General features: G+C 40.9%; 5 protein-coding genes across 6 annotated transcripts in view; 1 reads left to right on the plus strand and 4 right to left on the minus strand.

Moving 5' to 3' along the window:
• magi2a (membrane associated guanylate kinase, WW and PDZ domain containing 2a) overlaps positions 1-18,634 on the minus strand; it is a 174,445-nt gene extending 155,811 nt beyond the window's left edge. For both annotated transcript variants that reach the window (XM_072455161.1, XM_072455160.1), the window contains exon 1: positions 18,296-18,634. In XM_072455161.1, the coding sequence (XP_072311262.1) occupies positions 18,296-18,596 (301 nt within the window). In that variant the 5' untranslated portion in view covers positions 18,597-18,634. The remainder of the gene's footprint in view (positions 1-18,295) is intronic.
• Positions 18,635-57,845: 39,211 nt separating this feature from the next.
• Positions 57,846-69,354, minus strand: gnai1 (guanine nucleotide binding protein (G protein), alpha inhibiting activity polypeptide 1). Its single transcript, XM_072455150.1, has 8 exons — positions 69,214-69,354; positions 61,908-61,950; positions 61,473-61,614; positions 60,936-61,093; positions 59,309-59,437; positions 58,564-58,693; positions 58,232-58,385; positions 57,846-58,052 (listed from the first exon to the last, which is right to left on the minus strand). Exons 1-8 carry the CDS (start codon positions 69,329-69,331, stop codon positions 57,862-57,864), a joined length of 1,065 nt encoding a protein of 354 aa, XP_072311251.1. The 5' UTR covers positions 69,332-69,354; the 3' UTR covers positions 57,846-57,861.
• A 1,969-nt stretch (positions 69,355-71,323) lies between these two features.
• cd36 (CD36 molecule (CD36 blood group)) lies at positions 71,324-75,697 on the plus strand. The gene is made up of 12 exons (XM_072455151.1): positions 71,324-71,441; positions 71,740-71,900; positions 72,642-72,786; positions 73,061-73,213; positions 73,290-73,378; positions 73,444-73,493; positions 73,558-73,627; positions 73,766-73,953; positions 74,322-74,440; positions 74,526-74,599; positions 74,668-74,722; positions 75,268-75,697. The coding sequence occupies exons 1-12, from the start codon at positions 71,325-71,327 to the stop codon at positions 75,442-75,444; spliced, it is 1,398 nt and encodes a 465-aa protein (XP_072311252.1). The 5' UTR covers position 71,324; the 3' UTR covers positions 75,445-75,697.
• Positions 75,698-78,786: 3,089 nt separating this feature from the next.
• sema3c (sema domain, immunoglobulin domain (Ig), short basic domain, secreted, (semaphorin) 3C) lies at positions 78,787-113,485 on the minus strand. Its single transcript, XM_072455152.1, has 18 exons — positions 113,355-113,485; positions 109,990-110,136; positions 100,808-100,968; positions 100,223-100,285; positions 98,649-98,768; positions 97,670-97,760; positions 95,536-95,655; positions 95,317-95,459; positions 94,002-94,116; positions 93,544-93,613; positions 90,895-91,039; positions 90,208-90,430; positions 88,658-88,746; positions 87,834-87,875; positions 87,478-87,635; positions 86,117-86,184; positions 84,275-84,405; positions 78,787-80,944 (listed from the first exon to the last, which is right to left on the minus strand). The coding sequence occupies exons 2-18, from the start codon at positions 110,105-110,107 to the stop codon at positions 80,525-80,527; spliced, it is 2,277 nt and encodes a 758-aa protein (XP_072311253.1). The 5' UTR covers positions 110,108-110,136; positions 113,355-113,485; the 3' UTR covers positions 78,787-80,524.
• Positions 113,486-134,743: 21,258 nt separating this feature from the next.
• Positions 134,744-144,179, minus strand: part of fam180a (family with sequence similarity 180 member A) — a 9,946-nt gene continuing 510 nt past the window's right edge. Inside the window, exons 2-3 of the mRNA XM_072454364.1 lie at positions 136,118-136,215; positions 134,744-135,153 (exon numbers count right to left, since the gene is read on the minus strand). Of these exons, the coding sequence (XP_072310465.1) occupies positions 134,809-135,153; positions 136,118-136,215 (443 nt within the window). The 3' untranslated portion in view covers positions 134,744-134,808. The remainder of the gene's footprint in view (positions 135,154-136,117; positions 136,216-144,179) is intronic.

Below are 144,179 nucleotides of genomic sequence, written 5' to 3' on the forward strand. Positions count from 1 at the left end.
ACTCTCATTATAGATGCACTGCAAACATACATTCTTACATTCACATTTTATTTTTTATTTTTTTTAATGTATATACTGTATTTTATAGGTCTTGAAAACAATGTCATTGTCATGTATTGATTGATCATGGTTTTCTATTATTACTAAATCAGAATCAGATTCAGAAAGGGATTTATTGCCAAATGGTCTTTATAGTTTAGAAAACAAAAACAAAAGCATGCCTCTTCAAAAGCCATTGTATATATTTATGAATATACAATGTAGATAAACTGTGAAAGTCCCATTTCCATCCCATATTTCTGCCTGTGGAGCGTCATGTGTGAAGCAAAGACAGTGATGAAGAGGACGAGGGAGGACGAGGCCAATTTGCATTCTTTCATTAAAGCCTGTGTTTGCAACTGCCGTCACCCGGGCCGCAGTAATTAAAGCAACAGAGTCGTATGGCGTTGAGAAGCAGATCATAACAAGTGGCAGCGCGCTAACATGACGCCAGGAGAAGAGGGAGTGAAGTCTGAAGCTTCTGTTAATTGAAGGAGTGAGTTACAAGGCAAAAAGAAGCTTCTTTAGGGTTTTTGTGTTTGGATGGAAGCTACACAGGGCAAATACTCCCTTGACCTGAGTCTAATTACTGCATACCTATGGATGAAGAATGAGGAGTTGATGTTGCTGCAGACAGTAGCCTAGTCCCCTCTGCACCTCCTAGTGGTTCAAAAGCAGCTCAGCGTGGCTCCATTGCCTCAGGCCAAACCTTGTAAGCGACTCGCTCTACATTACATCTCACTTTCTCTATACACACAATGGAGAAAGTTGTTCGTTTGAATTAAAAGGTAATAGAGCACTATGGCCTTGAGCAGCTCAACTTCTGAGTTTTACTTTGAGCTTCAAAAGGCAAAGGCTGAATATACGACTCGTGCACTTTCAGACTCAAGTCAAGAGGTCACAATTTGACCCATCTGTCAGAAGCTCCTGAAGTTCAAAGTCAATGTTTAAAAGAACAAAATCCAGGGGAGAAGAGACTATGGAATAATCCCAGGTAACATCCCTTAAGGAAAAATGAAATATTGTGCCATATTTCTTACACATTTCTCACTCAGAAGAATACACTTTACTAAAGCCATAGAAATGTACAGTCCAGGGACTTGTACTGTAGGGCTGAGTGATATGGTCAAGGGAAGCAAGCAAGTGACAATTCCAATCTTAATTTCATGAACAAATACAAAGCTTTTAATCAGTGCCATTTCACACTTCAAATAATACAATTTCTTCTTCCAAATTCGACTCACTCCTCCGCATTCTTTTACTTTACAGAGGATTGGCAGTAGACTGGTTGATCAAAAAGACGCAAGCTGAACACTGACAATTGCCAACAATTGAATCTCGGTTAAAATTCCATCAACTGCACAGCCAGACATAAATGTTAAGAGAAGCATAAAACACACATTTCTATTCTCAGGGTATTACAGGTAAAGGGAAAACTGGTTGAGCATATACTGACATTTCTACCCCTCATTGGAACAAAAGCAGACGCGGCTCTGGTGGTCAGTTAAATTCACTCCAAAATTCAGTCCCTCACAGTTCTCACACTGACAGCAGCAGAGACGCATGAATAATATGACAGAGGGTTGGGACAGTGATGGGACGGACCACACCACTCGTCTTCTACCTCCCAAACACCTCAGCGCCTCCTTTGGATCCCCGGAGCTGAAACGGATGAAATGACTGAGTGAGCAAAAGGTGGGAAGTGAGACGGTGTGGCACGTGTAAAAAGCTCCCAGGAGTGATGATGATGAGGCGGCTTCGAGCAGCTCCGGGTCACCTCGCTGACGGAAAAACGAGAGAAAGGAGCGCCAAAGCGAAGGGACTGGACAGGCATCGCAAAGAGTCAAACGCACACACACACACACACACACACACACACAGGCGATATTATGAAATGTTATTTGACAGGGCAGCGCAGCGTGAAATGTGGATGAGACTGGGAAAGACACGCAGCAAAATGTTAAGTGCTAGATCCAAGCTCGCTCCTCATGGCCGGCATATGTGTAATGTCCACTCGACCACGACCGGCACCTGATATTGTTTTCAATCTATAAACAGGACTGTATATAACTAATATGCAGTGGTGGAAAGTAAAATATTTATGTATCTGTACTTTTTGCGTGTAATAAAGTATAATCTGTTTTGCCCCAGTACAGATCTATTGTAAAAGCATCTACTTGGCTTCTAAACTCATCTCAAATATTTAGGATGCTCAGACGGTATAGATAGATACAACACATGTGGACTTGAGGAGAGTTTAAAATTAACTGGTTCTGTTTTTCACATTTTCAGACATTATAAATCAGCTACAGTGCCTTCAAATACATTTTACAGTGGGTACGTTTTCTCTTGGTTTGATACATTTGAGGGATTGTTTTTAACATATTCATAGTGATATTCTGCCGTAAGTTTGGCTTAAACAATCTACAAACACTGAGCGGCACAATTATTTATCAAGATCACAACTTTACACATTACTCTTTAACAGTTATCAAAAATCTGCATGAAATATTTTCCCTTTTTACTCTAATAGTAACATTTTAAACATGTACCGTATTTCTCGCACGATAAGGCGCACTTAAAAGCCTTTAATTTTCTCAAAAAATCACAGTGGGCTTTATAATCGAGTGCGCCTTATATATGGATGAATTCTGGTTGTGATTACTGACCTTGAAGCGATTTTTTGTGGTACACGTCTTGTTTTGCTTAATGCGCCTTATATATGAAAAAAGATTGAAAATAGACCATTCATTGACAGTGCATTTTTTTTGCTCCAGTATCTGTACTTTCCTACTTCTTCCACCACTGCCAATATATGTAACAAGCTTGCACCCTTTTGTTTTCTATTCACTCAAGATAAAATGCAATATCAGACTGAGTTCTGCCTTGGTTATTTCATTATTCACCTCAGTCCCCTCTAACTACTATTTAGTTTTGCCAATCTTACACACTAGTACAAGCAAACAAGAAAACATCCCTGAAGATAGTGGAGCTGGAGCCACCATCGCCCACAGAACGGCTTTTATCGCTCCGTATCGATTGTTCTCTCTTTTGGAGACTCAGCAGCACAACCAGCGTGGGCCGTGGTGTTTTCCTTAATATTGGCTTCTGTCTGTGAGCAGGTCAGCCAATTTAATCCTCCCCTGTGCTTCTCCTCTGAAATATCCCATTTAGATCTCATTTATATTCATACTATTGCCAGGCAGAGGGTGTAAAAAATTAAATTCTCCCAACGTCAAATACAAACTTCTGCATTATCTGCCTCGCAAAAAACCATAAGCTCTCCACCGGGTGCAACTCCACATTTTTAGCGAGGTTAGTTGATTCTCGCGGCCGCTGGGTCTACACTTTTCTTATTTGAGTTCAAGATGAGTCTCTACGATAAAGACCGAACGAGGAGAAAGAGAACCCTTTACATGCAGAAGACCCACTGCAGATGACAGCGTTGATTTGGTTCCACTGAAGATTGTGCTTATCTTCAGGTCAAAAGTGTGTTATTGAGAGCGCTACACAAACAACTGAGAGACAAAAGAGGTCAAGAGCCCTCTATATGAACTCTTTTAAACTGTTCACTTCTACATGAGCTGAAAACACATTCAAATAATCCTATGAAAGAATGCATGCCACACAAATTGCAGCGAAATGTACTGTATGTAGAACCAAAATTATGCTACGGAATCATTTTCTTTATGCTAACTATGTCAGTTTTCTATGAATGACAAAAGCCTGCAATATATTTACATATTTATTTGAGTGCATAGCCATAAACAAGATGAGAGCGTTTTCATCCTTTATGTCAGATGTCTGTCAGATCAAACCTCTGTTCTTCTCTTAACTCTAGAGCAGAGGCCGATTATCAACGCTCACGCTGGGTCGGCAGAACATACCATAAAAAATAAAACTACAAAAATGAAATAGCCTAGTAATAGTTCTATGTGGACACAGTTGCACAAATCTGCAGCAGGTGAAAGACTTTTGAGTCCATATTCATGCATCAGCAGCAGGAACAGGAATAAGGACTTATGATATGATTTCTGATATGAAATGTTGATATCACAGACCTGTTGCTGCTCAAACTCAATATGAGCTAACTATTGTTGATAGTCTAAGTGTAGTGAGAATAAACGCTTCATGTAGTGAATCAAATGAGTGCATTCTGATTGTATTCACAGAGTTGCATTAGTGAGGACACAGTCAGAGCTCACAGCAGCTTCACTCTTGTCATGTTAATGCATTTATTTATTAGGCCCGAGCGCCACAAGCTGGCGAGAGGCCTATTAATCTCGTAAGGCCGTGCGAAGCACGGCTGCGAAAGTGCGCACGTAGTGCGCACGAAATCGAGCGCGAAGCGCTCGCCCACTTCCAAACACTCACTAACGCACTCCTCCACTCATGCACGCCCCGTGCATACTAATTAGTTGTAGGAAAATGGAACATTACCGTTGTAAACGGGCGAAGCCCGTGCAAAAGTTCGCACTAAACGAGCACTTTACATTGGGATGACGACCGCTTGCGGTCGTCATCCCCATATAAAGCACTCATTTGCGCTAAGTAGCTCACGAATACGTTCCCCATCTCTTGCATGTTCCGTGCATATAAGCATGTAATGCAAAAATTGAACATTATTACTGTATAGAGGGCCAAAAACACAAAGTGGGCGGAGCCCACTCAAAATTATCGAAAGTACCCGTCAGTGACCAGGGACCCACACCATGAGGTAGGAAAGCGCGAGCGCTTTCCGAAAATGTATAGTTTATGATATTTGAAAAATGGGAAACATTGTTTTCGCATCGGAATATTATTCTTTCTTTCTTTCTTTCTTTCTTTCTTCTCTTCCGGGACCAACCCCCCTATTTTTCACCCAGTGAACATTGACGAAAAGTCACAAAAATTTGCACACCTCTAAAAATCGTGCCTCTCTACATTCTGGCTATTTCCCTTTTCTAAAATAAAAAAAATTGGCGCGTCAGCGCCACCAAATGTACCAAAAATGCATTGAGAGATGGGAAATGACCCAAAAAAAATCTGATCGTAGAATCATGAAATTTGGCGCAGAGGTAGATGGTGACAAGAGAAGTAAAAAATATTATTACGGCAATGCCGTCCGCCCAACCAAATGTCGGCCATATTGCTTCAAAAATGGCTAAACATGACTTCGGAGTTTTTCCAAACGTCGTACTTTTACGAACTCCTCCCAGGGCGTTGGCCCTAAAAAGCTGAAATTTGGTGAAAATGCTACTGAGGAGTGGGACATCAAAAGTTATCCAAATTACATTGATACCTCTCACGGTCTCTGAGCGGCGAAGCCGCAAACTGTAGCTAGAATTTCAGAAATCTCCCATATTTAAAATTTCTGCCGTTTGCGCAGATAAAGTCCGAATTGCGTCAAATTAGAATCAGTTGTTAAACTCTTTGCCCTAAACCTACTTGAAGTGAAATAAATTCATTTGGCGCCACAGCGCCCCCTACAGATTTTATATGGAGGTTAAATGTTTAGTTTTGCGAAATTATATGAAATTTGACACACAACTCAATTTTAGCATCCCCATCAAAAAAGTCAATGAGACCCATGTCATAATTGTTATGGCGTTGCCGTAACGATGACCGAAACCTTTCATGTTATTCCAATGGGGAAATCGCCAGAACATGTTTACACTTTAGACTTTCACAAACTCCTCCCAGGGCGTCAGCCCTATTAACCTGAAATTTGGTGAGACTCATCTTCATGACCATCAAAAGTTATCCACATTTTCATTCAAAGAGTCACGGTGTCTGTGCGGCAAAGCTGCACATTTTGCCAAGAATTCAAAATAAAATAGCTTTTTGATGGTAAAACAAAGGGGAGAAGATGTGACAGCGTCACAGATTCAGCAGTAGGCGTAATAAAAGGACAATTGGGGCGCGTTAGCGCCCCCTCCTCTTGCGGCGTGGCGGCGGTGTGGCGGCGGCGTGGCGAGGGCCGATCATTGCCGCTTGCGGCTATATTTTTTATTACTTCATATACTTTATTAGGGATATATATGTTCCATAGCTCGGAAAAAAAAGAAAACTGGAAGTTATAATAGTATTTACAGAATATTTTTACACTCTGACCTGTGTTTATACCTGTGGCTCCAGATCTGTCCAGGTTTGCACTGGTTTGGATGTTTTCCTCACAGAGCATCAGAAGTTTATTTTCTTGTTGTTAGCTCCACATTAGCGTCACTTTTAGCACAGCTCTAACATCCACAAAACGTTCCCCTTTCCTTCTTCAACGTGTTTCCCAAAGCCACTCGTCTCTTTCCCCGCTCAAGTCAAATATGTAAAGTGTACTTTGGTGCAGTTGGCACTCGGCACTGCACAAGACGCTGCAGCAGCGCTGAGCAGTGCAGGTGAGGGGCGGGCGCTGCAAAGAGTTGTAGGACATGAAGTTCTATCAATCAGAAATGAATACATATAAATTAGAAATGTTTTGCGGGCCGGATTAAAACATTAAAACATCACATGTTCGACACCTCTTCTCTAGATAAAGTGATTGACTCATATATCCACAAAAAAGAAGAGAAAGGTTGTGTCCAAAGTCAAAGCAGGTTCAGCGATGGCCCGATTGCCTGCGCTTCACACAAGCTGATGTTGTCTTCACAATAGAATCAAAATCGAACTAAAAGACAAGAAGAAGAAAAGCTATCAACATAAGGCGACACAATGAATCTGATGTTAATTGAGATCAAGAGTCAATCCACAGTCCACGGTCCACAGTCATTCAGCAGAAAACATGAGGTTTGGAGCAGAGTTCACACTTTGGAGGGGAAGTGTAATTTTTTCCTGTAAAAATGGAACGGATTAAAATCTTTGTTTATTTTCAGGAAAGAAATATTGAGAGCATTTTTTTTTTTTAAATAAGATGAAATCAAATTTATAAAAAAAAATGAAGTCCTTGCATTTTTTGTTATATCGCCCAGCTCTACACTGACATGTGGTCGTATTAGCCCTGCGGGAACGTACTGCCTTTAGGCGCAAATAGTGATGCAAACACTGTTAGCAACAAGGAAACTGTGTAAAGTTCAGATGTTTTAATAGAGAGAGACAATACCACACATCAATAACACGCATTACAACAGAAGTAAGCACCTGCCAGTAATGTACCAGCAATACTGCAGTTTTGAGGGAATGTGTATTTTTAATAAAAGTCAATCTGTGACACAAATTGCAATACAAACTGATTCCTGTGAAAATTTATACTAATTCTGAATTCCTATTGTTTAATGCGTGTATCCCAACTCCATCACACAAAGTTAGATGGCTTGTGTTGACAGGAGAATCCACCGTATGTTTGAGTGTGTATGTGTGTGTGTGTGTGTGTGCATGTGTGTGTGTGTGTGCATGTGTGCGTGTGTGTGTGTGTGTGTGTGTGCATGTGTGTGCGTGTGTGTGTGCATGTGTGCGTGTGTGTGTGCATGTGTGCGTGTGTGTGTGCATGTGTGCGTGTGTGCGTGTGTGCATGTGTGCGTGTGCGTGTGCGTGTGCGTGTGTGCCTGGGCAGATATTCATGCCTTATCATTACCTGTCCCTGGAGGTGAGCCTGGTCGTCAGACAAGAGTAACACGGCAATGTCAACAGGCTGTCTCTGCAAACCCCCTGTCAGGCATCATCGAACAGCAGCATGTGGTAAGTGGTGCGGGCCCCGGGGACACTGTTCCAGACTCGAGTACACAAGCTTTATAGTACCACTACATATACATACGTGTGTCTTTGAGGAGGGCACACTTGCTACATTGCACTTGCCGCTGTTCGAACAGTCGCAATGGGACCTTGACAGGCAGAAGACTGACGGGTGACTTTGCAGAGGATCATTACAGTACTCCCGCGTGGCAACACATCGTCTGACTCAACAACAACAACAACAACAACATCCTAGCAGCGCTCACACAAACACTGACCGCTCTACTGTCATCAGGCTGTACATCACTCATGCTATTAATAGGACATGAGCGATAGCAAATCTGATGGGACGAATATAATGTGGACGTGGTGTATTTACAATAATTAAGCCATTGGGAACAGTTTGTTAAAGCAAAACACTGCATATTAGTATTGTTAATGAAAAAAGCAATTTCTTGTAAACACACTCTATGAATAGGTTCTCAAGTGGCATTTCTTTAGCTTCATTTTGGTAAAATGTTATAGAAATCTCATATTCACAGTTCTGCCCTGAACTGAACAACTAATTGCTTAATCAAAGGAAATAAGCAACAAACGAAACGATTACTAAAATAATCGTTAGTTACAACTTGAATGGGACTACAGATGAAAATTAGCCCGCATGGCTAACTCTGGCACATTTACATGTTGGCCTGAACACATGTTAGTTAATGTGCACGGTCCCATGTTAAATAATCATAAACATAGACATACATTTGCAGCAATTAGCTTTACTGACATTGTGCAGCATCTTGACTCACTCCCACAGCTCTTGGACCTGTAACCCAGACGTTGGATGGTAAATTGTGATTATAGCTCTGTTTTAGATTGCTCATTGATTGTTTGCAAAAACTTTTGTACTGAGGGTTATCAAAAAAATCTGACTCAAACTAATTAAACTTTTCGTACAAGAACTGTCCTTCAAATGTCCTAAACCAAATGTGAACAATTTGAAAGCATTTATAGATGTTTGTTTTGATGCTTTAAAAGTGGTAGTTGTGATTGAAGAAAATATTGAGGCTCTTTTGAAATGGTACAAAGAACTAAAGGCCTAGAACAAAGAAGTCGTAGAACTAGACGTAATTTCTATCCAAAAATGTGAAGTGTTTTCTATTATTTTATCTCCGAAAACAGAATCAAAGTCTACTGTCCTGACTTTACAAAGCATATTTACTCTAACATTAAACTCCCTGTGAGTCGAGACGCTCAGATGCTCATGCTACGGCATAAATAAAACAACACGTTTAAAGAGGACACCGGGCCAAGGTCGGGACTCAGAGAAGAGAGAACTAAACGGACAAACTTAAAAAGAGTATTTCCCTAAATATTCATTTTTCAGTTTCCTGTTACAGTATAAAAAAGGAAAAACGTGCACATGCTACAGTGGGGCAGCTGCGTAAGAGGGTGCACGCACAGCTGGCCACACTTCAGAAGTCTCTAGCACTCGGCCTTCCTCACTGATTTTACTTACAAATTTGTAACATTTTAGCCCATAGCCTAAAATTGTAGCATAAAGTACACATACATAATCCTTTACCTGACAAAAGCCATTGGCCGAAACGTTACAATTTTGTAAATAAACTCAAAGAAGAAAGTGTGTGTTTCCTGTTATATGCAATATTTTGCAGACTTTTTCCAATTAAAAAATATTATATATATCTTATTGTTAATCACTGGCAATAGGATCATTGCCATAGTTATTATTCAAATATATAGCATTTGTAAATGTTGTAATTTCCATCCATCCATCCATCTTCTTCCGCCTATCCGGGGCCGAGTCGCGGGGGTAGCAGTCTAAGCAGGGACTCCCAGACCTCCTACTCCCCAGACACTTCCTCCAACTCCTCCGGGGGGATACCGGGGCGTTCCCAGGCCAGCCGAGAGTCATAGTCCCACCCAAGTGTCCCGGGTCTTCCTCAGGGCCTCTTCCCGGTGGGACATGCCTGAAACACCTCCCGAGGGAGGCGCGCAGGAGCAGGAACAGATGCCCGAGCCACCTCAGCTGGCTCCTCTCGACGTGGAGGAGCAGCGGCTCTACTCCGAGCTCACCTGTGTGGCCGAGCTCCTCACCTTATCTCTAAGGGAGCGCCCAGCCACACGGCGGAGGAAACTCATTTCGACCGCTTGTATCCGCAATCTTGTTCTTTCGGTCACTACCCAAAGCTCATGACCATAGGTGAGGGTAGGAACGTGGATTGAGCGTTAAATCGAGAGCTTTGCCTTTCGACTCAGCTCCTTCTTTACCACCAATCTCACGCTCCATCCTTTCCTCACTCGTGAACAAGACCCCGAGATACTTGAACTCCTCCACTTGGGGCAAGGACTCCCCACCCACCTGAAGAGGGCAAGCCACCTTTTTCCGGTCGAGAACCATGGCCGCTTCACACTCGGCTGCAAACCGTCCCAGTGCATGTTGCAGGTCCGGGTTTTATGGAGCCATCAGGACAACATCGTCTGCAAACAGCAGAGATGGAATCCTGTGGTCCCCAAACCGGACACCCTCCGACCCTTGACTGTGCCTATGTTGTAATTTATGCTCATTAATAACAGGTTACAATCAAATATATAGAACCAATATGCAGTAAGTTGTGATGCTGCTGAAACACCCAGGCTCCTGCTGCAATGTGTCTTTGATACAAGGACAGGAACATCCTGCAGAGATTCTGTTTAGTTAGATGTCTTCTTCTTACATTATGTGTTTCATTGTGCAAATTCTCCAAAATAAAGCATGCGACTTTTTATGTCACAAATATATAATTATGTTTCAATGCTTGGGACTGAATAACAAACTGTTGGCATAACCAGCATTGGCAGGCGCTGCACACACGTCTTTGCAGCTCTGATGTAGACTTGGAACAGTAGGGAACAGGTGGATAATGTCATCTTATTAAGCTGTGTATTGCGCCCTGATTGTCGAGTCATATTTACACAAAGTCCTTAAGCAAACTCCCACAATCAGTTCGGCATGAAATGTCAATGCAAGTCTAAATCTTAGAGCCTGTCTAAATCCCTTAATCATACGTTAATACCAGTGTGTAGGTGCAGCTCTAAATCCACCCAGAAGAATAGTGCCACATAAATCAACAAAATGAAGCCAAGCATGTGCTCTCAAACGAAAACAATGTGCGCTTTGCCTCAGAGATAATGACTGCTCTGTGCACAGGCCATCCACAGGATGTCATGTCAGGGGCGGCACTTCATTCACCACACTGTTGTGCAAACCCATTTCGCCCAAAAATAGAATGGTGTTAACAGCTATGGGATATTACATTTCTATAGAAAGGGTATTATTATCTTTTTATGTTAAAAGGTTGTGGCATGGATTATTCTGACGCTGTCTCCAGAGCCGGGCTGTCAGTTAAACAGAACCTTTTAAAAGCAAAGGGAGAGTGCAATCACACTTTTCTGCCATGCCATATGGACCAGGCCAAAGCTGCCTGCGATCCGTCTGTTGTAACAACTTTCCCCAACACCGGCCTGCTCTAAGTGGCCGTCCTGCACACACAGATTGCCTTGGGCTGACCTGGAAATGTCGGCTCTTACCTGCACACGCCACAATGCTCAGATGCTCAGCTGCACAGCACACCTCCGGTAAGAGCCTGTCACTGCGGTGCCACTGAGATATGACAACTACAACACTGGAGCACAAATGTTTTCAGCTTGTGATGCATCACTCAAGAGTAGGAGCGCTGCTCCGGGCTGCGGGTTTGACCGTCTCTACATGCACGTCTGCCTGGACCAAGTCTAACACTCTGATGAAACATACTGTGTCCAGGGCTGTAATCGCTCCCTTCTATACTTCCAACTTAATCTGTATTTGGTAAGATTATTTAAGTCATTAGCATACATCATCAATTTATGTTTTTGAAATGAGAAGGCACACTTGCTGTACTAATATGGGCTCACCTTTAAAAGTTGCAATACGGTATATTCACTTTAATTTGTATCTATTTATTAAGGCCGTGGCTGGAGAGCCGCGGCGCGGTCAAATGGCCGCGCAGTTTCAGGGACCGCGGCATTTCCCTTATAGCCCGTTAAAGCCTCATGGCTAACCCTAACCCTAACCTTAACCCTAACCTTAACCCTAACCTTAACCTTAACCCTAACCTTAACCCTAACCCTAACCTTAACCCTAACATTAACCCGGCGCGGTCTAAAACGGCGCTAAAACCCGGTCAAATAGCGGCGCAGTTTCCAGAGCCGGCACAAAAATAACATGGCAGTTTCAGCCGCGCGCCGCGGCACTGCAGACACTCCCATTTATTAAATATATTTTTGCCCGTAGGAAAGTACAGAGCGAAATGGGCGATGAGAGAGAAGGGAGGACATGCTGTAATTTGTTGGAGTTGGGAATCACACTTACGACACATGCACTTTGAGCCATTTCCTCCTGCCTTAACCACTCGACCACCAATAATATATTCACTTTTAATCAAACGATGTTCTGAGGATGTGCCCACTGCCCAGGTGAATGAACTTTTTGGAGCACGACGTACATTAGAAGTAACTTGGATATTAACTTTCTCCTGACAAAATTATGCTTTATTTCTATTGCAGTAATAACAGAACCCTCATATAACATAGATAAATAACATTAATGCAATCAGTCTCATCCAACAGTATTTGTGCCCATTATTCACATCTGTTATTGTAGACATAGAGATGGGCAAAATGATGAGACCCACTGACGATACTTATACGAACACATAACATCCATCTTTCCTCTAATAACTTAGTGACAAGCAGATTTAACTTCTAGAGGACTTATTGAACTAGTATCTAAAAGAAAAAAAGTTGATATTTAGCATTCTTAGATATTGATATTTAGTATTTAACAATGAATCCATATTAAGTGTTAAGTTACAGTATTATTATTCGTCCAGTAGTTTAAATCCAAGAAAGGAAAACAAATGATCAAGATTGCAAACAGCCACTGAAGGATTTACTGTACAAGTCCATCACCATCAGATCCATGAAGAACAGTTTTCACACAAACACAAACAGAGCAAAGGGAGAAAAATATCTCTCTCCAGCAAACAGAAGAGATAGATTAATCATGAAAAGTGAACACATAAGTTTGATATAAGCCACACCCACCTACACCCACGCACGCACGCGCGCGCACGCACGCACGCACGCACTAAATGTTTTAATTCTTTGGGATTTTAACATTTGGGTCGATGGCTCATCATGCCCTGCGAAGGATCTTTTAACCTTGACCGAAACATTTAACTTTGAGCAGCATGTTTCAGGTCCCACTCACCAAAAGGGACACACTTTAGACCTGGTGTTTTCACTTGGCCTGAGTGTTGCTAACCTCTGTGTGGAGGATATCCATATGAGCGATCATAGCTGTGTTTTATTTGAATTGAACTTTTCTCCTGAGCCTGTGCCCTCAAACATCAGGTCTCAGAGGCGCATTATCACTGCAAATACAGCCGTCCAATTTTCTGCTGTATTTGATCCTCATTTGTTTATGAATTGTCTTGATGTGGACAGTTTAATTAATTCCTTTAACAGCCACTGTGTATCCATTTTAGATCAGGTGGCACCTGTCAAATCCACCCTGTCATCACAGAAAAAAGCTTGTCCTTGGATAAATGAAGATATCCTAAACCTAAAGAGACTATGTCGGAAAACTGAGCGTCTGTGGAAAACCTCCAGTCTTGAGGTCCATAGGTTACACCTCAGAGATCTTGTGTAATCTTACAATGAAATGATGGAAAGTTCCAGATCTGATTACTTCCGTCAGCTAATAACATCCAACAAGAAAAACCCCAAAGTGTTGTTTGACACTATAAATTCTATTGTTTGTCCTACTGCAGCGGTTACTCCTGTTTTCTGCAAAGCTGACAGCAATGAATTCCTCAGGTTCTTTATCGATAAGATCAAGATGATCAAAGACCAAATCCCACTCCCATTGTCTGATAAACCTGTTTCTGTGGAGCATGTTTCCCAAAACTGGTCTTCTTTTAAGCCTGTCACTCTAGAAGACATCTCAGCTCTGGTGACCAAGATGAAACCCTCCTCTTGTTCATCAGATGCCCTTCCCTGCAGGCTCTTCCTCAAAGTGTTTGATGTTATTGGCCCCTGGGTTACCAAAATGGTAAATCTCTCTCTTTCTACTGGTGTGTTTCCTGGTCCATTTAAACATGCCATAGTTGAGCCTTTACTGAAAAAAAACAAACTTGGACCCGACAGACGCCAAAAGTTTCAGACCTATTTCAAAGCTCCCGTTCATGTCCAAGATCCTTGAGAAGGTGGTCTCTGAACAATTGTCAGATTTCCTTGATCAGTCAAACATTCACGACTCTTTTCAATCTGGTTTCCGCAAACATCATTCTACGGAAACCGCATTGCTGAAAGTGTCCAGTGACATTATGATGTCTGCTGATTCTGGGAAATGCACGGTTTTAGTTCTGTTGGATCTGTCTGCAGCCTTTGACACTGTCGACCATCATATCCTGTTGAACAGACTGAGGGACCTGATTGGACTATCGGGGTCAGTTCTTCATTGGTTTTACTCATATTTATCCGGTCGGAGCTTTAGTGTTGCTGCAAACCAAATAATGTCCGACTCAGCTGATCTGTTGTGTGGAGTTCCTCAGGGCTTCGTCTTGGGTCCTGTCCTATTTCTGCTTTATATAATTCCCCTGGGAATGATCATTAAAGAGTTTAGTGATGTGTCCTATCACCTGTTCGCTGACGATATTCAGCTCTATTGCTCTTTTAAACCTTCTGAGATCCAGAAGCTGAACTCCTTGGTCAGTTGTTTAGTGCAAATAAAACAATGGCTGAGTCAAAACTCCTTGCAGCTAAATGCTGACAAAACAGAAACTCTGATTATTGCCCCTGATGATGCCATTCCAGGGATAAACCAGTACTTGGGTGTTTTAGGCCAGACTGCTAAACCAAGTCTTAGAAACTTGGGTGTTGTCTTTGACAAAGACATGTCTTTAGAGCACCACTCCAAGCTGTTGACGAGGAACTGTTTCTTTCAGTTGAGGAAAATCTCTAAGCTCAGGAGAATGGTGTCTCAAAATGATCTGGAACTTATAATTCATGCATTTGTGTCTTCATGTTTAGACTATTGTAATAGCTTGTTTTCCTGTCTTAACAAGAAGGAACTCTCTCGTCTGCAGCTGGTCCAGAACTCTGCAGCGAGGATCTTAACCCACACAAATAGAAGGGCCCACATTTCACCCATTCTCAAAGCCCTTCACTGGCTGCCGGTCTCCTACCAGATACAGTTTAAAATTCTTGTTTTAACTTTTAGAGCTTTAAATGGTCAGGTCCCATCGTACATCAGCGATCTGATTAAACCGTACGCTCCCTCTCGCTCACTAAGGTCCTTGGATCAGAAACTGTTGTTGTTGCCTCGCACCCGTTTTCGGACCAGAGGAGACCGATCCTTCCAGGCTGTTGCCCCCAGACTCTGGAACGATCTTCCGTTCTCCCTACGGTCACTGGACTCAGTTACTGCTTTTAAGGGTCAGCTTAAAACCTTTTTATTTAGTCAAGCCTTTTAAATGCACTTGTTTTAAGTTTTTTGTGTTTTTATTGTTTTATTCTGTGTTTTGTGAAGCACTTTGTGACCTCTGTCTGTGAAAGGTGCTATATAAATAAAATTTACTTACTTACTTACTTACAAAGAAATTACAGAAACAGAAATACAATAAAATTAACTAAATAAAGAAATAAATAAAAAAAAAACATCTAGCCACAAAGGGTAATGTGTTTTCGGAGTCCAACTCCTTTTTAAATCAGTCCAATTGACACATACACATACCAACACACACATACACATACATACACCAACACACACATACACATACATACACCAACACACACATACACATACATACACCAACACACACATACACATACATACACCAACACACACATACACCAACACACACATACATACACCAACACACACATACACATACATACACCAACACACACATACACCAACACACACATACATACACCAACACACACATACACATACATACACCAACACACACATACACCAACACACACATACACATAATACACCAACACACACATACACATACATACACCAACACACACATACACATACATACACCAACACACACATACACATACATACACCAACACACACCTACACATACACGCACACACACACCTACACATACCAACACACACCTACATACACCAACACACACCTACACATACACACACACACATACACACCTACACATACACATACGCACATACACATACACACACCAACACACACCTACACATACACATACACGCACACACACACCAACACACACATACATACACACCTACACATACACATACGCACATACACATACACACACCAACACACACATACATACACCAACACACACACATACACGCACACACCTACACATACACATATGCACATACACACACCAACACACACCTACACACACACATGCACACACACCTACACACACACACATACGCACACACACACCAACACACACACACCTACACCTACACATTCACACACCAACACACACCTACATACACCAACACACACCTACACATACACACACACACACACACACACCTACACATACGCACATACACATACGCACACCAACACACACATACACATATGCACATACACACACCAACACACACCTACACACACACATGCACACACACATACGCACATACACACACCAACACACACACACCTACACCTACACATTCACACACCAACACACACCTACATACACCAACACACACCTACACATACACGCACACACACACACACACACCTACACATACGCACATACACATACGCACACCAACACACACATACACATATGCACATACACACACCAACACACACCTACATACACCAACACACACCTACACATACACGCACACACACACACACACACCTACACATACGCACATACACATACGCACACCAACACACACATACACATATGCACATTCACACACCAACACACACCTACATACACCAACACACACCTACACATACACACACACACACACACACACACACACCTACACATACGCACATACACATACGCACACCAACACACACATACACATATGCACATACACACACCAACACACACCTACACACACACATGCACACACACATACGCACATACACACACCAACACACACACACCTACACCTACACATTCACACACCAACACACACCTACATACACCAACACACACCTACACATACACGCACACACACACCTACACATACACATACGCACATACACACACCCCTACACATACACACACCAACACACACCTACACACCTACACATACACACACCAACACACACCTACACATACACATACACACACAGCTTGCTGTTATATGCAACATTTTGAGGACTTTTTCTCCACCAAAAGATGTTTTCCTATTCTTTTTTCCATCATTCTGAAACCCGTGAAAAGACCAATCAAACTCTATTGTCCAAACGCAGCCCTCGGGACAGTTTTTGTTGGCCCTCCAACTTCCTGCCAAGTAGGTCCAAACAAAAAAGTAGTATTTTTTAAGGTAAAATTGGAAACATTCAAGCATTTGATGTTATACCAATCTTATATTAATGTTCCAAGTCTTATGAAAGGTGTGGGGGCTCGTTGAAACAATGTCAAAAGCAACATTTTGAATGATTCACTTTGTCATTTGACACATTTGACATTGCCAGGTTGTTTGTGGCCCTCTGCCTGTGTAAGTTTCAAAATGCGGCCCTCAGAGACAGAAGTTTGGCCCCGCTGGTTACATGTTATCACTGAAGAGCTCAAAAACAACACGATTAAAGGTGGTATGGACGATTTTTTTCAGCAAATTTTTTATCATATTTCCTCGTGGCGTGGATAAATCATTAGTCCTGCCACGTATCAATCATAAAACGCACCTACCGCTCACCTGCAGCCGCGTCAGGCTCGTCCCCACGTTTCTGCGTGCCTAAGCGCATGGATCTATCATAATATAGTTCCCTCAGTGTACGGGGCAAAATGAAGACGGAGAAAGACAGTTCGAGCTGACGCAGAAGTGGACAGAAATCTACGGGAGACGAGCGATGCGATGCGCTAATAAACAAACACACGTGTGTGTTGTATCAGTCCGCACGGGGAGTGCGCATGCGCACTTCCGCCTGCGTTCTCAAATCGCCGAAAAATCGTCCATACCGCCTTTAACTCACTGAAAGTCAAATTGTAATTCCAATCACCAGAGTTGTGGATGCTACATTCAGGCTCAAACGTGTATACAGCATGGGGTCGCCTCAAAAGTAACAAACACACCCCCTAAAATCCATGGCAACTGGACTCCTTTTTACGCAATCAAAACACGCAGAAACGCACGAAAAGCGCAAAAAACGAAATGACGCAAGCACAACACAACAACCGTAAGTATTCTCCTGTGCAGAAAAGAACAATCCTCAACATATGCTCCCACTTTCACCCCGCGATGTCACAACAAAAGCGCGCCACCTCAAAGTCCCGTGCGGTGGGACAAAGTTGCACAAACTCTTTACCTTGTTTGACACACTTGAGCCGCACCGGGTCCTTGCAGTGCTGGACCACCGCGTGCACGTCCCGGGTCGTGAGTCCGGCCACGGGGATTTCGTTAACCTCCAAGAGCAGTTCATCCTGGAGGAGTTTACCGCTGTGTCTGGGCTGTCCGTGCGGGAGACGCGCGCCGATCATCGGGAAGTGCCCGTGCTCCGCGCCGCCCTCCAGCTGCAGCCCCAGGTTCCCCTCCTCATTCCTACAAAGGACGCTCTCGTGGACTTTGTGGGTCCAGTGGTTCTTCCTCCTCTTCAGGCTCTTGGACATGGCTCGCGCGAGAGGGAGGACTCACATGTGTGCGGCCGCGTGTGTGAAAGTTACTGCGCTCTCTGGAAGTGAAGCCCGCAGTAACAGTGTGATGTTTCCCAAACTTCAATAGCGCCGTTATAACCGCGTCCGCGCACGCACGCTCACGCACTCTCACGCACTCTCACGCACGCTGACGCACTCTCACGCACGCTCACGCACTCTCACGCACGCTCACGCACTCTCGCGCGCCGCAGCTGGATCCTCCGTCCGCCTTTTGCGCTGAAAGCTGCCCCAACTTGTGCCGCGTTCAAGTGCAACACGGGATCAGACATGCGCACGCTTTTCCCAAATGTCTCCAAAATGCACGCACGTCATAATCACGTGACAGTAATTTGGGGTTTTGATGATTTTTGGTTTTCGGTGAAAATTCGCAAAATTGCCGGGTATAGTTTCTTTTTTTCTTTTCTTTTTTTTTGCGTCGTTTTGGCCCTTTTCAGTTTCACCGCAGACGGTTTAAGCAGAAGCACTTGAACGTAGCATTCGCCTCCAGCAAAAGGAACCCGGATGTGGCGGCTTTGGGAAAGAGGAGGAGGCAACGCTTTTTCACCAAATCTGGTTTTCCATTTAAAAAAAAGGAAAAACGTGCAGTATTCAATCTGGACAGTAAGATAAAGTGAGTAGAAGGTGCAGTTTTATTTTATTTATTTTATTTATTTTATTTATTTTATTTATTTTATTTATTTTATTTATTTTGCGCATATGACTGAAAGGATTTTTCTTTGCACTCTTCTATTTTAGACCAGTGGTCCCCAAACTACGGCCCGCTGGCCACATCCGGCCCGCTGGGCCTTTCAATCCGGCCCGCCAAGCTTGTCCAAGTTATGTTAAAAAAAAAAAAACTCTTGTGGACAGTAGAAGACTCTTGTGGACATTGTGGACAGTAGAAGACTCTTGTGGACAGTAGAAGACTCTAGTGGACAGTAGAAGACTCTTGTGAGCAGTAGAAGACTCTTGTGGACAGTAGAAGACTCTTGTGGACAGTAGAAGACTCGTAGAAGACTCTTGTGAGCAGTAGAATACTCTAGTGGACAGTAGAAGACTCTTGTGGACAGTAGAAGACTCTTGTGGACAGTAGAAGACTCTTGTGGACAGTAGAAGACTCTTGTGGACAGTAGAAGACTCTAGTGGACAATAGAAGACTCTTGTGGACAGTAGAAGACTCTTGTGGACAGTAGAAGACTCTAGTGGACAGTAGAAGACTCTTGTGAGCAGTAGAAGACTCTAGTGGACAGTAGAAGACTCTTGTGGACAGTAGAAGACTCTTGTGGACAGTAGAAGACAGTAGATAATTAATAATTATTTTATGCATTTGGAAAACAATTTGTACATTGAGCCTTGCATTTGTTGCTTTGTTACAAGTTACAGGTCAAATCTTGCGTGTCATTTATAGTAATTCATTAGTTCACACAAACACACCATATTTTCCTGGCCCGGCCCCTCGACCAAATTTTAGAACCCAATGTGGCCCTCGAGTCAAAAAGTTTGGGGACCACTGGCAATCAGTTGGACTGAAGTATGTACAATCAGTTGGACTGATTTAAAAAGGATTTAAAAAGGAGTTGGACTCCAAAAACACCTTACCCTTTGTGGCTAGGTGTTTTTTTTTATTTTTATTTAGTCAATTTTATTGTATTTCTGTTTCTGTAATTTCTTTGTGATTTCAATGTATTTTTCCTGCTGTGTGAAGCACTTTGAATTGCCTTGTGTATGAAATGTGCTCTACAAATATTATTTTATTTTATTTATTTTATTTATTTTATTTATTTTATTTATTTTATTTATTTTATTTATTTTATTTATTTTATTTATTTTATTTATTTTATTTATTTTATTTTATTTATTTTATTTATTTTATTTATTTTATTTATTTGGTCGATTTGGTCGATTTGGCCGATTTGTTTTTTTCTTTGCACTTTAAGGTAATCAAATGTCGCATACCAAACTTGAATAACATGGCATAGGCCCTTCCACATGAAGTGTGAAGTGTGGCCAGTGTGGCCAGTGTGGCCCGTGTGGAGATGCTTCTGACACACACCATGCACCTGGAAGTCTTTAGTGTTTCCGATACGGCCGACCACAGCAGCTTTGTCCAGCACCAGAGGAACACAGCTATGAAAAGAAAGCGGGATGGAAAACAAGGAGGTAGTTTCTGGAGACGTACGTGTGAAAGCTTTGATCATTATTAAGCTGAATTTCCAACGATGATAGCGCTCCAGTCCTGTAATTGCATACTGTTCATACATCTTCACAATACGTGTTTTACTTCAATAGTTTTCTTCTGTTGTAACTTGTTCAGCTGTGTTTTTCTCACGGTAAATGGAAAGAATCCAGGGTAATTTTCGACATGAAAATGTTGTATAAAGTTCACAAAGGAAATGCTGACTCTTTATCAGTGTTATTCTACTCTATTCCTCCAAATATACATGAACATTCTTATACATTTACATCAGTGTTAAATAGATGATACATTTTAATTGCACACTATAGTGGACATTCACATTAAAATGAACCAAAACATGTATTGGATGTTAATAGAAGGATTTAAACTAGAAATATTCAACATAAATAAATGACACTGAGTGAAATATGAACTAAATCAACTCAAAACCAAAATACAGTACAGTATTATACATCTCAGCAGCCTTTCACCTCTATGTTGTTACAGTTGATAACCTAGCAAAGAAAATGAGATGAATTAGGGAGTATTTTATTTGAGCTGGGCCGGAATTCAGGAGTGTGTGTTGGAATAAGAGGAGGAATGCTCTGTGTATGGAAGAGTAAGTGCAGTACCTCGATAGTCCCCTCAGAGAAAAGACTAGGATAACAGTATAAACCAACATGGGGGGTACTTTTGGTAGACTTCTCAAGGCTAAAACGTTGATGTTTTTTAAATGTTTTGTTTTCTGGTGTATGGATCCAGATCATCAGCCTTCAAAATGTTTTCTCCTGTCGTGGGAGCTTGAATGACACTAACCTGCTCCGACTCTAATGAGTTACTATAAATATATACATATTTTTGTGTGGAATCCAATGTATTACACTGTCATAAAGCTAGACTATGTATAATTTCTCATTTATATTGTTTACAAAACAGAAAAAGGACTGATTTTATTTTAAATCAACGGATAATTAACTTTGTAGATTACATTCCAGATACAAACATGACATAATTGTTGAGTGTTTTCTTCACATTTATTCTATTGTTTAATCTTTTAAAGTTGAAAATGTCTCTGTTCTGGCAGATGAGTTGGATCAACACAGAGTACAATGGCTGATGCTGACACCGCCCCTGGGATCACTAAACTTCTCTGCCAGATGATGTCATTATGAAACAACAGTGACAGGCCTCATTTTGGGCATAATTTAAACGTGTTGGAAATTAAACAAAATTACCCAGTGATTGCTTCCCAAGGAAATGATTGTCCACCGAAAAGTAGCTCTACAGCTTCACCAGTGTCATTACAGATTTGGCAGCGTGCGTTACAATGTCACACTTAATAAAAAGTATGGTTATGACTGCTGGAAGTGTGATCAGCTTTAGTTATTCTGAAACATTTGGCCTGCTTTTTCCCAGCGCCATCTATTGGGCTGTGTTGTTATTGAAAAGTTTATTCCAAATCACATTCTCCTACTTTCCTCAGTTATGTGTAAGTAGCCTGTGGTCTTAATGGTTTTAAAAGTCAGTATAAGGACAGGCCATGGCCATGTTCATCTTCTTCTCTGATTCATGATTCATGATTGGTGCATGTGCTGGGCTTTATGTAGTGTCCAATCACACCAGAGAGAGGACAAAACACAGGTTGAAACTGGCAATGCAAATGAGAAACTCGTGTGAGGCTCATTCTGCTTTCTGATTGGATAATCGTCTTGGCCATCATGTCCAATGATCCGTCCATCTTCTTCCACTTATCCGGGGCCGTGTCGAGGGGGCGGCAGTCTAAGGAGGGACTCTCAGTCTTCATTCACCCGAGGCACTTCTTGCACCTTCTCCAAGGGGTTCCTGAGGTGTACCCAGCACAGCCGAGAGACATATTCCCTCCAGTGTGTCCTGGGTCTTCCCCGGGGCCTCTTCCCCATGGGACATATCCAGAACACCTCCCAAGGGACAGGAGGCTCCACACTCTATCTCTCATGGCTTCCCCCATCAACACAACACATGCACAATAGGTCAAATCCTGTAGTGAAGGTAGTCCTGACCAAGCCTCCTAGGAGAGGCCCCAGCGGTATTGAAGACTCAGTCATTGTTTTTTCAATTGCCTTTTCAGGAAGACAGATTTCCTGGAGCAGGTTCACATCTTTAAAGCCTGAGGTATAAAAACTCTCCTTCTCAACCTTATTCAATCTTAACATACACATACCACAAAAGAACATTACATTAAGATTACATTAAGGTTCTCCGGCAGGCTGTTCCATAGACAAGGGTCGTACTACTGGAAAGATCTTGAATGTAAGAATGACTAGGTTATTAACGTAAATGTATTTATTAACCTTTATCTGACAGGGTTAAAAATGCATTGTGGTCAAAACCTCATTTTCAAGGGTGACATGGGCCAAAGTGAAAGTGACTTGAACACACTTGAGCTTCATAATTTTTTCCAGCAAAAATGCTTGGGAAAAAAAAACATTTTTCTTTATTACAACAATTTTACAATAAACCATCTAGTGTAGGCACACAGTGAAAATTATGGTGTTTACCATCATAAAATGCATTCACTGATCTAGGGTGTACCCCATCTAAGGCCCAAAGTTGCCTTAAAACCCATAACAATGAAAGATTGGTTCAAATGAAACAATCATGTCTGCTGCTTTTCTGCCGCTTTTCATGAAATCCCAGGGCAGCAAGAACCGTGAAAAACGCCTTCCAAATCTCATCAATGCACCAGCAGGTCTCCATGTCAAACCTTCTGATTGGTTTATCCCACAATCTGCCAGCAAAATAAAAGATGTCTGCTCATGAATTTGCCTCAGTGCTGGCCATGACCCCATAAGACAGCCTCACGTTGTGTGTGCAGACTACAAGTGTACATAGTTAGAGGTCAGGTAGATGTTTATAACAGCAAAGTTTCATATCAGACTTGACCTTAATGGTTTATTGCATTACTTGTCTGGCAGGTTTGGTAGATTAGACAACAAAACGTATGAATTTAAAAGAGAGTTTGGAATAATATTTGTGTATCAAATGTATTAAATACAGCAACATGTATTAGTGAGTTACAACAAGCTGCCAGCAAAGAAACATTCAATTAGTAGATAATGTGGGTACTTAAATAAACATAGTGTAAATTACCCCTAAATTAGATCTATGCTTTTGATATTCTTTGAAGTTTTCCCTCAGCAGCCTCTTTACCTGTTTAAGATTCCGAGTTAGACTTTAAAAGATTATTCGGTAAATATTCTGTCACTGTTTCAATCTCACGAGAGCTCAACTTCACAGGTGCTGATTTTCCAATGTCCCCACACCCTCCCATCCTATCTGCTGAAAAAGATAAGTACATTTCCCCCTCTCTTTGAGCTTTGAACGGCCTACAAAGCCCGGAGATAGAGATTCACGGGCCCCTCCTGCAGACTGGTCTCAGACTTTCTTTTTGCACACACTTTCACACTATCACGTTCACTCATCCCACTGTCATTTCCACACACAGAGGGGAGGACACCATTTACTTGACAGCTTGATGCATAAGCTCTTCTATCCCATCACAACACACATCCGACAAAATGGCAGACAGAATAATTGCCATAGCGAGTTTATGATTTCTGTTTAATATACACTTTGCAGATGTACTTCCATTTCTGTTCCCATCATTACACATTTCTGTTCAGCCATTTTGTGCTTTTTCTTTTGACAGTCAGTTTCCCCGTATTGTGCTTTAAGAGCCCGTGGAGGTAAATATATAATGTGACTACAAATCGTTTTATTGTAGGTTTTAAAATGAGATTATTTTTTTTATATTCCTTCTATTGGGCACGATTTAATGAAAAGTGCGGGCCAGTCCGTTTTCAGGGGCTTGTAAATAGAATTAGTTCGCATTTTACTAGCTTCCACTGAACATCTGCAAACAGCGTTGTACTTTAGTCTCTTTTAATGGCTGAATAAAAGAAAAAACAACATTGCTCTGTAGCGTTTGTTATGTGGATATCACAGTTTTATAACATCATTACGCATTCATGAATTGTTTTTTTCCAATTGCCTTTTCAGAAAAACTGATTTCCTGGAGCAAGTTCACATCAAGCCTGAGATATTAAAACTCTCCTTCTCGACCTTATTCAGTCTTAACAGTTTACATAAGAGCCAGAAAAGATCTTGCAGTAGCCGACAGGAATAAGTGAGCAGAAGTGGGCGACATGTTTAAATGAGAGTGACTACACATGTTTATTTGCAGTATTATTATTATTATTGGTGTAAATGTTGATCTTAGGAAAAGCAAAACACTGTCAAAATATCAAAAGAAAATACATACAGATATGAACAATTAAATGAACTCAAGAGTTAAACAGGCAATTACTTTGGGCAGCACTAGAACGTGACTTTTTTATCCAAAATTGTGACGTTTCCTTGCCTGAGATTAATGAGGTTTTAAACACCGACATTCCCTCTGTCTTCAAAACTATGTATCTCGATTGTAAAACTCTAACAATAGAAACAATAGATGGATACCTGTGGATTGGTCAAGGACTGGACTGAAATAACACCAGACGTGTCGGTGTGATTCCTCATTCGTCCAGGAGTGTTCCATTGTAGAAGAATATTCAGTTGTTGTCATGTACTCGATCCGCAGCTTGAGAATGACTCTTGAATGAGAGTTGAAATGTCTTATTTTACTAAAAACAGTGTCCAGATGACTATAACTAAATATTTTAAATGGAATGAAGTTTAAAATGGACAAATTTGCCAGACATCGGGACAAATGAGACAGATCCAAAAGTGGACTTACACCAGACTGACTTTCCTGACAACCGGTGCTCCTTTTATTTTCTACATTTTCACTCTTGTGTCTTGTTCTGTCTTGTTAAAATGTATAAACAATAAAAAGGAAAACATTTTTAATCTTTAGTTTGATGTATATATAGTATCCTTCTTGTAGCTGCTAATAAATAGGGGCATTTGTTTTGGTAGTATATAGGTCAGAAGCAAACAAATAGCCAGTGGCACAGACATGACAATTCTAGGAGGTCAAAAGACAAAAGAAAGTGCTGATCTATAACCGCACAAGTTCAGGAAATATGTTGTTGTCCACAAAGTGCTTTTGGAGTGTGTTTATTCAGAGTGATGTTTAAAGACAGGCCATTTTCCAAAGACCAGTGTTTTCTCAGTATTTCTCAGCGTCCGTTCAGTATTCCGTCCACAAAGCCCAGTGTAAAGACCCTCATTGATCAGCGACTCGTTAGGATCCGCTCTTGTTGTTCTACTCGAGTAACTGTTACATCACTGTCACTGGAAATGGAGAAATGATCCCCTGATTAATGCGGTGCAAGATAAGCTTCGGTCACTCCATTACTACAGCTATGTGTGTTTGAGCGTTTCACACGACACGTCGCATGTGAAACAACTGGAGATACAATCACAAGGTCTTTAAATGATTTATGATCCGTTTTCCAATTAATACATGTAAAAATAGCACGTGTGGAGCCTTCAGGCACTGTATCATAATGGTATTTTGAGTATTAAAAAAAGAACTTTGTCATGTTTTGCTAAAATAAATGATTCTCAAATGTGATTTCGTGTGTGTGGATGTTTTTTCACAAATTACATGACAAATTACAAAATTACTTTCCCCATAATTCAAGCAGACATTTCCTTTTGTAAGACCAAAAAACACTGTTATGAAGTCTGTCTATCGTCCCATTTTTCAAGTTATTAAACGCTACATGGACTGCTTGTTTCACCTAATTACCACAAAAACAATGCACGCATCCACCTCACTTCAATTGACCATTTCATTATTATTTTGACTGATATTTGTTACATAAATGCTCTTATTTTTACTGCCAAGTAATTGCGCACCTTTTACAGTGACCTACAAAACACCTCCCCCATACTGTTCAAATCAGCCACATCAATCATGTCCCTCTCAGTTATTCAGTGCGTCCCTGATCTCCTTTGCCTTTATGATGGCTTCACTCACTGTAGGCACCTTCTCTATCATGACTTAATTATTCATCCCAAATCTGGCCATTAACAACAGCTTGCAGCCAAGTCACCCACCGCAGCATCAATAAATATTCTCTTTGGCATGATGAGAAGATTTTGCGTGACCTAGATATTAAATCAAGTTATTGTTCCTGTGCTGTCGTTCCACATTTGCCCTGACAGAGAAGCATAGAGAGGCAGATATTGTGGATGTGGTGTTAAACTCATGAGCGCACATGTTCCAGTTCAACAGTGACCCCTGGTGTAATGCAGCTTTTCCTACCTGCAGCGCTCCACAGTGAAGATACACAGTTTACTCCCAGGACAAATGAGGTAGAGCAGCCGAAAATGTGCAAAAGTAAAATGGTGTTACTTCATAATCACCGAAGCATTAAGAAGAAGTTCAAGAAATTAGAGTTATTATAATTGAAAACATGAAATTCTGCACAAAATCTGATATTTTCCAAAGATAGAAAAAGTCGTATCTGATGGAGAGAGAGAGTAATCACAATTGTCACGTATGAGCTTGTGCCTAATTAAAATTTCCTCCGTCAAGGCACTCAAAGCACTTTACCTCAAGGAACCAGTCACCCATTCACACACCGGTATTCGCAAGTATTTACTTTATTCTGGAAGTTGATTGGTCATCCGACATAATCTTTCTTTTGCTTGTATTACTTCATATAGAGCTGCCGATATCAACAGCAAATACTGCACACTACAATTCTACACAGACTAAAAAGCCATTCATTCAAGTGCATTGTTGACTTGTTAATGCCCATGAACATTGAATAATTTACACAAGTCAATCTACTATAGCATATTTTAGTGGTAAGACTTTTCCCTCTTTCTCACACACGTAAATTATTCAAAAATTCTACAATGTCATTTTTATGTAATGTTTTTTTCAGATTCTGTTTCTCACAATAGATATGCATCGACAATGAAAATGTCAGACCCTTCCATAATTTCCAAAAGAGAACTGGTGAGAGGGTAGATGATTAGGATGAGAGGGATGCAGAGGAGGAGGAGGGGAGGTGGTGGGTCGCAGTACGGTCTGAAGCAGTCGAGCCAACTGCATGAGGATTTAAATGAGACCGGCTGTGCGCTGATTGGGAGCAGAGGAGGTACAGAGGAGGTGCAGAGGAGGTGCAGAGGAGGTGCGACGTCCCACAGGGAGGAGTGACTTGGGTGCGTTGATTGAGGATGGGGAGCATGTGCGAGGGGCGATGTCCCGGGAGTCCCCTGTCCTTAGACCCTCCTTCTCGGCCGGATAAAAACCTCCATGGGAAAAGTAGAAACCTGGAAGAGTTCCGTGTGAAGGAGGAATCTGACTCTCACAGACGGACAAGCTGGGGAGAGGCGGCTCTGGCGTGGCCGTCGATGCAGATGGAGTTCGGTCTTCCAGGTGAACTTACGCAGGCTTCATGTGCCCTCTGGTTTAAGTGCATCTTAAATATATGTGTCTTTATTTCAAGAGATGTCTTTTGTTTCCTTTTTGTTCTCTCTCTTGTCATGTTCAGTTTTTGTGTGTCTGTGTTTTTTCTGTTCTGTTTTATATGTTTAAAAAAAATTGAAAAAAATATGCAAACTAATATAGAAATTTATGATCAAAACCCCTTTGTGTCTTTTATCTACTTCCTTGTTTTACTGCATAACTCTACAGCAGTTTCCTGAACAGCTGATGGTTGGTCTATATCAGTGATTATCCTTGTGTGTCAGCGTGCTCATGCATGCAGAATGTGAAGAATGCACCTCGCCTTCAGCCCTCTCATCCTTGACGTGTAATCCTGGCCCAGTCCTCACCTAGACCATGACTGAGTGACAAGTGGACTCAGTGGGTCACTGTGTACATAGAGGGGTCATGGTATCGGGCTCACAGCTGCAGCACTGAACGAGAAGAGTGCTTATTTCAGGAATGCACTGGTTTATTGTGCCTCAGTGACGTCTGCATGTGTGTGCTCTGTGGTAGAGGCCGCAAGACTGGTATTTATGACACACCGAGCTTCACGAAGGTTGACAAATTGCTGACGTGACATAAAAAGAACAAAACCCACGTAAAGACAACAGTGGAAGCATTACTTTTCCATTCGACAAACTGAAATTGAAGGGCACACAGCTCTCGCATGTAACGCTGCACATATGGATGCATAAGTGAACTGATAAGCTTGTTGGGGGCCTGGGGGGCTTTGGGTGCAGACGGGATTTGAAAGCAGGAGTGTTTAAGGGAGATTTGCCTATCTCCTGGAGGCTTGGGTATATTTAAGAATAATGCCTCAAAGCTGGAGAATTTAACATGAGCAGAGTGAAGAGCAGCCAATACATTATGGAGCAGCGGAGGCACAGGAGCTAACTTAAAACAGTTGATTTTCTTAGACATTTATATAATATTAATCTATAAAGTAATATCATTATTCATGTTTTGTGAAATATTATTAATATTATTTTCTTTACAATTCAACTTTTTCCATAATTCCTCTGGGGAATGAAAAGAGTAGACAGAGGTTTTCTAAGGACATCTCACCTGGATCACTGGCTGTGACATGTTTGAAGGATTGTATTTTAAAGCCTTCACTTGTTAGTTTGCCCTCCTGTGCTGTAATAAAGTTGTCAAAGTGTACAAATATAGTATGCAAGAGCGAGAGAGTGCAAGAGAGTGTCAGCTGTGCTCTCCATCTGATTCTGAACAGTGACAATCTATTTACAAATGAATGAGCTGTTTTAGGAAATCACTTAATTCAAGTCGAGGTAAGAAATGCAAGAATTCTGCCTCTGATGCAGTAGTTCTATAGTTTACAGACATTATGTTGACTAAGTTGATATTTCGGTATGATATAGGTGTAACCAGTTCATGTATTATTGTTTTATAATCACACAAAATCTTTATTATTTTTGTTTTATATTGTGTTCAACATGCCTGGTATTTGTTTTATTGTGTTGTCAGTGTCCTCCAGCCCCTTCTTCTTCGTGTGTTCCCCTTATAAATTTGATGGTCGTGACCTCCTCTTCCCTTTTAATATCTTCGTGCAGGGAAGAGGTCAGTCATCCCTCGTGTCATCCTTCATGTTTTATATGTTGTATATTGATTTAATTGTTGTTATGTCCCTTTTTAGTTTGGGCTGGATTTGCCTCGTGGCACATGTAAACTTATTTGATGTTTTTCTGTTTACCAGTGAATAAACGGATAAATCGTGTCTCGTGGCCACTCGATTGAACAACACAACGCAGGAACACTCCGGTCACATAGGGAGATACATTTATAAACATTTAAAGAAGACACATTATCCTTTTTCTCTGCTGCAATGAATCACACATCCAGCAACACAAAACATGCACAATAGGTAAAATCCTCCAGCGAAGGTAGTCCTGATCAAGCCTGGCACAAAGATCTGAAGATGGGTCCCAGCTGCTCCTGAATTGTTGCCCCAGAGGCATTGAAGGAGGACAAAAAAAGTGTACCTTAACCATAAAGGCCTGTGCAGGTTCACGTATCCGGTTCAAAACACTACTATCAACTATCAAAAAAGTAGGCTGGTGTTTGCCTTGTCCCAAATAATACTTGATTTCAGCTCAAATCAGAGCACTGCTGTACTGATGTGACCCAGAATATGAAGCTTAATGGAAAAATATTGAGTGTAATGTGCCAGGTGTTCCTGCACAGGCCTTACTGGCAGATGACAAACGGTTGAGTCATTTGGAGGGGCTTGAGAAGCCATGGATCAAATCTGTACTTACAACATTGAAAGAACTAATCACAAAATACAATCTAAACAAAGATATAACATTCTTAAACTGGTTGTGACCAAGGTTTTGCACCTAACAGCACAGAATAAAGATTTAAAGTGTAGATAACAAAACGTAGAAAAGATTCAACAGATTGTAAGAAAGAATGCTTTGGCCTGGAGATGTCACGAACGGCAGAACGGAGCCAATTACGGAGCTGGAAACAGGCGATGAATTAACAGTCTTTAACAAAATAAGACAGATAAATACAAAGTTCTTCCAGCAGTGGTCAGGTCCAGCATACAGCGGTGTCAGAGCGCAGGCGAGAGTCGTAGTCGTAAATCCTTTCCAGGTTCGGTACCCGGGCAAACGGCAACATCAGAGATCAGGCAGAAGGGAATCACAAGACGGTCCTAGGTCAATGACGGCAAACAGGAATCACGAGGAGCAGGCAGAAATCAGAGTCAGAGTTAAAAATAGGACTCAGAATCAAAACCGCTCAAATGCTGAGGCTAACAGGGCAACGCAGACAATCTCGCACTGAACAAAGGAAACGCAACACCTAAAATACTACACCCAGTGATTAACAATGAGATACTGCTGTGAGTGAGCAGAGAGACAAAAGGGGCGGTAACCAGAGGGAGAACAAGAAGGAAGGGGGGAAACGAAGAGAAGCAGAGATAGAAAACTGTGAGTGAAACATGACAAAACATATAACACCAGATCAGACAGTGACCATGACAGGAGAAAGAGGACGTTTATAGGAATTACAAATAAGGAGTTATTATAACCAAGAAATGTATCAAAGCAACAACCACCATAATGCTTTGATGGAATTATTTGTTAAAGCTTTTAAATCAGAGATTTCAATAATATCAAAATTATATAAATGTATTGATGATCCAGGCAGCCACTCTACTAATTATATTACAAATAAATTGGAAAGAGAGGGTCATTTTATCTTGTCTGACGAAGAATGTGAAAATACATGTACTTCTCAGTGGAGAACCCCAAAATCTCATGTTTGGGGGTAATTCTGTTGGAAACATGTATCACTATGTCAAAGTGAAATGAACAATGCACTAAAACGACTACTACGACTGTTTGACCTTGCCATCCCTCTCAAATCTGCCTGTTCCTGCCACACTTTACCCATCAGCCCATCGGGAAAATCCCTGTATGCCAGTCCACCCTTGCCTGTCACTCACTGAATCACATTGTATATGTTTTTATGTGTTTATTTTATTTTAAAGGTTGGATTTTGAATTTATGTGCAGTGAAAATGTTCTTTGTGCAGAGACCTTTGGAGCAGTGTGCAATTGCACATGAGCACAGTTTAGAGGGAACAGTGCTTCATGAAGCAGTTTTTCCTTTTTCTAAGACTGCAAAAACCCGGGAGGTTACAGCACTTTGATTGTAATAATGTACAATACAATACAAGTCTAGAGTGATGGGTCACCTCTGTTGTCATGGCTTCATACCTCAGGCTGCAATGGGGGTCACAGCTCTGATTATGCCCTGATCCAGCTCAGAACCAATTGCTGTAATTCCTGCAGCTTAGACAGAGTACCTTTGGAGGTCTTTGTGTCTTATCAGAGTGAGAGGCCCAGTATTTTGGAGACAGAGAGCCGAATTGTTCTGTTGAATAAAGAAAAGAATTACAGGCTAACTGGCCACAATTCACAGAGAAGCTATGGCTCCTTATCAGACGAGGGAAGGGCTTTACCTCTGCTCAGCCCTAATACAGAAGGTGAAGCTGCAAAATACAGATGTCAGAGGGAACTGTCAGTAGAAACTGATATATATAACTCTTCTTAAAACGTCTTAAAAACACAGCATATGATACCTGGAAAATATTACAAGTGTGATATACAGTTTATATTAGACTGCACGCACTCACACATCAGTCAATACTCTACATACAGCTAATAATACAAGGTTAATTCACATAAAAGGATATGAAGACACTGTAATCTAATCCACAACGTAAATAATATCAGTTGATGTTTTGTATTGGCCATGTTTTCATCATTTCATGTCAGGTCAGTATGGTTGACAAAGTCTAATAAATGTGCTTATTTTCTGTTGCCATCTCATTTTGAGGCGACCCAGATGCAGAAGCAAAGCTGTCAGCAGATAGAAAAGTGCAAGAATGTCTGTGTGAAGATCTGAGAGCTGGAACAAGTTTTCTTTTCTCATCCCTAGAAGCAATAACTGTCAGTATGCCAAATAATGTACAGTGGATTTTCTTGACTGTTGTATCTTTGCAGCTTGGTGTCATATTGACTCCTATACTCTATACTCACATATTGTAACAGATATGGACATTTGAGTGACTGATTTGAGCCTACCCTTGGGTTGATACTAAAGTAAACATTATGGATAAGAAAATGGGGACAGAACAAATAAAATCATGAAAAAAACAGGGGCAACATCAAAACGTTCACAAGTTAAAAAGTATGTGGAAAAACAAAGCCAAGAAAGAGTAGACAAGAGACTTTAATTGCATTAATAAAAGCCTTCAGATAGTATTTTTCCGGGAACCTGTTTATTGAAAATACAAGAGTCTATACATTACACAATACTTTGTCCGAGTATACAAACTCAAATAAAAAGGAGGTACAGTAAATCAGGGTTTTCATCTATGCAGAGGAGTGTGTGTGAGTTTTAGAGCTAATGGCATCATAAATGGGTTTCATACAAGAGTGAAAGATTTTAGGATGAACATTAACAAGAACTAATGCAGCAAACATTTCCTTTCATAATCAGCATATTATACAGTATCGGCTAATAATGTATGAAATGCAAATAGACACTTTTAACCCTTAATAGCTTGTGTATTTTCAGTCACAGAGGGCTGCAAGCGCTTTCTTATGTAATGTGCAAATAAGATTTAGCTTGGAAAAGTAGAAAAAACAAAAACTAAACACAGATATCTTGTTTTACTCTTGGAATTGAAAGATTAGAGTAATCGTTATGGATCCTTTTTTCTCCCTAGACGTTTGAACAGTAGCTTGGGCCACAATGGTCCGTTATCAAGATGTAGATAATATGTACATTTTGCAGCATTTCATATTTGTACAACCATGAGTGGCAAGGCCTGTGACAAACTTCATCTCACAAAAACAATTCCCTTATCTTACTCTGGCTGATGTCAATGAGCCATTTCAATAGACATGTCCATCCCACAGAATCAATTGAGCAAGTGATAATATAATGTGATGCTAAATTTACTCAAAAAGATTGACAAGTCGAAATATAGAACAAAAAAACATCATCATTAGTTTAGAGAGAGGCAGCAACATGAACGTCACCATGCAGTGCACCACAACCTTTTGGTGACACTTTATATAACTAAACTGGTAAAAGATGGTCTAATCCCTCATTCGTCCAAGAGTGAACTATTAACTTTGTGAAGAGCCCAGGCGGGGTCACAACAGGCTGAGAGGGCATTCCTGACATGTTTTTCCTCTTTCCTCTTGCCCGCTGAGCTGGTGGGCACCTCTGTGTTCTAATGTCCAGATCACGTCCAGCTTGCGCTTTAGTGGGTGGTTAGAGCCAATGAGTAGATACTGATCCGTGTGTGCAGGTTTCCTATACACTTCTATCTGGAGCTTCCCATCCTCTCCTCTGATAGAGGACCAATGAAGAAAGCCCAAGCGGTTCTTCTCTTGTAAACCTGATATTCTGGTCCACCGCATTGATGTGCTCTCAGAAGTCAAAAGAATGTGATCCGTTTTTTTACACCATGTCCAATACACCAAGAGTATTAGACACCAAGTGCTCATTATTCACAGAGAGGTGCTGAATGCTGGAGAATCTGTGGTTGCCAGGAGGAAAATTATTACTATTATGTCCTGTTGCACAGAAATATTAGGCACAAATTACAAGGCAATACAGACTATTTTTGATACCACCATCCTACTCAATTTTGGAACAATGTATTCGGCCTCAAACCCCTGCTGGCTGAAGCACAATACTTCAGCGTGTTGAATGTTGTACATTTGGGGTACCGGAACATTCAGCTGACACGTGAGTCATCACCGTTCACCACGTTCAACACATTATTTGTCAGATTCTGTTTTCTCCGTTGCTGTTCGGAATCATATCTGCTCAGGACATTTTCCAGAGGTAAATGGATTAAACGGACAGTGGGTTGAGTGGTGTTGTGGCTATTGTTGATGACATTTTGGTGTGTGGCAGGACTAGAGAGGAACACAATGCACACCTCCGGGCCATGGTGAAGCAGACAAGGGAACGTGGAGTACAGCTCAACCCAGAGAAACGTCATATGTGCAACTGAGGTGAGCTATTTTAGGCACAAGCTCATACGTGACAGAATCCAGCCAGACCCAAAGAAAATACAGGCAAAAAAAGACATGCCGCCACCTGAAAACACAAACTTGAGTCTTAGGCAAGGCAAACTATTTGTCCAAGTTGGCACCAGGCCTGTTTGAAGTCAATGCACCACTGCGCCAGAGAACAAGCGACACCCGATGAACACTTAAATCCACTCACCTCCAAATACCAGCGTGTGACCAACCAATAGCTTCACAGCTGGTTGATCCAGACCCAGCTGTTGAAGGCGCAGATGTGCCACATACTAATGCGAGCACAACTTAATCAGGTTGTGTCGATCTGTGAATTGTAAAGGATGTAGGAGCATCACTGCCCTCTCTCATGTGTCCCATGTGTTCTATGATGCCATATTCCTGTAAATAGATGTAAAAAACAAAACAAAAACACACTTGTAAGGGTTATCGTTTACCTTAGATATACTGTACATGTTCAAGCCAGGTGATGTAGCAAAATGTTGAGATGGTATTGTTCATACTGTTGCATTTTGCACTTTGCATTTGGTATTCTCGCCAGCATTTAAAAAATAAATAAAAGGGAGATGCATTGTTTATTGTATTGTATAATTCAGGTTTTGCGCTGCATAACTATTAACTTTTGTCAAGGGTTAGGGTCTTAGGGACTTAGAATACAAACTGGCATGAGGATTTGGCAGTGTAGATTCCATTTATTGTCTCATTGCTAGCGTTACAAAGATATTTTCAGCCTTTAATTGACCAGACTCACGCCACAACAGCCGGCTCCACCTCGTATCCTACACAAACAACAGGCCCATGTGTTGCAACAGAAGCTCACACGTTACCTTTAGTCAAGATGTCATCATTGTTATTTCAGGTGATCGCAAACCCAAAAGTACTGTACCTTTCAGTCCATAAAGAGTAGTACAAATACTTCTGTTCAGTGGTGGTCCAGGAGACGGACCGGGCAGTTGCCTGGGCAGTGCTCCTGTGACCCCGCAGTGAGTGTGTGACATGGAGTGCAACTGCCTCAGCCTCTTCAGTCCTCTTCAATCCTCGCCAACACAGCATCGTCCCGGCGTCCTTAAGTGTGGCTGCACTCTTTTCTGAAGCCACGAATTGCAAATACAGGGCTATGCATAAGAGATGAGACATAAAGCGTAGAGAAAGGGTTTTGAATGGGTGGATAAGTGCATTTCTGAGAGCACATGAATTTGTTTCTTTCTACGGATGATAGCTGTATTATAAAGTGTATGATTTTTATTCTCCTATCCGGCAAACAGCAAAACAAAGCATTTTAGTTCCTATTTTGTGTGTGTTTGTATCGGCAGTGGGTTGGCTCCAGTTTTCTTTAGCTCAGTTAAATTTTTTGCAGAGGGGAATTAAGGTGAATGTGTAGACAAGGTGAACCTGAGTGAGATATGGCTAACTCCAAAGAAATGAGAGAAGATTGTGCTGCATATGAACAATAATCCCCACACGCACGCTGAGAAAACTGCCCATGTGTGTCTACGAGTGTACACAAATGATTATTCATCTTGTACAAGACAAACGACGATGACAGATTCCTCTCTCCTTGACTGTGAACACTTCCAGTCTCTGTGTGGGCCGATAACACTGGAGCAGGCTAATTAATTACCTATTGATGTATTTATGGTGTGGAGTGCGTCGTCATATCAGTCAGACAGTCGTGGATGTGGGCGCTGCTGACGTACCCCATGGACTCTCAAAGCTGCTCCAGCAATGGGAGGATCAAGTTATCGTACTACAGCTTTAGCCATCTGTTTCAACCGCTGCAAAGGCAAAGCAATTATCATGCATCATTCTAAACGACCGTGAAGAGATTCCTGTCTGAGTAATCGTTGGAATATCAATAAAGGAGTAGGATTGGCCTAGCATTCATTTCATTGCAGTGTTTTATTGCTCAAAAACACCTTAAAATGCTTCTTATGCCGCTTTTATGTTGCTTGACCAGCCGAGACCACAGGTTTCAACAATACTTTACAAAGACGTTTTGGTCTGGAATGATATCCTGTCTCCCCGATTTCAAACGGCCGTGATTGACAAGAACATGAACCAATCAGAGATACACATGGTCCAGACCAACATGGCGGCTTATGAGTTCAAAAGGACATATAACACACAGAGTTAGAGTGTTTATTTTACCATTATCATTAGTATTATCTTGTCTTACGCTAGCTGTTTTTATTTTATTTTTATCTTTATTTATTTATTTTTCCCCTCCATTCCTTATTAGGAGATGAGAGGTTTTGTCTATAGGAGTTTTTGTTTATAAGAGTTTTGTTTGTAAGAGTTCTTCTATTAAGAGTGTTTTTTAAACTTCCTGTAAGTTATCTGTCCTTTTCCTCTGTATCTACTGCGTTGCAACAATGAAATTTCCACATGTGTGGACAATAAAGGATTATCTTATCTTATCTTATCTTAGAACCAAGAAAGGGCAAGGATTTCTGCAGAATCATTGAGTGAAACACTAAACTCTGTAAATCTGAAGTAAAAGTAGTTGTAGATTTTGTTCTGAACTATACTGAAATATTCAAGAGCTCTCCCTCATTTGAGAAATACAGTTTATCCAAAGAAAGGAGTTTTTCTTTTATGGTCCAGACACTTGAACAGACTATAGGTGAGACTGGCTGGTCAGGCAAGCTTTTACAGTATGTGCATGTCGGCAGGTTGAATGGGGGATTTATTTAATACCAATTACTTGGCATGCTTTGTCTCCATGGAGATAGATGAATTCATAGTTCATCTTTAACAATCCATCCCTGGCTTTACCTTGAAGTGCCAAGCCCCGTCGTCATTTAGATTTGATATAAAAGGCTGTAAAGGGAGAATTATTGCTTTAGGCGTGTCTTGTTTTCAGCTCTCCAGTGACATGTCCCATAAAGACACATTCTATACACACTCTATATCACTTCTTTCCAAAATCTGACTTTTGTTTTATTTAAAGGAGAATCTGGACCCATAGTGGCTTGCTAAAGTATTTGTACCTCGAAACTATTTCCACATTTTGTCACGTCATGACCACACACTTAAATAAATGTTATTGTCATTTTTTGATAAGGAACAACAACACAATGTTACACACAATTATGAAGCGGAAGGAAAATTATATACGATTTAGAGAAAAAAAATCATAAACTGAAAAGTGCAGTGTGCAAAATAATTCTTTCTCTGCAATTACAACTGAAAGTCTTTTGGAGAATTTTTTTGCCCATTTTTGCTCAAACTCAGTCTGAGTTGATGGAGAGAGTTTGTGAACAGCAGTTTTCTGATCTTGCCACAGATTCTCGACTGGACTTAGGTCTGGACTATTTTAACACATGTTTTGTTCAAACCTTTCCATTGTTGCTTTATGTTTATGGTCATTGTCCTTCTAAAGGTGATCCTCTGCCCCAGTCTCAAGTCAAATAGGTTTTGTTCCAAGATTGGCCTGTTTTTGGCTCCATCTTCCCATCCACTCTGAGCTTCCCTGTCCCTTCAGAAGAAAAGCAGCCCCACAGCCTGATGCTGCACCTCCATGTTTGACTGTGGGGACGTGTGTTCAGAGTCATGTTCCCTGTTGGTTTTCTGCCACACACTCTTTTTGCTTTTAGGCCATAAAGTTCAGTTTTGGTCTCATCAGACCAGAGCACCTTTTTCCACGTGTTTGTTGTGTCCGCCACATGTCTTCTGGCAAACTGCAAACCTTCTTATGGCTGTTTTCAACAATGGCTTCTCCTTGCCACTCTTCTATGAAGGCCAGATGTGGTGCATGGCTAATAGTTGTCCAGTTTCCCTGTCCACCTGAGCTGTGGCTCTCGGCAGCTCCTCCAGAGTTACCTCGGACTCTTGGCTGCATCTCTGATCAGAGCTCTGCTTGTTCGGCCTGTTTCTGTGGACGGCCATGTCTTGGTTTGTAGCTGTACCATTCTCTTTCCATTTCCAGATAATGGATTGAAAAGTGCTCCTTGAAATGTTCAAAGATTGGAGAATATTTTTATAAACTGACCTTGCTTTAAACTTTATCCCTGATGTGTCTGGTGTGTTCCTTGGACTTCATGATGCTGTTTTCTCCCAAAACCTGTGTCCTTCACAGAACAGATGCATTTATACTGAGATTAGATTACACACAGGACTCTATTGACTCATTAGGTCAAGATTCAATATTTCAGCAACAATCAGGACTCAGGGAAAAGAGGTTGAATACTTTTGCATGCAGCACTTTTCAGTTTTGCAATTTTCCTTCCTGAAAATTACTGAAAATATTCTGTCATTTTGTGTTTCTCTTTCACATAAAATGCTAATCAAATGTATTTGAACTTGACTTGACAAAATGTGGAAAAGTTCCAGGAGTAAAAATCATTTTTTCAAGCCACTGTATGTCATTACCTTTATTGCCTGATCCTCAGACCTCTGACCAGACTGATTTGCCATTTACTCATTACTTTCTCCTGTGAGATATGAAACCTTTGACATTATGCAGTAGATATGCATAATACCAACACTTTTTATGCTACTTTTATGTTGATAAAGTTTGTCATATTAGATGGATATGCTATTACTGTAATAATTTAGAACATTTAATACAAACACTATTATTACAATTTTAGCTGTTGTCTTGATGAAAATATCTGTCTTCATTTTAAAACCAGCCACTGCATTTTTCACTGCAACCAACTCTATGATGGTCGTGCCGGCCGACTTGATATTAATTGTCCATCAACATCTATGAATGATGGAAACATGGTAACAATAGCTCACATTCTGATCGACTGAAAGAGTGACACTAAGTGGAAATAATGTGTCTGTTACACTAAAGGCAGGAGTCTGTGCTCCTGTTGCTGTGGCACAAGGTGACGGCTCATTTGAATGAGTCTTGAAGCAGTAATCTAGTGAGATTACAGGACGTCAGGGAGGAATCAGCCTGTGAGCGGCGGCCATCTTTGGATTCAGAACAGATGGAGATGGATGAATGTGGTATTGAACTGGCTAAATTATTATTCAGTGCACACATCTTTACTTTAGATACTTATGGAACTGCTTCAATGTGTATGGACTAACTCATCTTTCTTTTTTGAGTTACACAGTGCAGTACTGTATTATTTATTTATTAACCTTCATTTAAGCAGGTAAGAACCCATTGAGATCAACAACTTTTTATTTAGTCAGGCCTTTTAATTGCATTTGCTTTAGGGACTGATTTGACTGTATATTGTTGTATTGCTCACTGTAAGTTTTTATGTGTTTTTATGGTTTTATTCTGTGTTTTTGTGAAGCACTTTATGACTCCTGTCTGTGAAAGGTGCTATACAAATAAAATGTACTTACTTACTTACTAGATCGAGACCTCTTTTTCAAGGGTGACATGGGACGAAGTAAAGACACCGTTTATATTGATTTTCACTATAAAAACAGCTATGAAACAATTTTAATTCATAAGCGTTACTCTAAACCGTTTTCCTTGCATGAATGTAACCTGTACTCTTCCATGTTTCTACCACAATATGTAGTTTAAAGCGAGGAACAGATGAACAATGTGTCATGTCCTGTAAGTGAGCTGAAGTGGTTTTCTCTGTGCATTGGGCCAAATCAACACTGAAGTGAGCAGCCTCATCCTGGTCCGGTATGCGCTCTATGCACTTCACATGATCTACTGAAGCGTAAAGGGCAGTTGTCAGGGCAACAGCCATCACAAAACACAGCATCCCACTAAGCAACGCAGATGAGCAACACCCAGCTACAAAACATTATAAAACTAATTAACTTTAAGTAATACAAAAAATAATGTTTGCTGCTTTTACAAGGGTTTTAATTTCACCACCCTGCTCCACAACTAAGGTAAGGTATTAAGTATAGGCAAACAAACAGGAATCAACATTTATGTGTTTTTGGAGGGTCACAAATGTTGTTATTATGGGGCTCATGACTGAAAAAAGGTTGAGTATCACTGGTTTAAGCAATAAAAGCTGGAACAACACTTTGAAAAACAGGATTTCTTGTGGACTTGCTTGTGGTCTGACCTGTAACTTGGGCTGGTGGCGTCTCCTTCTTGTGTCCATGGAGCCAAGTTTAATTGTATGCGCTGGAACATTTTAAGCAAAGCAATAACATTTCCATGGTGATAAGTAGGTGAAGCAGGTGACGGACCCTCTGCCTGGAAAGTCAGTGCACTCTTTGTGGATTAATTAAGCCGGGTATATCACTATATCACAGTGACAAAGGCTGTTGGAGGGTGTGTGTTGTCAAGTCCTCAGATTGAATGTAGTTTATTTTTTGTTCAGCTTCAGCACTTTATTCAGACAGAATATTCCAAATGAATTAATACTAGATTTGTCACATCTTGCAGAGTATAAGACAAAGGCTGAGACAACAAAATGACGTTTACAATAATCAATTTAAAAAGCGCAAACCTCATTGCAATAGTCACATCTTTGCTGCCATCTACTGGACAAAATGTGGCCCTTTTCACACTAATGTAGGTGAAAAATATTTCAATAACCATCAGGCGTACAATAATGAGAGAAGTGAAAACAAGAACAAGAGCTGTTTAACTTGTGCAATAGCCTCAACTTTTTGCTGATGCATATTTATTCATCCCTTGCCTCGCTCCATTATCTGAACCTCTGGTGTCTACACAAGTTTGGGCCCAACCACAGTCTCTGCTCACCAAATTCATCATTGCCACCGCAGAGGGCCTGCAGCAGAAGCTAAGTGACTGTCATATCGATTCTGAAGCTTTCCTTTACTGTGCCTTGTCTTTCGAGCCTTACTCAGTTTGTGCTATTGATTTGTGCTCTCGGAGACGAAGCAGCGGTGATCGACCTATCAGGAGGCTAATTGAAGACATATTTTAGAGTTGGATCACAGCCACACAGCCATCTGCAGTTCGTTTATTCGTTGTCAATGTTATCTCCGTTAACACTGTGTAAAATATGAAACACGTGCGAGAAAACAGCCTATGATCGATTATATATTGATGATTGATGAATATGATGAATTGTCAGTAACACATCTTAAGCAGGACTCAAAGTGAATATAATTGGATATGCATCAGTTGTTTATTTTTAACAAGTTCAGGATATAGCAGGGATTTATTGGTTTGATCCTCGTACAAGCATAATTTTATTTTTTCCTTTTTGTCACTTTTGGTCCTTGATTGTTAGATCAGCTTGTGATGACCTTCTTCCCCGCTGCCAAAAGTATGTTCCAAAGGTATCCATTTATTGTGTCCATGGCTGGAGTTTTGAGACCTAGATACATAGTTGGCTGAAGGTAACTGGGATGCCAATGTCAAAAACAATCTCCAGTGTTTTATTAATCTCAGTACAATATTTATGAGCAATAGGTCAGTCCCAAAACATATGATAATGGTTGGTCAACAAGTGACATATGCCATCTGAACTTGTGCATGCCCAATTACACTGCAAAATAGCGTTCAACTCCTATGCAATACTAATCTTGTAACTTTCACTGATGCTATTTATTTAACACTTAAAGCTTTGGTCAAGTTTTGTCTGAGAAAATTAGTTAACTAAATCTAGGGAGGGAGCAGGCGAGACTGGGTCCATCGTTAAAGATATCAAAGCGCCACACATAAGGTGGAGGCGTCGACGAGAGAGTTGTAGTAAAAGATATATACACACAGCACAGACTTGTGTGGAGGCAGATAGCGCGTTGACGACTAGGGACGGTCAAACATTGGAAAGAATCAATCTAAAAGCGATGTGCCCATCCCAGAGACACGTGTCACGCTGGCAATGTGAAATAAATATGGAAAAGTGTGTCTGGAGTATGCTAGGGTGGTCCAATAGATTTGGTTTTCCATCTGGCGGATCACAAAGCACGGACAAAATGTATGATTCATGTCGGCAAAACACTTAAATGTAATGAATAGAAATCCCTGTATGGATCCGGAACGGTCTTTGAACAGTCGAACACACCAATCCAACACTACAGCTCTATTTGGGGGGCTGTACCAGGTTAGTTGACTAAGCACAGAAGCCCCATCTCCCCATTGCTTCCTCTGGGCCAGCAGGAGAACTCGTGAGGCGACTCTCAATGAGCTTCTCTCTCTTTGAAAACAACTGGTACCATCTCTCCAATGGGCAGGCAGGTTTGATTGATATGCAGCAGCAGACATGATCCTGGCGCATGCAAACAATGAACTGTTATTTAGAGGCACGATCGTGGTGGCAGGGGGGCACAGGAGGATCTGGAACAAACACATACCCCATGGTACAAATCAATGATTGAACAGGGGCTTATCTGGTAACCACGCGCACAATAAGAGGGACCGGGACAGACTCCTGTTTTCACATTGCTTATTCAATCTGCAACCCAACTGTCCTTACCACAAATCAATTTTCTACGTGGCATACTGAAGATACTGGCTGATGACATTGATTTGAGAATACTAATTCAGTTTAACAGAAGTCTGTTTTCACTTGGACTTATAGTGAAGTTTAAACTATAGTGAGCCTGTTCTAAAGCTCCAGTAGTTTCTTCTGTAGGATGTCTGTGGTTCACATTTACTTCACAAGCACATCATTTTCAAAGCATTAGTAATTCATATAAAGGTCACAGAAAACAAAAAGACAAACTAGAAATGGTTGGACACACTCAGATATGTCCTTGGTTGATGTACTGTTTCCATGGTAACATAGGGTCTTCAGCATCAGCACACTGAGACGGGTGAGGCCAGCGCATGACACGTGCTTTATCGGTGATTAAGTAAGTTAACATCTACGATCTGTCAAAAGTACTTAACCCTTGTAATCTTTCAGGGGTTTTTGGACATTTTTTTTACTTTGACCTTAATTTATTTATTTATTTCCCCCCACAAAAAAATAACCCTAATTTATTTTGATATTTTTGTTACAAACCTTTGTTTGACAGTTATTCTCTAAAAATCAGTTAAACATTTTCGGACATTATTATATGGTTTACAAATTTGATAACCATATGTTCTGTTAGCGCCGTTTGACTCCACTTAATTGACGGCTGTAAAAATATAGCATCTTATTTTGCTTATTTCTGACTAAAAATATATATTTTCAGTTATTTCCCCACAATACTTGATAACATTTGAAAACTCTCTGGACTGTGTGTATTTGGTGTATTTGTATTTAGGAAGATGCTGGGGGCATATACACACCTGGTGTACATGAGTATGAACCGGGGGGAGTCAGAGGGTTTATGTGTGATATATGTGCATATAACAGACTGTGGAGGGCTTCTCAAATACAGCTCAGCTTTTGTTAGTAAAGATACACCTCCAACAGACACCCAAATATGCATATTCACTAAACTTCACACACGTGTCCTCCATTCAATAATGCACCCAAGACTCTCCCAAATAAAGACACACACCAAAATAACCAGCCCTCCAGTCAGCCCCATAGAAATAATGGGAAACTGCACGGAGACCTGTTTAACAGATAAATGGAGTAATTTCAGAATGAAAAATCAAACAGAAGCACCTCTTCTGAGAAGGAAAAACACAAATGATCCAATAATCTCAATTTTTTTCGTGTCATTGCAGAGCAATCACAAAATGTTGGTATAATGGAAGTCAGACAGTGAGGGACAAATGACATAAATGGTTCAAGTGGAATTAAAGTAATTATTGCACTTGTGTGATCACCTGCCCAGGGACTGCAGATTGAAAGTAGCAGTAGCTAAATCTGATACAGGTCATCTTTTCTTTTCTTCTTTTTGGTACATGTATTTAGTTACTTCCCATTGAAGATGCCCTAAAGCTTTAGTACTGCACGTCATTTACAGCCGTCCTATTTTTAGAAACATTTGTTTGTTTATTAATATGGTGAGTCAAAGTCCCTCCCACAGAAGACAGAGTAGGCCTGCTGTGACAGCTTAATCACAGCATGTAGAGCCCACAGTCTCTGACCTGCCACCAGCATGACATGTTAATGCTAGGGCAGACAGCTTTAGTGTGATCTCTTGCATATTTAAGTTTCTTGGCTGCATTTCCAACAAAAGTTAACGTTATACTGAAGGGTAATAATGATGCTTAATTCAGGTTGATGCTCCATAAACAAAGATTGTTTATGGGTGTATATATAAAAACAAATTCCCTTCTCACTCTGCTTGGGTTGTCTCGTCCCTTTTCTAAACTCGGGTCCTCTACCAGAGGCCTGGGAGCTCGAGGGTTCTTTAGTATCTTTGCTGTTCCTGCACTGCACTTTTCTGGACCGAGATGTCTGATGTTTTTTCCAGGGGTCTGTTGTAGCCACTCCTCCAGTTTGGGGGTCACTGCCCCTAGTGCTCCGATGACCATGGGGACCACTTTCACCTTCACCTTCCAGGCCTTCTCCAGCTCTTCTCTGAGCCTTTGGTATTTCTCCAGATTATCATGTTCCTTTTTCCTGATGTTTCTGTTGCACCCTTGATTGATATGACGATACATTCCGTTTTGCAACTTTTATTAAGTCCACGGTTCAGAATAACACATTTGAGGCACGCAGGGTACAACACCCTCAACACACCTGGGCCACACTCAACACCAATGAATAGGCGTGGCTGACCTACTTTTAACGCCACACGCCGTCCAGGTACAGCCCCTTTCATGAACGTTCACTCTAATTAAAGTGCTCCGTGCTAACATGTACAATCTAACACACAAAAGTAATAATAATTTAGCAGTGTATTGTACCATCACAATTAAATATCAGCATAATAAACTAGATGAGCAACATTTCCATCAATTGGTATTGCCACATCAACCACAATGTCTTTCCTCTGTTCATCCACCATCACAATCTCTTGGCTCGGTTGTTCTCCACCACCTTTGGGGGTGTTTCCCACTTTGTCCTTGGGGTCTCCAGCCTGTACTCTGCACAGATGTTTCTGCACACTATGCCAACCACTTGGTTATGGTGCTCCAATATGCTGTCACTGCCAGCATCTTGCACCCTGCAGCTATGTGCTGGAGTTAGGGGCCTCTTTGCACAGCCTACACCGCCTCTATTGATCTGGTGCTCAGGGCCTGTTTATGCGCATCCATGATGAGTGCCTCTGCGCTGTCCTACAGTCCAGTCCAGGATTTCTTGATATCAGCCACATCAGTTATGTTCCGGTGGTACATCCCATGAAGGAGCTTGTCCTCTCACCTCCAGCACCTCATCCTCTGTTCCCCATTGCCTGAGACATTCACTGAGCATGTGGGACCTTGTCCTTGATGTACTTGTAGATCGGATAGTGGCTCTCACGTTCACTAGTCCCCGGCCTCCTTCCTTACGGCTAGTGTACAGTCTCAGGGTGCTGGATTTCAGGTGGAACCCTTCATGAGCTTTTGCCTCTTAACATCTGTGATCTGTATTTATTTGTTCCTTTGGCCACCTTATTATTACTGCAGAGTATCGGATCACTGGCAGGGCTTGTTGTCATGTTGACATGTTTATTATTTTTCCTTGAATGTTTCACAGACCTTACCTTGCTTTTCATCAATTACAGGTGTTTTAATTGAAAAAATATAAAAAGTAACTTGGCCTGGTGACATTACCTTACCTGCTTGTCTCATGGATATAGATACATTTCTTGTCATACTGTGGAACATTTCAGGAAATTTAACAACATCCCCATGGTGATAAGCAGGTGGTGGACCCTCTACCTGAAAAGTTACATAGTGCACCATGTATTGATTTCAAAAAGAAAGATTAGGTTGTTTATGTAACTAAAACTTGTCAAGTTTAATAGAAAAATATAGAGACACATTTCTTCCTACGACATCTGAATCATGACTTCCAGGCCAGATATAAATTCATTCCACACTGTGACTGACATTGGCTGGTTTACCACACACTTTAAATAGCCTATCATCATTTTATCGACCACATTGTACATGTGTGTGCTTACTTGTGACACTACATAATGTATGGCCCCCTGCTTAGTCACAGGCAGAATAATCGTTAGTTGTGGGTGAGGCTGACTCACCCGGAGCCTCTGTACAGTCGTGACCACATCAGGACGTGATGACGTCAGTGTTTAGTGAGGGGGGGACACAGGAGGATGAGGCGTAAACGCACTCATTTGGAGAGAGTTGAAGTTAACTGATGTAGTGCACAAAAAAGACCTGTAGAGGGAGGTGTAGGGACATAAACCAGACATGAGACAAAGCGAAATGAGGGATTTTAGGAGAAACTTGAAGGCATAAGGTCATAATAAAAAGAAGAGGCTTTTAATTTGACTGAAAAAGGTAATTCATCAAAGGTAGGCAAGTGTTTTTCATCGCGGCAGTGTGTTTGAAAGAAAGGCGTACACATTCAATACTATTGTTATGATTTATTCATGTTGCTTAGAACAAATGGACTAAAAAGCTGGCACAAAGCAAGGTTAGGGTTAAAATACACATATGATACATTATTATATTGTTATTAGTCTTTAAAAATCCTTTAGAACACTTCTCATCTCATGTTGAACTGAAAATAATGTACATACTGAAAGCATACATTACTTTTCAGGATTTTGTTTCAGCAGTCCATCGTCTGGGAGAAGAGGGAATTGACATGGGGAAATGAACAGAAGTTAGCCTGCCCCACGACATGCAGTTGTAATGAACGCAATTTAACACGTTTCAGTTGGTTTTGATATTGTACCTTTAGTATGTGCACACAGTTTCTCTTCCAACACTCACTGCAATTTCCAGACACTACCATTTGTGCGTAAAAGAGGTAATGGATGTGTGTGGAAGTGAGAAATCACATTTAAATGAATAATGCATGCATGCACTGGCCAAAGCATGCAAGAACACAAATGATTTCAGCAGATACGAAGGACAGATGGGCTGATAATATGCTTCCTATTGATTATGTACCATTCCACAGAGAGGATTTTTCCCTTTGTAATTAGGCATTGGATTCCACTGGAAGTTCTCCTAAATGACCATATTCACCACATTAAACATAGACAAGTGCCTGTCCAGACTGCTGGTCCATTAACAGCTATCTTTGTGCTGCTGAAGATAAGCATTAGCATATTTACTTAGCATAGGAGGCAGGATATCGAGGCCTTGAGTTCTGAGACAGAGCAGGGAAGGCAGATGGTCTTCATAAACATGCTACTATAATTATAGCAACGTTTCTATAAAGTTGATAGTGAGACGTTGAATACCACAGTTTTATTATGTCCATAAATGTATCAGTTTTGGTGTGTAGTGATTTTCAATCTGATGTAAATCGATAAAATGACAAACTAACCTTGACTGAAACACGGCACTAATGTAGGAATAGTAAGTTGTTTAAAGTTAGAGAATCACTTTTTAGACACATTTTTTGATCCACACGGGAAATTGCTTGGACAAGGTAGCTCCCACATTACAATATAATAACAAGAGTTAAAAGTAACAAAAGACGTATTAAATATAAGGCACAAAAATGCAGATTTGTACATGTAAAATGTGGTAAACATAAAATAATGCTGGTGGGCTTTATTCTTCTCTGACACTATAACCCTATGCATATGACATGTATTTATATTCACTATTGGGACAGGTCTGGCTACAGTATCAGCCAGACTGTTGGATATATTGCTCATGTGACCTCAGTCTGCCAGCATGCAGTGAGCACAAGGGAATGTTAAGAGGTGGAAAAGGTTTTAATCCAGATGTCCCCATTGCAGGCTCAGAGCTTCTGTACCAAGCCACTGCTCTCTCATAGCAGCACCGCACTGAGCAGGAACCAGAACACTATTCTGTCTTTAATTACACACTCAGAGGAAGAATACTGCCTTGTTCTTGTGCTAAGAAGCAGATAAGCAGGTTTTTTTCTTTTAGTTTTGCATTTTAGCACCAAATGAAGAATATTCTGTTGTACTGTAATTTCAGTGATTAGTTTCAGTCTTCTACATTGTTGTTGTTGTTGACACTTATTCTCATTGTGGTGTTCACGTTGAAATGCAAGAATGTGATTGTAAACCACGTATATGCTACAAAGTTTACATAGAAGTGTAAAGGCCATGTTCATGAAAGAGATATGGTATACAATATATACCATATCTCAGAGATATAGATCTTTTATCTCAGAGCAGGAAGGTTGAGGGTTTAATCTCCAGACTGAACAAGAGCAAAGTTTTCAATTGTACAGTTTTTTCCTATTGCAATTGGCAATACAATTCTATTCTGTTCTTTCATTATTCAATTCAGACCAATTCATTATTTGTCCAGTCATTCCTTCTCTCCAGGACACAATGTGTTTTGAGAAAGTAGTATTCATCATGGAATATGGGATGATTACGGTAATCTGTTTCAGGAAATTGACAATTTCTCAATAAAACTTTTGGCAGGGTCATGTCTGTAAATTAGTTTTTTCTCAAACATGTTACCTATTTAAAAAGGTTCAATTAAAAAACTGGACAAGCAGAAAAGAAAACAGGTAAGTGACATTTTAAAAAGTTGCCCAAGGCTTTTAGTTTACGCTTTGTAAAGCAATGTTTTAAAAAGACAAATATATATTACTACAATCAAAACATTATTCCATCCATCTTTGATGAAATTCACGTTTTTCTATTTCTCTTTGCATTTTTATATTTGAACACAGAAGTATAATCTAAAATAAAAAATAAAAATTACCTTCACTTTAACATTTATTTTCTAATTTATTTAGTAGAATGATCGTCCCGATTATGAATGCCTTTGTTTGATTTGGCTATAATTCCCCCTGTACTATGTAAGCCTTTTAAGCCTTAATAAAGTTTTCAGTCAGAGGTTTAAAGTGGTCGTTGCTTAGTTTAATTTATTGGTTATAATAACTCATTATTTGTAAATAGAGTCCTGGTTTTCCAAGCCAAAAGATTTCCCCAACATATCAAAGCTTTTCATTTGATTTTCTTTTACAATCTGGTGGGGGGAAAAAAGAAGAAAAAACAGACCTTGTAGATTTGGAACGGTTTGATGCAAAACTTTGGTCTTAAGATTTTAACATTCTTGTTGAGTTTGTAATTTTGATTAGGCCGTCTCAGTTCAGAAACATAGATTTTACTCAGGAATTCTCAATTTCCTCCTCTTGGCCCAATAGCTTATCAAAGAACATCCGGCACCACATCACTTTCAATATTTTTCCAATGAGCTTCATATTCTGGGTTACACCAGCACAGCAGTGCTTTGATCTGGATGACACTTAATGATCTGCTTCTTAACCCTGGTAAAAACAAGGTCATTATACTAGGCCCTAAACATCTATGAGACACTTTATCTGAGCAGATAGTCTTACCTTGGGGTAACAAGGTAAGACCAGGAACAGATTTTTATCTTTTACATCCAAAATGTTTTAGTTCAGTTTAGTTTAGTTTAGTTTAGTTCAGTCTAGTTTAGTTATACTATCCCCCTATATACTATCCCCCTATCCTTGGGGGATAGTATAACCTTGGGGTCTTATTTGACCAAGAGCTCTCATTCAAAGTGCATATGAATCAAGCCTGTAACACAGCCTACTTTTATCTGTGTAATATAGATACAAATCATGCATTTGTAACATTTAGATTAGACTACTGTAACTACCTGCTTGTGTCCTAAAAGCTCCATATAAAGCTTTCAACTAGTTCAAAATGCAGCAGCAAGATCACCAACAGGAACAAAAAGAACAGCACATTACGCCGGTGCTGAAGTCTCTTCACTGGCTCCTGGCGAGTTTAGAATCAAATTTTAAATCCTCCTCCTGACTTTAGTAGAAAAAGCTTCAGTTGTAGTCATCTGGACTCAGTTTGAAAAAATAGACGTTTCGACTCTCATCCAAGAGTCATTGTCAATAAAAGAATTTAGATCGAGAACTCAGATATTTATACTCTTCTGTGGTAAGACCCACCCATTGGGCGGAGCCTTCCTGAAGTAGAAAGAGTTGTTTGTTGCAACAGAAACTCCCCCCTTGTATCTACCGAGCTAGCCTATTCAGAATTTTAATGGGCTATTAGAATCCTCTTTGTCTTTGTGAGACCCTGGCTCAACCACCCTGAGTACCTGATTAGCATCTAAATGTCCTGGTCCTGGTCCTCTACCTTTCCTCCTCCTGACCTACAAAGCCATTAATGACATGGCCCCATCCTACCTCAAAGATGCTATAGAACCATATTATCTAAACAGAACACTTCACTCTCAAAATGCTGGCCTTCTGGTGGTCCCAAGAGTCTCTAAAAGCACAGTAGGAGGTAAAGTGTTTAGCCACCAAGCTCCTGTGTTATGGAATCAGCTCCTGTCCATGTTAAAGAGGCAGACACAGTCTCTTCATTTAAGACCAGGCTTAAAACGTTCCTCTTTGAAATGGCTCATGGTCCGGCCAGTTAGGAACATAAATATAAACCTACAGTTTCAGCTACGCTGCCCTAGGAGCAACTATGCTGGGGAAGTATGGCAGCTTGATCACTATCCTCTGGAATATTTTAGTTCACTTGTAGTCAGTTCATCGCTGTTCACATGTTTTTCATCTTATTTTACTGTTTCAGACATTGCTAACTTGTAGGTCTGGAAACACCTCATCTATCTGGATGAAATGTCTGGCTAGATGAACTACTCTTTCTCCTCCTGAGTGGTTTTGGCTCCACAGTCTATCTGCAAATTGAAGCATGTCAGCCTGTCCATCCAAGGGCGTAGGATCTCTCTTTCACAGTGGTTTTCCCCAAGGTTTCTACTTTCTCCCAAAGGGTTTTGTAGTTTTTCCTTGCCGAAAAGGAGGATCTAAGGACAGAAGGAGGATCTAAGGACAGAAGGAGGGTCTAAGGACAGGGGATGCTGGGACATTTGCTAATTTCCTATGCAAATTGTTTAATCTATTTTGGGACAAAAATAAAGCGTAAGAATAGATACAATTGTTGTGTCACTAGAGTGTCTTTTGGAGAACAGCATACATTTAGTTTTATTTAGGGAGTGTCTGGAGAGCCACACGGCCTTAGTTTTATTTGAATTCATTCATTATTTTAAAATAACAATTTGCTTGGATGGAGTGAAAATCCACTTGAATATTTTGAATCACTTGTGCAGCAGAAAGCGCACTAGCATATCAAATTGCATCAACTGCATACAAGTGGATGCAAGGACAGACCCTTGAGGAACACCTTTGTTAAGATAAGAAAAGAGAGAAAGCAAAAGAATGAAACAAAAAAGCACAAATGGATTCACACATAATGGATTCCCCTATCAAATTAAATGTAATTTATTCATTTTCAAATGTCCGTTTGTGTCATTAATTCCTTTGTTATGACCTTCTTCCCTACCTCCAGAAATATGCTCAAAAGGTATTTGTACAACGTCTTAAAACCATAACACCTCAATGAAACTAAATAGGTTAAGGTTAATAGGTTAATTTGACTGTCCCTGTTTGCTGGAGGATTTTATAGTTATAGGTCTCACAGTGACATTGCCTACTTTATGTCCACCCAAACCCCCTCGCCACAATGTCCCTCCAACTCCAAACACCAGCATCTATTTTTAACAACTTCATCTCCTGACTATGAGGAGATACGGGTGCACTTCCATGCATCATTCTTCTTCATCACTCCCGTTCACTGTTGCCATGGAGCTAGGAATCAATGACATCACGGCAAAACGACATTGCGTGCGCGCCGCTGTAGCCTATGTACTAGCCGGGCATACTCAGATGTGCAATAAATGACCTGGCAGAGATCCAGTTGGAAGGACAACGCGCAGAATCAAGCACACATACAATCAGATACTGTAAACTCACAAGCATCATTTGTACACACAGCTTAGCACAAATAAGAGCCAAGCAGCAGCAGCACAGGCGCGTAAATCAATTGGCCACACTCTCTTACATAACCATGAATGTGAAGTAAAAATGTAATTCAGTTTAAAATGATTGTTGTTTAAAATGGGCCATCAATTGTGTTCGGATCAGTCAATTAGAAAAGCTGCAGAAGAAACGACTATTGTTTGGAATGAGAATCAGAAAACGGTTTATTTATTACAAAATTCACAAACTAGGAACTCACTCACTTGGCTCTTTATATATAATATTTAGTTTGTTTTCAAAAAGATAAATGGTTAATGATTAGAATAAGATAGCCTGTGGTGGTCTGCTTTTACAATACACTTTCTGGGATGGAAACAGAATTGACTGGTTATGAGAGAAAAAAAAAGCTTTAAGGTTTCACCATGTAAGATTTAAGACCAAAATAGATTGAATTAGACATGTTTTTATTGCACTAAAAGCCTTGAAAAACATGCACCCTCTATCTACAGACCCTACTTGTAATTGTTATAGTGTCTCCATGGATGTTCTTACAACGAACGGAAAAAATGATTAATCTATATGGAGAATGTACCAAAGTTTGGTTTTAAAGGACAAATTTTATGCTTTATTTGTATTGTTATTAGCCTTTAAATGTCTATACTTTTAGTTTGGCATCTCATGATTTAGACTTAAAAAAAACAAAAAAACATTTGGACTTCTGCTGATTCCAATGGGATTAACTGAGTTTTGGCCCCTGCAGAGGGAATAACATCACTAAAAACAACAGGATATTCCGCATAATATGTGTCCTTTAACTGGGTGAGGTAACAAAACCGTTTTTTGTTTTTTACAGGAGGGCACAGGAAACACAGCCTTTGATGGGCTTTCTTTCTTCCTGTGTTGCAGTTGGATTGTGTCAAGTTAAGGTTTGGCCTGTTATGGTTAAGGTAAGAGAGGTTTAGGTTAGCAAATCAGCAAAGACCAGCCAATCAGGGGCCACGCTTCCTCTGCCAACCTGCACAAAAAACATGATCCGCCATCAGGAATCTTAGGCGGGGCAGCTTTAATGTAACAGTGTAGCTACAAATAGATTAAACATTAGACAATACTTATGGACCTGGTGTGGTGCTCTCTGATGGTTGAGTCCAAATTCAAAATTGTCATAAGTTGTGAGATGAAGAATCAACAATGTGGGACAAAAGGAAGCCTAATTCAATCATTTAGAACAGGCTCACATAAGTCTAAGCATCTATACATATAAAATCATCAGTTAACTAATGCAGAAGATAATACTTTTCTAAACATTCTACATTACATGGTTGAACAAAAGTGGGTCATGATGACTCAAATGTTTACCACAGAAGGATGAAGCAGCATGTGGTAGACTACAGCATGAATACACTAATGCCTATTACATAATGATCATGGGGGGTTGTCATGGGGTCGGTTTCTCTCAAGATATAATGACAATCAAGCTTTTTATCGATCCCCCCATATAAGAATGTCCAAAAATGGAACTAGCCACAGTGAGACAAAGAGGAAAGCTCTGTGGTGCAGAAGAATGTACCAATGAGCTGATAAGCCTGGCCCTATCTGTGTTGCCAACTGTGTGCCCTGCAGAAAGTGGCAAAGGGTAGCACACAGGAGCCAAATAACAGTGAAATAATGCTTGTATTGTTCTGTTGACACCCCTTTCTCTTCACACGCCCTCGGTTTATGGCCGGGAGAACCTCACAGTCACTGCTGTTGGTTTTACACTGCGGCTACATCGCGGCTGGCTCCCTGTTCGGTCTCTCATCTTTAAAGGGTGTTAAAGAATACAGCATATGTGACCCCTCCCACAGACACATGCTATTCCAATGGGCAGCCACGCTTCCTCTGTTACCTCTGTGCCAATGCTCCTACTTCCAATCCAAACCTCCTTTCCAAACACGCATCGGCAAAAAAGAAAATTCAGTTGATTTATACCAAAGATTCATAAAATATGTACAAATCCCCCGTTATTATATTATCCCCCCTTTAACAACTAAATACAGTACTTTGCCTCAACAATAAGTTTCATTTTTTTTATAACTTTGCTGTAATTTTCATTTCATAAGAAGCTTGATGTTTGTTTAATTCTATTGTTTGTCACACTGATCTTTCTTTTGCATGTAAATCAACAGTTTGCGTGCGAAAAGGAGAAACAAATTGTTACAACTAAAATGCTTGAATGGCACTTGTAAAGATGTGTTTGTCGGCCTTTAGCTGAGAAGGGTAAACCAAAAAAAGACAGTTCAAAGACATGTTACAAATGTAAGCGCACGTTAAAGTGAGTGTGAAGATTGTAGTTTGCAGCAAGTGATTTGTTTAGTCCATTGGGTGATGGAAAAGTACCTTTGCACACCGTCTATTGCATTTCAACCAACCTACACATTTGGCACCGAGTCATTGTTTGAAAAGGAAGCCATCGGGGAACGCCACTGCACATTTACAATGCAAATGATGGAGGGTGGAATACAATATGACCAGGCCATAGATAATACAGCCAGGGCAGTCATGCAAGACCTTTACGTCACTGCAAGGTCTAACAGTTTTGAGGTCATTTGCATGGTTTTCGAGCAGTCCAGTAAAAAAAATTGGTGATACTGAGCTATGTCCCGAGTCCTTTGCATAATGACTTCCTGCTTCATCCAGCTGGAACTTAAAACAATCTTTATCAGAAGGCAGTAGTTTGTTTGCTAAAAAAGCTGCAAATTGTTGCATCTAAACTGTTGATTTGTATCATTTGTTTTGTTGACAATTGTAGTGTGTATTGGGTTCGTAATCTGTCTAATTTAATGGCCATTTTGATTGTTTTAAGTGTCATTTTTGAGGAACTTTCTTATGAACTGTGATAGAAACTAGAAATTATGCTTAACTACAAACCAATTTGACCTGTGATATAAATAGTAACCTGAATCTTCCTACTAAAGCATTTAGCCATCAATACACTCAATTTTGAGATAAACTGTGCAAACAATTCAAGGTTCATTTAGGAAAAGAGCAAACTAGTCACTATTTGCGCATTAGGCGAGCATGTGATAGTTGCATGATGTTAAAAACTGAAAAAGTGGCAAAATGAGAACACTGCTGCATTGTGGACTTTGTGAAATGTGTGAATAGATTAAAGAAAAGATTTGAGTAGTTCGTAAATGGTTTTATTAGCAAAATAAGGGAGATGAGTTTACAAATATTCTCCATCTGTGGAGAAGGAGCTGAGCCGAAAGGCAAAGCTCTCTATTTACCGGTCGGTCTACGTTCCTACCCTCACCTATGGTCATGAGCTTTGGGTAGTGACCGAAAGAACAAGATCGCGGATACAAGCGGTCGAAATGAGTTTCCTCCGCCGTGTGGCTGGGCGCTCCTTTAGAGATAAGGTGAGGAGCTCGGCCACACGGGGGGAGCTCGGAGTAGAGCCGCTGCTCCTCCACGTCGAGAGGAGCCAGCTGAGGTGGCTGGGGCATCTGTTCCTGATGCCTCCTGGGCGCCTCCCTCGGGAGGTGTTTCAGGCATGTCCCACCGGGAAGAGGCCCCGGGGAAGACCCAGGACACGCTGGAGAGACCATGTCTCTCGGCTGGCCTGGGAACGCCTCGGGATCCCCCCCCGGAGGAGTTAGAGGAAGTGTCTGGGGAGAAGGAAGTCTGGGAGCCCCTGCTCAGACTGCTGCCCCCGCGACCCGGCCCCGGATAAAGCGGCAGAAGATGGATGGATGGATGTGGAGAAGATACACATACATAGACAGTTGTGGCAGTTTCTTTACATGAGAAGGACAATGTTTCTGGATCATCTTGGCAAACTCGACTGATCATCGATCACAGACCAGGTCTCCTCACCATGTTTTGTTTATGTACCGCTGACAATGCAGGCATTTTTCAGACAAGAACGTAAAAGTGGTCTCAATCTTAAAGAGACCACAGACTCACATTTACAACCAGGTTTGCTGTGGTTCAATAATTCCCCTTAAAATACACTAAAATATACATACATAAAATGTGCCTACTCTGATCATTTAAAATGCTTGTGTACTAACAGAGTCAGTGCCAGTAACACTAGATTTTTCCAAGTAACAGGGAAGAATGGACAATTTACACATTGTTAAAAAAAAAACAAACCCCAGAAGTAAGGGCGATTCGTAACAATATAGACCTCAGTACACGATTGGCTAGCCAGGCCTTTCATCGTCATGGCGAATAACATGTGGACCGTAGCAGCTACATGTTGGTCACCATAAAAAAACATGTACCTTTACTCAAGAAGGTGGAAACTTCTCCCTCCAATTGCTCACAGTGCACATAAAAAATAGCAGGGACACAAACATATGAAAACGGGAGTTCAGCAGGCAACAGAACGAGCAACGGGACGCGGGAAAGGCATGCCAAGGCACAAGTACCAACAAACTAGACTCAAACTGCTTTTCTCCCTTCAAAATAAAGGAAGAAAAGATGTATTTCCACCACAAAGGTATCTTTTTCCAGAAACTGAGGGAAAAGTTCACCATGAAATAGGAACATGACAAAAAACAATTGTGTTGAAATCTGCATTGGCGCGTTTACAATGAGACGTTCGACGCAGATGTTGAAATGTTTGTTCAAAATGTCCCAAGACACAAACATAAATAAAGCTGTTGAAAGTGGCGTATAGAGCAGCATTGGTCCATGACTGATCCTCGGAGCGCCTCTCATCTTCCACAGTAAAAGATTCACAAGAGGCCGACTCCACAGCCTGAGGACAGAGAGAGAGAGAGGAGAAAACATGAGGAGACGCACTGATGTGGACTCACAGCACTTACAGCGTTCAACCTCACGGCCATCATACTTTAAACATTTGTACTTCAAAAGATTTCGGTAACGAATCAGATTGAAAACAGACATCTAAAGCAATTTGGAAATACAGAGGAAGTTCTAGTTTATAAGAATAGAGCTGTTGTAGACACACAGTCTGAAACACTGCGACTCAGAGTGAGACTGCGCCACAACAAACAACAGCTGAACACAAGCCCAAGGTCGCGGAGAAAACCAAAAATGAATACAACGTTGCTATTTCTACATCAAATTGTTTCTGTGTACACCAGTATCACTTTGACAACCTCTGAATCGCTCTCACCTAATATTGTGATTCACGTTGCCCTGTTTACATTGTGCAGCCAGTGTAAATCTACATGTTGCACTGCGGTTTCCAACACCAACCATTTGATAAGAGGAGACAAGAAAGAGTTTTAAAAAGTGAATAAAACAGTTGCCTAACTAACACTTAGACTGAAACGTGTCATTTATTATAGAGCCACTTGGCATGTTTTATCGAATGGAATAATTACCCGTAAAAGTTGTCTTTGCAGGCGTCGTCCTCAGAAGAGGCCACAGTCTTTTAGGTTGTTCTTGATGATGACGTCAGTGACGGCGTCAAACACAAACTGCACATTCTTTGTGTCTGTGGCGCAGGTGAAATGGGTGTAAATCTCCTTTGTGTCCTTTCTCTTGTTCAAATCCTCAAACTGACACTGGATGTAGGCGGCGGCTTCCTCATACGTGTTGGAGCCTAAAGAAGGAAACAAAAGGGAAAAAAGATGGAGAGTTCACTTTTGCTTTTCTATTGGATAAATGGTAGATTAACTGTTCAATTATAATACACTATAGAGAAGAATAATTACAATTTGAATGTTCCTTAATGCTTTTTCATGTAGTGACAAATTATTATAACGTAGCGGGCATTCTTACCAGCGTATTCAGGGTAGCAGATGGTGAGCGGACTTTTCTTGATCTTTTCTTCAAAAAGGTCCTTCTTGTTGAGGAACAGGATAATGGACGTGTCGGTGAACCACTTGTTGTTGCAGATACTGTCGAACAGCTTCATACTTTCGTGCATTCGGTTCTGCCGGATACAAAAGAGAGATTATGTGTACAGCGGCGTCGAAGGCCAGGCTGGGTCACGGTTAACATTCAGGATGGAAACTCTGCCTGATCCGTTCGGTCCAAACAAAGGCCGTGCTGCGGTTGTTGTTGTTGTTGTGGCCAGTCATTTGTGCCTGAGTCAGAGCTAAATTACTCACCATCTCCTCGTCCTCGGCCAGCACCAGGTCGTAGTCGCTCAGGGCCACACAGAAGATGATGGCCGTCACACCCTCAAAGCAGTGGATCCACTTCTTCCTCTCGGACCTCTGACCGCCCACATCAAACATTCTGCAGGTGGGAGAGGAGAGGCGCTGCTCACAATGCAACATGGACAATGCAGGTGTTTTGACTAAAATCCTTTGCGAGAGCTGTCCGCCTGATAAATGGATCCTAAGTACCAGGTCTAGTATACCTGGCAAATATATGAGGAGTTACTCTAAAACTTAAATATGGCTTGCAATTTACCCAAACCCTGACTAGCTACAAACAGCACTTGGATATCATAAGATCAATCAAGATCAAAACAAGATTTTAGATAAAACAGCTAAAGAAGCTTTATCATTCATTTTGGGGCATTTGATTTAGACCTTCAAAAAAGACTTCAGCAGTGCACTTAAGTAGTTATAATTTGATTTAAAACTCTACTAAATAATGAGTAGTAAAGCTATAAATGCACTATATAAGGGCAGTCCTTTGGTGCCCAATATGAAGTGACATGACCTTTTCAGGCCAGCTCCTTCATTCCTGTTTATTTCGATTTCTGTGTCATTAATGGTGCTCTAAAACAAGCCTGAGCACAAAGAGCAGGATCTACACACTCCACACACTGAGTCACAACAATCAGACCAAGACCAATGCTGCATTTAGTAAGAGCCAGAGGTGTGAAGCTGGAGAAGTTCTCACTTGAAGTGGAGGTCCTTGAATGTGAAGTGTGTCTCAACAATTCCTGTGGTTTTGACTCTGGTCCTCAGGACGTCCTGCTGCGTGGGAATGTAGGTGGCCTGGGATATCCTGTCCAAGTCGTTCAAGTAGCTGTGAGAAGGACACAACAAAGATGTAAGTGCAATGAGTAAAACTGTTGGTAAAACTCTGTTAACACCACAGCCCGGGTTATGGGCTTTCACTTTGAATATTTGAGTCAATTTCAAGATAAAATAAGATTAAAATAGAGGGTCCACACTAGTAAAAGTAAAAAGACCTCAACATGAGACAACAAACCGGACTAGTGCTGAGTTTGAACATGATTTCAAAGTGGTTAGTGTTGTCGCCTCAAAGCAATAACCGAGAGAGGCTCTCTGTGCAGGTTTCTTCTTGTTCAGAAGAAGACGTTTTGAGTGTCTTCAGTGGGTTCAGATTTATAGCCGATAGGAAAGCCCCTACATGTGAGAGCAGCCATCTGCTACACAATACCTGCAGGCCACCCATGCACTGACATACGGCTCCAAATGGACCCTTCTGTTTCCACACTAAAAGGTCAAAAGGTTGAAAGTACAATGCATTTGCTCTTCTTTGTGGTCTTTTTCCATTTTAGGCTACCATTTGTGAGTAATAACATACACACAGCCACCCTTAAAATATTTTTATCCTCAATATGTTCACCAGTAATATAGTTTTAACCTCAAGGTTCCAGAAAAAAAAATTGGAGAGAAAGAACATTGGGGCTGTAGTCGATTAAAAGTATGCTCTCTGCATTGACTAAACTCAACTTAAAGGGGGCGTGACATGGTGCTGGTAAAGCTCTAAAATGATTAGGCTAAAAAGTGAATAACAAACATATTTAAGAGTAAAAAGCATCTACATAAGACATTAAACTGCCATGAAACCGTCATGAAACTGTCATGAAACTCCAATCACGCCACGCATTGTTATTTATGCTGTGGTCTGTAGAAATCCTTCATTCTAATAAAAAATAATTAGTTGACTAATAAAAGTCGACATCTACTAATTTATTGAATACGGCCTGAAGAACTACAGCCGTACTGTAGAAGACTTGATGTCTTTAAGACGGGACATCCCCCTTCATGAAAAGACTGCATATAAGATCAGAGAACCGGTTAGAAAACCACTGGTGGTTCAAATTGTGTTGCAACTGCTGAAAACAAGTATATAAAATGGCTTCCTGCCCACTAAAGTGCTGCCACGTGATGATGTCATCAGCATCTATGCCAGTGGCTATTGCACAAGACCAGAAACAAAGCATTCTGCGTATCCCAAACAGAAAGGGTTCTTTTACCCAGATCTAACACTTACAGGAATCCATTATACAGCCTCAAGTGCAAAGTTTGAGCAAACGTCCAGACTGAAACATCCGAGTGCTGTGCACAGGATTGCACTTGAATGGGTCGCACAGACTCCAATAGCAGGACATTTAGATCTACACACATTCTCTATTTGTCCTTCTGGACACCAGAGGTGCAATGTTTTCCAAAAAACTGTGTGAGGCTCCATTGAGAGCATGACTCAGGAGCTGGCAGAAAAAAAGCCACTTTCCCCATTGTTTTGTGTTTAGAAGTGACAGCGTGTGACTCACTATGCTGCGGAGTCGTTGAGCTGATATTCGCGAGAGCGGCTGAAGCAGGCCTGGACCCCTCCATCCTTCCACAGCCGTTTAATAACGCCTGCCAGCTCTGCGGTCATGAAGCCCTCCTCTGCAGAGCCCGCTAGCACAAACAGCTGCCGCGCGTCGTCCTAGAGAAGAGAGGGCCTAGTGTCAATATCATGAAGCAACCGTCAAAGTCAATACACGTCCTTATAATTAACAGCTTCACAGCTGAATGAAAGCTCAATCTGTAGACATATGGGGTTAAATCACACGTAGGAAAAACTACAAATATGTCTTTGTTCAAACAGGCTGACAGAATTCATCCGTTTGCAAAAGGAAAGTGTAGCTATAATGTGGCAGGCCTGGCTGAAGATGGAGGCAAAGACATACAGGAAGACTTTGTTAGAATTAAGTGTGATACTCAAGTCATTCCTGATCCAACTTGTACGCACTTTTGTCATGCTTCTGTCTGCTCAAGGGCAAACGGCAGAAGAAATATTGTAGCTGTATATCAGAATCACTTACAGCTCTTCCAGGATCCCCAAAGTCGATCTTAAGGCGACCCATGGCTCTGATGATGGCGATGATGGACTGGATGGTGTTGCTATAGACGACAGCCTTGTACTGCTTACACTCTTCTTCTGAGTAGCCCGCCTCGTGGATGATTCTACAAAAGCGGGTTTAAAGTAGGTACACATCAACAAGATGAACATATTGTTGAATCATTGCTGCTAATACACCTCTCATTAAGCTTATTGATATGTGCTATATCTAAAAGACTAATGGACACAGTATGGATCTGCATTGACGGATTGAGCTTCGTCTCTCGCCACAATCCAGTACACGCGAGGCTATTTGTACTCTGTGTAACATTACCCAGCATTACCAAATAACATCATCAATAACATTTTCCATATTTGAGAGGTGTTGATGTGTGATGATGTGACAATAATAACTTACTTCATCTGCTTAACTATTGTGCTTTTCCCTGATTCGCCAGCACCTGCAAAACAAACAAAAGCACAATTCAAAACGGAGAAAGAAATCAAACTAATAGGAGAATGCCATGCGTTTCAGGACATGTTTGTAAAGGTTTAAAGTAAACTCCAGGGTTTGCAGGTTTCATACAACATAAAGACAATACAGTGTTGTCTTTGCAGAGTAAATGTTATGACCTAAATAGCTTCAGCCATGTGACAATGTGACAATTCAAATTGGATTAGATTGCGATGCATCTTTCAGCCCTAATCTGGCCTAAACTTTCAATTGTTTCAAATGTTTCACTGTCAAGGCCTTCTGTCTTAGCGTGGGCCACATTGAGCAATAAAACAATAAAACGGATCCACTGGCAGTATTGTAAAGGGACCGAAAACACCGCGACGCAATCGGAGACGGAAAGCCTCTTTGGCACAGAATTAGACCGTTGATGGTGTAGTTGACCGATGAGGCAACGCCATGATGAATAGAGCAGAAGGAGGGAGAGAGAGGATGAAGAGCATCAGACAATTTCACATGTCACAGCGCCATGGCAACAGCTCTCTCTAATATCCCGGGCGCCTCAAGTCACCACAGTCACCTGAAGAGGCAAGCGTTTAAGCGTTTGTGTGCGACATGTTGGCTTTTTACACGTGCAAAATAAACCTACTGCAGTCTTCTGTTTTAATGTATTTTTTGTATTCGTCATACATAGTACAAGTAGAGCTGTAACTGATGCGACACGTACACAACTCAACATGAGCTTTCGCCTAAACATGGACAATTCAAAAGGGTCTAAAAACACGGTCTTTAAAACGTGCAGTTGGACATTTCAGGCATTGCCACATTCGGCACAGATTGCGATATTTACAGATGGTGCAGCTTTGGTTCGTTTTCAACCACGACTGGAGCCTCAAGGTGATCAACTTAAGCGCAGATAAACATTTGAGTTCCGTGGGGAGCGAGTTCCACAGTTTCAACACTGTCCAAATGTATTTAGTTAGTGTGGGATTGTGCGGTCGTTACTCCAGGGGCTTCTAGTGACTCTGGTGCTGGTTTGTCTCTGGATGAACGAACAAAGTGGCTCTGTAGCTAGATTATGTACACGTTTGAATATTACTGTAGTTTAAGAGAGTATAATTCATATATAATAAAATCAAAATTGGTTGTCGGATATCGTTAAGTACATTAATAGGCCCAGAAAAAGAAAACGGATAACTAGAATAATCACACAACCCAATCATTAGATGTGATTTTTGGTGCGTTTACATGGTCAAGCGAAAACATGTGGTGACCCGTGTCAGTTGATGAATGCATTTTTAGAGAAAACTGTTGCATTTGGAAGACAACATTTTAAAATAACTACTTCAATCTTTAACATTTTCACTTTCATTTTGTCTTTGCTACAATCATTTGCCTTTTAGTGTAATTTCCCTTGTCAATAGCTGCACACGAGTGAATAATCAGTAATAAATCAGATTACGCACATGATCACACGTAACTGTTTAAATTGCATTTGAAAATGCCAGAAATCAGATAACAATCAGATATTTGCTGTGCATGTGACACTGTGGCTACTAATGATTATTATATGTGATCTTCCTTAAACATTGAGCATACATCTGTGAGTTTGGAGGTTCTACATCCGTCTAAAGCCTTGTTTCCGTGGGTTATTACACCATGCAGAGCTACTGAGAGGTGAATAAGAGCCAATAAAAGCACAAACGAGCATGAATAAACCATTTTGTGATCCTACCGAGTATACCACATTATAACAATAACACCAAGATGCCAGACCAACAGCTCCAGCATTGGGATTACTGTGTAACACTATCAAAAAGCAGCGTCTGTTGACAAGACGTGTGCTAGAATTCCTATAAACCTCTGAGCACCGGCAGCACACCGAGAGCTCTGGCTTGGCACTTCAGCGCTGGTATAATTGGATAAGATTCACCTGAGGACACATTGTTTTAATTACTTGTCACTACTCTGGTGCTGGAGAGCTCCTGAGAGGCGGGGCTCTGTGTGCTCGGAGGGCAAACACGGAGCAGTGTGAAGCCATTAGGAGGCTGCACACAGACGGGCGCGCAGCTGGACATGGCGGCCGGACATGAGCATCGGCCAGAGTACTTCACACAGCACTGCAGACACTCATCGCACTACCTGTCAGCTCTTTCTTTTCATTTGGACTTATTTTGTTTTGAGGAGAACAGTGGAAATGCAGTCGATCCCTCAAACTTCAACTGGACCATGTGTTTAAAAAGATTTATAGAATGAAAACAAAAAAAATATACTAAATAATGCCTTAGTTAATTAGCGGTGGCTCTCATACTCTGCAGTGTTCATTTCACAGACTAAATATTTTTTCATAGTTTTTGTTAGCGTGATATTTGTTGTGTTCTTGTTTATTGTTTATTAAGCCTTAGAAAGTCATTATTAGGCTTATCACAAAAGGACAAAAACTGTTCTCATACATTATTGTGGACTAAATCTATGACTAAAATGTGATATTTTTGTTGCAGAAAACCAGACCATATACAGACTATGCCTGGGTTTTACCACGATAATATGTATCCCGATACAGGGTTCATGATATATGCCTATCCTATTTTACAAAAGTATGTGTATATTGTGCTGAAAAACAACATGCATGGGGAATTCCACATCCACAATGCTTTTATTATTATCGGAACACAAATAATTGATGAAGAACTACATTTATCCAACTCATTCCACGGTCCAATTGTTTGAGTAACTTTGCAATGAGAGATTTAACAGTGTTTGTGTTGCAGACAGTCCCTTGCAAAGCTCCTGCTGAGTGTGGGCTGTGTTCCTATAGGTTTGGGTTGTATTGGGTCAGTAAAACGGTTAAAGGACGGATACAATTTTGACTAGGAATGAATTGCACATGAGCCTTATTGTGATCTATCTACTATAGTTTAGAAGTATCACCATACAGCCCTCTGTATATAGCGATAGTCGTGTGCCAAGATGTATTTGATATGTTTATAGTTTAAAGCCCTAGAACAAAACAAATGTCTATGGAGCAGTGCAATAGAATTGATCATTTTCTGGTTGACTAAAGCTATCATAGACTTACTAGACTAAATTAGCATCAAATGTTCGTTGAATAAAACAAGTCTAATACTAAGAAAAAATAGGCAAATTATAATTTGTGTTTAGTCCTCTATCATAGCAAGGTTTGAACCCAGTTTAGTCATGATTCCTACCAGCTGTGACCCCATTTTAGTCCGGGTTTAGTCCTGGTTTTGTCGTACGTGAGGGACTCTGATGAGGCAGCAGAACACCAGTGATATGACGCGGGTGTGGCATCTGTGGAGAGCCGCCCCTAATGCACCATCTTCTCACAAGTGGAACCACAAACCTCACCTAATGTATTTATGCAGAGTCCTGTTACACACCTACGCCTTTGATACGCCACCCCAAAAAGCCTGCAGACCCCAAACCTCTGCACCAGCTGTTTTCTGTTTCCAGTGGTTTGGCCTATTTTAGGAAACTGCAGGCTAACACTTGCAGCACTAAAGGAGGGATTTCAGCCTCTTCCAGAGAACAGAGCAGCTTCTATCTGCTAACCTTAAACACATCTCACTTTTGGAACTTGCCCAGGTGGATTTTCCCAATAACTACAGAGGCAGAGCAGAGGGGGACTGTTGCAGAACAATGGACAAATGTGATTCAAATGGCTACCATGCCAAGTCATATGTTGCAGCTTATTGTGTTGGGACTAAAAGTGTATTTGATTGTCTACAACATGGAACAAGCCTTTACATCGCTCCATCTGGAGGTCCTCAAAGTATTCCTTCCACTGTCCGACGACATCCCCATTCAAGGTCAACAGGTCTCCACCCGCACCGTGAACGGTGTTGGTGAAGCACGTTTCCCTCTCGTTCACTGAGTGAATTCCAACACGTGGCGGCTGAGCTGAGGGGCCCACACCAGCCCGCCGCCTCTCCCCACGGGCAACACCAGAGAAGTGGAGCGTCCAGCCCCTCTCGAGAAGATGGGTTCCAGAGGCCAAACTGTGCGTGGAGGTGAGGCCGACTATCTAAACGATACCGCTCTTTCCCCCCCAGCGAGGTGACGCTCCATGTCCCCAGAGTCAGTTTCTGTGTCTGGAGATCTGGTCGCCGTGGCCCCTGCCGTCAACTGCCACCCAGATCTTTCTGAACTGGCCCCTTATGGATCCTCCTGCAGATGGTCAATGGAAGGACGGCCACACGTCGCTCGTTCGGGCTGTGCCCTAGATGCTCGCCCCAGGCCTGGCTCCACGATGGGGCCCAATCAATGCCAATCCCAGCGACGTAAATGGCTTTGATATTAGTCCAGCCCCCGATAAAGGGCTTCTTAAGAGTTGACCGTCGACTGGCCAATAATAATCTGTCTGTTTGAGATAACATGTTGAAAGAGCAATGTTACACATCGCTTGTTAAATACTATAGCTTGTTGGAATGTATTTATTTATTATTCATTTATTCATACAATTAATTTATTTATTTATCTATCATCACACATTGTGTAGATTTATTTTCTGCATGTAAATACACACAAAAACAACTTTCTAGCTCGTCGGTTTCTTCTAGTTATTTGAGTTGTTCTGGCCATGTAAATCTGCTCACCGTCATTTAGTCTCAATCTCCATCACCTCTTACTCCAAATATTTTATCTTTTAAAGTTATTGTATCTGATCACTATTTTTTTTCTTTGTTTTTTTCCCATTGAAGACAATAGGAGAAGTCACTAAAGGATTCCAGCTGGCCTGGAGCGTTTTTGAACCTAAATCACACGGCCTGATCTGCATAAATGCACACTGGCACAGACGGAACCATCCACAAAGATGTACGGAGGAACAAACGTGCATAGATTATTGTATTTATTGTGATAAAACAACTTTAACATTTATAGTCGCTGGCCCATGTGGTAATTACCATAAGGTCGCAATGTAAAGTGATTCATAAAAATACACCTTAGAAAGTCTTAGAAATATGGAAGTGAGAACTGAATGTGAAACAAATATTTTCTGTTCATTTCTTATGATTGAAAAGGGTTAATCTGTACAGAAAGTAAAGACTTATTATAATTTATGAGAAATGTTTTCTGAGAATTGTTGGAAAGGCCACTGAAGATTAGACACACAAAGCGGCTTTGTACCAGAGTGAGCATTTTGTAACTGATCAAGCTATAAACAACCTTGCCATATAAAAGGTTATTTAGTTATTTATGTGCATAGTCCACATAATGGCATAGTTATTAATCAGAAATGAGGTCAAAACATCTGCCATTTGACAGTTTAAAAGGCAAATTCTCCCACATCATCCAGACCTCCAGCAGTTTAAGGATGAGCTCAACTTAAAGCACTGATCCAGAGTCCTTAATATTCATTAGTGCCATTAGTACTTCACCGACACAACTGCAGCTCAACCTTTGTGGTAGAGGAACATCCTTTGTAATCCTGCTCACTTTTGATAAAAACACAAACAAGCTGTGGCTGCATTTCTAATCCACAACTTTTAAATAGCATCTTTTCCGGCAAGACAAATACACTCAAACTCATAAGAGCGAGTGTGGTGAGCTGCAGCACACGGCTCTTTCATATTTAATGCTTCAGTCATAGCGGTGTTCTCATTTTACCAGCCATCTCTGCCTCTCTCCTGGCGTCAGTCTGCCCTCACTTCAGGCAGTAGTAGCCTCACTGTCCGTTACCTGGCTACAGGGCTGAGTGGGTCCCACACTAATGACAGGAAATGGTGCCATAAAACATGTGTGCAGGGGGGAAAAGACCAGAAAGAGCACAAAAATAGGTACTGGATGAGGATTTCAGCAGGTCACACAATATATAGAGTTCAAATATTGTTAGACAGCTCGACTGGTGTGTCACAAAAGACTGAGGCAACAGCCGCGCAGCAGAAACTTGACCCGACTTGTTCACTTTTAATCAGCAGGCTCATTCTGGCCTGCGAGCACCTGAAGAATGCAGTTGGTCCTTCACGTGAAAATATGTCTGCTTGTTCAAACAAATTGCCAACCAAGAAAAAAAAAGGTCTCTGCATGGTACACATACTGTTATCTAAGCCTGAGAAAGTCACAGTGCGGTGATGAGGTGAAGACAAATGCAGATTGTTTAGTTGAGCAATGTAAATGTACCAGCGCTATATGAATCGCTTTTGTAAGGCAGCGTAATGGTTTTGATTTGCATTCATTACACTGCTTTTTAATCTCATTTTCTAACAGTATTTGTGGGTTTTTTGCTTAGCGCTACCCAAAGACTTCCTTCACACGCGTCTGCAGTACACAGCAGTGGGCAGTCCTGCATCAGACTGAGGATATGTGTCCTTTAACCCACATAACATGTGTGTGCATGTCAACATTACCAAAGCTCACCTCGTTGCAGGGCCGGTGGAAAATTTTTGCACTTATAGTCTCTATTTACAATCACAACAGTGCTTCCCCACATGTAAGTAATGTCTCTTATTTACACATGGCCAGGCTCCTAGATGCAAACCTTTACTGTTGTGCACACAGGGCCACAATTGACTGAAGATATGACAACACACAAAAGGAGGCTGCAAATAAAAATGGCGAAAACACCTCTTATAGATGAACGTCAAATTATGAATTCTATCCAGTAACACAGCAGACAAACATATCATTTGAATGTGTTGACAAACTTGACCCCTTTAAATGCCACAGTAACACGCAACGTTTAAAATTGTGTCATTTACATATAAACATATTTTCTTCTTCATTCTTGCTACTGGGCAACGCAGATGCACTGTTAAACTAAAAAGAGTAAGGAAAGTAGCAGAGATCGGCCTGCATAAAGTTTTCATGCACTTTCACTGACTGGGGCCCCTAATGAACAGTGGCCCTACTTTCACTGCAGCACATTCTACACTTCACCGCGTAGACTGAGAGGGAACGTGCCTTTGGTGGAAGGATTCAGTCGATGCAAATGGTTGTTTGCCACGCTTAAACGCTGTTAAAGTCAAACATGTGCATTAATTTAACAAACTGACACAACAAACAATTAAAACAGGCCCCGCTCGTCATCAAGCCAATTACACTCCATTGGGATTCGCGATACTAACGCAGAAACGCACCGTTGTTTCATCAGAAAAAAGGGGGTTTTCTCTGGGGGGATCCGCGGGCCACTCCACTAAACCAACCCGGTGTTAGACGTGTCTTTTGCCGCATACCCGTACCCACACCCGTCCGCGTACGGGGCAAGTTGACCACCGCAGCCTCCCCGCGCGCGCCAGTGCCCCCCTCTTACCGAGCAGCAGCAGCTTGACCTCCCGGGCCGCTTTCTCCCCGTCGTCCCGCAGGTTCCTGTCGATCATTTTGCTGCGCTCCACCGCCGCCTTGTCCTCCGTGCTCAGCGTGCATCCCATCTTCAGGAGTGAACGGTTCTACAGGCGCAGACAGACACGCGCGCGCGCTATCGACATGAAACGGTCCGACTGCCTTTCCCCGCACACACACACGCCCTTTTCCCCCAAAAAACGGCCAGGCGATCGCTGCCCGTGCGCGAAAGTACCGTGTGTTTTTTGGGGGGGGAAGAACGGTTGAGTGAACGCGGTTATAGGGTGTCAGTAAAAAAAAAAGTCCGTCATCCAAATACGAAACTACTGTGACATCCAGGTGGTGGTGGTCGTGTCCATCCGCTGCAGCAGAGTGTGCATGGATGTGGCTCTGAGGCGCTGCACAGGCTGAGGCACAGGTCAAGAGCCGCGCAGACACGCAGCCGCACTTCCGCCAGGCCTTTCACTGTAAAAGCCTCATGCGCCGGCACTGTGCTGTGTGTGTGTGAGAGCCGTCGTGTACATCCACGCTCTTGTTTTGAAGTATAGAATGGCGCTAGATTGCGGGTTTGCCACGTGACTGTATTTGACTTGGCTATAAACTATTCTAGTGTTTTTATATTTAAATAAACTAATCCCGACTATTGCGGGGTAAATAATGCCAAGCAGGAGTTCCCATGTGCATGCTGATGGGTTAGGGTTAGGGTTCAGCAAACATTATGCATGCCTTATTTGATATAACTTCCTTTTATTATTGTCCATCGTTGTATGTTGCACCGAATCACAAGTTCCTAACTAGCCTGGAAATTTTGTTCACAGACAATGGCAATAAACCCTTTCGAATTCTGGATCTATTCCAGGTGCCTGACCAGAGCAGGCTTTGTTGCACCCATACTTTGTTGCACCCATACTTTGTTGCACCCATACGCGGGTCGGTTAAAGTGCAGTGGACTGTGGGATTTGTATGTAGACAAATTTAAGCATTGTTTGGCATTCAAATGTTCCATTCCTGAATCTTCGTGGCATTTCCATCTGGTAAGAACATGTAAATGTTGTTCCTAATTATCTTTGGTCTATTAAACCACAGACCGTACATCTGACGTTACTAAGGTTACTTCTTCCATATATCCACATTGCTTTTCTCAGTCTGGTGCACAGACATGGGCCCTACAGAAATATTAAAGAGACATTACACTATCTGGCCCTCCACAATTGGCTTAAAGGACAGTGGAAATTGTGGCCTTTAAGCTCTACTGAAGAATGATAGAATAGCGCCCCCCAGTGGTTACCACTGAGCTATAAAACAGTTCACAAACACATTTACGTCACTCGTTAGTGTACAATGTATGTATAAAAACACATTATCATTTCAAAACATGCATACAAGTTCATTGTGTATACATCAATGTTCATATCAAACAAATACATTATTCACAATAAGTGATCAGCAATTTACTGTAATCGTTACTATCACCGAGTCTGATCAAGATACTGCTCACACTAGATAACATGAACCATATAACCTCATATACCACGAAATACTTTCTTAAAACATGCAGAACGTATGTTTAACATTGTTTCTGCGTTACACAGTTGTACTTGTACATAATTATTTGCAACAATTACACAATTAAAAAGAGTTTCTGTTTGTGCTGAGCTGCTATAATGTAATGAATCCACTTCTTGGAATTTTGAGATGTTGTTGTTATCTTATATAAATGACTGATCACTATTATCAGTGTATTGGGGCTGAACTTCAGACTTTCCCATTCATAATTGCTTACTGTATAACCACAGTTATGAGGGTCACTTGTGCGCCTGTGTTGGCCTTGTTCCTGTTCCTTCACCTGGCCTCAGCTGATTTGTCACCAACACTGCTGCTGCTGCTGCTGCTGCTGCTGCTGCTGCTGCCTCCTTGAGTTCTTGCTGCTGCTGCCTCTGCTACAACCGGCACCAAACAAACACTCCAGGTCTGCACAGAGTAGCACTGAGCAGCGACAGAAGGAGCCCAGTCTGCCAGAGAGGCGGGCATACGGACACTGGAAGGACAGACACGCACACACACGCACACACGCCCGTCGCCATGGGATGCTGTAGGTACTGGCTGATCGCTGGAGCTGTTATTGGAGCACTTGCAGCCATCCTGGGAGGCATCCTTATTCCACTGGGGAACAGTATCATAGAGGGGACAGTGACCAAGGTAAGCGTGTTTGCGTGGTCTGTGTTGCCGTGTAGGGTGGATCTCATAATGTGAAAATGTGAGGTCAAGGTGAATAAGGAGAAAGAGAGAGGAAGACTGTGATAAATAGCTTGTGGGTGTTCTGTTGTTTTCCTGATAAACAAACGCTCAGCAGAATAATTATCTACAAAGTCAACAGTGGGAAATGACAGCATCTGTCACTGACACATGGCAGAGACAGAGAGGAATGTGTGCAGACCTTTCATGTGATATGTGCTGTTTTGAGGTGTGACAAAAATAGATTATCTGCTGGTCCTAGGAAGCCGTCATCGAGCCTGGAACGACCGCCTATGACAACTGGGTGGCCTCAGGGGTGGTAGTGTACAGGCAGTTCTGGTTCTTCACTGTGAAAAACCCCATAGAGGTCATCGAGTATGGGGCAACTCCAGTGGTGAAGGAGAAAGGACCTTACACGTACAAGTAAGCTCTAAATACACACAACCATACCATGCAGCTTTATTATCTATACTTTCTGTCTGTGTATTATTATTATTATTGTGTGTATCAGCTGTCAGACCAGGGCTGGGCAAGAGTGACTCATTTGCAGATCGAAATGTTTGGCTTGGTGTCAGTTCTCTGTCCCTAAAATGATTTGCGTGTTGGATGGTTTTGAGCAGAGTTCAGGTTTTAGAGGAGTAAATTCGATAAATGTGTGCGTTTATTGGCACTAGAGTTTTATTGCCTTTTCTTACTTTATGTACAGTATCTTATTATTCGATATTGGTTGTACATAGTCGGTGTAATCCCTCTGATCCATTGTAGAAAAAGCTTCAGTTAAAACGTTTTCTTTTTCCAAAACATTGTCCAGATGGCTGGATCTTTTTCTACAATTAGTTTTACATAAGAAACCAAAATCAAATTGAAAACTTAGAATTTTAGAAAGAACTTAGAAACTTTCAATTTGAATGAAATAAACATTTGTCATGAATGTTTTGCCGTTTTTCAGAGATTAGTCTTAAAAGCGATATTAAAGAAAGGGAGACACACAATTTCACATAATTTGTTATCAATCTGAAATCATTTTTTAACAAATCTAGCCCAAGAACAGAACGCTCCTTATTATTATTTTGACTGCAACATGTTAGCTGTATTACACATAGCTCACAAGCCAAATATCAGATTTAGCCAATTTTGAATGACATGTTCCCTATGCTCTCTTAGGACAAGATTCCTCCCCAAAGAAAACATCACGTTCAACGCCAATAACACAGCCTCCTTCTTGCTACCTTTGACCGCCATCTTTGACCCCTCTATGTCTGTTGGTTCGGAGGAAGATGAAGTGGTTGTTCTGAACGTGGCTGTTGCTGTAAGAGATTGTCACCCGCCTGCTATAACGTCATTAATCACCCGCTGCATGCTGCCGCTAATTCTGCTGGATGCCACCTTTGCTCCAAGTCTAAACCAGGCTAACGTTAATGAATACCAACTGCCACATACACATGCCAATACAAACAATCTTAGCTGTAAATATCTTTTCAACATTGATGAAGTTGCCATGCAAGTCCGGCCCGAGTCATTTCCTGAGTGCCATTAAAGTGAAGTAAAGATGACATTTAGTACTTTCTGCTTTTCTGTCACAGGGAGCTTACTCACTTGTCCCTAAAGCACTGCACATTGTATTGGAGCGGATGATCAAGACCAGCAACTCATCCCTGTTTCACTTCCGTTCAGTGAAAGAGCTGCTCTGGGGCTACAGGGACCCACTGTTGAAAGAAACGGTGGCATTGTTTGAAGTAAATATCAATTATAAAAGACATTTCAGAAGCATTTGGAATAAGAAAAGGTGTTTCATTTCCCCCCCTGTTTTAGAATGGAACATTTGATGGTCCCTATAATGTGTTTACCGGCAAAGATGACATCTCAAAAGTGTCGGTGATTGACAGATTTAGAGGGGAAAGGTGAGCAATGCCAACGGCTCATTTATACCAGTCAGTGTTATGATTCTACTGTATTTTGTTCACAGTAAATTGACTTTCTGGAACGACTCATACTGCAACATGCTCAATGGGACAGGTATAAAGTTGAGCTAAAATAGTTTGGTTCAGGTTTAGTTCATTGTTGTTTTTATTTTCTTCAGATGCGTCCTCGTTTGCACCCTTCATTGACAAGACGAAACCGCTCTACTTCTTCTCATCCGACATTTGCAGGTGAATTACAAATATATTCTTCAATGAATGAGCACTAGAGGGCAGGGCAGAGCAGTACTTACAAAATAAAGAGGGAGCAGTTTTCTGTGATCACTGTTGGCATGGTGACAGCAGCTCGCCACACTTCTACCTCCACAGATCAGTTTCTGCGAGCCATGTAAAGACGTATGACCTGAAAGGCATCAAAGTCTACCGCTATTCTCTCCTGCCGTCCACTCTGGCCTCCCCCCTGGACAACCCGGACAATCACTGCTTCTGCCATAACCAAGTGGTCTCTAGGAACTGTACCTTGGCAGGTGTACTGGACATCAGCACCTGTCAAAATGGTCAGTTTGTTTTATACACGGCCCTCAATGCTTCCTGGGAGTTGCAATTAGATTAGTAATTTACGAGTAGGAGTAATGTACATATGAGCGAACAATTTAGTACTAATATTGTCATTTGATGTATGATTGTTGGCATTAGTAACAGCACAAACCATGATGTTCAATCACACATGCTTTGGAGCCCTGTACAACATTTCCTTTGTTACTATGTTGTATTTCATCACACTGTTAAACTGGTGTTCATCTTAGTTCTTACTTTTCTCTTTTAGTCCTTGGTTCATCCCAGAGTTTAGTCATTAAAGTACACCTACTGGTACTTTTTGAGTCTATACTTCTCTGTTAGACTGTCCCTTTCTCTCTTTGAACAGGAAAACCCATCTACATCTCCCTGCCACATTTCTTGTCGGGGAGCCCCTGGCTCATAAATGCTGTTGAGGGTCTCAATCCCAACCCGGAGCATCATGATACCTTCCTCGATGTTGAGCCGGTAAACCACAACTTTCTCTTGTAAAAGCTTGGACTGCTTTCCTACTTACTGTTTCCCCCTCATTATTTTATATTTGTGGCTCCAGACAACAGGATTTACACTGAACTTTGCCAAGAGGATCCAAGTAAACATGATGTATGGACCATCAAACGTTATCACGTAAGTGGTTTATTCAAAGACAGATGTTTATTTTATTGATTGCTGAAAATGACTTCTTTCTCTTGCAGAGTACTCAAGAAAGTTAAGGATTATACAATATTCCCTGTCGTCTGGCTCAATGAGGTAAGTAAATACTAGAACTAAAGATAATGTTCCACCTCTTTACATAAACCTTTGCATTCAGTGTCGCTTAGTGAAACAACTTGTCTTTATTTTTGATCAGCAGAAGCAATTTCCCTTATCATTTTTAAAGCTTCATTTTGTTTGCTCAAAGCTGGAACTCCAAAACATGCCATTTCAGCAGGTCTAAAACCATAAGAAAAATGCTTTAACTTTTCAGTCCAGTTAAAAAATGTAGTGTGCAATAAATCAAATGTGTTGAAGTAAAAGTAAAACATATCCACTGTAAAATGTCCAGAACAGTAAGTACAGAACAGACACCTAGGACATTCTTAAACTTATGATGATTATATATTGTACACATTGGGTAGAAGCTGAAGAGAGATTGCCTCTGCAGATTTCATGGACAGGTTGGATGTTCTGTCCCACCCGCATTTCCTAACCAAACAGAACATCATTTAACAAACTGAGCACAACCAGTGGAAGTTGTAGCAGCTGCACCACGCATCACTACAAACACAAAGTTTGTTGGTTTCCTTTGTCCTCAGACAGCCACGTTGGACGATGCCACCGCTGACATGATCAAGCAGGAGCTCGTGTCCAGGATCGTAGCTCTGTCCATGGCGCAGAAGGCTTTACTGGGAGCAGGGCTGCCCCTCTTTGTCGTCTGCTTGATTTTATACCTCTTACAACGTAGGAACAGAAACCAATCCAAACTGGCTTAAGACGAGACTCTGCCAATGTGCTCACTCCTGGTGCATTTCAGCTGCTGCTAAACACCACGCCTTTTGATATAGACTTGCACTTTTTTGTAACCTCCAAATGATTTATAAGGCCATATATTTTCTTTGATACTGTGATTTTGTAAAGCCCACGGAGGTATAAAAGGTGTGTTTGCTGGGTTTTACATGGGACAGTGAATAATACTGTTCAGCTTAATCAGGGAAGTATTATAGCACATGGACGCCTGTTAACAGGCGTGCATGTGTGACGCCTGTTGTCAGGTACACAAACTTTAGGGACAATATTCTGTGAAAGTAATGTGATAGTCAAATAAAACATGTACTGAACAACCAAAGTTTTCTATTTACTTCTAGCCATCTGGTTATAGAGAGTTAAATACAAAATATATCAAACACTACGAGTATTTATTATAACGCTTTCTAATCTTTAAAAAGGAGCATGTGATCTTGCTTACATATAGTAAGTGGTGAGTCTTTGATATAATTAAGGATAGTAATGTCCAAAAACATGAATGCGTATGATTTGAATCTTTCTGTTGTTGTGCCCTCGAGCAAGACACGTCGAGATGCATGATTTCAAGTTAGTTGGAGATCTGAGAGTGCAATGACGGCCACATTTCTGACAGTCTGCCCCAGGACAACTGTGGAAACAGAGACTGAGGAATGACTATAACGCAGCGTAAGTGACTAAACAAGTATGAATTATGAATCAATGACACAGCAAAATTTTAAAGACGGAATGAAACAGACACAGAAGAGTTACAATGACTGAGATTAGGCAATTAACATCAGTGGCTCAGGAGGTTGGGGGTTTGAATCCCGCTCCTGGCATAGGCCCAGTAGAGGTATTGCACTGTATATAATGTAACCTTTTCCATAGAAGATATTGACAAAATAATATGTTACTGGAATGAGTATTGTGATAATGATAATCACGCAATATTATGTCAATACAAAACAAATGTGTTAAAACATTTTGTATTGGATGACCCAACATATGTGTATCACCGTTTTTTTCATAGTTTTGGCCGGGGTATGTATATATTTATACTCCGGAGAGACTTATATGTGATTTTATTTGTTATTTTCACACTTACAACCGCATTTCATACCCCAGTGCGACTTATATATGTTTTTTTCTTCTCTGTTATGCATTTTTTTTTTGGCTGGTGCGACTTATACTCCAGCGCAACTTATATATGTTTTTTTTTCTCTATTGTGCATTTTTTTGGCTAGTGCGACTTATATATGTTTTTTTCTTCTCTATTGTGCATTTTTTTGGCTAGTGCGACTTATACTCCAGTGCGACTTATATATGTTTTTTTCTTCTCTATTGTGCATTTTTTTGGCTAGTGCGACTTATACTTTGGAAAATACGGTATATCATATTTGAAACAGTACAAAGAGGTTTTTTTTTCACGTCCATTTTTAGGTGTTTTAAATGCATGTTGTTTTTGATAATACACCACACTTATTCTCAAAAATGCTCAATAGTGTCAATATTTCAGTAATCTTCCCACCTCTACATTTACAAAAGAACGTTTATACGTGGTTGTTGCTGTGCCAGTGTGATGATGGTTTATTAGCCAGTGTTGACTGTAAAACCAGGTAGAGTTACTCCAGTGCAGTGGACAAAACCCGTCGTACAAATAACTCGATCCTGCCCTGCTAATCAAACCTCCACTGTGCACGAGCTCGTCGGGATTTATTCAGTTCCCTCCCCACCTGGCGCGGTCCATAAATCAAAAGCAGAGCGGTAAAAGACGACCTGGTGGTGATTACGCTGGAGCTGGATCAGCTGGAGTGCTTCAGCGAGACAGCGGCGTTTCTCCACAGCAGGAGGCCACACTTGAGCTTTATGGTTTTTTAATGACCCTCAGCACGCTATTGGGTTACTTTAATTTTTACCATTCTTTTTCTATTGCAGATGATACACATGCAATGAAAAGGTGGGTTTAACCTCGATTTCAACACTGTTATTAAAGTAAAACAAATAAAACGTACTGTATTTTCCGGAGTACAAGTCGCACCAGTGAAAAAATGAATAATAGAGAAGAAAGAAAAACATATATAAGTCGCACTGGAGTATTGGGGGGAATTGTATTTGATCAAATCCAAGACCAAGAACAGCCATTTCATCTTGCACTGCAATTTAAAATAATAACAGATTAGAGAACATGATGAATAGGTGTATGTATGCTAACGCTAACACCTTCAGCTACATGACTCACAGACAGAACTGTGGTAAGTGTCTGGTATGTTAACGTAACATATTAACAGTTATTCAGATAACTATAGCATATGTCGGTGTAATCCCTCATTCGTCCAGGCGTGTTCCATAGTAGAAAAAGCTTCAGTTGTAGTCATCTGGACTCAGTTTGAAAAAATAGACGTTTCGACTATGTGGACAGGACCACAGAGCGCCGTGCATCTCCACCTTGAAGCCTCTAATCACTCGTTTGAAGACGGTGAGGTGAAGGTTTTAAGCAGGGAGAAAAGATGGTTTGAAAGAGGAGTCAAGGAAGCTATTTTTGTTAAAAAAGAAAGACCTTCTTTAAACAGAAATGGAGGGCTTAGGTTTAATCTTCCTGTTATTTATAATGGGTTACTGTACCCCTGGAAAGGTAGAGGACATTCAGATGCTAATCAGGTACTCAGGGTGGTTGAGCCAGGGTCTCACAAAGACAAAGAGGATTCTAATAGGCCATTAAAATTCTGAATAGGCTAGCTCGGTAGATACAAGGGGGGAGTTTCTGTTGAAACAAACAACTCTTTCTACTTCAGGAAGGCTCCTCCCAATGGGCGGGTCTTACCACAGAACAGTATTAATATCGGAGTTCTCGACCTAAATTCTGTTATTGACAATGACTCTTGGATGAGAGTCGAAACGTCTATTTTTTCAAACTGAGTCCAGATGAATACAACTGAAGCTTTTTCTACTATAACTATAGCATAAAGAACATGCTAACAAGTTTACCAAAGCATCAGTTTTACCCCAAATCACTAAATCCACTGAATTCTTCTTCCTCTGTGTCACTTCTAAACAACTCCACAAACTCCAGGCAGAGGAAGTGCTGATTCTTCTTCTGCGTCGCTTAGAGCCTAGAGTGCCCTCTTGTGGTTGCCAGTGTGAAAATAACGAATAATATCACATATAAGTCGGTCTGGCGTATAAGTCGCACCTCGGCCAAAACTATGTAAAAAGGTGCGACTTATAGTCCGGGAAATACGGTAGTAAAAGTGCCAGACAGCCATGACCAATTGTCTCTCCTTCCTTGACCATTTTGATAAAAGCTGTGCTAAAAGACGTCAGGTACGGTTAGATTTCTGTGGTTAGAAATGGACAAGTTTATTTTGATAATAGTAATAAATATATATGCAAGAATCATGACACTAACTTTACATGGAGGACGCTGCACGATGCCGACCACATAATACAGTTATGACAACATGAAAACAAACACTACAGCTCCGCCTTCTGCAGAGACAGTCAGAGTTAGTGACACTATGTACAGAACAAAGACACATTTGTACAAAACACGTTAAATTAAAAACCACAACTGTACAGGCGTGACGTTATTTACATTAACACGAAAGTCTCAGTTCACGTCATCCATCCGCGTTCAGAGGGCTACACAAAGTGGAACAGGTCGATCCACGGTTAATCCCCATTATGAGAAGTTTATTTTTATTCTACGCTTCACTAAAACATCCAAATGCACATGTTATAATTCCTTAATTCCTGCTGAAAGCGGCGGGTTCTGATGGCGACCTTCTGCAGCGTGTCAGGCTGTACAATAAGGCAGCTGCTTCCCATCGAGGCGCACTCTCTCGTGAGCCTGTCTCTGTATTTACCTTGCATTTGAATTTGTGTGTAGTTCGACCTTTAAACCACAGAATATTAGCAAAACACTTCTCGGGAACTGATTTTCACATTTTGAGAGAGTTTTGGAGTTAGTTCAAAGAAACAAACAGTGATTTATTCTAATAGATGCTGGTGGAGAAGGACATTCGAATGTGCAGCTCCTTCTGGAAGCAAATTATTCTCTTCCTAAACCTGGTGTAATATATGATTATGTCTTTTTAAGGTAGTAGCTGCTTCATTGTTTCATTGTGACGCTGTGCTGTGGCAAAGAGTGCAGTTCCGAATCAATGAATGTAATATTTTAGTGGTTTTGGGCAAAGTGTATCAATATAGTACACACACTGACAAATATTTCAAGCCTCAATTTAACTGTGAGGAATCTAATACTGTGAGTACCATACTGCAATTCATAAAATACATACTGAATTTGTCTTTGTACTGTTTAGGTTTCCATTAATCTAATCAAATGAATCTGCCAAATATTTAAATGTATGCGCACTAAATCATTTTTTCACTCTGCACTAAACAAACAATTGTATATTTCCGCCACATTGTGTTGTGTATCACAGTTATCTGGTCAAAGTTCATGCATTCAACGAGCAGTAACTAAAAACATAGCTCTACAGACCCTTTAAAACGTTCCACATTCTGTAATGGGGGCAAACGTGAAGAGGAATTGAATGTGACTTCAAAGGAGCGACTTGGATTAACCTCGACATATCTCAAAAATCTGTGAAATCTAGATCGTCAGATACATTCAGAGGCACGTGAGTGATATCAGAGCCTGATTTAAAGACATTTACCATTGCATTTTACTGCATTTGTTTAAAAGGAGATTATGACATGCAGCAGCTTTGTTGGAAATCTTACAGAAATGTTAACCCCCACATACTTTTTAAACATTATCTACAGATATATTACATACTTTATGACAAATTGTAATTTTTTCAAGCTCAAATACAATTTTTAGGCTAGAAAACAATAACTATCTGACAATTCTACCCTGGAAGTTTAAAATTGTTGCTTAGTTTTTGCTATAAAGCCTTCAAATCATCACCACTTATATCTGCTGTTGGTTTATTTCACATTGTCACCAGTCACCTCCATTGCAGAATTCTGAACGCTTTGCTGACATTTAAAAGGGTCCATAGCGCACAGTAGATCCTTTTGCGTCGCAGTCCTAGAAGCACAAGTCTCTCAGTCTTCTGGTGGGTCGAAGCGTCGGTTGCGGCTCTTCCTTCGATCCAGCAGAGGCTTGAGTTTGGCCATGTCCCCCCTCAGAGGTCCGGCGTGGACCGGCGGCTGCTGCTTCTGCTGGAGGCTCTGCTGCTCTCGCCTCTCTTTGCAGAACTGCTGGACCGCCACGCTCTCCGCCGGGCTGAACGCCGACAGGAGGACCTTAGGGTGCACGGAGCTCGCCCAGGCCCAGGGAGACTGCTGCTTGTCGCTCAGCAGACTCACCATGGCCTCGCTCAGCACCCGGAGGCGGATCTTAGCCACGGTGCGTTTGAAGTTGTTCTCGGTGGTGAGGCAGTAGTACAGGCCCTGGTCGGACAGCTGCACGGAGCGGATCAGGAGCCCGTGCTCGGCGGACACAATGCGGTCGCTCAGCTTCACCTGAGGGATGGACAGAGTCAAGACTAATTAGCGTTGAGTACAATACTGTGACTGACTTGAATGTGTAATGCTCTATAGTGATGTTACAGATCACACCAAGTACAGCGCAAGGTCATGTTTATCCGTGCGAGTATCGCCAGATCTAAACTTGGACTACATAAAATCAGGCCTAAAATGAGATTACAAATACATTAGTTCTAAATAATGATTAACACAAAGGACAAAAACATGAATAGATTTGTCTCTAAATTAAATAAAAGGGAGTGTCTGCAGTGCCGCGGCTGAAACTGCCATGTTATTTTTGTGCCGCGTTTTAGCGCCGTTTTAGACCTCGCCGGGTTAAGGTTAAGGTTAGGGTTAGGGTTAGGGTTAAGGTTAAGGTTAGGGTTAGGGTTAGGGTTAAGGTTAAGGTTAGGGTTAGGGTTAGGGTTAGGGTTAGGGTTAAGGTTAAGGTTAGGGTTAGGGTTAGGGTTAAGGTTAAGGTTAAGGTTAGGGTTAGGGTTAGGGTTAGGGTTAAGGTTAAGGTCAGGGTTAGGGTTAGGGTTAGGGTTAGGGTTAGGGTTAGGGTTAAGGTTAAGGTCAGGGTTAGGGTTAGGGTTAGTCATGACGCTATAAGAGAAGTCCCGCGGTTCCTGAAACTGCGCGGCTCTGCAGCCACGGCCTAAATAAAATACTCAAACTACAGAGGGCCTTGTGTACCACCAGAGGCACGCGTCAGACAGTTTGAGAAACACTGTTGCAGATAGTATTGGTCAGTGTAGGACTTTTAGACTGCACTAAATCTTTTATAACATAAGGTTTTTACTGCCAATTTTGTGTTTTAACCCTAATTACCCTTATTTTTTTATGTTAACCCTAACCCTTGTGGCATCACTTGCTTGTCTCCATGGAGATGGATAAGTTTAAGGATATACTGTGGAACATTCCAGTTAAAGCAGTAACATCTCCATTGAGACAAGATGTTCACCTGAAAAAGTGATATAATGCATTTTTAAAGTGTACAACATGTGTATGATACAGGCTTGTTATCGTTAGTGATCGCTTTGCTTATTTAATTAGTGGTCAACATAAAATTAAAAATAAATGTGTCAGGGAAGTGAATGAGCTCACGAGTATCTTGTATCGCTTGGAGTAATGATAATGAGGCAGATATAAATCACATGAGGCAGAGCTTGACTAATGACTCAGTGCTCTACAGGGAAACATTTTACAAATATGTGACACCCCGTTTAACAGCAGGGGCCCTCCACCCCGTTTAACAGCAGGGGCCCTCCACCCCGTTTAACAGCAGGGGCCCTCCACAGCCTGTTGTAGATTACATAAACCTGAGGGTGCGTGCTCGCATGTGACTGAAGACTCCAGAGCTACACCTTTCTGTCAGGCTCACAAGAACATCCTGAGATCATTTTTAAGAAGAATTAAAAAATAAATACATTCTGTAGATTCTGTTGAAAACTAACTTCTTTCTCAGGCTCACTTCATATGACGCTTTCACATTTCCCTATGTAAATGTTTATCTTTTTTCCTCTAAAAGTACATTTAAAACTAGTTAAATTATTCAAAATCAACATTATTGAGCTTTTAACCTTGTCACAACAATGTTTCCTTCTCATTAGTTGGTCAAAGTTGTATTTTGATAGATTCTTTCATGTTTGAGTCATCTTTTATTGTCCTGCAACTGAGGCTCGAGTGCTCAGAATTTTTTTTCCACCTACCCACTGTCCCCTATCCTCTATCCCCGCCCACATCCCACATTATTTTAACTCTTCTGTGTCATGATTGTGTTTCTTTTGTTGTTTGATGTCCATTTGTTATTTAATTGTCACTTTCACGCTCTGGCCCTGTTTTGTGTTTTATGATTTAAACTTTAAAAGAATAGAAAAAATATATAAATAAATAATACTAGTTTTAAAAAAGAAAAGTCAAAATGAAGATTATAAATAAATAAATAATAATAGTTTTAAAAAAGAAAAGTCAAAATGAAGATTAGAAAAAATATATAAATAAATAATAATAGTTTTAAAAAAGAAAAGTCAAAATGAAGATTAGAAAAAATATATAAATAAATAATACTAGTTTTAAAAAAGAAAAGTCAAAATGAAGATTATAAATAAATATATAAATAAATAATAATAGTTTTAAAAAAGAAAAGTCAAAATGAAGATTAGAAAAAATATATAAATAAATAATAATAGTTTTAAAAAAGAAAAGTCAAAATGAAGATTAGAAAAAAATATATAAATAAATAATAATAGTTTTAAAAAAGAAAAGTCAAAATGAAGATTAGAAAAAATATATGAATAAATAATAATAGTTTTAAAAAAGAAAAGTCAAAATTAAGATTAGAAAAAAATATATAAATAAATAATAATAGTTTTAAAAAAGAAAAGTCAAAATGAAGATTAGAAAAAAATATATGAATAAATAATAATAGTTTTAAAAAAGAAAAGTCAAAATGAAGATTAGAAAAAATATATAAATAAATAATAATAGTTTTAAAAAAGAAAAGTCAAAATGAAGATTAGAAAAAATATATAAATAAATAATAATAGTTTTAAAAAAGAAAAGTCAAAATGAAGATTAGAAAAAATATATAAATAAATAATAATAGTTTTAAAAAAGAAAAGTCAAAATGAAGATTAGAAAAAAATATATAAATAAATAATAATAGTTTTAAAAAAGAAAAGTCAAAATGAAGATTAGAAAAAAAATATATGAATAAATAATAATAGTTTTAAAAAAGAAAAGTCAAAATGAAGATTAGAAAAAATATATAAATAAATAATAATAGTTTTAAAAAAGAAAAGTCAAAATGAAGATTAGAAAAAATATATGAATAAATAATAATAGTTTTAAAAAAGAAAAGTCAAAATGAAGATTAGAAAAAAATATATAAATAAATAATAATAGTTTTAAAAAAGAAAAGTCAAAATGAAGATTAGAAAAAAATATATAAATAAATAATAATAGTTTTAAAAAAGAAAAGTCAAAATGAAGATTAGAAAAATATATGAATAAATAATAATAGTTTTAAAAAAGAAAAGTCAAAATGAAGATTAGAAAAAATATATGAATAAATAATAATAGTTTTGAAAAGAAAAGTCAAAAGTTTCATTTACAAACAGGAAGTCATTGAACCTGTTTCAATTATATTATCTGTTTTAGATCGAGATTACGGTTTACAATGAACACAGTTTTGGGATCTACTACATAAGTACCTGAAAAAAAAAAGTATTTATTGAAATATGTGACACTAAAATATTTACTGGATTTTCTTTTGCTCTTGTATCTGTTTTTCTAAAGAAACAAAATGTAATACTTTTGACTCACCTCTTTCCTCCGGTCATTGTCCCTCTGTATTAGCCAGCGGATGGAGGCCTGAGGAGACTTGGCTATGCACTCCAGAAAGGTGGTGTTGTTTTTCACACCGTACTGCATCATCTCCGCCGCGTTCCTGTAGGCTGTGAGTCGAGAGAGAGAGACAGTCAGACGTCATCTGCTGACAAACCACGACAGATGGGCGCTTTATCCTGCCCCTAAATCCCAGCAGCATCTGTGTGAAACGTTGACACAAAAGCTCGGGCAAAACACCTGCGCCGAATACGAAATTGCCTTGTTTTTACAGGCAGAAAAACAACTCACGATGCATCACGCCGACCTGCTTTCTATTGATTTCACCACGTTTGTTTCGGTTGTTCCGTAATGGCTTATCACTCAGTTGTGTGCGTAACAGAGATGTGGCTAATTAGTGGTAATTGCCATATGCCTGGCTCCCCGAAGCTTGTGTTAATTTATAAATGTAAACCATTCAGGGGAACGAGGCGACTCTGGGGAATAAATCCTCTCGCCTCATTATGATTCATATTGACGGTCCATTGGGAGAGCTCCAGGATGCTGCCCTAAGCTGCTCAATTTTGCTCATTTTATTGCCATAATTTCCCCCAGATTTTTTTTCAATTTCACATTTTAGCAAAGTTTCATGTGGCAATTATTAGTTTGATTAACATTTTGATATGTTTTTTTTTTCATTTTGAGTTACCACATCCACAAACTATCTGACATTGTGTGCACGGATTCACATTTTCTATACATTTTAAATCTTTCTGATGAAGCTTTGTGCATGGCTTGTAAATACTCATGGTAAATACTCATGGCAAATACTCATGGTGAATACTCATGGTGAATACTCATGGTAAATACTCATGGTAAATACACATGATAAATACTCATTGTAAATACTCATGGTAAATACACATGGTAAATACTCATGTAAATACTCATGGCAAATACACATGGTAAATACTCATGGTAAATACTCATGGTAAATACACATGATAAATACTCATGGCAAATACTCATGGTGAATACTCATGGTAAATACTCATGGTAAATACACATGATAAATACTCACTGTAAATACTCATGGTAAATACACATGGTAAATACTCATGTAAATACTCATGGTAAATACACATGGTAAATACTCATGTAAATACCCATGGTAAATACTCATGGTAAATACTCATGGCAAATACTCATGGTAAATACTCATGGTAAATACTCATGGTAAATACTCATGGTAAATACACATGGTAAATACTCATGGCAAATACTCATGGTAAATACTCATGGCAAATACTCATTGTAAATACTCATGGTAAATACACATGGTAAATACTCATGGTAAATACTCATGGCAAATACTCATGGTAAATACTCATGGTTAATACTCATGGTAAATACTCATGGCAAATACTCATGGTAAATACTCATGGTAAATACTCATGGTAAATACTCATGGTAAATACTCATGGCAAATACTCATGGTAAATACTCACGGTAAATACTCATGGCAAATGCTCATTGTAAATACTCATGGTAAATACTCATGGCAAATACTCATGGTAAATACTCATGGCAAATACTCATGGTAAATACTCAATCTTCTATTCAGAGTATTTTTTAAACTTCCTATAATATGTTATCTGTCCATTTCCTCTGTATCTACCTGCGTTGCAACAATGAAATTTCCCCATGTGTGGACAATAAAGGATTATCTTATCTTATCTTATCTTAGAATTCGATATCAAATGCAGTAAAAGTAAATAATACAATATTGAAATATGCATTGGACAAGATGGACCAACGTATTCAAACCAACGACACATGTACCTTTCAGATTGAATCCTCTGCACTGGGTTAGTGGATTCCCGTGAATGATATCTTGCCTCCTGCTTCTCCTGAAAATAAACATATAATACAAATAAATATGAATAAAAAAGATACACAACTCACAGCCTTTTGATTTTGTTCAAGACTGTGCAGAAAGCAGGTCACTTCCGAAAAACGGTGAGGAAAATATGCGCACATGGCCCTCCAGCGTTTATTCGCATACTTCCACACCAATATCACACGTTTCATGTGGCGTTTGTGGAGGAAACATCTGAACTACACATGACCGAAGTCTAACAGGTCTCATGGGTGAAACGGGTCCCAAAAGAGGCCCACGGGTTCATAAATGGGTCATCTGTGTTTTGTCACGTACAGAAAACTCCTTTCAAAGATCGTGGCGGATGATGGGGTTGGATTAGATTCCAAAAATGTACTATTACAGCCACTATTTATAACACTTAATAACACTTAATAACAGTGGTTACAGGCGTTACGGCTCCAATACCGACACACTTGAAGGTGGCAGGCTTTTTCTATAGCCACACTAACAAAAGCATATGAAGCGAATGATTACTACACTACAATATTCCAGTAGCAGCCCCCAAATGACCAATATTTTAGTTTTTTTTTTTCATTTTTCCAGACTACTGTACCCAGTTACCTTGCCTCCATGCACAATTGCTTTTTTAGAAAGAGGTATGACAAAACCATATAAATCCTGGTTGTTGGAGAGAATGTGGCTTAATTCGCTCTTCAATATCATGTGTTTAAGGACTGCTCTTCAATGTTGACATTTAACTTAAAAACAATGTATCTCGGGTGTAAAACTCCTACAATGAAACAAAAGATGGATACCTATTATATGTTTTTTGGCTGCAGCAAAAAAGGAAAGACAAGGAGCTGGATGACGGGAACAGAGCCGACTGCCAAGGACTGGAATGAAATATTGTATTTTCCGTACTATAAGTTGCACCTTTTTTCATAGTTTTGCCCGGGGTGCGACTTATACTTATATTTATACTTATACTTATATACTTATACTTACACTACAGAGCGACTTACATGTGATCTTATTTGTTATTTTCACTCTTGCAACCGCATTTCATACTCCAATGTGACTTATATATGTTTTATTCTTCTCTATTATGCATTTTTTGGCTGGTGCGACTTATACTCTGGAAAATACGGTAACTTTGGACATTTATAAAAAGGAAAGGCTCACTTTTGCAATGAATTAGAGGAGAACAAGGAGACATTTGCCAGACTTTCTATGTACTTAAAAAAAAAAAATTATATATGAATGAATTCCTTTGAGTTTGGGGATGCACAAAACTCGCCCACCTGGTCCCCAGTTACCGTACCTTTTCCCAGTGGGGTAAAAGCGTGAGCAGCTCAGGCCGTCCCAGGCACAGTAGGGGTCCCGTGCCAGGCAGCAGTCAGCGCAGGCCTCTCCGTACGCCTGACATCTGTGCAGCGAGACCTGAGAGACTCCAAACTCCGAGCTGACGTAGAGCTGTTGCTGCAAAGTAAACAGTTCAAATGTCAGACGCCCTGTTTGTCTTCGTAAGTGGAGGACTGACAGCGAAATGAGCCACAATTACAGCTCATTATTTCTCTTCCTCTGGGACGGACCAGAGGAGATCACCGTTTCTGCTTTTACATGTATCGCATATTAAAGGCATAAAAACTGCAAAGATATAATGAATAGGCCACTTACTTTTTTGGGGGAGATTTTTAAGTTTGTCACCGCAGCTTGGTTCTGCAAAATAAAAAAGATTTCAGCGTGATATGTTTTGTATTAGTGTCGATGTGGTTTGTTCTGCGTATAACTTTCCTGGCTCCCCATTTTAGCATGTTTAAGAAAATATACTGCGTGCGATTATTAAAGTTAAAAATAAGAAAAACAAAGACAAACGTGAGTATAAAATAAATAATGTCTTGCCTTGCTTTTATCAGGCCTACAAAAGTCCCCAAATACCATAAGAAAAATCCTTCGTAAACCTGGTTCGTGCTCCACAGTATGAGACACACAACACGGCTGTGTCTAAGTGAGATTACATTTCATCCAATACCCCAAAAATGTGACTAAAACCCAACCAGCTTGAACGATTTTCTGTAAAATGGTATTTGAGAGGCACATTTTTCATTTCCATCAGCTTTTGACCAGATGCTGTCTCCTTTTTTTACTTTCTATGGAGCATAAATCAAACTTGGCCCTGTCGGTAAACCTGCTGTGGCCCGAGTACAGTGAAGATCAAAGCTGAAGGATGACCTTTAGCTGCGATCACAGACTCATCACACATCCAGCGCTCTCAAGCAAACAACTGGTGCAAAGGTGCAACTGAGAGCAAAGCAACTGAACGAGACAACTCCTGCCTGTTTTTCATCATTCTGCCCGCTCTGTGAACAGCATCCATCTCCTGAATGCCGCCCTGTTTTGCTCCGCTCTTGGCCTTTGCACCCAAGACAAACTCAGTCACTGCTGTGCCTTTGATTTGATTTCAGAAACAGGATGAATCAGGAAGAAAACGTGGAGGAGACCTTAAATACTTCCATCTCCTCCAGGATCAGGTCTTCATGAAGGGACTGGTTGGTGGGCAGGACAATCACCTTCTGGATGGTGCCTTTGTCTGAGGGCGAAGAACGTGGGTGTTACAACGATGCTGAAGCAAACACAACCTTTTAAACCACAAATTTGATTAAAGACATCACGCGGCAAATGCAATGTGATGTATTTAGATCTAATTATAACTTCTCAAACTACTGAGGAATATTACAGGTCTTTGGTCTCTCTTGAAATAGAAAAAAGAAAACAGCATTTGCACCATTTGATATAAGTCTTAAAGCTGAAATATTGTGTATTGTAAAACTTTGTGAAAAAAAATCTGACTACTGCTGCCAGGAAATCAGATAGAAATGTTAAGAAAGTGTCATATCAGCCTCGATCTTTGGGATGAAAGCTGAGTGGTCAACCCTGCTTCACATCTACGTCTGAAAAAGCTGTTCTAAAGCTGTTCTGCAACGCCCAAAATCACAACAGTGGTAGAGCCTCAGTGGACGTTTAAGAGTTGTTGATTTGGCGAACAGAAAGTTAGAGATTCAAACAATTAAACAGTCATTGGTCAACAATAGAGAAGCAGATTAAACAATGTTCGCAGGAATTAAGCAAATGGAACTGTCCCAGAGCATCTTCTCTTCCTCTGTCCTTAGAACCTCCTTCTTAGCAAAGAAAAATGACAAAAACCCTATGGGAAAAAGTAGAAACCTCGGGGAGAACCACAGTGAAAAAGAGATCCTACTCCCACGGACGGACAGGCTGCAGATGTGTTAACGGCCAAATATTCATGCATGTGGATACGAGTGATGAGGGTTTGTGTGAGGAAGGAACAAGTTAGACAGACTTAATATTTCCTCCTCAGGTACTGCAACTTTAATGTTTCACTTTTACTGAACTGTGGAAAAAGTGAAAATGGAAGTTTGCAGTGAGAGAGAGGACACAGAGAGGGCACAACACAGTGTCATCAATAAGGTCAGTTTGTTCCAAACAACAAGCTCCTGGAAGCCTCTGATAAGCAGTTTACTTCCTCTTCTGACCTAAATGCACAGTGTGGTGAGTCTGCAGTCTTTTCTATTAAATAACAGGAGGAAGGAAAGGCTAAATAATGAAAAGAAAGACCTCCCCACAGACTTACAGAGTATGCTGTGATGTTTATCTGGATTAAAACACATGAGAAAGACACTGCACATTTACAATAATGTACAGCAGAATGTAACAAATACAGTGCTCTATGAAATGATAAACAGCAAAGCACTGGAGTAATAAAGAATTCATTACCATTACACCAGACACAATATCTGTGTGGCCCTGACGCACAGTGTCAGATTCATGTCAAGGGAGATAAGTGAGATTACAGCATGAGTCAGCACTTCGCACGGACACAACCTGAGGCATCTGACCCATGCCAGTCTAATCTTTGACGAATGGGCCTATTAATATTCTCAGCCTTATGATGTTGGTGCAATGTTGAAATGCAGCAAAGACATGTGTATTTAATTATAATAGATGAATGAAGTCTGTAGGAAACTTGTACCTGTGCCCAGGAATAACACTTGATAGTTCCCGTCTGCAGCAGTGACCTGATCCACCGCTACAGCTGTGTATTTGTAGTCAGCTCCGGTCCGCACCACAAGGGGGCGCCTGCCCACGGGGTAGATGGGGTTGAACATAACAGGGTGGTTCCTCACAAAGGTCACCACGTCATCAGGAAACTCTTTAGTCGTGTGAATGTCAGGAGTAAACGCTCCTCCCGGACACTGAACAAACAAACAGTAATCAAATGGGATGAATTAATGTGAGTAATAATTAAAACTTCTTTGAAAATGCTTTGTCGTCCGAACATTGCAGATTCTGGACTGGAGACAAAATTAAATAGACAATGAAATATAAAACAACAATTAGGGACATTAGATCCAAATACTAATGGTGATTATGTAATATATCTGTAGATAAAATTAAAACTATTATGGGCAACTTTTTGTCCAGTAATAACACAATTTTAAAGGATATATATATATATATGTTTTAGCTGTTTAGGATTACTCCAATAATCAACACAGCTAAAAAGTGTTATAAAGCTGTAAATTATTCTCAAAGATGACCAGGAAGTCATGTTGTTCCAGTAATTCACGTTGATGTGCGCAATTATAAGATTTAGCCGGGGTGAACTTGTTTAAGGATTAATTTTACAACCATGATGATGGAAAAGCATTGCGCTCACAGTTCCAGGTCTGGGATAGGGGATGCGTCCCTGGAAGGCCACCCACTGGAAGTTGGGTCCATCTCTGTGAGCGAAGGGCCCGTTAAACACAGTGAGGATGTCGGCCATGTTGTACATACACACTGCCGAGCCTCTGAACACCGAGCTGTAGGAACAAGATTCAAAGTTTAAAGACAGACAACGCAAACGGAAAACACGCCGAGGGGAACTTTTCTGTTTATGAATGAGAATATTTCTGTGGACGTCGGTGTTAAAACATCGTCTACATACATCCCTTCAGGTAATTGACTGCGGTTTGGCTTTTAACGAGACATAACAGGAGCTTTGTGGAGTGAGGAACAGAAGCGTATTGTGTTGAGATGGAGAATAACAGCGTGTGTGGAGACCTGGAGGACCTGGCTGTTTGCTTTGGCTGAGTTCTGTGAGTGGGAGCGCTCTAATGCAGGAGTTCTATGATCCTGGGGTTACCAGTGGATCCAGGCCTGTGGACCAGACTTAACCAGATGAACTCAATTAGACTTCAGCATGCAGGGATCAAGTGACCGCACCTTTAAACTTTACGATTCGACACAGTGGCTACTATCGCACACAGCCCACCAGGTCACACTGAGGGGCTTTTGTTCTCTAACCACACATATAACCTCTCCTCTCAAGGTTTTACTGCTGCATCGACGTTTCTGATCTTGTATTCGAGAGGAATTTGGCTTTGAATGGCAGATCTTTCCTTATGTAACACGCAGTATGCTCCGACAGTTGGGTAAAGAACAGTTTACTTCCAATACAGTAGTGTAGGGTACCAGTACGCTAAATACTATTGTGACAAGTACTACTTTTACACATTAAAGGTGCACAATGTTCTATGATGAGGGTCTTCCGCCTGTCTGTCTCCAAGGAAGTGTAATTCTTCCTGGAATGTTCCACAAAATGGTATTTAGTTTTTCTTGCGACTATTGAATCAAAAGTGTTTTATTGCTCAAAAAAAAAGATGGACAAGTCTAATGCCCTACTGTGGATGTTTCTAAAGTTGTATCATCTCCATAGAGACATGAAAGTGGATAGATAGAGTCGGCAGTGTGTCACATAAGGGGGTGTGGTCAGATGTGGGGGAAACGCACCCTTTTCCCTCTTCTAATACGTTTCCTGGCACATTCTTCGTGTTTTAAGCACAACAGTTTGAAGTCGAGTCAAAACGATCTTAATGGAGGTTGTAAACATGGCATAGTGTTACCTCAGAAGTACCTCAGAAGCATTTAGCCCGCAGCTACGTAAAGTAAGGTAAGATATGGTACACATTATTGTCTCCGTATGTCTGTCCTCTGCATTTCACTTTAAAATCAGGCATTATGTTCAGCCACTTTACTCTTCTCCATGTCTTTGTGTCTGTGTTTGGCACAATACACTAAAGCTATTGCCTGACCAGCCATTCCCAACACGTTTTGACGGACTTCTTAACAAAACCGTGTGGGTCTGGGGCTCGACCGCAGAAATTCAATTTCTAGGGCGGAGTTTAGAGAGCAGAGACAGAACCAATCACATGAACCCAGAAGTGACGCAAAAAACGCGACACGCTTAAACGTTTATTACGTAGCCCATGTCAACAAGGCGTGTTCCGCGTTATCCGTCCCCGAACGCAGAAAATGTCTCCTGAATCGCGATGACGCCATTCGCATAACCACATCTAACGCACGTTCATCATGGCAAGTAGAGCGGACTTTCCTGATTGTTCAAACCGAAGTGAGAGCAGAAGTAAACACTCGGTCACGAGCCGGGTCCGCCATCTTGAATGTTTTGTAACGGGGTGAAGAGCTACTTCCGTATCTTCAGTGTGACGCGTTAAAACCTCCGCCTGGGATTGCATCGGACAATTATGGTCCGACAACTTCATTGGCTCTGCCTCGGGTTCCAGACCCTTCCGCATTTGAACAGAATGTGGGAGGGGCTGGCGGGTCAGACAACTAAAGCTAGTGTTTGCTCTTGAAGTTGTAGAAGCGTGGGTGATAGAGGAGCTCTTCTACATTAAAATGAATGGGTTGCTTCACCCAAAATGTTCCTCTAGTACAGGGGTGAGCAAACTACGGCCTGCGGGCCACATGTGGCCCGTTTGTCTTTATAATCCGGCCCGCCAAGAAATATAAAAATACATTAAAAAATATTTTTTGCCCTCAGGCATCTGTCTTCACTTGTATCCTTAATCAATATTACGTGAATTGAATTAAATAATAGATTCAATAGCCTATATTTGACAGAAAAGTGATGATAAGACATATTTTATTTGATATTTAATTTTTTTGATATTTTTTTTCCACACCAATGATCGCTACTTGCCTGGATTCGAATATGGCCCTCGGAGGAAAATAATTTCCCACCCCTGCTCTAGTAGGACAACATTTTTTTTCTTTAGTCTTTACAACATACACAAAGGCTATACACACTGTTAGCGTGGTCACAGTGAACAGAATGAATCTCTGGTCCTCACACTCACATGGAAAGCACATTAAAATGGAGGTCATCTGGAAAAGACGGTCAGATGCTGTTGTTGCAATCTGTGTAAACATGTCTCCACCGTAACACATGACAACCTACTGCAGGAGCATCCTCCCTGATCTGCACAGACGCTCAGGATAAAGGAATGTTACAGTTGGCTCTTACCTTGTCGACGTGAAGACTCCAAAAACCAGCAGACCTTTGGGTTGATCCGTCTCCAGCAAAAACACACTTTCTGTGAGGGAAACACACATAGTATTTACTGTAATAATCACGTGCACTGACATCATCTCATGTACTTCAGTAAAAATGTAATAAAATAGATACATTAAAAAGTGTCGACATAATCAGAATAAAGCATTTCTCAGCAGGTTTGTTTTGGCTGAAGTGATAAAGGTCTAACGTTAATCCAGGGCAAATAAATGTCTTCATAGTTTGTTTTTGAAGAAAGCAGTTGCTGGATTCCATTAAAAGGAGAATAGCAGGTTTTCGGGAATAAGATTGTATCGCTGGCACACAAGTTTTCATAATAATGACATTTGTTTTGAAGTTGTTACAGCCGTCGTGCAAGTTAAACTGTGCAAAGAGCTGAAGACCTAAAATAGCATCAGAGTGCAGCTCACCCAGTTCATCAAAGTGTGTCTCGGTGCCGTCCTCCTCCAGAACAGAACACACCATCCGAGCTTTGAGGAACGTGGTCCATTTGTTCACCAGACTCCGCTGGCCGCCAATGTCATTCTGCACAAACGGAAGAAATGAATCATGGAACACGTTTGGTTTCTATTTTAGGGATAATTATTCAAAGCTCAGTCAATGTTAATAACACATTCATGGACACTAGAAACTTGTCATGTTCCATAATTATTCTTTCCTGCCCATTATTTCAACAACAGCTAAATAATTATAGCTGGGGTATCTATTTAACTCTAGCACCAAAGTATATCTCGGACATCTTTGTGCCATATGAACCATCTCGGACTCTGAGGACCTCAGGGACCGGCCTCCTGCTGGTGCCAGAGTCAGGACTAAACATGGACTGGCCTCCTGCTGGTGCCAGAGTCAGGACTAAACATGGACAGGCCTCCTGCTGGTGCCAGAGTCAGGACTAAACATGGACAGGCTTCCTACTGGTGCCCAGAGTCAGGACTAAACATGGACAGGCCTCCTGCTGGTGCCAGAGTCAGGACTAAACATGGACAGGCCTCCTGCTGGTGCCAGAGTCAGGACTAAACATGGACCGGCCTCCTGCTGGTGCCCAGAGTCAAGACCAAACATGGACCGGCCTCCTGCTGGTGCCAGAGTCAGGACTAAACATGGACCGGCCTCCTGCTGGTGCCAGAGTCAGGACTAAACATGGACCGGCCTCCTGCTGGTGCCAGAGTCAGGACTAAACATGGACCGGCCTCCTGCTGGTGCCAGAGTCAGGACTAAACATGGGGAATCTGCGTTTCAGTTTTATGCAGCTAAAATCTGGCACAGTCTTCCTGAAGATGTGAGACAGGCTTCTACTCTGACAATGTTCAAATCTAAGCTGAAAACTGAAATTATTTTATTTGCACTGGTTTGTTGAGTTATTTCATGTCTTTGTCATTTTAATGCATTTGTCTCGTTGTGTGAAGTACTTTGCCTTGAGTACGAATTGTTCTCTACAAATAAACTTGCCTTGCCTCTATAGCTGTCACACACTTTGTATTCACATGCATTCATTTCCAGGTGAGCGCACGGCTTTAAAACTGCTTTTTCAGACGTCAAAGTGAGGCTGGGGTGGACCACCCAAGAACAGCCATTCAGAGTGCTGCTTTCAGCTTTTACTTCCTGGTTCATTTGTAGCTGCAGACAGCGCTCAGTGGTCTATTTTTTTTTCCCACTAAGTACAATAAATTATTATATTTGAAAGAATTTGTCCCCCAAGTCCCCAGAGCTCAGACTCAGACTTACGGGACACACTCGGGCCACCATGGTGTGGATGTCCTTAGTGTTGCCGCTGTTATCTGTGAGCCGCTCCCTGAAGAAGAAATACAGCTTAGCATCATTTGGGTCTGTCCCGTCAGGTATCAGGTGAGCATCGATAAAGATCGGCTCTGGAAAAACACAGAAAAAGGTCATACACACAGAAAGGAACATAGACAGTAGTTTTCATCATCTTTATGTTCTCACCACTGAGCCATTTGGAGTTATGCTGGTCCGTCCGCACAGCGTTTCTTTTGGTAAGGCTCCTGAAGATGGCAGCATCAGTTCCCATGAAGTCGATGTACATGCCAGAGAACAGCTCCTGGTCTGGAGAAAGGTAAAAACAACAGTCAACATACACGTTCCAGCTATGGGCAATCAACAACGGTCTTTTTCATTGGTGGGTAGTACTCCGTTAGATTTAGTGGAGTAACGTTTTGAAGAAGTTGTACTTTAAGAAGTAGATTCTGAACACCCTACTTTTTACTCCTAATTCAGTTGCTTGAATAAAAGTTTTGCTTCTTCCTATTGTCAATAAATCTGACAAAAGTTTTATGATGAAATGATTTGAACATTTGTGTTTCTTGCTCCGCTTCTTCACATATGACTTGTTTCTGACCTTCCTTTGAAAATATCAAATTCCAACTACATTAACTACAAATTATAAATCAGATTTTCAAGATAGTTACCATTAAAGGTACTCTTACCTAAGTAGTACTTTCTCCAATTACTTTATAGTTTTTTTTTTGGCAACTGAACTCACCACTGGTCATTTCTTAAAGGCAGAGTCCGTTATTCATTTTTATTGACAGTGAAACAGAGAAAGCCCCACCGGCATAACGCACTCAAGTGTCTATTGACAAACCCGAAACAAATAGTAGCAATCTAAGCTGACGACAGCGCTTCAGCCTCCAGATGACAAATGTCCTGACAATTAAAAACACTCCTCGCTTCTTGCACGCTCCCTCTATTCACTGGATGCCTTTTGTAATTCCTTTAGTCTTGCTTTATTGTTCTAAGTTCCAGTCCACGTGTTTCTTTGAGTTATGAGGGCCATGAGGACACTGACAGCGGTCTAACTCACCAGCAGCACGCACATGACACGTTACATGGAGAGAACGGCGCGCCCACACTTCAGTCCTGTCATAAGCATGGATAGTACACAACACACTGTAGTGATTCTGTTTATTGCGAGCAAGAATGAATAAAAATGACGTATTTCTCTGACACAGCACTCAAAGTTTCTGTTCTCTTTCCATTCTCGGTGGCGATAGATTATGGAAGCTTCCCATTTTCCCTCTCCAATCACATTATGCAGATCGCGTTCATACATTGGACATGTTCGTAGTAGGACAGTCTTCACCAGTTGCATCTGAGATTGAACCGCGCGAATTCTGTGTGGACGGGCAAATGCTCACCACCTTGAGTATAGTTGATTGTAATTCTTGAACTGGGCTTAAGGAAAGTTTATGACGGCGTTCATCTACAAAGTCATTGCTGAATCATGGCCATTCCTCTGCCGCTCTCATTCCTGTGCTCTTATGTCAGAGCCTCTTCATACTGGCGCTCTCTCCCGGGCCCCGTTGGCAGAGACGCCGCGGATTCGCTCTGCTCAGGTGTCAGAAAGTAGAGCAGGAGGTGCAATGTGTCGCCCCCAGTCTTGTCAACAGCAACCCTACACCTCTGCACCAATCACAGATCAAAGAAATCAGAGGAAACGGACACTGCAGCCAATCCTGGGGGAGACATTAAGAGCGCTTGATGTCCACAACTGCCACATTTAACTTTAGTACCAGGCTGGGATTTTACAAACAAACGCGTGGGTTTCAAGGCACATGATTCCGTCCTGATTTGAAGATTCTGTGATTCGAAAGATAGAATGTTTTGATTTCAAGTGAGCTATTGCTATGACAACGGTCCTCTGTTGCCATGCCAAATCTGTCAAATCAGGAAGGAATCCTTATGCCTGAAACACATGAGATCCACTTGAATCAAACACGCCTTCTAACATTCTTATCTCATATTGAATAAAACAGAAATACGCTCCAATTTAATATAGAGTAAAGGCAGATCTCAGGGAGTAAAAATGTGGCGTGATTACGAATACATCGGAGGTGTTGGATGTGCTCCAAAGGCAATCATAGATGTTGTGAGACGTAGTCATAAACAATGGCGTTAATGACTTTATAGGTGGCATGATGCTGATATCAGGGCGGACCACCAGCTGTCCCATATACTGTAGGAAAAAAGGTTCACTCTGAGGTGAACTTTGTTTCAATCACTGTCTTTTTATGGACTTTAAAACACATATATCAGGAAGCATGCGTCACAAAGCACCTACTGAGCATGACGGAAACAGTGTTGACTTGAGGGTTGAAGGAGCACCTCCCTTTTCCAGGTTCACTCTTGGAGTCGATGTGAAATACTTGTTCCTGTCACAGAGAAAAGAACAAGTTGTATTGTGCAGACAGTTTTATAAGATAGTTTTCTCTGTACTAGTATAAAAGTGCTCTTATGGGGGAACCAAATGTCCCTCAAGGCAGAGCTGTTCAGATTTTCCTTGTCGTATTTTTTTGTTTTAAGGTCGGGAAGCCCTGGTCAAGACCCCTTTTACTCGCCCTTATGGAACAGTAAAGAGAACGTTCCATCCCAGAGAAAGGTGGTTTTCTATTTAAAAGGTAAAGAAAAGTCTGTTGTGATCATCCCTGTATGTGAAGCTGGGATTCTGCCAAGTAGCTTTCCTGTCTTTAGAAACATTTGGACTGGACCGCGCTGGAAATGGGACAAAAGCTTTCTGTCCTGATACATATGTTGATGGTTTGAGCTCCTTAACTTGACATGTCGTTTACGTCAGCGGGGACATATTGTGAAGGAAAATGTCTCTGTTTAAATGGTTCAGGAGGTGGTCTGACAGCGGCTGTTTGTAAAGACCACGGGCGGACAATTACAGTTAGGGGAGGTCATTGATCACCATGGAAAATGTTCAGATTTATGGGATACAACACAGTAATAAAAGGATTTAGTGATTTCTGTGCAGAACAGGACAACAACACCAGTTAAAACAGTGTCATGACAAATGATTGTAAGAGGCAAAGCAGTCTTAGTTATGAGGTGATTGTAGACTTTAGATGTATCACTTGTGTTTACTTCCTTTGTGCACATTTAGGGCGTGGTCCCACTTTTCCGACTTAGTTTGGTCCTGATCTAGCTCTCTTCTGGTCTAGTCCAGGTCTAGTTCCAGGTTAAGTTCCAGTTTAGTTCCAATGTTAATGTGGTATAAGTGCAATTGTGATCACACCCTTAAAGTAAGTGCCACCCACCTCTGGTCTGCGGCCCCGGTTGATGTAGACACAGACTGGACTGTAGGCTCCGCTGCCACACATGAACATGTGAGTCCGGTTATATGGCTGCACTACACGGATGAAGTTCCCACAGCCGTGCTGCAAAACACATAAAAGAGAGAGAGAGGCAAACGGTCAGGAACAGTATAAAAGGGGTCAATATTAAACGCTGAGGCACATGAGCTCCAGTAAAGTTTGTGTGACCAACTTATAAATGTCTCCTTTAATGCACATCACACGCGTGCCGTAACTTCTTAAAAATCACAAAATATTATATTATTCCTTCAACAGAATAAAGACAAATCTGACGCTTTCTATGATTCAGTTTAGAACTTGTGGGACCTGGTTTCTGTCTGTCTTTTCTCCTCTTCTACACCTGAAGCAGACTGAGATGGACTCTGTGTCTAATTAAGCCTGATGTGCACAAAGAGGAGTTGGGGAAGGAGGAAAACGAGGAGGAGAAGAACACGGAGACACAGTATCAGGGGAGCTGTCGGGAACGTGGCCATGAACGGCAGCTGCTGTAGATCCTGGTCCAGCACGACTCTGCCGCGAACACGCCGACGTCTGAGTGCTGTCTCATCACATTCTTTACACAGAAAATATAATCATCGCTCTATCTTATCTCAATACACTTCAGATCACGGACAGACACATAACTCTGCGTCGGTTTAAAGTGATATTGTTCTTTCATAAGTACTAAAGCAACGACTTTCTAAATGAACTATTAAGTTTGACCCGACTGAGAAAGAAAACCATTCTAATAAGTGACAATTAGTATGAAAATATGATAAATTGAATGCATTTTCTAAAGTGAGATATTTGAGAAGATTTGAAACATGAATCATTATGTCCAGGATGACACACGGGGGTGTAGCCTGCTCTGATTGGCTCACCCAAATAGTGTATTAGTTTGTGTTTACAGCAGGCGGCAGTGACTCAGAACACATGCATGAATGGAAAGACCTTCTCCTCTCTGAGCTGAAGAAACAGCCTGGCCTTGTTGGACAGAGACACAGACGCACAGGAGAGTAAAAATAGCTTGAGCTCTTGGCCTCACCGCATAAAATAGCTTCATCAAATAAATGAAAAAGGAAACTGACTCTATTTAATACATGTATTTAAAAGCATGAGTAGTTAATGAATGCTACTGCTATTACACGATGCCTTTTACAAATCAAAGTCCAGTCCTTCTCTATTCTTTATTAATTCATATATTTTGTGTGCTATTGACTGAATCCCGCTCTGACACGGACATGAACTTGTGTTTGCGCTAGTGCCGGTACAGAAAGCTGAAAAATATGTTACGTCGTCTAGTTATTTAGTCATTTTCCATGGCATTTGGTGTGATTCAAACTGTGTATCTTGTATAGAGGAGGAGGAGGTGGAGGATTAGGTATATGAAGAAGGGATACATCTCGTGCTACAAAGTCTGTAAGGTATGAATGTATTTTATGTGATAACTACACTTTTAATAATTATAATGAATTGAAAAATGCATAATGATATCACCGTAAATAGCAGCTTTACAATAATACGTGAACAGGTCTTACCGTGGGGTCCTTTCCAGCCATTTGGCATTCTTCGATTTTACTGTTCGACGCAGGCCAAAACACCTGGTAAGACAAACAGAGCCAGTGTGTGACAGTGTACGGAAAGATTTGGATCACATTTATTTGCAGAGGACAGAAATGGATGGTGGAACAAAGAAGATGTGTTTGAGTCTGGTGGCAGCATGTGTGGAAAATGTGTGCTTTTAAACCAGCGAGAGGTGCCCAGAGGTCCAGCTCATTGAAAACATCAAGCATTCTGGTTGGTTGGAAGTGGATGCGGGGCAGCACTCCCTAGCGGGCTCTAAACGCCTCCCCATCTGTTTATGCACTTCATTCCTGTCAATTACACCAGCCGTTACTCCTTCACCGCATGAACAATCAGTCAGCACCCGCTCCAGCCCTTTTTACATCTCTCCAGGATCACCTCAAATTGTCCCGATCATCACTAATGCACTGCCATTTGCATACCATTGTGCGCAAAATACAAACACTATTGTAGCACGTTGTGGGCCAGCTTCCATTGTTCCCTCGGAGTCGTGTGTATCGAGAAATATAACACATGTTCAGTGTAATCGGAGCGCTGACCTTGAGCGTGCCGCTGGTGATGTTGTTATTGTCCATAGACAGAACATGGTCTTTGCAGCCCACGTACATGCGGTCCTGGTCCTCGTCCATGTGCAGAATCCTGTAGTCCATGGCCTTGTCTGAGATACTGTAGTGTTCAAATGATTCTGACGCCTGGAGGTCTGAGAGAGGCAGAAGGGAAGAAAGGACAAACAAACAAATGAGAGTGTGCGTGGCATGTAGTAACACAGAGGTCATTTTGTTTCATTTACCTTACAACACAAGAGACATTTTCAGTTCAAAGCTTCACGTAACAACATCATTGATAATATAGAATAACACAGAAAATACACGGCCGAACAAAGACAAACTAAATAGCAATTTTCACGTTATTCAGATCATCAAGATACTCCTAAATTACAAACAAAATCAATAGCTGTTTGTGTGAGCTCCCGCCATGCTTCTACACACCCATACATCACTGACATTCCCATATACGCTTAATTTATCCCATATTTTCATGAAACCAATTTGTCCGGAAGTTGTAACTTGGCAAGAGTGTGAAGAGAAACATGCCTGAATTATAATAAAAGCTCTGACACACTTCAGGAGTACTCGGAGGGTAAACATCAAGATATTTTGGGACAACTCACTCCAGAGAAAAGAAAACCCTAAGCCATATACCATCAAAGGCCTCTCGAGTCCCAGGCAAACTCATGCATATTTATCACTTTTCCAATCTGCGTTCAGAGCAGGGGGCGGACCACGATGCTTTTCTCCGCTGACCCTCTTTGTGTTCAGCCTCTAATCAACAAATAGGTCCTTCAGTTGTGCGTAAGCGCTTCAGGCTAAAGTCACATTTTCCTTATTGTTAGATGTGCGCTTTGAGACTGGCCTCTTTTATCTTAAAGGGAAGTGGCTTTTCTGTGCCACTCTTGGCGCTGATCACAGGCTGTTGTGTGGGGCATCTGCAGGATCAGGCTCAGAGTGGTTCACTTTAAAGAAAGCCAAGTTAACCACTTCAGGCTCAAGGTACTTTCCCACGAGCCTTTGCTTCTGATTATCACTATAAAAAGACTATAATATTGATCATATTGTCTGTCATCTTAACAATTGTAACAAATGGAACAAGCAGGCTGCCTTCATGATGTAACAGAGATAAAGCGTGTGACAAAACAAACTTTCAAAGGGAAAATGACATGTTAAGAGCAGATATCTTCATTCATAGAGCATAATGTAACACTGTCTTCTATAGGATACAATGACGTCTAAGGAATAAAGTCTGGCGGTAATGCAACACTCGGATGTCAACCGCCATAAAACAACAACAACAACAACAACAACATAATGTAACACTATTATGAAAAGGCTAAAGGTTAAAATTGAATAACTCTGGAAAAGAGGGGAAGCTCCATGAAGTAGCTGTGAAGTATATTGAATTTTAACTGAATCACCTTTTTATTCTTTTTATGAAACACATTTTATCAACTTATGTTCAACCTACGTGTTGAATTTTAAAAAGGCAAAGGCAATAAAAGCAGTTGAAGAAGTATTTTCTCTTGTAAAAAGGCTTGCATACAAGTTTAATTTCTGCACTTTGATTTGAAGATTGGAAGTTTTAACAGTGAATACTTTAATGCCTGTTACATACTATAAAATTAAATCAAAGTGAGCTTTAAAAAAAAATAGCTAATTAACTCACACATTGTAGTTGGGTTAAGGTTATGAAAAATGTAAATAATATTCAGATTTAGGGATTAAAAATGCTATAAATCTGTAACTATAAAAACCCAAGAATAAAGTTTAGAAATGAGTTTAACATTGTCCTTTATCCAGTGGTAGAAAGTAAACAAATACAATAAAATAAAAATACAAGTACCGGCACTTTCATTTCAGGTATCTGTATTTAATTTAACAGTATTTTTTTTACAGTGGATGCTTTTTACTTTATTTTACTCACTACATTTTAGAGCAGGGATCTGTACTTTCTACACCACTGCATCTTTGGAACAGAAGAGTAGAAAGTACTTTTCATCTGGTTTGAAGGGTTATTTTTAGCACGTTTCTGGTGAAATTCTGCCTAAAGGTTTTGAGTTTGGGCAAACAAAACATACATACATAAGTAAATGTTTTAAACAAAACTACAACACTTTTAATCAAGTAGATTTTTGTACATGCTCCTGTTACAAATTGAGTACTTTTTATAGATAGAACTGACACTAAGAACCAACACAACTTTAAATCCTCCACTTTATAAAGAGTTACTACATACTGCAATCGGCTGTTTTTCACTTCAACATTATTTTGACCTTTGTTGTGTTTTCTGGGGTGAAATGGTAGACTTTGATTCTCCCCTGTGAGAGAGGAAGTCCTGCTCGGTCGGCCGCTGTGATGGGACGCCGCGGGGGAGTGTCACACTAACTCAAACCTTCTGCAGCTCCTCAGTATCTGCTCCTCTCTCCTCAGCCTCACACAAACACATGAGTCACGGGGCCGACAGTCCGAACATTTACCCTGCCAGATGGTGCACCTGCTCCTTCTGGGACAGGGAGAGTCGGGCCTGAATAACCAGAGCAGGTCATTCAATACAACCACTGGGCCCATATACGCAAGCAGTGACCTCCAGCTCGTAACCTTTTGATGCAAGACATGTCAATAAAATATCCTCTTTTGAAAATAACATGCAGCAAACTAGCCTGACTTATCGTTCAATACGTGATGGAAAGAACAATATATCTAGGCCTCAGTATTTACCGTGCCACCTTTTTGTATGCACTCAAGGGAACTTTTGATTTGTTTTTGGTAAGATTTGAGTGGTAGAGAGTGAAATAATTAAATGTTGTTGGTCATAATCAGAAACCAAATAAATACAAGTGTTACAAATTGCTTTTTATTTATTTCATTATTTTATCTAATTATTTTATCTAATTATTTTATTTATTTTATTTTAATTTTATGAATTTTAACATTGTTTTTCTGTAACAATGTATTGCACTTGAAACAGTATTTGCTGTAAACTGTTCGGAATCCTGCAGTGGTTTCATACTCTTTATGCGCATTCCTTATTGTTGAACTCATTCTATTTTCCCCTCAGAGAATAACAAGTCAAAACAGATTGTGGACCTTATAATTTGGGCCTCTGTCAGCCGAGTGTGCGTTAGGTTTGTCACACTGGGAGATCCTTACTCTTCGTGACGGACAAACATTTAAGAATGATGACATATCGGACTGCTCCAACCTGCTCCTGCGCGTGAACAGTTGGTCTTTGTCTTTTATGTACGTGAGGTGGGTCTGCGCACACCGTTGTGGTCTTCTCAGCAGTTTCCTAGGTTTGACTTTGAGCCATGACTCCTGGAGCTCTAGTGGTTTGACTGCAGTCCAGAGCTGATTGAATCTAGCACAGTCGATGCACTCGGTGGTGAACGAAGAGCTGACGCCAGCTTCTGTTGTGGATGTGCTTGGTTATGTGCTGCAGCAGATATCAACATGAATACCAAAGAGGACAGAAGCAGAACATCCCGTGCCCGCCGCGCTACATGTTCTCTACGATAACGGCACTTTACAGGCTTCTACGCAGCAGTAACTCAATCTTATGTTTACCACGCTGTCACATGCGAGTAAAAATAGCACCCTTTTTTAATTTGAATGTGGTGGAAGTGGTATAGCCCCTATAAGAAGCTCAATTACCGTGACTTGTGCGTGACATCAATTAAAAAGTGTCAAGAATAGGACGACATTTTTTATGGTGTGAGGTGTGAAGAATGTGTCGTTGCCTCGCTGGACTTTTGTCCTCGAGAAAGGTCTACAAACAAGCCACAAAATGCCACAAAATGACAATTGTTGCCACATGTGAAAGTAAACCACTGTTGGGGTTCAGTGGAATGCCATGTGGTTTGGTGATATTACTCATTTTAAGTGGGAAAGCTGTCAGTTTAGCTAAGATATAAAAACATATACATAGAATAATCACATCATGTACATCTGGTATGTCCAAAGCTTTTTACATTCAAACAGACAAAGCTGAGTTCAGTTTACTGTAGGTTTGACTGAGCCGCCACAACTTTAACAATGTTTGGTCCATCTAACAACAAAATTCTTGTTATTAACGTCATGTTGATAGAATTTGTTATAATGTAAGACTCTAACAAGAAAAGGTCATAGTTCTGTTATCCATTCAGTTGGACCCTTTCGAAAATGAGATGGCAAAATAAAGTAAAGTTGAGATACTATTAGAATTACTATCATTACTAATACACCCCCCCTCACATTAAAAGAAAAGATGTGTTTCTTTTTTTTTTTTTTCTAACCCTCAGCTTTGACTGACAGGAATCTTTAAATATGTTTAGGCAGCTTTCCTTTGACTGGTTTGGTCGGTTTAGTTCTCAGATGCAGTTGTCTCTTCATGCACTCATTTTAGTAAGCGACGCATGCAAACATAGGTAAATCTTCAGGCTCTGATACAAACAAACCTTGACTGCTTGTGTTAATTCTAACTGATCACAGGCCAAAGGTCCCTAATTAACACTTGACAAATGGACAGTGAGCCAATTACGCGCCAGCTTTACAGTCTTAATGCAAATCCACAACATCATCAATTGGCCTCAGACCTGAAAGAGATGAATAAATTAACTCTTTACTAATGAGACTCGTTCTTTACACAAATCACATTGAGGAGCTGGTCCTGTGGTTGTCAGGGGCAGCCAATGGGAACACCACAATCACCCATCACACTAAATATTGAGGCAAGAGCTTAAACCGCCTCTCGGCAATTTATCTCCTCAGTCGACGCAGAGTGGGCTCCGACTCTGGCCTTAGACCCTGTGCCAAACATCGTTGCTCCTGTCTGTACAATCTTGAGAGCCTTTCTGTGGCGTTCTGGGTGAGTGCGCTTTACCAACACTGTGCTGGAGCCTCTCAAATATCAGCCCAATAAAATGCGTAATCCTGGAAACGCTCCGGTCCATTTGTGGAGAAAAATGGCTGATGTCCAAACAGGATGGTCACCGTGCACCTCTTGAAAACTTGAGCTTTGTGTACAGTGTGCTCAGTGGCATATATTCTGTACTACAAATATGGAAGAAGGAGATTTAAGGTGTAAGTCAAGTGCACACAGACCACCCAGGGCGACCCGCACTGACAGTCGTCTGATTGTCTATCCAGGAGACATAGTCTGCATTCTCAGCCCGATGCAGAGTGCTTAAACAGCACACGCTTCAGAACGTAGCACCATAAACAGATGCCACTGAGGCTTAGGGAGGATTTGATATCTAATGCATCTCATTCATTTTCCATTATACCGTCTGTAATCAATTACTGATTATTTATTCAAGTGTAATGGAAATCATATGCTCATCGCAGTCAAGTCAAAACCTTCTTTCTATAGAATGTTGAAAACAAACAGACAAAGTGAATAAACATACTTTGTATCAAAGTTAAAAATCCAGCAACATAATAAATGTTTGGGAGGGTGCTGCAGCTAACTTACTAAAACCAGTGTGAAGAGGTATTTTCATAGGTCTGAGTTCTTAAATAAAACATCTCCTGCCCAAGTTTGTACAAAACAATGGCTCCAGATTGCAGCAGTTGTTTAGTGCAGAAGGTTTTAGATCATCATTTAATGACCAAGATTAGCTTAAGATGAAACATGTCTTGTTAAGGATATACTCGCACTCAAGCGGAATGTCTCTAGCATTTTATTAGACATAGTAAATAAGAGAAACAGCATATAGAACATATATTACATTTTTAAAATATATAATATATTATCATATAATACATGAATAATGTGTTAAGATAAGGTAAGATTGAGGGACTTTATACATATTGAACACATAATACATACATATCATACTACATATAGAACATATATTGCGTAAACATTGTTTATGTAAATGTATGTATTTAGTTTATCTTATGTCCTGTCCGGTTGATATGTTAAAGAATAATGTTCAATCGTTGCATGTAAAGCTGTTGTGAGCTGTTATCCAGCAGAAGCCTTGTCAGCCTGTGTTTGACTGCACTGACCCGCCAAAGCGCTGGCTAATATTCCCTTTAGGGGCTGAAACTAGAGATGACAACCTGTCAGTCATCCATGGCCTCCCGCCAGCTAGTTTGTGTTCCCTCTGCCCCAATTAGCACCTGGCCTCTCCTTCACATGTCACCAGCAGCAACATGGGCCAATTACACATGGCTGAATGTAGAGGCAGCCCTGACCCATCACCTGTGTGTCCTACAGCCTCCAGAGGACTTCAGCAGTGATCATCTCAGCCTGTACTATTAGAAGGGCTCCACACAGGCCTTTAGTGCTTTTAGGTGCTGCAAAGCCCAAAGGGAGACATGGGTCAAGCCGTGAACTTGATGTGTTTACTGGACACGCAGGGAATGGCTTCAGGAGAACTGTGTTAAACCTTCAACTGCCAGGATCAAGTACAGGTTAAAGGGCCCGTCTGTGCCATAAAACCTTTTATAAGTGGCCTTTCACAAAGGGGAATAGATTATTTTGCATTTTCAGTATGGTTTTTAATTGATTTTAATTGTTTTATCATAAACATAAACGTAAACAGTTTAAACAACAAGACACAGAAAGCAGCATGACGTAGTTTGCAGAAAGTCAGTCTGGCACATTTGTTCCAAAGTCTGAACCCAATGCAAATGCTAGTCTTTTTATTTCATAGATGCTGTTTTATTTAACATTTAAATTTCAAGCCAGAGCTTTCTAACTTCAAATGCCAAATGTCACTCTAAAACAGGTTGCATTAATTGTGTTGAAGGGAAGTAGTAGTAAAATTAACACAAAGTCAGAAGCAGTTTACCTGTCACAGTAAAGTTGAAGTAAAAAAAAACCGTCTATTTTGGTCATTTCCACATGTATTAATTTCCATGCAGCATTACATTGCATTTACAACTTCTCATAGATCCAGTTCCTTTCTTTGACTGAGAATATTTACATGTGACCTTGAAATCACAACATTCTTTGACAATAGATTTTTTTTCCATCAAGTGGCCGAGGAAGAATAAGACCATACAATATATATATATATATATATATATATATATATATATATATATATATATATATATATATATATATATATATATATATATATATATATATATATATATATATATATATATATATATATATATATAATAATATAGCTTCTTCTACCCATACATGGCAAATCAAATGATTTTAATCTGGAGCAGCTATATTCATCCAACTGTACAATTTGCCGAGCCAAGGATAGAAGGGAAACCACATGGCATTGGGGGGTGACTCAGCATAAAAGGGTCACCGCTAAAATGCAATCAAGTGAAGGAATGCGCTCTCTCAATGGGCCTGCGCTGTAAGACATGGACAAACTCAGCAGCAGCAGCAGCAGCAGCAGCAGCAGCAGCAGCAGCAGCAGGAGAATATTCCGGTGCGTTCTGAAAACGAGGATTGTTACAGTGGAGGTAATGAAGCGTGATGAAGGTCCACCATAACACGCAGAAGCACTGGGATCTTCTGTATCCGCTCCCTGGGCGTCTGGAGCTCGATCTGGGCACCTGGTCTTTCTAAATGAAGCCCTTGTGGCTCGTTGCACTGTCAGGCAGCCCCCCCCCCCCATAAAGGTTATCTCATCCGGGATCTTAGCCATACTGAGTATACTGAGTCGAGAGGAGACTTAAATAAACATCTTTCATTGTTTGACACGTACTGTACGCATTGTATACAGTGGTGTTAGTGCTGGAGGTGGGCCAGAGGGGGAGAGAGAGGGAGAGGGAGAGAGAGAGAGAGAGAGAGAGAGAGAGGACTGATGAGGTGAAATGGTCCTGATCAGAAACAGTCAGTAATGACAGCTTCACATATGCAGAGTGTCATGTGTTTTCACTAAACTGTAAAATACTGAAGTAACTAGTTTGAAGATAAAAGGAACGTAACATTCCTTTGCTGTATACGGCTTGTACTGTAATGTTTTTACACTGAGTGTTTTTCAGACTTCCTATAAGTGATCTGTTCTTTTCTTCTACCTTTCTTTTTTGGCAAAAGTGTTGCTCAGGAGGACAAAAAAAGACAAACGATTTGATCAAATTTGTGAATCTGACATTTTTTCAAAGCACACAAGCTGACCTAACCACTTGCACTTCCCTCCACTATGGATGATCATATATCACACTCCAGATATAGTTATATAGTACAGACACATGTTATGAAGACAGACAAACACAAAGCAGCAGGTCGCTCATGCAGACTGAAACACACCTCCACACAGAGCATCAAACTCTCATCAAACCCTCTCTGTCTGACAAATGAAATAAAACAAGAGAATCTAAACCAGAAGCTGCAACAACACCCACACCTTCTCTTCACAAGAACCAGGAGAGAGAGGGAGAGAGAGAGAGAGGGAGGGAGAGAGAGAGGGAGAGAGAGAGAGGGAGAGAGAGGGAGAGAGAGAGGGGAGAGAGAGAGAGAGGGAGAGAGGGAGAGAGAGAGAGGGAGAGAGAGAGGGAGAGAGAGAGAGGGAGAGAGAGGGAGAGAGAGAGGGGAGAGAGGGAGAGAGAGAGAGAGGGAGAGAGAGAGGGAGAGAGAGAGAGAGAGGGAGAGAGAGAGAGAGAGAGAGGGAGAGAGAGGGAGAGAGAGAGGGGAGAGAGGGAGAGAGAGAGAGAGAGGGAGAGAGAGAGAGGGAGAGAGAGGGAGAGAGAGAGGGGAGAGAGGGAGAGAGAGAGAGAGAGAGAGGGAGAGAGAGAGAGAGAGGGAGAGAGAGAGACAGAGAGAGAGAGAGAGAGGGAGAGAGGGAGAGAGGGAGAGAGAGAGAGAGAGAGAGGGAGAGAGAGAGAGAGAGAGAGAGAGGGAGAGAGGGAGAGAGGGAGAGAGAGAGAGAGAGAGAGAGAGAGAGGAGAGAGAGAGAGAGAGAGAGAGAGAGGGAGAGAGGGAGAGAGGGAGAGAGGGAGAGAGAGAGAGAGGGAGAGAGAGAGAGAGAGAGAGAGAGAGAGACAAACTCCAACTGCCATTTGACTTGTTGAAAACAGCAGGATTAGACAATGCACTGGGTTTGACAACAGATGATTAGAAACATACGCATTTTAATTTATGTCGAAAACAACCCGCGTTTCTTAAGATATGCAAATGGTGTGGGACAATAATGACGCAGTTGTTTGACATTAAGACTTGAGCGCTGCACGTTATAGAAAACAGATGTGGCCGTTTGGTGACGTCTTACCTTCAAAGGAAAGGAAGACCCTGGGCTGAGGCTGTAGGAGACTGTGTCCCCCTGGCAACAGACAGAACAGAGCCAGGAGGGAGAGCATCGTGTCAGACCCCTCCGGCCTACCCATCATGCACTGCCACGGACCACGGTCAGTCAGAGCTGGAAGAGAGACGAGGCAAATAAAAACACTACGACACAACAAATAACTGAGGAAATCAATACAAGACATACATGCACTGGCCACATTATTAGGTACAAGGCCTGAACGATCTCTCTTTATCTTTGAAAGCGATCAAAAACAGTCTGCGAAGTGTTTTTATCTTTCTTTCTGAGTTCAGATGGGCATGATTGACAGCTGGATTAGCCAATCAGGGACAAACACAGGGGAAAAAAAGAAAAGAAAGCAAAAACTGGACTGAAAACATCACAGATTTCTGCAGAATCAATGAGAGAAGCATAAAACTCTGTTGATCTGAAGTAAGAGAAGTTTGATATTGTTCCAAACGATAAACGAGCAGTGGGCCTTTCGTCTCACACGTGTCCAGACTCACTCGCACTCGCTCTGCAAAGAACTGGAAGTGTGTCTTCTGGATCCAAGACAAACAGGTACATCCAGTCAACATCTTCAAATCTGTACTCTCAGCTGTTGTTTGCACCACTAAAAACATGAAACACAACATGACAAACACGTCTTCCTGTGGTGTGCAGGTTTACTCTGGTCCTTCATCAAGCATCACATACTTTACAGGACAAGGGACTCGGGTGGCGCTGCTGATCCCGACCGTCGCCCGGTAGAACTTTTATGAAGCCGCCGTCAAACTTGGGGAGCTAAGATTTCCCTAATCCAAACAATAATGCCTTAAACATACAAGGATTTGCTTTGTGGAAACAATAAATCCCACCGTACATAACCTAACATAACACAATTCATCACAATTTTCACACAAAAACATCTCAAGTTTCAGTTCTGTTTGGAAAATGCGTGTGGAGAATGGACGGACTGGTAACACCCGCACGGGCTCGTTTCATTGGCCTATCAGAGTTCCCGTTAAGAGCGTGTTTGAGTTGTAAAGCAATTCAAGCACGTGGGGACACAGATGGCAGGCGAACACAACACGTACTGTGCATCCTTCACTTCCACGGCCCCGGCAGCAGCGCGCCGCTCAATAATGAATGAGTTAAATCTGTACAAAAGAGAAACTATGGCCTCCACCTCCTCTTGTTCCGCTCCATAACAGGACAAGAGCGGCTGAATTATTGATAGAGGCAGGTAGAGCGCGGGACCACGGCTCACGCGTGGACAGAGCGCGAAACAGAGCGTGAAACAGAACGTATGGAAATGGCCTGTATTTGTTGTATTTTTGGAGGTACAGTATATATAAGCTTTAATGAGCTTTTAAGTCACCTTATTACAACAGTGTTTCCTCAGCATTAGCCTTGTCAAAGTTGTTTATCACTGCATATTGGAGTAATGTTATACTATTCGGCAACTGAGGCTCGCATAATCAGAGAAATCCTGTTTTCACCTACCCCCTATCCCCACCCACATCACAATATTTAGTTGTGATTCTTCTTCTTATTGTTAAATGAAGACTCTGAGTGATGCATGTAGGGTTAGATAATGTCACGTTGCAACTTTTCAAAACTAAAAACACCGTAAATTAAAATTGTCTGTTTATTACAGCAGAAAGTCACGATGACGATGTTTCTTATATTAAACCGTTTTAGATCAATCTTGACAAAATGATAATAATGCTTATGTTGTACCTGAAAAAAAGCACGCGTCTCCTCTGAAGTGTATGTTTCTTCTGATAGATGAGGAGAATGCTCTGTTCGGTGGTTGGGCACAAATGGCCCGTATCAGGGTTTGACTGCGCAGGCGTGACATGGCTTTACAGCTCAGGTGGAGACACACATGCTCACGCTGCAAAGACAATGAGATCTTTGGTTGCTCTTGAGAGATGTCAAATGCTAAAATGCTCATTGAGCCCTGATTTCTTTCTGTTGGACGTCTGTCTCTCCCGGTGCACCTCGGGGTGTCTCCTGGAAACCTCACCCACCCTGACCCTGTCCTGACACACGGGTCCAGCTCTGGCTTCTGTCCACATTCTCACAGGGTAGGTTTCCAAAAGGCACATGTAGCGGACCAAGTGCTTTTGGATGTAGTTTGTACACGTCTGTCCTGAGCTGATCATCTCAGATACAGTCACATTTCAACACCCTCATTGTCCAGTTCTGTGTAATAATAAATCAATCATCTTGGATGGGGATGTACCAATTTAGAGCGTGCTGTTCCCAAGCCTGTGGAGAATAGAGGCAATAAAGAGAACTCATGTTACAGTAAGTGTTCATTGTGTTAATGTTGTCTTTCCCTAACACTGGAGGGTTGGCAGTTCTATTTTAGCTCCATACATACTGCTGTGTCCTCCAGGGGTCTCGATTCCTATGGCACAGGCCGACACTAAATCTGGCATGTTACACTTCTATAGCAATCAAAAATAAATACATAAATTGCCAAAAAAGAAAAGATTTTCTTTCCAACATTTGTAAGAGGTAATGGAAGCATTGAAGCAGCTCCAGCTGTAGAAATCATTACCAACTGCTTTTTACACTATTGTAAATATGGCTCACTGACACAAGTCAACATGAGCTATTTCACTAGCTTTGCTTCAAAGTGCCCCAAGTACTATTATTAAAGGAGTTATTAAAAGAGAAACATAAAAAGATATAAAATGCGATCCTAATGGACACTTTAAGAAAGCAAAAGCATCTTTTAAGCACGCAATGAATCAAACTTTTGAAAAGGTTTAGCTCAAAATGGAATGTTACAAATTGCCTGAAACACTTTATCTTCCCTAATTATTGTCCATTGCTGTCAATTAATTGTTGTTGTTTATTTCCTTTTGAACAATGCAGTTGCTTTAGTCCCTCATGAGCGAGCATGTGTCCACACTTCTCCCTGTCAGTCACTTGCCACGAGCTGTAACAGACACTTTTCTTCTCACACGCACAACATAATCAGCCTCAGCCACAGAAAACCGACGTGTTCATTTGTGAATTTAAGCTATATTCACTTACACTGGAAACTAAGTGGAATCTTGTGATCACACTTCCAGACAACTTGTGATCCATTTCTTCACAGTATCACTATGACAATCATCTTGGGTTGACCTCAAACACACTGAGGAATCACACATTTAAATCAAGCTCAATGATAAAAGTCTTGTGTTACTTTTTGCTGTTGCTTTGTTTATACTTTTACTTTATTATTTTTTTTTTTTTAGCTTTCTCTAAGTGCACCTGTCAAACACATGTGTTCTCCGCTCTGCACTACCACTGGAAATATAGTCATCATAAGTGCCCCAAACAGGACTTACCTCAGAGGAAATTCCTTCACACTCCAACTCTGGCTATGTTAGTCCTAAATGGGATCGTCCCGTTTCCAGATATAGGGGGAAATCGTGGCTAGTCCATCTGAGTGCTTTGGGGAGCAGACAGGACTGAGTGAGAGCACAGAGAAGTGCATTGAGAAGGCGGGTGTCCTGTTACACACACACGCACACACACTCCTCCTCCTCCTCTCATCTCCCTCCCACCCGCCGTTAACTAGACAGCGACTGGATGGCTTTAACATGTTCGGCCTTCAACATCAGAGAGGAGGTTCACACTGAGGCACAGGGCCGGTCCCAGAGGTCAGGCACGTTCAGGCCCGACCCCTGCGCCGCTTTGATACGATCAATCTGTGGAGACGAGTCACCTCCAGGACCAGAGCAGGGGAAGGACTTTAGAGACGAGGCACGTGGCAGACGACTTAAGCCACCACCAGAGCTCATCCGCGGGGAAGTGGGGACCTCACGATCTGCTTCAGAAAGAAGGTGTGGACGTTGTGTCATTATAAAGGAATTCTGTTATTTTTAACAGGACTGTCCCGTTTTAAACCAAATGAAAGTCAGAACGAGCCGCAAGTATTATTTCAATACAAACGAGACAAACAAGAAATTTTTGATCAAACTATATGCCATTCCTTGCATTCTGATGCATATTATATGTAATAATTATATCTAAGCAACATGTAAACAAAGGGATTTGCACAAACTAAAGCACCATTGTGAAATGACTCACTTTTTAATAACTCAGACACTATTTTATTGTTAGGGGACCCAAATAAAGAAAATATGATTTTATTTCACTATGAAGTAATTGTATATAAAATACAATTACTTAATATATAACACATAGTCTAATAGATGTTTTGTTTTTTCAATCAAAGTGCAGAGGGTTCCACCAGAGGAGTTCAGGAGCCGCATGTGGCTCTTGAGGCTGTGGTTGCAGACCCCGGAAAAAACAAATACTGAAAGTGTCAATCAGGGCGATATGACAAATTGAAAGTGAATATCACAATTTCAGAAGGATGAGATCATAATTTCAATTGTATTACAGTTCTAGTATAGTTATTGCCGAAGATGAAACTAAAGTTCTCTCAGTTAAATCTTCCTGTGACACACATTTATTTCAGAAAAGGTGTAAATAGAGAAGCACTAAATCACTATATTAAAATAGGAGATTGTCACAAGAATGAGATCACAAATACATTGCTGAGCCCTATTGGAGACATTCATGGAATTAGATCAAAAACAATCTTGAAACCATTTGTGGATCGTAAACCTCTTTTACTTCAAATTGTTTGTGTGAAAGGAAACAAATTCCTCCCTGATGAAAAACCTGAACATGTTGAAAATAAAGGAAATAGAGTTGAATTCTCTGTGTGGTTGGGGAGAAAACGGGGGGAAATTCCCTCAGAACCAACCCCCAACACGTACACACAACCAGATAATGGGAAACTCGATTAAGTTGATTAGTACTTGAATTTATCCAAGAAAAGATAAACTGTTGCTCTCACACACAATTGCCTTTATAGTAAAAGCGCTTGCCAAAAGAATGATGAATATGGTCATCAGGATGAAAGTGGAGCAAAGCAATAACACGTAACATGCTTCAATCAACTTACTCAGCTCAAAACACACTCAGTAAGTGAAGCATACATCATTATAACCACAAGCATGTGAACCTGACGGGAGGCAAACAAACTGTTAATTGAATAGGATACATTCAGTGGAAAAGACTTATTCAGCAGAGAGCTAATTTATCCTCCATGTCAGAAATGCAACAACCTCAGAGACGCCAAACCAAAACCGTTGGCAAGAAAAAAAAACATCCTGTGTCAGGCAAACTGCAACATCAAGGCTATTACTAAGACTATTTCCATTTGAGACTATCACGTGTAGAATAAATGCATTTTAAGTGTTGTGCAGCAGTTTACGAGGCGTTTGATAAAAGAGATGGATGTATGTGTGAGCATTTGGTTCATACTTAAATCATGTAGAAATAGAGGAGTTGAGAGAGGCTTCACGGATCCTCAGACAGGAGGAAGTAATTACTCTGCTCCTAACAATGGACTGTGATTTACTACTCAACAATTAAAGTGCCACTGGTACAAACGGATGCAGTGGCGGATGAGAATGGAAATCGGCTGGTGACAGTATAAAAAGATGAGATGTAGAGATGTCTCTTCACGACAGACACGACCAAGGCAGTAATTAAAGGTGAGGAGAACATTGGGTAAATAGATAAGAGGAGAATCCTTGCAACTTTTATATAAACAGTTTAAATTGATTCCCAGTTGTAATTCTTTCCCCTGGATTGACAAACAGGATACAGACAAATAGAAACTAGTTACAGAGAGTGACTTGCAGCAGTGAGTTTAGGTTTGTAGCATGTCCACTACACTTACTTTTCATTTAAAGATATATATTTAAAACATACATTACATTATTGATTTTTTTGTGTCCCAGCTCTTGCTTCCAGGCATGGTCAGTTTGATCCATCAGACTGACCACACCTGCCCCGTGTGTGGGAGCCAACGCTACCTCGTCTCAGTTTATAGTCCCTAAGCTTCCTGATTTCAATAGCTTCCTGTATCCATCTTTTGTGCGCTCCGGTTCTTACTATTTCTGCCCCTTCTCTGTCCAGGATTTTCCCTCTTACAGTGGGCAGATGGTGCAGATTTAAGGTTTTGTCGTGATGCTTTTTTTCCGGATTTTGTTAGCCGACCGCGTGTGATGTTCTCACACTCCTTTGATGTAACATTACAATAAAGTTACTTGTGACAGCTGGAAAGAACACAAAATAGGCAAGTTTATTTGTAGAGCACAATTCATCCACAAGGCATTTCAAAGTGCTTCACACAAGAGGAAAAAAGATACATTAAAATCACAAAGACAAGACAGAAATCACAAAACCTTCATTTCTATTCATTCAATTTAACAGTTTTGCTGACATGAATGATGCATTTTCTCTGTACTTAGTGATCTACCAGATGGAAAACCAAATGGACCACACACTGGCAGACACTCCAGACCCTCTTTCCCATATTTATTTCACATTGCCAGCGTGACATGTGTCTCCGGGATGGACACATCACTTTTAGATTGATCCTTTCCCATGTTCGTCCCTAGACGTCAACGCATCTGCCTCTGCACACTCATCATTTTCAGATGATAAAAAGCTGCTTATGTTATGTCCATTACAGACTTCAGTGCCAGCTGTAGTTCATTTCAAGTGTAAGAGGCATTTTGGCACTATCTGGTATCCTAGAGAAGAAGTTATTTTCAAGTCAATGATAACATTCACTTTCAAACACGAAAGAGGTTGAACGGTAATTTCCAGTACAAGGGTTGAAGTCGTGAAATGCGTCAAAGGTTTGGCAAAGAGGCATAAATACAAGAGCAGTGTACTGCACAGTCACTCAGAATGGAGAGAGAGACAGACCACGAAGAGGCCCTTTTGTCTCAGAATCTGGCACCACTTTCAGGCAGATGGAGGCGCTATTAGCAAAGACACTTCTGCACCTGCTCTCGCATACAGCAGACAGAAAATGCCATCATCGCTTAATTCCTCCGTGCCATTAGCAGTTTTTTCATCAGTGGAGGTTGAAGGCTTGCTGTCGGTGTAATCCTGTAAAATAAAGACAATTACAGCAATAAGCGAACAGGGAAGATGTTAATTAGCTGCCAAACACCTTTAGGCAGATCAGAAAAATGCTAAATATAAGAAGACAGGATCCTTCACCTCCAACAGCTCGCTACAGGAAATTAATCCAAAGTTTAGCAACCTTGGCAAAAAGAAGTGAGGAATTTTTCCCATGTCACGCTTCATGTCAAAACACATTCAGAGAAACGTCTTCACCGTCTGGAATCCATAAGTGTAGGAGCGAGGAGTCGGTGCTGAAGCGCGCAGGGAAGTGACTGACTGCGGCTGGAAAGTGAAATGAAGTATAAATCTTTTGGTGGGTCTTTTACATATCAGACAGACCCGAGCGCCGCTCACGCCATCAGAGGAACACGGAGGTCTGGGATCCATCAGAGTGTGCAAACATCAGGTCATCAGAATTATGTCAGGTGACGTGGAATGTGGCGTGAACGTATGTAAAAGGCGTAGAAGTGTAGAATAACATTAACATGAAATCCCACTCCATATGTAATTCACTGGGACACATGCCTGTATTTCAAAGACACAGAATCATCTGTTCCCCAAAGACGCTAAATATAAATGTCATTTTATAGGAATAAAATGTTTTAGGGTTAGACGAAATTATAGCGATAAATGGAAACCAATTTGATAAAGTTATATATATTCTTAAACAATAATATCAGTCAGAAACCTGGAAGCATGACTTCTTGCTTTTTTTATTTTTATTTTTTTTACTACTGGGATTTTATTAACACTTGTAATAAGAAGAAGATATTAAATTAAATGTAACATTATAATAAAAACTTACTTATAGGCAAATTTACTAAGCCAACTCCTGTGAAATGATATCTCTTTGACATTAGTGAATAATGGTGGTGATAATAACAGAAAATTCAGCATCTTTCCAACAGTAGCGCTGCACGATGGTGAAGTGTGCTTACAGTGCGCCCCAGTCACTGTGCTGCACTTGCACTTAGTAAAAGCTAAATCAAATTTCGCTGGTGGATGCAGTGCAATAGTGCTGCACTAATGGACTCTGCTCATGAGTCACCGCTGTTTCATTGTTCTACTGCTGCAATGTGCATCACACTGGGCTGTGCCACCATTTAAAGTAGCACCTCAAACACCACAACACCACCTCAAACACCATAACACCACAAATCAACTATAACTGCTGTAAACATAATGACTGTGGTATGAGGATGTTAAACAGCCAGTGTTACAGCAGTTGTGGTTTGAGGAATGGAAGTTTTATAAGCCACAAAAGGTTTATTTTAAATGCTGTTTAGTAATGAACTGTATTGTTTTTATTTCCCCTCATGAACTGCATATTGTCAGGAATCTAACTTTATTCAAAGTACAAAATAATAAGTCCCATTTGATAAGAAGCCTGGCCCGTATGTGTGTTTGTGCTGGACAGCTGAGAAGGAGCCTGATGAGATGTGTACAGCCTGAAACAGAGCCATGTTAGATGATTGCTTCCTAAGACTATTATTATTATTTATTATTATTATTGGACTAGATTATTCCAGAGCAAATGCAGCTCTGTCAGTGCTCGAAAATGTTAAACAAAGCACTTTGTTGTTGTTTTTTTATTTTCATGTAAACTACATTTGATGTCATTGAATTGATATTATTTTATTTGAGTTCCTCCACCACTGGAAGAATATAGAACAATACTCATATTCACATTGTTATTCTCTGAAATATAAATCTCTGGGTTAATATATTGCAATTTATCCAGTTGTGTCAGTTCAATCAGTGGAACAATCGGCAGCAGACGACTCTGTGAGTGAAGGATGATCAGTGTGCAGTCACACTCAGGACGCACCATCACTGAGGACACATCCATCTGGGCCTGTCAGATACAGCTCATTAAATAGCACATCTTCTCTTTGTCTTCTCTGACTTCTGCTGCATTTCATTGAATTTTCCCGCTCATTTATTCCAACTTTTCTTTGTTGTTCATTATTTTTATTTTTGGTATGATAGAGTGAAGGAGAACTGTGTGACCGTGCTAAATTGTGTTGTCAAATTAGTGTTCATTAGGAGCCTTAAATAACAAACAGGACTAATATAAAGAAGTTCTGATTTGCATTATCTCATTAAATACCATTTGACTCTCTTCTCGTACAAGGTGATGTGGTTATTTCCTAGTTGGACATGGGCAGCAGACATAGATGTAACACAAAAGCTGTTATTTGACAAATAAAACATGACGCAAAGCATCTTTATTTTCTTAGATGAATGTTTAAACTGTCCAAAACATTTATCTCTTACTGGTAAATGGTCTCTGTATTTTGGCTGGAATTTTGTGTATTGATGACATAGATAAAGACTTATTTTCAAAGGCTTTACGACTGAAGACGTTTCGCTAAATAACTAGTTGTTTACATTGGAGTATAGGATGTAATAGGAGTTTGCTGACCCATTAGGGGCATGACGGTTATGCTAAATGTGACTCAGGTGACAGAGGACTTAACTAACAACAGAAACTCTTGACAAAAGGTGTGTTTCAGTGAAGTTCAGACATATATAAGGCTCCAGTTCTCTGTCAGATCAACTGAACAAGCTAAATGGATGATACAATTACATTTTCTGTTATTTTTTTCAGCTTTTCTTAACAAACAGCCTCTTGGATGGTAAAACAATGTTAAATATTTCCCTCAAAAATGTAAACCCGCCGTGTATGCACTTTGAATACATTCTTCATTCGTTACAACCCGAGCAGAGCAGTTTCATTTAGCAGGATCAAACAGAGCGCTGGACCAACAGTGTATTGATTTTATCTCCAGGATCTGAATGCCTCTAATTTGAGTGTCAGAGGGATCCTTGTTGGGACGGCCTGTAGCTTACCCACAGGAATGTAAATCAGTTTGGGGAGGACAGTCTCACACAGGTCACTCAATATCTGCCATTTGGTTAAAACGCTTGACCACTAAGGTTGTAGCACAAATTCCTCTTCTCGAAGCCATGTCAATGTCAATTCACCTCAATGGCCTTGATTGCCTTGTTTAACCTTTGATAGAGGACAAAGGTCAGCTGCCCATTGTGGATGAGCCAATCAGAATTAAAACAGGCTGAAAATAAAGATGTTGGACAGACAGTCTAACTACACTGTGTGTCCCAAAGAGCAAAACAAAGCAGAATGGAAAAAAAAAAATCCTTGAAATGTGTGTACTGGACGATGACAAAGAGGAATGTACACGTGTTGGAGAAGAAAGTCACTTTAAATCATCCATTTGAGCGAATGTAAATAGTTCTAAACTCTGTCCGACAGCTAAATGGGACAGTCCTGGCAATGTTTAAAGTGTGAAGATCGATGAGGATACTCACATCAACAAAGCAAGGTACTTACTGAAGAAGAAACCTGGTGTTTTTACCCTCTGTTTGGAAGAAGCTCACCCATAGTTATCTTTTTCCCACCATACGACATACTCTTTTTCTCCTTGATGTTTTGCGGTCGTTAAAGTCTTAAATTGTAACACTATACGGTATATTTCTTTCCTCCCCTCTTTGCTCCCATTATTCTTTGAAGTTGGCGATGTTCCTAACGCTGATGCTTGAACCACTTGGCCAATGTTTTTTCTTATTTTGGGATGCAACTTCAAATACAAATACACGTTAACTGGGAAATAGCACTACTGTACCAAAGACACCTCCAGCTCAGTCCTTGTCCAGCCCACTCCTCGAGACGGACCATGTGAGCCATGCCCCTCAGGCAGGAGGCTACTGTCCATCCCGACCAGAACCTCCTGTTTCTTTCCCTCTGCTGTTGGACTCATGAACACTTCTAAACACCTTTCACTTTATCTACAATCTTATCTCACTGTTCACTTTCTGCTCTGTAAATTTAACTGTACATTTTGTGTACATAGAAAGCCTATTTTTATTCTTATCTTGTAGTAAATTTAAATCGGTTTTCTTCAACTTATTGGATTCTATAGTTTTTCTTCAACTTATTGGATTCTATATTATTTTTCTTCATTGTTGTATGTTGACCCGAATCACCAAGACAAGTTCCTATGTTTGTGAATTTTGTTCATTGACAATAAACCTTTTCTGATTCTGATTCTGTTACGGCCTGTACGTCATTAGAGGTTATAATACTGCAAGAAGCAAAAATTCAAGAAAGAATTCTCATTATTACTGCAACTTCAAAACTGCCCTTCTGTCCATTTTAAGCCTATAATTTTTTTTCTGGCCCTGTTCTTACATTATTTTCCAAGAATCTAGCTTTTCCTACTGCCACATGACGGCTGCAGCCATTGCCATGACAACAATATCCCCTATTCCTCCAGCTTGTCTGTATCTGCCATTGGCCAGGGCAGTAGGAGCATCAGGTTGAGTATTGTTTGAAACCCACCGTCAGTGTTTGGTTTGAAGGGTGAAAACACTGGCTGCATTATGAACAGATGTGCCAGGAGCCGCTGCCCCGACCTGATGATTCTTGACGAATGACTGAATTTCACCCCAAGGTCAAAGGTGAAGTCATATCCGTTTACTCGAGCCTGGCTGTGCACAGATGCATGATGTCAGTCCCCATGTGTTGGGAGGCATCCACAGGAGTTCTCTGTGGAGCTGCGATCGCACTAAACCCGTCTCCGTGAACCATGACCCGACTGCTCCCTCCTCTCATCCAAACCCAGGTTCTCCTTCGGCCGCCAATCTCAAGGCACATTATAAGACCATCGCAATATGTGTCTCGGTGGGTCTTACGGAGGAATGGAAAGTAAGTCATTACCAGTGTTGGGAAGGCGACTGAAAATCTGTAGTCAAGTAGCCTCGTAAACTGTAAATCCAAGTATTGCTGCCAAATTTGTACTTAAGTTAAAGTGTTGGGATGAAAAAGACACTAGACAAAGTACTACCGTATTTTACATATTTTATAGGGCGCACTGGATTATAAGGTGAACTGTCAATGAATTGTCTATTTTCAATAATTTTTCACATATAAGGCGCACCGGACTATAAGGCGCATTAAGCATAACAAAACGTGTACCACATAAAAATGCTTTGAGGTCAGTAAGCGCAACCAGAATTAATCCATATATAAGGCACACTGGATTATAATGTGCACTGTAGTTTTTGAGAAAATTAAAGGCTTTTAAGTGTGCCTTATAGTATGGAAAATACGGTAGTTACTTTTACACAGCAATGATACAGTTTAAACCACAATCTGCATATTCTCTGAGCTCTGGCGTGCACTTACATTATGTGTGTCGGTTTGTCGGGTAGAGAGGAGCAGAGACGTATACAAATGTAAATAGTCCACTCAGTCACATCATAATAAGCTCAAATAAACGTGTGCTTACAGATTAATCAATAAACGGTTGTAGCTTGATCCACAGAAACTTCTTAAAATGTATATCCAACATTAGATTATCACAAATGTCGGATCAAATGTGATTTGAAATGTTGTTTGAAGCCATTGGAAGCTTTTTCAAAATTATTATCATTACTTTTTTCATGTTTAGGGCTGTGAATGAATACATCTGCCTAACTAACAACAGAAACACTTAATTAAGTTGTGACAGTTATGACCTTGCTTTTTTTATTGATACGGCTCAACACAGAGACATAAATCTGAAGAAACAGCCCTCTATTCATCACCGAGCGGCAGAGACTCTGCGTCAGCCATTCCTCAAACTGTGCCTTGTATAAACATCATGGTGTTTTATATGCTTCCTGAGGTCAAAGGTTAACACCACTAATCACAATATAAATCAGCACCTGAAAGCATTCTGCATCAGCATGCACTATTCGATTAGCTCTAATTCATGGTCAAAAGCCTGGATTGAAGAACAAGTCATACTCATTTGGATGATTTGAGTTTTTAACAGTGAAGATGTTTGGCATTTATTGTAGCACTTAAAATAATTGATGGATTAATTAGCACAGTATAAACTATTTTACTCCCACAATGTTAATTTTGTGTCAGGAAGTAACAACAGCTGATAAATGACACATCACCAGAGCAGTTAAGATGGCTGAACGCTGCCTGTCGAAACATGACAACGAGGTAATATTGTCTTCAAAGCAGACATTTTATTTCACATACATTTGCATACACCCCCCTCTTGAACCGACACCTTAACGTGGTGGAGGGGTTTGCGCGCCCGACTGATCCCAGGAGCTATGTTGTCGGGGGCTTCAAGCCCCTGGTAGGGTCTCCCAAGAACAACAACAGGTCCTAGGTGACGGGTCAGACAAAGATCGGTTCAGAAGCCTCTTATGATGACAACAATAACAAGGCCAGTTACGTCGCCCGGATCGACATCACCGGGGCCCCATCCTGGAGCCATGCCCTGGATGGGTGCTCGACGGCGAGCGCCTGGTGGCCGGGTCTTTCCTTACGGGGCCCGGCCAGGCACAGCTCGAAAGTGCGACGTGGGGCCGCCCTCCCGTGGACCCACCACCCGCAGGAGGATCCATAAGGGGCCGGTGCAGAGAGATCTAGGCAGCAGTCGACGGGCGGGGCCTCGGCGACCAGATTTCTGGACACAGAGACTTGGGGGACATGGAAAGTCACCGTCATCTGGTGTTGAGAGGCGGCGGGCTGGTGTGGTCTTGCTTATAGCCCCTCAGCTCAGCCGCCACATGTTGAACTTTTGTTCAATGAACGCGTTCAGGCACAACACTGGTTGTAGGACTGTCTTGGCTGACACGTCTCGGCAACATCGCGTGGCGGTCGGGGACCGTGCCTCTGGACTGGCAGACCGGGGTGGTGGTCCCTCTGTTCAAGAAGGGGGACCGGAGGGTGTGTTCCAACTACAGAGGGATCACACTCCTCAGCCTCCCGGGTAAGGTCTATTCCAAGGTACTGGAGAGGAGAATCTGACCGATAGTCGAACCTCGGATTCAGGAGGAGCAGAGTGGTTTTCGTCCCAGTCGTGGAACACTGAACCAGCTCTATACCCTCCATCGGGTGCTCGAGGGTTCATGGGAGTTTGCCCAACCAGTCCACATGTGCTTTGTGGATCTGGAGAAGGCTTTCGACCGTGTCCCTCGGGGTGTCCTTTGGGGGGTGCTCCGGGAGTACGGGGTCCGGGGCCCTTTGCTCAGGGCTGTCCGGTCCCTGTATGACCGGAGCAGGAGCTGTGTTCGCATTGCCGGCAGTAAGTCAGACCTGTTCCCAGTGCATGTTGCTGCCCTTTGTCACCGGTTCTGTTCATAATTTTTATGGACAGAATTTCTAGGCGCAGTCGGGGGTCGGTGGGTGTCCGGTTTGGGGACCACAGGATTCCATCTCTGCTGTTTGCAGACGATGTTGTCCTGATGGCTCCATCAAACCCAGACCTGAAACATGCACTGGGACGGTTTGCAGCCGAGTGTGAAGCGGCTGGGATGAGAATCAGCACCTCCAAATCCGAGGCCATGGTTCTCAACCGGAAAAAGGCTGCTTGCCCTCTTCAGGTGGGTGGGGAGTCCTTGCCCCAAGTGGAGGAGTTCAAGCATCTCGGGGTCTTGTTCACGAATGAGGGAAGGATGGAGCGTGAGATCGACAGGCAGATCTGTGCAGCGGCTGCAGTGATGCAGTCGCTGCATCGGACCGTTGTGGTAAAGAGGGAGCTGAGCCGAAAGGCAAAGCTCTCTATTTACTGGTCGGTCTACGTTCCTACCCTCACCTATGGTCATGAGCTTTGGGTAGTGACCGAGAGAACAAGATCGCGGATATAAGCGGTCGAAATGAGTTTCCTCCGCCGTGTGGCTGGGCGCTCCCTTAGAGATAAGGTGAGGAGCTCGGCCACACGGGGGGAGCTCGGAGTAGAGCCGCTGCTCCTCCACGTCGAGAGGAGCCAGCTGAGGTGGCTCGGGCATATGTTCCGGCGCCTCCCCGATGGAGGTGTTCCGGGCATGTCCCACCGGGAAGAGGCCCCGGGGAAAACCCTGGAGGGACTATGTCTCTCGGCTGGGAACGCCTCGGGATCCCCCCGCAGGAGTTGGAGGAAGTATCTGGGAGAAGGAAGTCTGGGAGTCCCTGCTTAGACTGTTGCCCCCGCAAACCGGCCCTGGATAAGCGGAAGAAAATGGATGGATGGATTTGCATAACATTTTGTAGATAAACTGGGAATGTTAATAGGAAAATAAGGCACTAAGGTTGAAGATGCGGTGCTGGACCGCCGTGCTGTATAAACATGCATTTTAAAACGTCTGTACTTTTATGTTAGTGTAAATCTGAATCCTTATTTCTCCACCCTGGCTTGTTTTGTTGAAAGTGCTTCTCTGGGAAATAGATAATGCAGTTTTATATAACCTTGGGAAATCAAACTTTCTTATCAGCTCTGATGTGAAACACGTACAGAGCAGAGCTTCCTCTTAAACCTGGCAGAACGGTCCAAATGGAAGAAGATTAGCAGCACAGCGGAGTATATACCTGTGGCTAATACAAGGGGATCATAGATTTTCCAAAACAGAAGGGTTTTGGCTGGCTAATGAGGAAAGAAATAACAAATAGGATGTAATTTATGGGCCTTGCACCGGAATGTTATTGTTGCATGTTTTTATAAAGCAAATATATGAAAAAAATAACATACAATTATGAATGTCAATAAGACTAATTTGTCATGGAAAATATTGGTCCTAAAAAGACTTCTGTGTAGCTTAGACTCACCATAGGGACAAACAGGTTATTGAGTTGAACCCACTAATCATGTAGATGAATGGTGCCAATTAGCTGAGTGAATGATCTGCAGTTCTCTCAGGCAGAAGCTAATCTCACTCAGAGCACAGACTGAATAGCTCAGCATTAACATGAAGCCTGACTGTCCCAGGGGCCGCGGGGCCGACGTCTTTGCATTGCTCTGTTCACCTGACTTATTATTATTGTGAAACAAACATTATATTGTGGGTATGTATAAAAAAAAGACCCTCTGCGGGTGGTCTTGTCCCTTTTCTAAGCTCGGGTCCTCAACCAGAGGCCTGGGAGCTTGAGGGTTCTGCGCAGTATCTTTGCTGTTACTGCACTTTTCTGGACCGACATGTTTGATGTTTTTTCTGGGATCTGCTCAAGTTATTCCTCCAGTTTGGGAGTCACTGCCCCAAGTACTCCAATCACTACGAGCACCACCGATACCTTCACGCTCCAGGCCTTCTCCAGCTCCTCTCTGAGGCCTTGGTATTTCTCTAGTTTCTCGTGTTCCTTTTTCCGGATGTTTCCACTGCAATGTTCACCACCACGGCTTTCCTCTGACACTTCTCACTATATATATATATATATATATATATATATATATATATATATATATATATATATATATAGTATATATATATATATATATATATATATATACTACAACTATATAGTATATATATATATATATATATATATATATATATATCTGTGAGTGTATATATATATATATATATATATAAAACAATAAAATGTCAATAAAATATTATACCAATAATGTTATACCCTCCTTCTCTGCAAGGCAAAACTAGAAAACCCTTTGGGAGAAAGTAGAAACCTGAAGTGGAACCACAGTGAAGGAGAGATCCTTCTCCCATGGACAGACAGACTGTAGATGGTGCAGGACAGGCTTTTATTTGTAGATAGACTGGAGAGCCAGAACCACTCAGGGGGAGAGAGGGTGGTTCATCTAGCGAGACATCCAGGCAGTTGAGGAGCAGCTGGGTGACCAGGTCAAGATCATCTAAGGTGCAGTCCTCACCGGAGCAGCATCAGCAGTGTCTGAAACGTAGAATAAGTAGTCAGAAGCAGAGGATAGTGCTCAAGCTGCCGTACTTCCACAGCATAGCTGCTCCTAAGGCAGCGTAGCTGAAACTGTAGGTTTTCATGGCTGTTCCTAACTGGCCTGACCATAAGTTATTTCAAAGAGGAACGTTTTAATCCTGGAAGTAGGGAGTTGAGAGATTTTCATGGAGCTTTTAGGACACGCTGCTTGCAGGGAGTTTTAGTAGTAAAATCTAGATGTAACAAATGCATGGATACGTTTTTCAGCCTCACTTTTAGCCCAGGTGCGACCCTCAAAGATGAATTTTTTGCTATTTATGTTTTAAACATAAAACAACAAAAACAAAGATAAAATAAGAATAAAAATAAAAATGTTTTGCAAGGAGTGGGGCTTCTGTAGTAGAACTACTACAGCGTCTGTAGTAGAACGCCTGTGCATCATCCAGTACAAGGGCTATGCAAGTTTTTTCTGGTTTTCACTATATTACACAAATGAAAGGCTGATTTACAGGCTTGATTTATGTGCACTTTGAATTAGGGCTCTTGGTCAAGGCTTCTTACAGTAGAACTGGAGTCTACACTGACATTGTCCGGCGTGACTATCTGTTCGGATAGAAGAGTCTCATAGATGTTTAGTACTTTAGTAGGCCTAGTTAGTACAACGACCTCTGTTTTTCAGGGTCAAGAAGCAGATAATTAGGTGTCCTTCAGACGGACAACTCTTAGAAGGATTTTTGAGACAAAGAAAAGATTTGAAATAGGTCTGGTCTTCAACTTGACTGTTACCTGGTTTGGGCCTTACACAGAGCCTCCTTATAGGACATTAGCCCGGTTTGACATGCTTTTACGGACATAATCCGTATGGGAGCGATGAAATGGTCTTTGTTAATGTGGATGCAGTTCTTCATTGTGCCATGGGAAGGCGCGTTTTGGCCTAATGACCTTCAGTTTTAACGGAACTTCAACATAAAGAGCAGATTACAGACATTTCATGGTCGTGTCAACAGATTGATGACTTGCACTGGGACTAAAGCTGTTCTCAGCAGGATCACATGACATGTCACTGAACATTGACTCTATCATTTCTTTGAACTTTCGAATAGGTTTTTTAGATATTGTAATTTTCATTATAATGTGGGGCTCGATAATCTTTAAGAATAAATTGAAACATAATTGAGAAATGATCTTGGACAAGTGTAATGTGTGGTCTAAAGTCATTCTTCTGTTGAGCCTGTGCAGTCGCATCTACAGAGGAGGATTTCCTGGTCAGATTCGTGTGACGTTACGACAACACGACTGGGAAACACTCGCACGTAGTAAAGTGCCATTTTAGGAAAACACTATCCACAAGCTCTGCATACTCCAGCTGATTATACACCTGAAAACAAACCAAAGCTTTTATTCTGGAGTAAAAAATGTTACCGCAGCAGCACAACACAATTTGGCACATTGTGTGGTTTGTATAATTCATGGTTTCATGTTCAAATCATTGTTGATCTTAATTTTGACACAGCAATGGTCGAATATTGAAGAATATAATGCTGAGCGATACGGCGACCTCACTTGACTATGAATGCATGAAACCTTTGAACACGTTGTATGAGCAGCAGATAAAGAACAAGAGTGCCTACTTCAAAGAATATGTAAATGCTATAAATCAGACATAAAGGGAAATGGGAGTGAAAAAACCCGCCCTCCTGAGGCCCCATTCATTTTTTCACACAATGTTTTACCAAACACAGAACAGGTCATGCTGTCTGCATCTGTGGAGCTGTGGCCACAGTCGGAGTTCCCACACGCAAACAAACCCAGATTCTGTGACAAAACAGATGTGAACTAGAATAATACCAAACATCCAAATGAGTTGCTTATTGTGTAGTTATTATGACAAATGAGAAGAACTCTGCAGCCACTTTGTAATCTCAAACTGTAGTTAAAGGTGCACTATGTAACTTTATCTGTGGAAGGTCTGCCACTTGTTTGTGTCCATGAAGATGTTATGTTTTGGAATGTTCCATGGTAGAACGCTAATTTATGTATTGAATTGGTCGATGAAGTAAACTTATTTGATCCAATCAGGATTGAGCTCAGGTATGGAAGTTTAGCTGAGTAGGATAGGTCTTTTATGTTCTCCACTAAACACCCCATGACTAGTCTGCTTGTCCCTGTACGTTACTGGAGTAGGTACAGATGCCTGCTCTCAGATGCAGGAAGCAAAATTAAAAAGTATTCAATGCAAAATGTAATTAAGTAAAATACAGTTAGCCTCCCTCAGCTTTTCTACTTCATTACTTTCCACCTTGTGTATTGATGCACAAAAGCTTCTTCATGTGTATTAAGTTGTGTCTTAGCTGAAGTGTGTAATAGATGTTAGATCCTCTCCTGTGAGTCAGATGCAGCTCTTGTCCCATGTGAACGCTGCACATTTTCATAACAATCCCTGATAAGGTTTTTGTGGTTTAGCACATAAACATTCTGTCCTGCCAACATTCTTTCATCTGCCGATCGGAAAAAAATCTCATTCCGAGCCGATGTGTCTTGGAATGCTGAAAATATTTTGATCTATACTTTACTTTCCTCCTTGTGACCAATAACTTGCAGTATAATGTCCAAAGATTAGGTGTATTTGTGAGTGGAAAGTTATAACGTTTCAAAAAATGTTCCACAAAATTCATCATATTATTCTTTTTATTTAGTTTTGTTTGTTCGTCAAAGTTTTTACATACAATAAAAAATATCAAGGTAAAAAATAAATCAAAAAACAGAAGCGTGTTCCATAAATTGTCTTTATGATAAATTATTCTTAACATATGTTTTTAATAGTTTTAATGCTAAATATTGCAAGGGCTTCCTCAGCAGACCTGACTTGTTTCCAGGCAAGGATAAAACAGGATAAAACACATTTCTACAGTATTCTCTGCAACTCATAAATAAAATACTGCCGTTTGAATAATGTTATTTTTTCTTTCTTTTGAAGTAATTCTCCCCTTTTACTGTATTTTATTTTAAAAAAAATCTCTTCTTCCCTATTTCTTTCTAAACTTCAAAGGCAAATAGAAAGTCATCAGCATTTTAACAAAGAGACGTCATTCCTCTTGACAGAAAACAGCTACTTTTACCTTGAGTGGCGTTTGAGGAAAATCCACCTCGTCTTTAGAGATGTCATCGTTGCCTTCGTTTATTAAGCCATACATACTGCGTTATTGAATTGTGATTCTGCACGACACGCCTCACTGGCCCCGGATTTGAGGCATGGAAATATGTCTGACAGCTGTGCAGAAAACGTATGCAGCTGCTGAGCTTGAGCTGTGGCGGCAGTACTTTTCATCACATATTTTCTCTAGTAAAGACACATTCTTGGATTCTGACAGGACATCGGCCTAATTAAGCTCGTTCAAAGACAAACACTCCACATTCACACACAGACTTGAAATGCCACTTTGCTTTTTCCCTGGCTCACTGGATTCCACAATACCTGTCAGCATTAAATATGTCATTATCTCGCAACTGCTGTTATAGGCAAAACTTTTAAGGTGACCCCAGAAAAGGGTAAATCATGTTGGGGAAATGCTGCCATCTACTGACTGACCACAACTGTGACGTCAGCAGTACATTACACTGTCCACTTGAAATTATAATGGACAATTCTGGTTCTACAAACTATTTTGAAATACTTGCTTAGGTAACAATTCTCTCTAAACCATAAAGCCCCAGAATGTAGCATTTTAACCCATAAAATAGATTAAGATTAAAGTGTTTATTTACCAGTTTATTGCACTACAATGTTTAAAACCTGTGTACTATTTTGTGCATCTCCACAAACTTGACTCTCATATGGCCTCCTCCTGCTTGTTTCCATAGAAATGTTGTTCCTTTAGCGATATTGTTCCACATTATGCCATAAAATGACAAATCTATTGCCGTAGAAAAGGTTCTGAAGTGAGGTTTTAACTTACTTTTCCAATGAACCGTTAGGCGACTTTCCAACTCCAGGAAGGTTTTTCTTTTCTTTACACATGATTCAGTGAAAATTACACTGGATAAACAACAGGGCTGTCAATCACTGGCTTTCAAGTGATCAAAATCCTGCATCGTCATCTCAGTATTTGAACATCCAAACCAAAATTGTATATCTTTTCATGTGCAGGCCCTCAAAATATAACAGCTGAAGATGAAACCCATGAATACAATGAAGTGGCTGGAAGTGATTTATAGTTACTGTTGCAAGTAATTCAAAAACAACAAAGAATAAAATCAATACATATTTTGTTCTTATTTATGGCTCATAAATTGTATCCACAGCTTGTCACGGAGCATGCAGTACTCTCGCTCTCCACTTGGTGATGCTCAACCAACACCAGAGCGTGTGTCTTCCATTGCACTCTCATTGCACTTTCTTTGCACGCGGAATGAATAAAATATCATGCAACCATTTTCCATGCCTTGTGCTTTGAAAGTCAATAACCCAGGTAAAAGGCTCATTTTTCTCAAGTGCCACGGCCACACCAAGTGAGCTGAGGATAAGAATAAACAACTGATACTGAGGCAGGCAAACTTTGAGCAATTAAAATGGAGCTACTGTGGAGAGCAATAAGTGAGACTTGGAGTGGGCTATTATATTTTTAATCAGTCAACTGTTCAAGCATAGTGTGTATTGTGTATCAGAGAGCAGGAAAGGCGCTCGCTCTGTGACATGTACGGCATCTGGCAACATGTCATTGATTTTTATTACCTCTGTGCAATGTTCTGCATATAAAAGCAGCAATACATATGAACACAAACATGCTCAGAGTGCAGCCCGGAGACATATCCTGGCTCTAAAGGCAGAAGTATGTGTTGTATACTCGGATAAGAGGAAGTCGAAAATATATTTGCGACGTTTAAAAAAGGTGAGTGTTATATTCTCAAAATAAATGTGTTTGGTGACAATAAAAAATGAGGAAATTAATTGAACAAACTTAGAGGTTTTCTGCCTGTTTAAATCAAAACTTAGGTGAGCTTTTTACTTTATTATAACGGTGTTTCCTCATCATTTAGCACTTTGATGTTCCATTCGAATGTAAAGTGCGTTATAAATAAAATGTATTATTATTATTATTATTATTATTATTATTATTATTATTATTCATTTCCTCAAAGTTTGATTGTAATTGATTCATGTATGTTTGAGTAATCCTGTATCGTACACACACATCCCCGTACTTAGTTAAGATTAAAAAAAATATTGAAAAATGGAAACTCCGACTCCCAATTCTACGCACGTGACTGAAGCGTGCATTTCCTGCAAGTGCATGAGATGTGTAAGTGCACAAGGGCGCAGGAGGTAAACAGGAGAACGGGGACAGTTTGCACTTCTGAGCGTTGTGAATGTGGAAAGACAAACTGCAGAGTAAAAAGCTGTCAGTGTGTTGTTAAACTGCAGTTTCCAAGGCTCAGTTTAGTTTGGATCATGTGCTGGATTGAGAACAGGCTTAATGTTTTTACAGTGTTGTTGTTGGACAGATATTTAGTTCAAATACAATCCGTTTGACTGTTAAGACATTCCATTCCATTGTTTCCAGTTAGTTCTGATGCTAATGGGGAGCTCAAGTATTTGTGCATTTTACAAAATAAATGAATAAATAAACAATATTGAACTGAATGTATTATTCATAGATTCCTCAACATTGAAACACATCGCTATAAAATGTCCAGGTCTGTGAAATAACTCGATTTAAGCTTGAAGGACGTCACATTCTCATTATTATTACCGCTAAAGTCTTGCCCAAAGCGACGTCTGTCATGGCGGTCTCTCCTCCACCCTCCATCAGCATGTCCTGTCTGCTGTCAGAGCCAGAGGCTGGGCATGCGGAGGAAGAAACGCAAAGATGTTCACAAATCCAAACCAAATATACTGCGATTTTGAAGATAAAAACAGCCAGTGAGATGAGGCCACAAACAGCACAGACATACACTTTACGTCTTCTCCAAAACGACTTTATAGCTCATTATACAAAGAGCGCTTTCCCAAACAAGAAAACATGGCAATCTTTCAGGAACGTTAGAGTTTGTCTAAATGAGCAATCAGCAGTATTGATGTACACACAGCCTTTAGGACAAAGCGCTACAAATGAGCAGAACATCTAACACCATGGAAGGTAATTTACAGAAATCCAACACATGGCACAGAAACGATATGCTGATTTTCTTAAAGCTACAACAAAGAAGTTGCACATTATTCAAATTGTATTGTTTGAGTACTGCAGTTCACTCCCAAACAACACTGAGTTATAGTATGGATAATTAATACTTGATACTAGCCGAGTATTACTCCAGAGACTAAATCTTCATTAACTAGTTCATATTAAAGGTGACAGTTCATCATGAATAATATAGCTTCATGTATGAGATGTTAATTATTTATATTTTATGATATTTTAATCATGCAGTACCCATATTTATGCTAATCAAGTGTGACACTCAAACTTGGGAAGGCTCGTCTCATATGCAAAGTTAAAGTGCTTGTGACAGGTTCTCAGCTTTTTCTAATTAAGACTTTGTTTGGTGGTACCTGTATTAAATATCACTTTAATATCAGTCAAGTGGCCGTCTGTAAAGCAAAAAAAATGAAAAATGTAAGTTATACATAACAGGAAGTGAATGGAGGGAGTCTACCAACCCAGCCAACATCGTATGTGGGCTCCATGTGGGTGTGGTCTGGGCAGTGTGGGTTTCACCTGGGCCTGGGCTGTGAATGGGTAAACCCAAGCCGGCCCCACTTGGGTAGGGCATGTGCACCTGGATCGTGCAGTATGGGCCCCATGTGGGTGGTGCAGTGTGGGCCCCATGTGGGTGGTGCAGTGTGGGCCCCATGTGGGTGGTGCAGTGTGGGCCCCATGTGGGTGGTGCAGTGTGGGCCCCATGTGGGTGGTGCAGTGTGGGCCCCGTGTGGGATGTAAGTGGGGTATGTGGGCCTGGGTTATACGTGGATAAAATGGATTTGAGGCCCACAAACTGCCATAAAATCCCTTTTACACCCAATATTTTCTACTTTAAAAATTCACCATAGAACTAACTCTGCTTAATGCCAAAAAGTAGTGTCCTCAAGTGCGTTTAAAGTAAACTTATTTTAAACTCAAATTAAAAGGGCATACTTTAAGTAAACGGTTTACGTACTAATCAGAAATATACTACAATGTGTATACAGTACACTAAAAAGTATAAATGTTTTTGTAAATTGTATTGATTTTGTTTTGTTTTTTAACTTTTGCTATGTTTGCCTTATTATGCTAAATTACAGTTTACTTATTTCAGGATGATTTTATTTCATTATGCACACAGTAAAACAAGTCTGTATCCTTTAACATTTAAACTGTTATATAATTTTTACGGTTATCATCTGTAACAAACGTTGAATATTTCCCTAAAATTTACAGGATTGTGGTTTATTTTACCTAAATATACTGTAATAATGATTTCAAATACTTTCAGTAAAATACATCATAATATTCTGTCATAAATATTTACATGTAATCTAAAGGTTTCTGTAAAGAGGTGGGCGCTTAGCAACTGTCAATCAAACCAATTGCTAACGCTAATTAAGCCGACCCTGGGAAAATGCAGCACCTGATTGGTCAGTTCAGATTTCTGTCCATAGTTGTGGCTTGTTTTGTGTCCCTGACGTTCCCAGGGGACGTTTGGGTCGCTCCAATGGTAGAATTCTACATGTAGCGAAGAAATGACATTGTTTAGGAATCAATTTGGTTTATGTTTTTGGTAAAAATTATATTTGTCATATTTTGTCACATAAGTGTTTTGTTTGGATTTTCCATTTCAAGACAGACATTGATTGGCACTTGTAATGTAACAATGAAACAATGTAACAATGAAACAATGTGCTCTGCCACAAAACATGACACTGCTAAAATTGAAAAATGTCCCAGTGTCACAATTTGAAACTTTACACAATCGCACGGGTAAAATAGACACCATTTTCAGTAAAGCCTTAAAGATAATCATGTTCACTATGTTTCAGTCAAATGTGTAGTCTAACTCGTCATGTGCACTGTGAGATTTATCAGCTTCAACCAGCAGACATAATGCGATTATATGAATAAGTCACTTTATCAGTCGACGGTGAGGTCCTTGTGGAGGGCGTTGAACAGCTGAATGAGCACGTCGCCCCAGGCCTGTTGGGACGGCTCCGAGTCCAGGCGAGCCGCGGTCTGACTGATGTAGACCAGCGTCAGCACCGTGCTTTGGTAGTCGTCCCAGCGCAGGGGGGCACCGCGCTGGGGGGCACCGCGCTGGGAGAGCTGGGCCACCAAACGCCTCACCTCTGACAGGGTCTTAGGCAGGACGTCCTCACAGATCACCTCCAGCTTCTTCACCTGTTTGAGGGACGCCAGCTCCTCATCGGGCACCAGCAAGCGCCCATCTCCACCCTCAATCTGTGTCCCGGCCAACAGGATCTGGAGGGGCAATGAACGGTCATTCAAACACTGAAGGTGACACGTTAAAAGGAGAAGAGTGAGTAGTAAAAGTAGCACATTAACAAATCAGGTTTGAAATACCAGTTTAAAATTGTACTATACAGGATGTTGAAATAACCCTCTGAGCATATTTTCTACTTTTCAGTCCAGTTACAGAGTTTTAGTGGTAGAAAGTACAGATAACTGCTCTTAATAGTTGTGAAGTAAAAGAAAAAGTATCCACTGTAAAAAAAACAGTTCAGTAAAGTACAGATAGTTAAACATGTTACTACTTTTACTTTTGTACTTTCCACTACTGTTTATCAGAGGTGGGTAGTTTACTCAGTTACATTTTCTTGAGTCACTTTTTGAAGACAGTTTTCAGACTGCATATTTCACTTCCAAATGAGTCCTATTTAATTTGAAGTAGCAGTATTCTGACTTTGCTTCCCACTTCCCGCTGCGACTCAATCTCTCAGATAGGATTTCGTTTTTGTCTTTTGTGTCTGTTCTTTGGGAAACATGAACTCATAAATCATGAATTCAATCATGAAAGAGATTTTAAATACATTTCACATCCACAAACTGTTACTTAGTACTCAATTTCCTCCTAATACCTTTTTATTCTTACTGAATAAAAGTCATTATTTGGGTCGCCACTTTTTACTTCTACTCGAATTGAACGTAATGGTACTCGTACTTGAGTAGTGTCAGTGGCCATTTTTCCCACCCCTGTATTTAATCAATACACTTTCCACTTAAATAACATTTAACGATGACAAATAGAAGCGAGAGTGCATTCATCTTTATGATTTGTGATGGTTATAAGACTTTAAAATGTGACAAACAAATGATGGAGGATATAAAGCAGGAACACAGTCGTCCCATAACTCGACCTCCTCCCGTCATCATAAAAAAAACATCTAACTCAAAAGAATGTGAACGAAGGAGAATCCAATCTGACCTCAAACAGTAGATCCACGTCCTTCTGAGAGCGCTGGAATGTCGGGTCGAGCGGCGAATATTTCCCCCTCTTTATCTTGTACGCCGAGGGATACAGAGCTGGACACACAGGAACAGGACATTTAATTAAAGGACCACACCGCGCATACTTTCATGCGAGGCTGCACTGTAGTATTCAGCCCTCGTGTGTGAGTCAACACAGATAGATTACTGCTCAAATATTCTTCAGCTCGGATTGAACGCGGCTCCGGCTGCGCGCGGGGCAATTGCAGTTTGACCTCAGATGCTTTTCTACAGTCTCCACAGGTGCCACGCGGGCGGTGGAGGGAGATGCAGACTTTAAACTGGTCGGACTCGAAGGCTGATTGAGCGTCGGAGCAGGACATGACTTGGTATGATACATGTGGAGGGAAAGTGGTGGCTCTGGACTGCGCCGAGCTGATGCCGTCGACTCATTTCCATAATACGATCTCACGGTGTCCATATTTACCAGGGCAATCCCGCAGGCGATCCCACACGGGCGGTTGTTAGTGGTGCAGGCGACGAACAGAGTGCATTTACAATTTGACACACATTGCGCAAGTTATGTAAATGTCATTTTGTAATTATTTTTTATTTTGAAGTTAATTATTATATTGTGAAGGAAATTGTTCTTTTGGAGACTTCAGATTGACATTATCTATACAGAAATGCTAATAAATGTTTTAGATGTACGAAGTAAAGCTATTCAATATAGAAATTAAACGTACCGTATTTTCCGGACTATAAGTTGCACCTTTTTTCATAGTTTTGGCCGGGGTGTGACTAATACTTATATTTATACTTATGCGTAAATTCAGCCTGGAAGACCTAACTCCATCTACATCCACTGCTACGTCAGGGCCGCCTGCCCCTCCAGCTCAACCAACGCACCCAAGTCACTACTCTCCCGTGGCACGGCGCACCTCCTCTGCACCTCCTATGCACCTCCTCTGCTCTCAATCAGCGCACAGCCGGTCTCATTTAAACCCTCACTCAGTTGGCTTGACCGCTTCAGACCGTACTGCGACCCACCACCTCCTCTCCACCTCCTCTGCATCCCTCTCATCCTAATCATCCTCTCTATCCTCTCCTCATATCTACCACCACCAGTCTCCAGGCCCTGGGGGGAGACGTCTAATACAATTATATTATGGAGAGCCCATGATCGCAATGTCTTCCGCTGGGGTCTGAGCGCCAAATAACCCACGTAATAAAGCTTGCTAAACGGTCCTTTCTGTGTCAGTCTCTCCAGGGGTGAAATATACTTATACTCCGGAGCGACTTATATGTGATATTATTTATTATTTTCACACTTGCAACCTTATTTCATACTCCACTGCAACTTATATATGTTTTTTATCTTGTCTATTATGCATTTTTTGGCTGGAGCGACTTATACTCGGGTGCGAGTTATACTCGGAAAATACGGTAGTTGATCTTTAATTGTCAATGTGGTGTGATCCAGAGTTGGATGACTATTGTACATGTTCTAAGTTGATGGGGGAAGCAGGTTTCTACTTGGAAAATCACCTTAACACAGGGGAATCATTCCAACTCCACCTGGATCAGGAATCTTCTTAGCAAGCTACTGGGCCACAAAGCTTCTTCTTTATAGCATTTGGGCATGTTTTTTGGGGGGAATGTTCACTTTCGAGGGTCACGTATGTTGGGTCTTGCTTCGGAGAGGCACTTACATGTCAGAAGAGTTCATTTTTAGTCTTTTTACAGTTTTGGTGCATGGTTGTAGACCCAGTAATGACTGAAAGACAACATGTTAACATTTTAAACATGTCACCGACTCCATCCTCGGCTTATCCGAAACAGTTTTACAGCCAAAATACAGCCACATACATCTTAAGCTACGAGGCTAAGGATTAAGTATGCACATCACATAACTCGGAAAAGCTATAGAGCTGTCTGTAGAAATCGAGTAGTTTTAAGAGAGCAGAGGAATATCCCAGCATTATGCATAATGGCCTCTTTCTTGTCTGTGCACGACTTTCTACTCCAGCACACAAAGACTTTGTTGAAAAAACTGCATTGAGATCAAAAGTAGAAAAATAACAGCTGCATTTACATGTCATGAATTTCCGCACAAAGATTTCCAGACTCATTTGGTGACTCAGGAGTGAAAGGTGAGAGACACAGCTGATTAGAGCCGACAGGATAAATAAAACTCCCTTTCCCTCAAAAATACAGCCAGTTTTTCCTCTGCTTTGTTCACAACATCTTGCCCTTGGCTGGGATTGTTCGCCAGCAGCAGATCACACACACAGATCTTAATGAGCTGTGCTATGTAAACAGTGAATTTGGATACAGTCATTTGACCGTGCGGCTGCGCCCGCACACTGGCCGGCTTTCAAGTAATGGCCGAGCCCTCGCTTCGTCGCAGGCTCGATACGTTTAGCTTCATGACATATGCGTAGCCAACCGTGACCCAAACGCACAGGGCTCCTTCTCTACCTGCTCTCCGCTTGGGTGCCTGCAGGGCCGGCGTGTCTGAGCTGCGGCTTTGCCTCCAGTCCACACGCCATTAACAAATTGGGTTAGTTTGTCTATCAACTGGCTATTACTAAACTTTGCTTCAATTAAAATCTCAAGAATGAGTGAACAATAGAGGGAACTGTTGGATTTAGATTAACGCTTTACTTTCGGAATGTGTTATTTGAAAAGGTCATCTGCTCCTGCCAAAATGCCAGATTACAGTGCAAAAAAAAAAGGTTTATTTAAGTTCGTTAAATTCATGTTCATTTTATACCATGGATGTTATTACTTGATGGGACTACACTATACTTGTTTAAATATGTTTCTGATCCGATTCAGTATAATCTGTCCTTATTTCAAGCCATTTGCAAACAGAGTAAGAATGTTTAACAAATTATTATCACATGTATATATTTTTATCTCAAGCTAAATTGTCTTAACCAGTAACCAGTCGGACATGTTTCGAAACCAGTGAAATATCCTATGTCTCATTAACCTTTAAATCTAATATAGTCAAAACTGCTCAACCGTGGTGAAAACGACTCAAATTAAGGTTAATATTCAGAATTTTGGTCATTTTAGGCAAGGCAAGATATTAACTTAAGTATGTGCCATTTCATTGGTATTTTACAGTAATTGCAACATCTTTGCCATGTAACATTACTTTTCCTCCTGCCTGCCTTCAGTGAACTGCTCCAACCATTCTAAACTGCCGCCAGACACCGCCATTAAAAAAAAAAATCAATACAAAAACTGCAATTCTGGGTGATTTTGTGTAATCTGCCACCATCACCATCACCATCACCATCACCATCACCATCCCTTCAACCTGCCCAAGCTTGTAAAAACTTCAAATGAGGTTGCAAGTTCACCCCCCCAAAGAATAAAAGTGAGAATTCCTTTGTGTTTTTCCCACTTGTCATAGCGCATCTTCTGAGAGTGAAGCTAATTTCAGGTGAAAATGTGCCTCTGTCTATTACTGTCACACACTAAAAAGAGCATCCTGAAATGGGGTTGAAATTTACTGTGCTCTTGCTCATTAACTCCTCATCATCAGCAGCGGCAGTGAAAGGATGCCAGGGCAACATGGTCCCAGGGCACGAGAAAAAGTGCTTTAACAATGAGGCGGAAATTGTACTGAAGTGAAAAAAAAAATGAAGAGGAAGTATTTGGTGAAAATACAAGCGAGCAAAGGGTCATGCTTTAGTGCTGATGTAAAGAAGATAAAGACAATAAACACACAACTTTTCACTTAAACTCAAACGTACATACAAGCTGAATGATCAATGATAATATTCTTGTTTATAAAAATAATACAAATTCAGGTCAAAATGACAAAAAAAAACTATTTTGATTTAATGATCCAAAATATAATTACTGTTTAAAAAAAATTAAATCCTCTAAATATGCTTGATTTTTTGGTAGAAAGTATTCCCCAGCGGTGCACTTTCACGTTTTAAGAAAAATAACCCTTTAGCATTAATAATAACACGAAAGTAAAGTTGTAATTGTATAACAGCATCAAGTACTTAGTAAGTTTTCGTCTCGTTCTTTTTGGCTTTACTAACTCTCGCTCTGATTGGTCGAAGTCGTCAAGAGCGTAAACTAAAATTGAACTCTAAAAGGAATATTTCACCCTCTCCTGATTAGATTAACCATAATAAGTCAAGTTAACGGTGCACTACATAACTTTCCAAACATTCCACAGCTGTCTGGGCTGGATGCGGAAAGATACGTTTAATACTGTGGAACATTCTTGGCAATAACGTCTCCATGAAGCAGGTTGCGAGTCCTCCACCCACCAGAACAGTGCCATAGTTCCACTTGAATGTAACCCCAGTGCCGAGAGACTGCACATGCTGGCAGCTATTTACATGTACAATTTATCATTAGCAATTAAGGAGGAAATTATGCCAGAGCTTGCAACATTATAGTCCCGGTGATATGTTGTATGTTTACTGCGGGCTGCAACATAAATATTACGGGCGGTTTATGGTCCACCCGGGTGCAGTGGTAAACAGAGCAACAAGCCGTGTGGTTTATGACATGGGCTACGATGGCGTTAAAACACGGAACATTGTGTCGGCGGTGCAGCGGTATATAGTGCAAATACAGATGGTTAATGATGGGTTGTAAAGATGATAGAGCATGTTTTATGTTGGCAGGGAGATGCAAGCAAATCGATTTAATTAGGCATTTGAAAATCTGTCTTGAGGATGGTGGAAAAGGCGGTGGAAAATGCAGGAGATTTGACTTGTACATGTTTGGATCATTAGCACTGTGCACTCCAGAAAAATGAAACGACAACCTTGAAAATATGTTCTCAAACTGATTTTTCACTGTTATATTTTGAATTGATGTATATATTTAAGTTGATCAACATAAAATGCGTAAATATACAAAGGTGATGTATATTTATTCATGATCAACTTATTTTCTTCTGTGTTAAATCAGGGTTTTGTCCTTTTTATGGCTCATGGGTGGCATTGGGAATTTGGGAAGTCATAGTTAGCAAAATGTATATGTCAGTGTATATGATTAAATTGATCCGTATTGATCTGTATTAAGGAAACGTCTGTTAAAAAAAAGTGACAAGAACCACAATGTTGGCACGAGCTGGGGGTCGCGAGGTCACGTCAAGATATACGTAGTTGACATAATAATGACACTGTATTTGATCTGTTTTAACTTAAAAACAACACATTCGATGAAAATTGAGTCAAATATTAATATTAACTATTAAAAAAAAACAATGATAAACCTGATTTGACATGTTTTTACGTTGAAAATGTTACTGTTGTCGTAATCATTTTGCTGTTGTGGTCTCGAATCGGTTCCATTGGTATTTTGGGGCCTATTTTGGGGCCTCAAATGTTTGGGAACCCCTGCTCTATGAATTTCTGGTAAGGGCTCTGTCGCAGTCTGTATTAAGCATGTTTATCTAGCATCATAGGTGTTTTATTGTTAAAAAAATGCCTTAGAAAAGAAACCCTGAAGGAAAAACAGACTTGCAGTTAGTAGTTTTGAGAGAAGAGAACACTGAGGATAAATCGTCCGGTGAGATTCACTACTGCAAAACAAAAAAAACAACAGACAGAAAAAAAGAAAAGGATAAAAGTCTATTTGTATTGACGCACACGAACCACAACCAATTTGTAGTTTGCGAACAGCGCCAAGTATAACATGAAACAAGCTCTCGCATTAACTGCCTTTTGTTTATTTGCTCGTCTAATTAGGAGAACCCGTCCTCATATCATGTTGCCGCAATTAGATTCAGATCATCTGTTGTTTGAGGAATACAACTGCTGTTTTATTTTTGCACAGAGTTAACAACATAGTCTCCCTTGTGCGGGAAAACTAACCCAAGGTGACATCAGCCGAATTGCCTGGCCCGGTGTTAGTTTAAAGGCGTCCTCGGTAACACTCATGCATTGCCTATCACTGCAGTAAAGCTGGTCTTATCCTACCTGAGCACTCCAAACGCTAAGCTTTTGGATGAGCTGGCTTTCTTCTCTATTGTCATTATGCCAACCAGGGAACTTGTAATCTCTGGGTAACAGCTCAAAGGAGACGAGGGAACAACAAACATCCATTAATTACAAAGGGCCAAATGGCGTTGGCCGTCTTCATCATGCAGACGAGGAGTAGTCCACGTACACAACATGCACAGCACGTCGGTGTAGGAGCCCCTTAGATTGACTGACCTTCTCCGTTTTGTTTCCATTATTTATCAAATTGACTCATGTTTAAAACACACAGCGAGACTGGACATATAGATGCATCCAAGTTGTTTACAATAATCACGTTTTTCTCTCCAGTGGTTTGTGTATTGATGTTTTTTTTTTAAACGTTTTGCGGGTCCGTGTTTAGTCCAATAGGTTGCGTTCATGGGAGGGCGGGGCCTGTATAACCCTAGGAGAGATTCACGGAAAGAAATTCACTTATCATTGTTTGTTTGGGCTCTCCATCAACACTAACGGTTACAGTAGCATTTTAATTGTAATATTTCTTACTTTCCATTTAAAATAATTTGACAAATACCGTATTTTCCGGACTATAAATCACACCGGAGTTTAAGTCGCACCAGCCAAAAAATGCATAATAGAGAAGAAAAGTTGCACTGGAGTATGAAATGTGGTTGCAAATGTGAAAATAACAAATAATATCACATATAAGTCGCTCCGGAGTATAAGTATATAAGTATTAATATAAGTATAAGTCGCACTCCGGTCAAAACTATGAAAAAATATGGTAATCACCGTTACAGCAAAAACAACTATTCACATTGGCTTCCTAACACCAAGCTTCACATTTATACGAGCTCGGGATCAACAGAAAGGAACGTTTGTGCCTTTGAGCTGCACAATATAATGACTAATGATGTGGAAATACCCCGGGGGATTGTTTTACATAAGACAAGGTAATGTCAAGACTGCAAAACCACATGACGGCGTATAAACACCTGTCTATCCATAATGCAATGCATGATCCATAGATGTCATGAGTGGTATATTTTAGTCATGATAGAAGTACCAGCCCAGGCGTCTCTCTTTGGAGCTCTATTTTAAAATGCATTTCGGATACTGTCATTTGCAGCTACTTTGGCGCGACACAGAGCAGTTCTGTCAGTCGTGTCAGACAGGAAGTGTGGGGGCTCATGATTTAGGATTCAGGATGTGCCATATGTCAGGTTCACTACAGACGGTTAGCGCTCAAAAAGAACGGCAGAAATGATACAGCAAATTGGGGACGGGTTATTTGAGTAAAACGTATGGTAAAATATGTACGTATCAGGTGCTCTGTCTGCTCTGTCTAACCCGCCTGGGCTTTGTTGTCTTGAATTTAAAGATGTCAATGAGCTTAAAAGCCGAAGTCTCGACAAGATCTACGGAGAAAGGACATGGAAATATATACATTAAACAGCTTTCATCACTGATTACACCTCAAATAAATAAATGATACTACATCTGGGCTTCTGGACTACGTTCTGTGTGCCATGATTTTATCTTTTGTTTTTCACCTTTAGTTGTTGTTGGATGTCTGCTCATTTTGGTTGGTGTCTACTCCCTCTGGTCTTGTATTATGTTTCTCTGTTGTCTTTGTTTTCTTTTCTTTTCAGTGAATATTTCTTCTGGCTTGAAATGACCTGCATTCAGAATATTCATCTTAAATTGAGTAGTTTTGACCGGGTTAGATTTTATTGTTTATGCAACATAAATAATTAACTTAGCTTAATTTAGCTTGAAATAAGAAAATACATTTGCCCATGAAATAATAAAACAAATCTTACAACATTATAAAATACTTTGGCTTGAAATATGAAGAAATAATATATCAAAACAATCCAGAAACATTTTTAAACAAGTAAAATAATCTCGGTCCATCCAGTAAATACATGCAGTATTACCAAATATTTATATCCTGGATTCATGTGATTTGAACTTATCTAGAAATAGTTTTGCTTGAGCAGAAATCAACTATATTATAAATCAATTATATGTTTGTTATCAAGAGGAACAAGACTTTTGTATTCATACGTTTTACTGTGTGGGCCACGT

This window comes from Eucyclogobius newberryi, unplaced genomic scaffold, assembly GCF_026437365.1.
Source record: "Eucyclogobius newberryi isolate DKJ021-1_F unplaced genomic scaffold, fEucNew1.0.hap1 SCAF_2, whole genome shotgun sequence".
In the NCBI taxonomy this organism is placed as follows: Eukaryota; Metazoa; Chordata; class Actinopteri; order Gobiiformes; family Gobiidae; genus Eucyclogobius; species Eucyclogobius newberryi.

What these genes read in the sequence shown, in the direction of transcription:
- gnai1 (XM_072455150.1), bottom strand. Translation starts at nt 69,331, where the DNA reads ATGGGATGCACGCTGAGCACGGAGGACAAGGCGGCGGTGGAGCGCAGC. An exon ending in GGTCAAGCTGCTGCTGCTCG is followed by an intron (nt 61,951 to 69,213) that starts GTAAGAGGGGGG and finishes TTTGTTTTGCAG; the next exon opens with GTGCTGGCGAATCAGGGAAA. An exon ending in TTGGGGATCCTGGAAGAGCT is followed by an intron (nt 61,094 to 61,472) that starts GTAAGTGATTCT and finishes TCTCTTCTCTAG; the next exon opens with GACGACGCGCGGCAGCTGTT.
- cd36 (XM_072455151.1), top strand. Translation starts at nt 71,325, where the DNA reads ATGGGATGCTGTAGGTACTGGCTGATCGCTGGAGCTGTTATTGGAGCA. An exon ending in CCTTCCTCGATGTTGAGCCG is followed by an intron (nt 74,441 to 74,525) that starts GTAAACCACAAC and finishes TTGTGGCTCCAG; the next exon opens with ACAACAGGATTTACACTGAA. An exon ending in CTGTCGTCTGGCTCAATGAG is followed by an intron (nt 74,723 to 75,267) that starts GTAAGTAAATAC and finishes CTTTGTCCTCAG; the next exon opens with ACAGCCACGTTGGACGATGC.
- sema3c (XM_072455152.1), bottom strand. Translation starts at nt 110,107, where the DNA reads ATGATGGGTAGGCCGGAGGGGTCTGACACGATGCTCTCCCTCCTGGCT. An exon ending in TCACCAGCGGCACGCTCAAG is followed by an intron (nt 100,286 to 100,807) that starts GTCAGCGCTCCG and finishes TTGTCTTACCAG; the next exon opens with GTGTTTTGGCCTGCGTCGAA. An exon ending in TAAAAATCTCCCCCAAAAAA is followed by an intron (nt 87,636 to 87,833) that starts GTAAGTGGCCTA and finishes TTTACTTTGCAG; the next exon opens with CAACAGCTCTACGTCAGCTC.